At 36.3% G+C, this 124,946-nt stretch overlaps 7 protein-coding genes across 7 annotated transcripts; 1 reads left to right on the top strand and 6 right to left on the bottom strand.

The window, feature by feature from the left end:
• The first annotated feature begins 3,321 nt into the window (after window positions 1-3,321).
• On the top strand, window positions 3,322-14,111 carry itpk1a (inositol-tetrakisphosphate 1-kinase a). Its single transcript, XM_073816590.1, has 6 exons — window positions 3,322-3,460; window positions 3,871-3,911; window positions 4,798-4,963; window positions 7,888-7,955; window positions 8,102-8,264; window positions 10,438-14,111. Exons 1-6 carry the CDS (start codon window positions 3,343-3,345, stop codon window positions 10,692-10,694), a joined length of 813 nt encoding a protein of 270 aa, XP_073672691.1. The 5' UTR covers window positions 3,322-3,342; the 3' UTR covers window positions 10,695-14,111.
• A 101-nt stretch (window positions 14,112-14,212) lies between these two features.
• On the bottom strand, window positions 14,213-36,094 carry chga (chromogranin A). Its single transcript, XM_073816589.1, has 8 exons — window positions 35,845-36,094; window positions 33,671-33,720; window positions 32,682-32,775; window positions 25,828-25,896; window positions 25,500-25,583; window positions 21,674-21,979; window positions 17,358-17,728; window positions 14,213-14,738 (listed from the first exon to the last, which is right to left on the bottom strand). The coding sequence occupies exons 1-8, from the start codon at window positions 35,888-35,890 to the stop codon at window positions 14,655-14,657; spliced, it is 1,104 nt and encodes a 367-aa protein (XP_073672690.1). The 5' UTR covers window positions 35,891-36,094; the 3' UTR covers window positions 14,213-14,654.
• Window positions 36,095-43,634: 7,540 nt separating this feature from the next.
• On the bottom strand, window positions 43,635-47,759 carry LOC141283786 (phospholipase B1, membrane-associated-like). The gene is made up of 7 exons (XM_073817100.1): window positions 47,611-47,759; window positions 46,741-46,832; window positions 46,407-46,488; window positions 46,208-46,309; window positions 45,968-46,063; window positions 44,638-44,709; window positions 43,635-44,505 (listed from the first exon to the last, which is right to left on the bottom strand). Exons 1-7 carry the CDS (start codon window positions 47,641-47,643, stop codon window positions 44,353-44,355), a joined length of 630 nt encoding a protein of 209 aa, XP_073673201.1. The 5' UTR covers window positions 47,644-47,759; the 3' UTR covers window positions 43,635-44,352.
• LOC141283787 (phospholipase B1, membrane-associated-like) lies at window positions 47,657-54,209 on the bottom strand. Its single transcript, XM_073817101.1, has 8 exons — window positions 53,678-54,209; window positions 53,390-53,480; window positions 53,098-53,156; window positions 52,171-52,238; window positions 52,001-52,044; window positions 49,777-49,897; window positions 49,573-49,624; window positions 47,657-47,906 (listed from the first exon to the last, which is right to left on the bottom strand). Exons 2-8 carry the CDS (start codon window positions 53,430-53,432, stop codon window positions 47,787-47,789), a joined length of 507 nt encoding a protein of 168 aa, XP_073673202.1. The 5' UTR covers window positions 53,433-53,480; window positions 53,678-54,209; the 3' UTR covers window positions 47,657-47,786.
• A 2,000-nt stretch (window positions 54,210-56,209) lies between these two features.
• On the bottom strand, window positions 56,210-78,776 carry sel1l (SEL1L adaptor subunit of SYVN1 ubiquitin ligase). Its single transcript, XM_073817098.1, has 21 exons — window positions 76,571-78,776; window positions 76,377-76,423; window positions 75,040-75,211; window positions 74,531-74,698; window positions 74,169-74,274; window positions 71,771-71,933; window positions 71,510-71,563; window positions 71,359-71,418; window positions 70,954-71,035; window positions 70,623-70,777; window positions 65,609-65,665; window positions 65,452-65,520; window positions 65,013-65,090; window positions 64,861-64,923; window positions 63,965-64,052; window positions 62,871-63,019; window positions 62,622-62,787; window positions 60,062-60,136; window positions 59,022-59,194; window positions 57,337-57,465; window positions 56,210-57,262 (listed from the first exon to the last, which is right to left on the bottom strand). Exons 1-21 carry the CDS (start codon window positions 76,641-76,643, stop codon window positions 57,056-57,058), a joined length of 2,334 nt encoding a protein of 777 aa, XP_073673199.1. The 5' UTR covers window positions 76,644-78,776; the 3' UTR covers window positions 56,210-57,055.
• A 140-nt stretch (window positions 78,777-78,916) lies between these two features.
• ahsa1a (AHA1, activator of heat shock protein ATPase homolog 1a) lies at window positions 78,917-90,294 on the bottom strand. The gene is made up of 9 exons (XM_073817099.1): window positions 89,892-90,294; window positions 87,558-87,748; window positions 82,551-82,633; window positions 82,349-82,466; window positions 82,170-82,261; window positions 80,189-80,314; window positions 79,954-80,055; window positions 79,744-79,795; window positions 78,917-79,160 (listed from the first exon to the last, which is right to left on the bottom strand). Exons 1-9 carry the CDS (start codon window positions 89,969-89,971, stop codon window positions 78,988-78,990), a joined length of 1,017 nt encoding a protein of 338 aa, XP_073673200.1. The 5' UTR covers window positions 89,972-90,294; the 3' UTR covers window positions 78,917-78,987.
• Window positions 90,295-102,242: 11,948 nt separating this feature from the next.
• On the bottom strand, window positions 102,243-118,952 carry LOC141348888 (cell division cycle-associated protein 4). Its single transcript, XM_073853199.1, has 2 exons — window positions 118,434-118,952; window positions 102,243-105,926 (listed from the first exon to the last, which is right to left on the bottom strand). Exons 1-2 carry the CDS (start codon window positions 118,583-118,585, stop codon window positions 105,221-105,223), a joined length of 858 nt encoding a protein of 285 aa, XP_073709300.1. The 5' UTR covers window positions 118,586-118,952; the 3' UTR covers window positions 102,243-105,220.
• Between the last annotated feature and the right edge of the window lie 5,994 nt (window positions 118,953-124,946).

Raw genomic sequence — 124,946 nt, 5'->3', positions numbered from 1 at the left:
GCTTTTGCTTTAATAACAGACACACTCAAGCTGCATAAATTCAAGTTTGAGTAAAACCTGATTAGGTTTTTGAGAATGCTCCACTTGTTCTTGTGTGGTCAATGGACTCCATTTGGGTATGACATTTATATTATAAAAGATCTTTAAATGCGAAAAATGGCCATGCATTCAAAATTGTTCAGATCAGAGAAGGTGATGTTGCCAAATCAAAACCATATCAGAACGTCAATGTTCTGCAGAGGGACGTGTGGGTACAGGAGTGTCAGCTGAGGGTTAGTGTGAAGTTAACCATCCGCCTTGGTGCTTCCCCAGTCTCTAAGAAAGAGACGACTCTGTTTAGGATACAAAGGGAGCGACTATTTTCTCGGGCCCACTCGCCAGGCAACTGCCTCTATGGCTTTTAGCTTATAAAACAACACTGCAAGGCATTCTGGGAGAAGAAAGATAACACAGCTCGTATACCCTCTGTATTCCACAAGATCTCTTTTTAAAATAGCTTACTTGCCCAATACATGCATGTTTGTCTTTATCAGCAAGTGCCATCGATGAGTGATTTTGTTAAATGAGACACATTTTTCCATGAGCTAATCAACCGCCATGTTGAGTCCATGTGAATTGACAACAAGCTGTCGTGATCCTGGCGTTTAAATGTAAAGCAAGTGCTGCATTCTGTGAGTTACATTAATGTTCTTACTCATAGGATTTGCAGTAAAGTTCAATGATAGTTTGGATGAGTTAATCTTGAGTCATATGACTTGGTTGTGTAATGGTTTCATAATGAATCATAATCAACCCGTATCCCCAAAATACACATTTCAGTTTATCTCATATATCATCGTTACACATCACATTGCTGTATTCAGCATTTATAGCTGCTTTAAAGGTTACTGCTTGTTTGATCAAATGGATTCATGTTCCATATCTAATGTAAAATGTGATGCTTTAATATGCTGAGCTGCCCAGCATAGAAGAATATTGTTTTTGAGCGGCTATAAATAGACTGCGCTTTCACTCTTGGAGAAGAATCTGTTTATAAGATTTAATTGATGGTTGCAGATCAAAGGTAAGCTGAAAATTCACAGATACCTCAGCAGTTTATAAATGTTTCCATGGATCCAGTAGTAATATTATCCTGTATAAAGTGTGGTCATCACTTAAAATCTGTGCAGCCTACACATCATTAAGACCCTCATCTAAACTTAGTGTCTATGAGGAGTTATGCTCAGGGTGTGCTGGTTAATCTTGTCAAGGTGTTGTCATCTGGTTACGTTTTCGTTTGTGTGTGCAGGTTTAAGAAAAGACAGTAAAAAGAAGAAAGAAAGGAATGTAAGCTAGTTAGAAAGAAAAAATGAGAGAACGTAGAATGAAATCAAAACATATCAAAGAAATATCTACACTACCTTTTATTTCTCCAAGACCTTTACAAACAAAATCAGGCAGAATCCAAATGGCCTATCATGATCAGGCCCATAAGAGTAAAGAAGACATTTGTTGTCAGTGTTTTCTTGACACTGATGTGGAGTTCAGATGTTTAAATTCTAATTTTAATATTTAAAAACTTAGCAACCAACTTTATCCTAATAATCATTTTTTCATACATTAAGAAATAGTATTTATTTACTTATTTACTTACATTACCAGTCAAAAGTTTTTGAACAGTAGGATCTTTAATGTTTTTTAAGGACGTCTCTTCTGCTCACTAAGCCTGCATTTATTTGATCCAAATTTTTTGAAATATTTTTACTATTTAAAATAGCTGTTTCTATTTGAATATATTTTAAAATGTAATTTATTCCTGTGATTTCAAAACTTCATTTTTTGGCATCATTACTCCAGTCACATTATCCTTCACAAATCACGGGTAGAATTTTTTTTAGGTTTCTTTGATTAATAGAAAGTTCATAAGAATAGCATTTATCTGATTTGGAAATCGTTGTGAAATCATCACAAATGTCTTTATCATCACTTTTGATCAATTTAAAGTATCCTTGCTAAATAAAAGTATTACTTTCTATGTAAAAAGTCTTAATTTCTATTAAAAAAATTATGCTGTCTCCAAGCCTGTGAGTGGTATATTGTATAATGTTACGAAAGCTTTTTATTTCAGATAAATGCTGATCTTCAGATCTTTCTATTCATCAAAGGATCCTGAAAAAATGTATTCACTGTTTTAAATATTTATAATAATAATAACAATAATAATGTTTCTTGAAAAGCAAATCAGCATATTGGAATGATTTCTTAAGTATCATGTGACACTGAAGACTGGAGTAATGATGCTGAACATTTAGCTTTGATCACAGGAATAAATTATATTTTAAAATATATTCAAAACAATTATTTTAAATAGTACAAATATTTAACAATATTACTGCTTTTGCTGTACTTTGTATCAAATAAATGCAGAAGAGACTTATTTAAAAAACATAAAAAATATTACTGTTTAAAAACTTTTGACTGGTAGTGTACTTACATGTAAAAATATCATGAATTAATAATTTCTTAATATTCAAAGTTTTTAAAGAATCATTAACAGCGTACTCTTAACAACCTCTTTTTTAATATATATATGTATATATATATATATATATATATATATATATATATATATTTTTTTTTTTTTTTTTCAAGGTAAAAGCATTATTTATTTTTTATGTATGTATATCAGTAAGTTTTTAGAAAATTGCTCCATGGAAAATGTTATAACCTAACCCAACCTTGCTATGTCAGATTGACTGATATTGTTAACTTGATATAGCTAGATTTGACGTTAAGAGGTTTTTCAAATATTACGCATTGAGGTTTGTTAATGTTTTTTAAACAAATATTAGTAGCTTTTAGCTTTTTTTACATTTATTTTCAAGAATTTTACTCTTTTAATTTGTCTTTTTTTCATTATGATATCAATGCAGTTATATCCCAGTGAACAACTGATGAAAAGACATCAAATTCCTATCAAAACTGACATCAAAAACTTGACATGACATTGATTTGATGTAAAATTGAACGTCAAGCATAATGGCCTGCATATACATTAAACCACTTTCAGTGTGGGATTAACTTCCTATTTTCACCCAAATATCACTAGAAGAAATTGCCGTCCAAGCTGAATTTAAAATGACGCTACAGCATCTTAATCAAGTCTTGACTAATATTTGATGTCAAATTGATGTCAAGATGCACACTGAGATCACACTTAACAATATCACCCGACACTTTTACGCAGAAATGAAAAACATGCTCAACACAAAAGAAGTACATTCAAGTCTTTATATGTATGAAATGCATTTTGAATGTATTATTAAATAATGTATAGATCTAGCCAAAAAGTAGCATGTGCTTATGCGTGTGTTTTCTGCAGATGACAGAATCTGCTCACCTCCATTCATGGTCCTCAAGAATGAATGTAACACTGAGACTCTGGAGCAGCTTCAGAAACACGGAATCACGTTTCCCTTTAGTAAGTACATGCCCTTAAATAAGCAGTAACCTTTGCATACATCGATTTGGCTCATGTAGTTCAGGATAAAGGAGCTGTTTTTATCCACATTATTTTTCCTATAAGAGTGGGCATGGCCATTTGTAAATTGTATGGGTCTGGCTTTCAGCCTAATCGGCGTCCAGGTATTTTTAGCGGTACAAAACAGCTTGATATTGCAAAATGGTGTCTTGCCATGTTATTTTAATGTATTATTTGAATTATAAGCACACTGGTTTGTAGTGCAAACAGTTTTACAATTTACTGCACATTTTTATTCTTCTCGTTATTTCCCTATAGCAGCTAAAGAACCAATAAGCTTACTTCTGGATATATTTCCTCATGTGTACTGGAGCATCACACATTTTCACACTATTTTTGTTTGATTGCAGTCTGCAAAACCCAGGTTGCTCATGGCATCAACTCCCATGAGGTAAGAAACTGTACTTTTTCATATCCTACATAATAAGCAGCAGATAAGTACTGTAGAACACAGTGCTATTCAGATCCATTACATAAGAGCTGCTACATGTTGTTACTTAATCATTTCTAACGTTGAGTGGTGTCTTATTAAAATGATTAATTTTGGGCTTGAGTATCACAGCTGTTCAATGAGGATTTCTATTTTAGTAAAGCTACTTGAGAGGTCTAATTATTATTAGTAGTAGTAGTGTATTTATAAACACACATTATAATTTCTTTGATATTCAAACAACCCTGTTTCCACTTCTGCCTCATAAAGGCTACAGTGATTCATTTCAGTTGCATTAAAAGTGTAACACAAACCACATCGGCTGTAAAGTATTTAAAGAGAGAGTCAACCTGAATCTCTCATAGCTCTGAATCACACGTAACCCTGCTGTCCTGGTGGATCATTAACAGGGGTGCAGCTTCTGTTGCTATGGTGACCATATCTTTGATTCTCAGTGACTAATGTACAGGCAAAGTCTCCGACCACTCGCATTCCTTCAGAATACTGCTTGAAGACACTGGTAACTTTGTTTTACAGTGTTGACAATGAGGGGCGTACTAGATTAATGTGTCACCACGACTGTGTTTGTGCAAACAGGTTGATGGTCATGTGTTTTATGACTGTGAGGACATCAGTTTACTTAGGTAAAGGAAAGACAAGGAACATATATGGATTGAGGGGGTTTTGGTGTGGCAGTTTTAGTGTCAGGAAAGTACAGTACATACATTATATTTGACTTGCTCATTTACATTTCAAGATCACAAGAGTCTGTGTATTTTATCATGTTAATTTTTAACTAACCTGCCCTGGAATGTTTTAAGATGTTGATCTGCTTCCTGCTCAATAGATGGCCATCATCTTCAGTGAGGAAGATCTGAAAGACATCAAGCCGCCATGTGTTATCCAAAGCTTCATCAACCATAATGCAGTGCTGTATAAGGTGTTTGTGGTGGGAGAGGCCTACAGTGTGGTGCAGCGGCCCTCTATTAGAAATTTCCCATCTGGACCCACAGGTCAGTGGAGTCCACGCAACATCCCTATGATGGATGGTTCAAAATATTTATTGAATGCAATTTGTTTTTTGCACTATAATTGAATCATTAATCAAACTCTAAGAACCAACTAGTTTTCATACATTTTCATTAGTGCTAAATACACTACTGTTCAAAAGTTTAGGGTAAGTATGATTTTTTTTAAATATCTATTATTCAGCAAGGGTGCATTAAATTATGGAAGCCTGTTTCTGCCACTAAATAAAAAAATTAAAACTTTTTATCTTTAACTTTTAATTCTGACTTTTTTTCTTGCAACTTTATATCATTATATCTTGCAATTCCAACTTTTACCCTGTAATTCCTTTTTTCTCAGAATGTGAGATATAAACTCAAAATTGTGAGAAATAAAAGTCAGAATTGCAAGATAAAAACACGAAATTCAAAAATTTTCTCAAAAATGCGAGTTTGTATCTCGTAATTCTGACTTTTTTCCCATAATTCAGACTTTTTTTCCTCAGAATTGAGATATAAACTTGCAATTGTGAGTTATAAAGTCAGAATTGCGAGATCTAAACTCACAGTTGCGAGAGGAAAAAGTCAGAATTGCAAAATACAAACTCGCATTTGTTCATTCAGAGTTTTTATCTTGCAATTCTGACTTTATTTCTTGCAATTGAGTTTATATCCCACAATTCTGACTTTATAACTCACAATTGCAAGTTTTTATCTCACAATTCTGACTATTTTCTCAGAATTGAGACATAAACTTGCAATTGTGAGTTATAAAGTCAGAACTGTTAGATATAAACTCACAATTATGAAAAAAATTCGCGAAAATGCGAGTTTGTATCTCGCAATTCTGACTTTTTTCCCATAATTCAGACTTTTTTTTCCTCAGAATTGTGAGATATTAACTTGCAATTGTGAGTTATAAAGTCAGAATTGCAAGATAAAAACTCGCATTTGCAAGAAAAAAGGCAGAATTGTGAGTTTTTATCTTGCAATTCTGACTTTATAACTCATAATTGCAAGTTTATATCTCACAATTATGAGGACAAAAGTCATTTTCCTCAGAATGTGAGTTTGTATCTCACAATTCTGCCTTTTTCTCTCGCAACTGAGTTTTTCTCAGAACTGTGAGACATAAATTTGCAATTGTGACTTGTGAAGTCAGAGCTTGGTAAAATGCAAATGCAAGGTTATATCTCGCAATTCTGACTTTTTTCCCCATAATTCTGACTTTTTTTTTTTTTAGAATTGTGAGACAAACTCACAATTGGGAGCTATAAAGTCAGAACTGCGAGATATAAACTCTCAATTGTGAGAAATAAAGTTAGAATTGCAAGATAAAAATTCGCAATTCTGACTTTTTCTCGAAAATGCGAGTTTGTATCTCGCAATTCTGCCTTTTTTTCCCCCATAATTCTGACTTTTTTCCCTCAGAATTGTGAGATATAATCTCACAATTGTGATTTATGAAATCAGAATTGCAAGATAAAAACTCGCAATTCTGAGTTTTTTCTGAAAAAATGCAAGTTTATATCTTGAAATTCTGACTTTTTTCACATAATTCTGACATTTTTACTCAGAATTGTAAGATATAAACTCACAATTGTGAGTTATATAAAAAAATCAAATTTGTGAGTTATAAAAAACAAAAAATTGTGAGAATTAACTTTTTTTCCCCACAATTCTGACTTTTTTCCAGAAATTCTGACTTTTTTCTCAGAATTGTGAGATATAAACTCTCAATTGTAAGAAATAAAGTCAGAATTTGCAAGATAAAAACTCAATTCTGACTTTTTCTTGAAAATGCAAGTTTGTCTCGCAAAAAAAAAAAAATCCCCATAATTCTTGCAAGAAATAGTCAGAATTGCGAGTTTATGTCACACAGTTCTGACTTTATAACTCACAATTCTGAGAAAAAAAGATCTAAACTTAATCAAAAGTCACAGTAAAACATTTATAATATTACAAAGATTTAAATTTCAACAGCTTTTAACACTGATAATACTAAAAATGCTTCTTGCACACCAAATCAGCACATTACAATGATTTCTTAAGGATGATGTGACACTGAAGACTGGAGTAATGATGCTAAAAATTCAGCTTTGCCATCACAGGAATAAATTTAAATTTTAAATATATATTTTTTTCACATTACTGTTTTTATTGTATCAAATAAACGCAGCCTTGGTGAGTGTAAGAGACTTTCAAACAAACTTTTGAACAGTGGTATATATAGTTTTTTGATCAATTACTTTGTATTCGTCAAAGTTTACGTTCAAGTTAAAATGAAGACGAATCTGTAAATTGCACTCTGTGTGTGTCACACATGGGACACGAGTTCACCAGGCTACGTCAAAGCCAATAAAAACACTTTATAGGGTGCCAGGTCCAGAAATGTAGACATCAGGTCTGTTTCAGCTAGTTTTAGCCATCCGACACAAGCATATATCCTAACAAACCCACTTAGTCTAGAACTTTTTATAAGGTTGCCTTATGTTTGAAAGCTGTTATCAGAAACAAAGTGAGATTGACATTAATGGCACTCATAAGCAACCCCGTGTGATGGCGAGGGCCTCTCAGCCTGTTTAGACCATCCTGTCAACATATGTGGCTGATGTTTAGACTCTTTCCTTCTTTTACAGAGAAGTGGTTTATTTTGTCTTTGACATGGCGTTTATTGAATAAGCAAGTCAAAGATTTTGTCTCAGATGCCAATGCGGTTTGGTGAATTATGCCCCCCGATGGCCAATCAAATTCACAGTTGCCTAGATTTTGTCATTTTTAATTTAACTTTACATTGAGAAAGGGGATTTTTCTTTACTGAATAAATGTAGATGAAAAGGACAAAAAGAATTAACATTTTACCCAACTTTTAGAAAAGTAGTGTATACATTTCTTTAAAAACTTAAAAAGTTGTGTTGTTTATCTTTTAGACAGGAGAGCAATATCCTTCAACAGTCATAATGTGTCCAAACCAGAGTCTTCTTCTGACCTGACCTGCGTAAGTCAACATGCCTGTTAAAATCTAAATGAATGTATCAAATGTTTATATATAACTTCTTCTGTCATTCACAGTGAATAATAACCATACATGTTCAACAAACAGGCATTTCATACTCTTTGTCCCTTTTCTTTTTTTCCCTCCAGAGGGACAACATGGAGGGCCAGTACTGGGAGCCCAACAATGATGTCATTCAGAAAATGTCCAGAAGGTTACGACAGGCCCTTGGCATTTCTCTGTTCGGGATAGACATCATCATCAACAACCAGACCGGCCAGCACGCTGTCATCGACATCAACGCTTTCCCAGGTACGTGCAGTTCCTCACATTCCAGCAATGCCTGGGTAATATATATTATGTTATCTTAATGCACTGACCTCTATTCCCACTTTCGAAAATGTAGAAATGCATTTATGCAAACAGACCACATGGTGTCAGTGTGAAATAATAAAGAAGCCTTTTAGTGCTTTGTAATGCTAAAATGGATCAAATTCTTTAATAAGGTATTTTACCATTATTTAAACAGCTTACTCCATTCTTAGAATAGATTTATACAGCTTTTGAATTTCACCAGTGGAATGTTGTTTATAAAAAAAACATCTATTTGCTTCTGAGATGTTGAAGGTAATCTGCTTCTCACTGTTCTCTCCAAATCAACCATATTTTTTGTATGTTTTCCCGCCCTGCTCCCTTTTTAAAATAGCCAATAGCATTTTGTTTATTTCACAGCTTGGACAACAGCTGCAGAGCTCTTCGAAGCCACATTTGACAGCATATGATAGCCACAATCTCATCCATATCGCTGTAAAATATAGCATTCTGTGTAGAATTCAAATGTGTCCGATACATTTTGCGGCCTGTGCTAACTGGCATATATGATCTGCTCTATGCTACTGTGTCTCTGGACCAGAGCAGACTGTGTGTGCGCTGTGGCGGTTTGCGTGACACTGCGCGAAACCAGACTTCATTCACCCCAAGAACATGCCATTCATTCATACAGAAAATACTAATTCTGTGAACAAGTAATCAATTTCAGCCACAGCAAAAATTAATTATTTTACCAAAATAAGACAGATAATACAAAATGCATGTTATTTTTATTTTGTACTGGCCTGAATAAGATATTTCACATAAGACATTTACATAGAAAATAATGAATGCATTTATGAAAATGACCCTGTTCAAAAGTTTACATACACTTGATTCTAAATACTGTGTTGTATATTTTTTGTTTAGTGATAGTTTTTCATGAATTTCTTGTTTGTCCTGAACAGTTAAACTGTGGGCAGTTCTTCAGAAAAGTCCTTTAGGTCCCACAAATTCTTTGGTTTTTCAGCATGTTTGTGTATTTGAACCCTTTCCAACTGAGGGACTCATATGCAACTATTACAGAAGGTTCAAATGCTCACTGATGCTTCAGAAGGAAACAGTGCACTAAGAGCCGGTGGGTGAAAACTTTTTGAATTTGAAGATCAGTATCTTCTGTAGCTTCTGAAGGGCAGCACTGAATGAAAAAATATGATATTTAGACAAATTGAGAAAAATGTTCTCATCTTTATTCTGTTCAAAAGTTCACACCCTGGCCCTAAAAGCATGTTTTTTTTTCCTTCTGGAGCATCAGTGAGCATTTCAACCTTCTGTAATAGTTGCATATGAGTCCCTCAGTTGTCCTCAGTGTGAAAAGATGGGTTTTATAATCACAAAGTCATTGTTGGAAAGGGTTCAAACACACAAAAATGCTGAGAAACCAAAGAATTTGTGGGACCCGAAGGATTTTCTGAAGAACAGCAGGCAGTTGAACTGTTCAGGACAAACAAGGGACTCATGAACAACTATCACTAAACAACAAAATACAGCTGTGGATCATTCAGGTAACAACACAGTTTTAAGAATCAAGTGCACTTTTGAACAGGGTCATTTTTAAAAATTGTCAATGTTTTTTATGTGAAATATCTTATTCAGGTCAGCACTAGATAAAAAATAGCATGCGTTTTGTATGATCTCTCTTATTTTGGTAAAATAATTAACATTTTTTGATCTCAACTTTACATAGTATAAGATTTTGTCACAATAAATAGACTCTATTCCCTCTACACAAGTATTTGCTTTCACCCATACATCTTCATTAAGCTAAAGTCCCAAACAGAGATGTAGAACATTGTGTAAGGATGGGAAAAAAGTACATTTGAAGGCCCTTGATTTAAAGACTTCAATAGTATCTGCAGGCACAGCTGTGTTTGTCAGCTTACAGTATGTTTAAAAGCCACCTGGCCTTCTCTCTGCTTGTTGCCATGGTGATCTTGTGTATCTAGCAGGGAACGGCACTTTCATATCTCTCAGTGGTACATCCAACGAGTCCCATGATACCGCAGGAGTAAGACAACAGATGATATCTTCCTTTTATTAATCTGCCTCTCAGAGCACTGCCACAAGAAACCCATTAACTACTGTTAACTAAAACCAACCTTCATTTTTCACACAGGTTACGAGGGAGTCCCCGAGTTTTTTGATGACCTGTTGAGTCACATTACCAGCGTCCTGCAAGGTCAGGTGTCTAATGGAGCGCCGTGCGGTCATCTGAGAGTCAACGGGATGCACTGTGGCATGCTGGGGAACGAAAGCAGTTGGTTGATGGACAGCGTCCCCCATCAGGGACTGAGCTGCGGCGGTGCTTGCATGGCTCCAAACTTTCACCAGCATGGTAGATCGAGTTTAGCAGCGGAGACGTCCTCGCAGTGACACCTTAGAGCCAATGCAATAGAATTTTTCATTACTGTTCACAAACCAAATGATCCCTCATTAAAGGGTGGGTGTATAGAAAATTCCTTCTTGCCAAATGTGAATTGCGTAGGAAATGATTGAGTCTGTATCAGTCTTCTCATTTATTTAATTGCGTGTTTGGAATGGTCGACCTGATTTGGGAGATTTGATTTTTTATGAATGTTGCACTGAACTTGATTTGAAGAAAAAGGGCTTTGTGCAGGAACTAAACATTTTATTGATGTTAATATATTAATTTAGGAAAGGAAAGGAAAGGAAGTGAGGTGAGGCCAAGTATGGTGACCCATACTAGGAATTTGTGCTCTGCATTTAACCCATCCAAGTGCACACACACAGTAGTGAACACACACACACCGTGAACACACACCCGGAGCAGTGGGCAGCCATTGCTGCGGCGCCCGGGGAGCAGTTGGGGGATCGGTGCCTTGCTCAAGGGACTCACCTCAGTCGTGGTATTGAGGGTGGAGAGAGTGCTGTACATTCACTCCCCCCACCTACAATCCCTGCCGGGCCTGAGAATCGAACCTGCAACCTTTGGATTACAAGTCCGACTCTCTAACCATTAGGCCACGGCTGCCCCTAATGAGATACTTGAAAGGAAAATAGGTGTCATGATTTGGGTGTCAGACACTGCACTATTTAAATAAGTTTCCAGCTGGCACTAAGGCTGTGTATCATAAATTCTGGCCAAATAAGAGAGCTTGAAGATCTTTAGTGCTGCTTTAAGATCTTTAGTGCTGTCTGAAGCAATCTGCTGGCAATTAATCTCTTAAAACATAGCAAGCTCTGCTGTTCACTTCCAGAACAAAAATTTACAGATAATGTGGACTGTCATTTACACCCCTTTGTCATCCAAGATGTACATGACTTTCTAAAGTCGTAAAAAAATTGTTTGTTGAGGAAAACATTTCAAGTTTTCTCTCCATGTCATGAATATGTATGGTGCCCTCAAGTGTGAACTTCCAAAATGTAGTTTAATTGCAGCTTCAAAGGGCTCTAAATGATCCCAGCCAATGAAGAAGGGTCTTTGTCTAGCAAAACCATCGTTTTATCGAAACAAATTGACAATTTATATACTTTTTAACCTCAAATGCTTGTCTTGTCTCGTCTCTGCGATGCGCATGCGTAATCTGTGTAAAGGCCCGTTCCCACCAAGAACGATAACTATAAATATAAAGATAACTTTCTAAAAATCGTTTCAAATTTAAGAGAATATAGTGTTCACACCACTACTACAACTATAGGGCAACAAACAATATCGTTGGAATCACTTTCAGAACGATTTTTCATAGTTGATGAAAGATAGAACACTGACAACTAATCAGACTTAAATCAAATTTAAGGGCTTGTGCATTTGAAATAGCAGGCCAAATTGTAGAGAAGCAAACAGACATTTCACAGCAAACAGAGTAACATAAAACATAAAATTACCTCAGGAATTGAGCGCTAGTTTGGACAATATGTCTTACCTCCTTTGAATGTGCAGTAGAAAAGAGTCCGTATTGTTTTTATTCTACTAACGTTACCAGAGATTAGATAGTTTATGCTAGAGTCACTGTTTAGATGTGCTCGAAACGTGCATGCTGAGGACATCTACTGGTTGAGTCATGTAGTCGTGTAAATGCAACAAAAACAGTAAGTTATCGTTCACTGTTGTGGACACAAATATAGTTATCGTTGTATTTATAGTTACCGTTGTCGCTGTTGGTGTTAAAGGGCCTTAATCCGGGTCGATACAGTTAGGGTATGTCGAAAAACTCCCATCTCGTTTTCTTCTTCAACTTCAAAATCGTTCTACATCGCTGTTTTACCTTTTTTTGTAAAAGGGCGTTTGATCTTCTTTGTACGTTCACTTTGTTAACGTTGGGTTGGTACTTCTGCAGCGATGTAGGACGATTTTAAAGTTGGGGTAGAAAAAGAGATGGGAATTTTTTGACATACCCTAACGGTCTTGAACCGGTAAAAAAAAAAAAAAGAGTTCAGGCAGACCTAGACAAGACGAGCGTTTGAGATTAAAAAGTATAGAAATTGTCAATTTGTTCGGAAAATGACCGACCGGTTTGCTAGATAAGTCCCTTCTACTTCGGCTGGCGTCATTTAGAGCCATTTGAAGCTGCATTTAAACTGCACTTTGGAAGTTCAAACTTGGGGGCACAATTTAAGTTCACTATATGGATGAAATGTTTCCCTTTAAGGAGTAGTTCACTTTCAGAACACAAATTTACAGATAATGCACTCACCCTCTTGTCATCCAAGATGTTCATGTTTTTCTTTCTTCAGTCGTAAAGAACTTATGTTTTTTGAGGAAAACATTTCAGGATTTCTCTCCATAAAATGGACTTTGAGAGTTTGAACTTCCAAAATGTAGTTTAAATGCAGCTTCAAAGGGCTTTAAATGATCCCAGCCGAGGAAGAAGGGTCTTATCTAGCGAAATGATCGTTTTTTTCTAAAAACATTTACAATTGATATACTTTTTAATCTCTACACAGAGTACACACAGAGCTAGACAAGACGAGCATTTGAGGTTAAACAGTATATACTTTTTTTTAGCAAATAACTGATCGTTTTGCTAGTTAAGACCCTTCTTTGCTCGCCTGTGATCGTTTAGAGCCCTTTGAAGCTGCATTTTGGAAGTTCAAACTTGGGAGCACCATAGAAGTCCATTATATGGAGAGAAATCCTGAAATGTTTTCCTCAAAAAGCATAATTTCTTTATGGCTGAAGAAAGACATGAACATCTTAGATGACAAGGGGGTGAGTACATTATCTGTACATTTTTGTTCTAAAAGTGAACTACTCCTTTAAGAAACATAATTTCTTATCGACAAAAGAAAGAAAGGCGTGAACATCTTGGATGACAAGGGGGTGAGTAAATTATCTGTAAATTTTACTGAGCAGTAAGAATTTTTTTTTTGCTAATCATTTCATATCTGAAGGGCCCAAAAAACCTTGTAAACATTCTCACACACTGGCAGGTGCTATGAAATTTGTATTGGGGTTATGCATTGAGTGCAAATAGAATTCACCAACAAAAGTTAACCTAAAAAATCTCATTCAGTCATTTTGTTGTTGTGACTTTCTTCCTTCTTTGGAACACAAATGAAGATATTTTGAAAAAAGTTCATACAGGTTTGGAAAGACACGAGGGTGAGTAAATGACAGAATTAGCATTTTTGAGTGAACTATCCCTGTATGTGATTGACAAATGTGTTAAATTTGATGTTTTGACAGTGTAAGTTTGTTTGTTTTAGGCCCATACTTGTACATGATGTATACTTTGTAAATATGTTAATTTTTTTTTCTTTAGAAACGTAAAAAGCCTCTAAAGTAATATAAAAGAATGAAAAGGACAATAAAACCAAACATAAGCACTGAACATTCTCTGATTGTTTGTCTGCTGTGGGTTTAGTTCAGACTCACGCTTTGAATCCATTTGAAACACTTCTTTTTGATCTTTATTTGTTTTCTTGAAACCCAAAAAGCTTTTAATTACAGTCATCACCATATCTAATAAAAACATTATTGCCTATGGATCATAAGACTCCATAATATCAGGTACACTCTTTCAGATATGTGTCCTTAACATATATTAAAATTTCAACCTAGTGTGGTAATTCTGGGTAGCAAATATTTTACATTAAATGCCCAAATTTCTTTAGGAAGCAAGCACGATAAAGCAAAGCGGAGGAGCTGGGAGAAAAAGTGAAGGGACCTCTGAATGTCTGACACCAGAGAAGTCACTTTGAGGTTTCATTTTACACGCGGAGGGAATAAGCAGAGAATCTGCGGCTCTGAGATAAGAGCTTGCGCTGCTGTGGACTGAGCAAGAAGGTGAGAACCTCATCTCCTGTTAACATGCCTTTCTACTGAAGGAGAGATGAAGGGCAAAGTGGAAAGAGAAGAAGAGCCGGAGCAGCTCAGCCTCGTCTCAGGTCATGAAGTTTCTGAGCCACGCTCTCCAGTTCAGACTCGATGGCAGCCAGACTTTCGATCTCAGCATCCTGATGACAGAAGAGAGAGAATCAGGCCATTAAGTCCTTTTAAAAGGGAAAGAAGTCTCTTATGCACATCAAGGCTGTTGATAATTTTAAATAAGTGTTTTCTATTTTGATGTTTTGTATAAATTTTGTCAATTATTTCTGTGATGCAAAGCTGAATTTTTAGCATCATTACTCCAGTCTTCAGTGTCACTTCAGAAACCATTTTAATATGCTGATTTGGTGCTCAAGAAACATTATTCTTATCTATGTTGAAACTACTGTAGTTCTACTGCTTAAGATTTTTGAGAACAAAAAAAATATTTTTCAAGATTCTTTGATAAATACAAAGTCCAAAAGAACGGCATGTTGCCATTCAAATACTCAATTAATACTTAAAAACTATTTATAGTAATATAACTATAACTATAAACATAACTGTAATGACAAATTTAATGATAACTATGATAATATTAAGTACAATGACAAATTTAACGTAACTTGCGTGACAAACGTGCAATTCTGACTTTTTTCTCAAAATTGTGAGATAAACTCACAATTGCGAGTTATAATCAGAAATGCAAGATATAAACTCACAATTCTGAGAAACGAAGTCAAAATTGTGTGATATAAACTCGCAATTGCGATTTTAAAATTGCAAGATATACTCGCAATTCTGAGAAACGAAGTCAAAATTGTGTGATATAAACTCGCAATTGTGATTTATAAAGTCAAAATTGCAAGATATAAACTCGCAATTCTGAGAAACGAAGTCAAAATTGTGTGATATAAACTCGCAATTGCGATTTTAAAATTGCAAGATATACTCGCAATTCTGAGAAACAAAGTCAAAATTGTGTGATATAAACTCGCAATTGCGATTTTAAAATTGCAAGATATACTCGCAATTCTGAGAAACAAAGTCAAAATTGTGTGATATAAACTCGCAATTGCGATTTTAAAATTGCAAGATATACTCGCAATTCTGAGAAACGAAGTCAAAATTGTGTGATATAAACTCGCAATTGCGATTTTAAAATTGCAAGATATACTCGCAATTCTGAGAAACAAAGTCAAAATTGTGTGATATAAACTCGCAATTGCGATTTTAAAATTGCAAGATATACTCGCAATTCTGAGAAACAAAGTCAAAATTGTGTGATATAAACTCGCAATTGCGATTTTAAAATTGCAAGATATACTCGCAATTCTGAGAAACGAAGTCAAAATTGTGTGATATAAACTCGCAATTGCGATTTTAAAATTGCAAGATATACTCGCAATTCTGAGAAACGAAGTCAAAATTGTGTGATATAAACTCGCAATTGCGATTTTAAAATTGCAAGATATACTCGCAATTCTGAGAAACGAAGTCAAAATTGTGTGATATAAACTCGCAATTGTGATTTATAAAGTCAAAATTGCAAGATATAAACTCGCAATTCTGAGAAACGAAGTCAAAATTGTGTGATATAAACTCGCAATTGCGATTTTAAAATTGCAAGATATACTCGCAATTCTGAGAAACAAAGTCAAAATTGTGTGATATAAACTCGCAATTGCGATTTTAAAATTGCAAGATATACTCGCAATTCTGAGAAACAAAGTCAAAATTGTGTGATATAAACTCGCAATTGCTATTTATAAAGTCAGAATTGCAAGATATAAACTCGCAATTCTGAGAAACAAAGTCAAAATTGTGTGATATAAACTCGCAATTGTGAGTTAAGTCAGAATTGTGAGATAAAAACTTTTCTCAAACAATTTTGAGAAATAAAATCGCAATTGCTTGATATAAACTAGCAATTGCAAGCTATAATGCAGAACTGCGTGATATAAACAAACAATTCTGCGAAATAAAGTCTGAATTGTGTGATATAAACTCGCATTTCAGAGAAATAGTCAGAATTTTGTGACATAAATTCACACTTCAGAGAAATAAAGTCGCAATTGCGTGACAAACTTGCAGTTCTGACTTTTTTCTCAGAATTCTGAGATAAACTTGCAATTGCAAATTATAGTCAGAATTGCAAGATATAAACTCACAATTGTGAGAAACAAAGTCAAAATTGTGTGATATAAACTCGCAATTGCGATTTATAGTCAAAATTGCAAGATATAAACTCGCAATTCTGAGAAACAAAGTCAAAATTGTGTGATATAAACTCGCAATTGCGATTTAGAAAGTCAAAATTGCAAGATATAAACTCGCAATTCTGAGAAATGAAGTCAAAATTGTGTGATATAAACTCGCAATTGTGAGTTATTAAGTCAGAATTGGGAGATATAAACTTGCAATTCTGTAAATATATCTTTTTTTTTTTCTCCTCCGAACTGGACTTTATAACTCACATTTGCGAGTTTATATCTCACAATTCTGAGAAAAAAAAGTCAGAATTGCGAATTTATACCTCTTATATTTTTATTCAGTGGCAGAAACGGGCTTCCATATGACTTGGAATCTGAGTCATATGGACCATTTTAATTTCATGATGGATTTTGTTTTTTGTCCTTTTTGGAACTTGACTGACATGGTCACCATGAATTCACTGAAAGAAAAAAATCTACTTTTGTGCTTCACAGAAAACAATACTCTGTGTTTTAATCTTTAGGAAAACATGTTAGGGCGACTAGGTGTCATACCCCTGTCTTTCTGCTGCCGCTGCCCTCTTCGTCTCGTTTGTCCTGTGGTTGAGTTTGTGCCATGAGCTGCAGCTCCTGCTCCTCCGGGCTCCTCCACAGCTCCCCCTCCTGATCTCCTTTCTCCTTCGAGTGGTGTGGTGCTTCCCAGTGCTCATCCAGTTTCGGGCCTGCCTCTACTCTCTTGTGGGACAATTTGTTCACACGACTCCAGCGCTTGACTCCAACCTCTCTTTTCTTCTCCTCCTCCTCTTCCTCATGCTCTTCTTTTGAATGTGTTCTCTCTGCTTCAGCTTCCTTGTGCTCCTCGCTGTCCTCCATGATGGATTGTTTTACATCGGGATTCGCTTCATGATCATCTGTGGCTGTTGCCCCTTCATATAAAAAAGGAACAAAGTTATAATTATTATATCGAATCTTCTCTATTTTCTCTATCTCCGTCTCTCCTCTCATTATTCCACACACACACACACACACACACACACACACACACACACATGTTGGGTTTACATGTTTTATGGGGACATTCCATAGGCGTAATGGTTTTTATACTGTACAAACCGTACTTTCTATGGCCCTACACCTACCCTACACCTAAACCTAGCCCTCACAGGAGATTGTGCACACTTTTACTTCATCAAAAAAACTCATTGTGCATGATTTATAAGCCTGTTTCCTCATGGGGACCTGAGAAATGTCCCCACAAGGTCAAAATCTACTGGTATTCCTATCCTTGTGGGGACATTTGGTCCCCACAACGTGATGAATACCAGGTACACACACACACACACACACACACACACACACACACACACACATTTACTTTAGTGCAGCATCAGCAATCCCAGCACTCTTCTAAATGAAACGCTCTCTCTTGCCAGCTCACGGCTCACTGCTTGATGCCTCTTATCCTAAAATATAAGCCCCCGTCCCGTCCTTCTATCTGTACTAATGATCACAGATTCCCAAATTATTCTGTCTGTTAACAAACACACTAAAGCAAAGTCACCTAAAATGTCTAGCATTTTTTACCCAGTTCCTCTGAGATCTGAGAGCCACTTTTAACAAGCTCCAGGCAGCTGGCTGATCTGGATGGCATCCAACATCAATTATTGAATCGATTCAGCAGGCCACAGCGCAGCGTGGATTTCATTTCATAGATGGAGGCACTGTCACATCGGCCTGTTCATGGAGCACTGCTAAATTCCCCCATCAATCTTCATTCCCCATCCCTCCTGCCTGCCTCTTTTTAACCTCGTTGTGTCTTATACACAATCTCCTGCTGTTATTCCCAACCTCTTCAAAGAAATAAGCAAATGCCTGTTATATAAATTCTCCCTGGACATCCCTGTTACTCTCAGTCACACTTTTCAAAGAGTAGTGATTATGTTGCTATTGATTGAATGTAGGAGGGTGACAGTGGAGGGTTAGTAGGAGTTCTATGGCTATTTGTTCATCTGCTGAGCTTTCAGCCGTACACACCTAATCATGACTTGATTATGATACTTTGAAGCCATTCATGTCACAAAAGTATGATACAATGACTAAATAACAATTGTAAATATTAGTGCGTTAACAACGGTGGAGCTAGGGTTGAAACCCCACTCACAACTGCTGCTTCTGTCTCTTTCTTCCTCTACAAGAATTGCGTTTATTTCGACACAGAACATTTTTACAACCAGTCGAACTTCAGTAGTGAGCTGCGGTCAGATTTGATGTTGTCACATTCAGCAGCGGCAGCTCTTAAAGTAATAGCAGCGAAATAACCTAATAACTCAGCTGCTGTGATGTCTGTTAATCAAAGAACAAAGAAAAAAGAGAAAATCAAAAACTTTTGTAGCTTAAAGGATTCATCTATATTTTATTTAGGATTTAGTGTTTGATAACTTGCTAAATTCCGTTTCTGTATATCCCCTACTTGTTAAAGATCACAGGTAAATAAGGGGTTTATGTGACGATTGTTTTAAGTTCACTGTAAATAAATGATGTTACTTTTTAAAGTCTAATAAGCTTTCAATTATACTGTAATGTTGAATGGCTATAGTCAATGGCTTAATATTAGGGGGAAAAAACAATTTCCTAGTAGTGATACCTGCCTTCAATCATAAAAAAAGATGCTATTAAACAAATATTACAAATATACTGTCTTTACATTGTTTTTACATTAATTTGAAGACTGAATGTAAATTTATTGCAATATGAAAGTATATTTAAAAACTTTAATGTTAGGTGTAATTAATCGCAATAATCACAATTTCAGAAAAAATGTGTGATTAATTATTTAATTACCTTTTTTTAATTAATTGAAAGTGTTAGTAGATATGCTAAATAATGTGAACATGACATAAAATATAAGGTGAAAAGCCACAAAGTGAAGAAAAACACTCTATAATTATAGCTGCAAGCAGCAATTATGGGGCCAAGCACACCAAAGGGAAAATGAGGAGGTAAGCGTGGCATAGAGCACCAGACCAGCTGCAACAATGAGTAAAAGGAAGCCATTTTAAAATGATTTTAGTCAAAATGACAGAAAAATTATGTAGAACTGCAGAAGAATTATGTAGAACTGCTAGTAAAATGATTTAATGGCAACATAATGCCAACAGTTGGTGCTGTTATCAAATCGATGTGGTGTGTTTAGTGTGAGGTGACTAAGGCACACACAAAGTTTGGTGTCATTATGTTTAAGCTTTGCAGAGTCATTTTGGCATCAAGCCTAAAATTCGTAGTGGCTCTGTACAAAAACAGTTTCATCTATCAACATGAAATCCATAACCTTTTGTCAGCACAGTCTGAAGATGATCTGACTCGATTTTGGTGAAAATTGGACGAACGGTCTAAGAGGGGTTTGAAAAAGTATGTTTTCAACATAAATCAAAATGGCAGACAGAAAGTTTAGCCCACAATGGCATAATTGGAATATTTGAACAAGGAATATTTTGAGACCAGTGTCAGTACAATAGGCTACTGCAATCAAAAGTTCTTCGCATTTTTGGAAATTTCATAATTAATGGTTAATAAATGGTTTAGTACTCTTGAACAGTATTACCAAATGTATGTGGTGTGGTCAGTGTGAGATGACAATGTCAATATGTCATAGCTTTGCAGAAATACAGCCTCAGATGCCAAACAGCATCTTTCCAGCAAATTTGTTGATGCCCCAAAACGAAAACCATTTCTTACTGGACATCGACATAATTGTTTTTTTGTTTTTTTGTTTTGTCAGCATGGTCTGAAGGTCAAATTTGGTAAAAATCGGAGTAACGGTCTAGGAGTAGCTCGCAAAAGTAGATTTTCAACATAAATTAAAATGATGGACAGGACATTCATCCAATTATGGCATAATTGGTATCGATGTTCTCGGCATGAAACAAAATTAACAAAATTAAGCATTGTTTGGAAATTGGTTGATCTAAATTGTTATTATCTACTTATGTATGTAAATTACAATGACTGTATGGTTTTGAGTCAAATCTTTTCACACTGAGGACAACTGAGGGACTCATATACAACGATCTGTTCAAAAGTTTAAATACACAAAAATGCGAAAAATGCTGGAAATCCAAAGAATTTGTGGGACCTGAAGGATTTTTCTGAAGAACAACAGGCAGTTTAACCGTTCAGGACAAACAAGGGACTCATGAACAACTATCACTTAACAAAAACACAGCTGTAGATCAATTAGGCAACGACATAGTATTACGAATCAAGTGTATTTAAACTTTTGAACAGGGTCATTTTTATAAATTGAACTATTATTTTCTATTATTGCATTTTGTATGATCTCTCTTTTTTGGTAAAAACATTTAGCAGATTCTGCAAGGTGTATGTAAACTTTGACATCAACTGTAAAAAAGAGCTATCAGTTTGAAACACTGTGTTGTGTTATTTATAGCATTAGCAGAGAGAGTATTTAATGTTTATTTATGAATCAGAACTGAATCAAAGGAAATCAGAATTGAGAGTGTCAGAATCTGAATAAATCAGGAGTCTAGAACATCTGAGTTCTGTTGGTGCTGTGGAGGAGCCTGGAACAAGTGAATTTTCTTATTTCTTTGTGTATTCCACACTGTGGCAGTAGTTTCTGGCACACATTCAAGGACTATTCATCTACCAATTGTACATCTGCAGTGGCTTGTTTCCAGGTATCGAGCCAACACAAGCTTCTCAGCAGAAGGTCTCTGAATTTGAGAGGCCCATCGGGCCAGTAATGCGTCCTTACACCTAATCCACAGTCACAATATTGCTTGTGATCTCATATCATAATAAATAAGGCTTTCAACTCAAAGATAAACTCAGAAAGTAGTGCATGGCATTACCATATTTATGGTGAGGCGGTTCATTTTCCGTCTTTTCCGAACTAGAGTGTTTCTTCTCCTCTTGTTTCTCCTCATCCCTTTTTGTGGCCTCCTCCAGTGACTCTCGCTCCAGCTCTGGGTTTATGGAGCTGGAAATGTGATTGTTAGGACTCTCGTCTTCTTCACGCTCTTCTTCCTCAGCAATCAGGTTCCGTTTTTGAGACTCCTGCTCTGTCTCCTCACTCTCCCTGGAGCTCTCCTCTTCTGCTCCTCTCTTCTCTGCATCTTCTTCTGGTTTATCCATAGAAACCAACATTGACTGATCATCTGTAGGATGGTAAAGGGTTACACTGAGGTTAGATGCTCATTTTTGTATTATTTAAATAAAGAAAGAAATTGTAATTATTCTCTTTGTTCAGATTTGTTTTCAGATTTGATAGATAGACAGACAGACTGATAGATAGACAGATAGATTTGTTTTTGTTTCTTTCAGGTCTCTAAGTTCTAAGCATTTAGATTTGATTTGCCTGTGATGATTTCTGCTACAGTGCCTTTTAATGAAAGTGCAAGGCTGTGGAACAGACTGTTTACATGATTTATTTTTATTTTTAATTTGGATCAATCTGTCTGACCTCAGCTGTGCAGTGCTTGCAAATCGACATATAGATGGTGTGTCCTCCCTGAATAAGTAAACTGACATGGCTTAATATGAGTCGAGTCTGATGAACCGCTTCGGATGAAAATGTAATTGCAATGCAAGCATATCATAGAAATAGATGACATGGTTTTCAAGGTTAGCACTTTTGAATGTGCTCAAATGAAATGCACAGCTAAGTACAATGACAGCCCACTCACAAATTAAGGGATAGTTTAAAACACAATCAGTGTTTTACTTGATTCTGACACTCTAAGTACAGAATGATATTTGGCACCCACACACTTGTGCCCACAGACTTGAAATATGACATATCCAAGACAAAAGTCCAGGATGGTGGGCATAAGAAATTTTACAAGCTCAAGATTGTACCACAAGTAGTGTGCATTTGCACTAGCAAGAAATGATGCACAATAGAAGAGACAGATGTGCCCTCTGCCCTGATTCTGTCAGAATCCTGCTAAGTGCATCGCTACAGAGCAGAACACAGTGATTCACACTAAAATGTGCTTTGTGAGCACTGGATGACTGTCTTTTGTCCTTTTGAAGGGTGACAAGCAATGCTAAATCAAAGTAGCATGCGTTTTTGATGGAATTTAGGCTATTCTAAGATTAGAACAATCTCTTTATCTTTTTTCTCTTATATGCAAAGTGTGTGAAAGAGTGCATGTAAAAAGAAAAAATATTAAACAACCCATACACCAAAGTAATATATGTACATATGAGGCATCACTGTGGAAAAAATATTTCTCAGCTTTTATTTACGTTTGAACAAAAAGTGTCATGTCCAAAATTGTTCATACCCTTTGCAAACTGTCACAGTCTATGTGAAAATCCAAAGTTCTATACCATTCCAAATAGTCCAAGCTGTTCTAAAGCATCCAAATGACCCTGATTCATTGGGAACAGTTGTTTTAATCAACTCAACAGGTGAAAAACAGAAGCTCTCTGCTGTTGGTTTGTGGACAGTCATGGCTAAGACAAAGGAGCTCACTGAGGACCTGCGGCTACACATTGTGTCTGCTCACAAGTCAGGAAAGGGCTATAAGACCATATCTAAATGTTTTGAAGTTCCAGTGGCTACAGTGCGAAGTATTATTAAAAAATACAAGACGCTCCGCACTGTGAAAAATCTCAGAGGACGTGGTCGGAAGCCAGGAGGATAGTGAGAGAGGTAAAAAAAAGAATCCAAGGATTACCACCAAGGCCATCCTGATGAATCTGGGCTCTGCTGGTGGCAACATCTCAAGGCAGACAGTCCAACGGACACTGAACACCGCTGGGTTCCACAGACGCAGACCAAGGAGGACACCACTTCTCCAGATAAGGCACACAAAAGCCTGCTTGGCCTTTGCAAATGCTCATCTGGACAAAGAAGAAGACTTCTGGTCTTCTGTTTTATGGTCAGATAAAACAAAAATTTAATTGTTTGGCCACAATGATGTAGCCTTCATTTGGCGTAAAAAAGGAGAAGCCTTCAACCCTAAGAACACCATCCCCACTGTCAAACATGGTGGTGGGAACCTAATGTTTTGGGGGTGTTTTTCAGCCGGTGGACCAGGGAACCTAATCACAGTAAACGGCACCATGAAAAAGGAGCAACACATCAAAATTCTTAACAACAACATCAGGCAGTCTGCAGAGAAACTTGGGCTTGGGCACCAGTAGACATTTCAGCACGACAACGACCCAAAACACACAGCAAAAGTGGTGAGGAAATGGTTAGCAGACAAAAACATTAACGTTTTGCAGTTTGCAGCCAGAGTCCTGACTTAAATTCAATTGAGAATCTGTGGAGGGAGCTAAAGATCAGGGTGATGGCAAGGAGACCCTCCAACCTGAAAGAGTTGGAGCTCATGGCTAAAGATGAATGGGCAAAAATACCAGTGGAGACATGCAAAAAGCTGGTCAGCAGTTATAGGAAGCGTTTGATTGCTGTAATAGCCAATAAAGCCTTTTCTATTGATTATTAAGAATAGTATGAATAATTTTGTACATGCCACTTTTTGTTCAAATGTAAATAAAAGCTGAGAAATCTTTTTTTCCACAATGATGCCTCTTGTACATTGTCTTATTATCTTTTGGGAGAAGCCTGTGTCATTTCCGGTCAAAAAAAAACTTGCTGGTTGAATAAAAGTTACTTTAAGTCAGAATTTGCTAGGGGTATGAATAATTTTCATGTACAATAATCATGTACATGCATATCAAGGAAGGCAGTGTCTCTTCAAAAAACTGGATGAGAAAAATATTCATAGTATAAAAATAAAACAATGCATATGTTACAAAATCTAACATTAAAAAAAAGTGTATGAATCACTAATTTTTCTAAAGAAACATTGTCCAACAGTGACACCGGCAGGTAAAATTACAGTGTCTCTCTCACCTCCCCTGAGCTCACTGAGTTTTAATAGACCCTCCCTAAAGTGTGTGGTGAGTTTGGCGGTGGGGGTAATTGAAAATGAATAGGGGAAAGTCATGTGAGAGGAGGCAATGCCTCCATCGTGATATGACTGAATATGACTGGTTATGATAGATATACTTAGATATAACCACTTTGTTATGTCAAAAAAAGACTAGAAATGGCCTGAAAACATGATCTGTGGGAGTTTTTAGTGAGTAATCAGCTTGGTGAAATTTGGTGATCAATATTTACTGAGCTTTGATGACTGATGACCTGAAAAGTTCAAAAATAGTTAAAAGTTAACTATCAAATAGAATAGCTGAACATAAGTTTACAAATAAAATATTTGTAGGACCTAAAGGATTTTTCTGAAGAACAGCGAGCAGTTTAAACTGTTCAGGAAAAACAAGGGACTCATGAACAACTATCACTAAACAAAAAACAGGCGTGGATCATTCAGATAACAACACAGTATTAGGAATCAAGTGTATGTAAACTTTTGAAAAGGGTCATTTTTATCAATTCAACTATTATTTTCTCTTGTGGACCATATGTAAATGTATTTTATGTAAAATATCTTATTCAGGTCAGTACTAAATAAAAAATAACATGCATTTTTTTCTTACTTTGGTAAAATAATGTATGTGAAAACACATATATGTGTGACACATATACACAATATATGTCACATATATTATATTTCCGTATGAGAATGTAAAGAAAGACATGAAGATGTAGCAGACTAGTACAGACTCATGTATCATGGCAATTAAGAAGTGGGTTAATCTCACCTGCAGTTTTAATCGTGTCTCTAGAGAGGCTGGTCACATGATCAGGCATGTCTCCTGGGCGTTTCTGTGCTCTTTCACTGGCTCCTGAGAAGCAGTTTGGTGGGGAAATGGTCACAAGCAGACATAGCAGCTTCTTGGCAATAAAACAGAATCTATGGGCTCTCTTTCAGAGTTGTGACACACTTTTCTACTTTACATTTCAAATGACCTACTGCTGCCAAAAAAGCCATTAGCACCCGACTGTCATTCTGCTGCCATTAGCGTTTCTCCATAGGAAACAGAGTTAGTTCATGCTGTCCCAATCAAATCTGGAGCATCTGCCTCTTACCTTCCGCAGCGATATCTTGCAGCTCTCGGAGAAAGTTGCGATGGCGCAGGATGCTCACAAGCCTGTCATCTGAAAAAAAAAAAAAAAAAACAGTACACCTCACACACAGCTCCAAACTCCAAACCCTATTTTTAGCAGTCAGCACTTTACTTTATTTTTACATTATTTGCATTAATTGCCCTGAAATTTACTGCCTTCTCCTGAGCAGCACTATTAATCATCCGGCCCACTGAGAGAGAAGAGAGGAAGTAAAAGCAATAAAGAGGGGGAGAGGAGAGATTTGCGTTGAATTAGCGTTGAGTCAAGCTTTTCCTTTTCTGCTGACCGACAAAGGGTGCATGCAGAGTCGGCTGCTCACTCCGTGGCAAAGCTGTTCACTCTACACCGTACTTTCTCTCCCAAAATGTCTGTCGCCTTATTTCTCTGCCAAGCTTCTTTGCAGTCTGTTAAAGTTATGGTAGAAAATTTTGACAGCTACAGCTTTAGTTGCCAGAATAGTACTGTAAAAAGTACAGAATTGACATATAATGGATAAGCATTAGGGGATGCATTTTGGTGTCTGTATATTAGACTTATTTTATCATCGAGATATACAGTTTTTATTGATAGTTTGAATCAGTTTTTGTTTTATTTTTATATTGTCCATTTTTATTTTAGTTGAAGTTTTAGTAATTTTTATGTTTTTTGTCATTTTTATTTCATTTTATTTTTAGTTATTTAAGTTACACTACCAGTCAATAGTTTTTGAACAGTTAACAGTTTCATAGTTTTATGTTTTAATGTTTTATTTGATTGAAAGTAGAGCAAAAACATAAAAATTGTGAAATATTTGTACTATTTAAAATAACTGTTTTCTATTTGAATATATTTTAAATGTAATTTATTTCTAATATTTCAAAGCTGAATTTTTAGCATCATCACTTCAGTCACATGTGTGTCTGACGACTGCTGTGGGGTTATCGGCGGTGCCCGACGCGGACGTTGCGGCCGGCCGAGGCCTGGAGCCTGGGGCCGGGCGTGGCTTGTGTGCCTGTGGGGAGCGGTGTGCGCTGCCTCGGCTGCGAGTGACTTCGGACTCGGCGGAGAGGGACGACAGCGCGTTATGTGCCCGGGACGCCTCGAACCACCGTAAACCATCCTCATTGTCAGAAATTGCAGGTGACAACTCATCTACTCGCACCCCAAAGGAACATAAAGCTAATCAAAACAATAACCCAATTATACCCGGAAGAGAAAAGTGTGGACACCAGAAATGGTATACAAACCCAGCTGTTGTAAAGAACAAGAAGTGGAAAATTTTACAGACTGTTAACCATTCTAAAATAATATGGGACCCCAAAATGAAACCTAGGGGATTATTTGGGGGACATCTTAATATAAGAAGCCTTGTACCTAAATCAGACCAAATTCAGCATATTTTAACAGAATCCAATCTTGATTATCTTAGCCTGTCTGAAACCTGGCTCCACGCAAATTCACCATCTGCAGCAGTTATGGTACCAGGTTATCAAATTTATAGAAGAGACAGAGTGAGATCTAAAGGAGGCGGAGTCATGGTATATATAAGGAATAGCATTCAGTGTGAAGAGATAATCTTGGCAAACTGTGATTTAGAATATATTGCTTTAAAAATTATTTTATCACCTCAAATGTCATTTAGTCTTATTGTAATTTATCGTCCTCCGAACTCTAATATTGATTTTTATGAAAACTTACAAACTATGCTGATAAACTGCAATTTTGACAAGGAAGTAATATTAATGGGGGATATGAATATAAATTGGGAAGACAGATTAGCCAGGAAAAATCTCAAACAGATAACAGATCGTTTTGATCTCACACAACTAATTAAAGGGCCAACAAGAGTAACACAGTCCACTTCAACTCAGATTGACTTGATATTTAGCAATAGACCGGAAAGAATTATAAAATCTCTAAACATGTTTACTGGGCTATCTGACCACAATCTAGTACTTGTGGCCAGAAAATTATCAAAAAAGAGATTCAGTGCTTGTACTGTTAAGGATCAGGAATCGTTCAGAATACCTAACAAAGACCAGGAAATCTTTAAAAACACAGTAAATAGTTTAAACTGGGACTCCTTGTTAACTGGAAAAGATGTAAATGAGGGAAGCAAAATACTTTCAAGCAAACTACAGTGTATTATTAAAGAATTTACCTGTAGGTTTACACACAGGAAAAAAAGAAGTAGCCTCCCATGGATAACAACAGATGTCCTGAAAAAAATGAAAGAGCGTGATCTTGCACTAAAGAGGGCCGTTAAGACAAAACTATCCCATGACAAACAGCATTTTGCTATGCTAAGGAATATTGTAACAACTATGTTAAGAAAATCTAGGGCCAACTTTTTTCTGACCATAATCAGTGAGGCAAGAGGTAACCCAAAGATAGTCTGGGACCAGCTGAAAATATTAATGGGGCAAAAACCTACACTAAGAAAATCTCTTGTACTAACTGTTGATGGAAATTGCATTACGGATCCAGCTGCAGTAGCCGCAACACTTAACCAGTATTTTGTTGACTCGGTTGTAGCCATTGCCGAGGGCTTCCCTCCTGTAAATGTTGAGATGTGTAAAGTTCCATCAATAGAACCTAGTTTTGTTTTTCATCATGCAACTAAAACAAACACTGAATCAATTATAAGAAAACTTAAACTGTCCAAATCTAAAGATGTGTATGGGATGGATACAACTATGCTCAAAAATGTTAGTTCAGCACTAATCAGTCCCATCACAAAAATTATTAATCAATCCATACACCAAGCAGAGTTTCCAACCATATGGAAAACGGCCATTGTATCACCTATTTTCAAATCAGGAAACCCACAATCTATCTCTAACTACAGACCTATTAGTATTTTGCCTGTAATGTCTAAGATTCTTGAGAAATGGATATGTGAACAAATCAAAGATCACTTAAATAATAGTTCCTTTCATCTTCATGCGCTGCAATTTGGATTTCGACCTAACCATTCAACTGAGTCAGCAAATTGTCATCTCATTGAAAAAATCAAGTTACTACTTGATAGCAATAACATTGTAGGTGCAGTCTTTCTTGATCTTAGAAAGGCATTTGATACAGTAAACCACCAGATCCTACTGGCTAAATTATCTACTTTTAATCTCTCAGACAGCGTAATAAAATGGATTCACTCGTATCTTACTCAGCGTTTACAAACAGTCCGCATTGCTAATAGTCAGTCTGAGTTACTTTCTGTGTCAACTGGCCTGCCACAGGGCTCTATATTAGCCCCGGTCCTTTTTTGCATGTATGTTAATGACCTGCCATTGATATGTCCGGACGTTAATGTTCAAATGTATGCTGATGACACAGTTTTGTATGTACATGGGTCTTCAAAAACTGAGGTAGCTGTCAAACTTACAAATGCAATGGTCAATGTTACAAATTGGTTAAATCAATGCTGTCTACAACTTAATGTTTCCAAAACTGTAGGCATGTTTTTCACGAAATCACGTAAAGTAACCAAAGATGCAGACATTATAGTGTCAGGAGAAAAAATACAAACTGTCCAAGAATTTAAATACTTGGGCATTCTCCTGGACAACAAACTCAATTTTAGGTCACACGTAAAGCAAACCTGTAAAAAAGTAAAATTTAACCTAGCTAATTTTCGATTTATTAGAAATTCCATGTCCGTCCAAGCTGCAAAAACATTCATGTATTCAATGATTTTCTCTCATTTCACTTATTGTCTAACAAGCTGGTCTCAGACTAACTCCACCACCTTGATACCATTACAGTCTTTATACAAGCAGACAATCAAAGTACTTGACAAGAAATCAAAACATTTTCATCACTGCTCCATTCTTTTAAAACATCGTCTTCTAAGTTGGGACAATCTTATTAAGTACACGAATGCCTGTCAGACATACAAAATCCTACATGGGATGGCTCCATATCCTCTTAGTGAATTTGTCAGTTTTAGAACATCTACACACAGAATCACTAGAGGAGTGTCTAGAGGTGATTGTATTATCCCACTTAGGAAAAGTGCTTTTAGTCAGTCAGTTTTCTCTGTCAAAGCCTCTCAGGAATGGAACACTATCCCAACAACAATTAGAGACATCAGTACATATAATTTATTTCGCTCTCACCTAAAACATTGGCTGATTAGTAATCAGACCTGTCAACACTAAAACACTGCTGTTGCCATCCTGCTTTCTACTTGTGAGTGCGTGATTCCTTTCTGACCTTTGCATACTATTTTATGATTGTGATATGCTTGTCATTTTAATATGCAGTTGTAATTTGTTCTAATATGCTTTATTAATGCTTGCTATGTATACTGCTGCTTTTATGTCTTTTCTAAACTCTTTGCTGCTGCTTTTTGTGTTTTCAGAAATAATTTTATTTGTATCGTACTGTTTTTTTTACGCTACTGCTGCCTCTGCTGTAATCAATCAACCTTGCGCAAACATGTCGTTTCCTATTGCTGTTTACCTCACTGTTTATACATTTTATGCTTTTTCTAGGGGGCCATTGTACAACAGGCCTACAGGACAACAGATGAAAATTAGCCTTTGGCTAACTCTGGCATGTTACAGATGCTCTGTTTTTAATATGCACTGTCCTGCTAAATAAATAAAACTTAAACTTAAAACTTAAACATGATCCTTCAGAAATCATTGTAATATTCTGATTTGCCACTCACAAAAAATGTATTATATTAAAAACAGCTGAGTAAATTTTTTTCAGGTTTCTTTGATGAATAGAAAAATCAGAAAAAAATCTTTTGTAACATTATAAATGTATTTATCATCACTTTTGATCAATTTAAAGCATCCTTGTTAAATGTATTAATTTTCAAAAAGATAAATTATATATACACACACGCACACACTGACTCCAGGCTTTTAAATGGTACAGTGTAAAATGTTACAAAAGCTTTTTATTTCAGATATATGCTGATTTTTGGATATTTTTATTCATTAAAGAATCCTAAAACAAAATTACTCAACTGTTTTAAATATTGATAATAATAATAAAATAATAACAGCAACTCAGTATATTAGAATGATTTATGAATGATCATGTGACACTGAAGACTGGAGTAATGATGCTGAAAATATAGCTTTGGTCACAAGAATAAATTACATTTTAAAATATATTCAAAAAGAAAACAGTTATTTTAAATAGTACAAATATTTCAAAATTGTACTGTTTTTGTTGTGCTTTGGATTAAATAAATGCAGGCTTTTTTCTTTAAAAAACATTAAAAATCTTAAGTGTTCAAAAACTTTTGACTGGTTGTTTAACTAAATTAAAATTAGAAATGGGCAACTAGCTGAAATTAAAGAAATAAATTGTATTTTTTATTTTATTTTAGTTATTTTAGAAATTGCCAACTGGCTGAAATAAATATAGTTTTTATTAATTTTATTTCAGTTTTAGTTATTTTAGTTCATTAAGTTACACTACCAGTCAATAGTTTTTGAACAAGATTTTTTGTTTTAATGTTTTATTTGACGGAAAGTACAGCAAAAACAGAGAAATTGTGAAATATTTTTACTATTTAAAATAACTGTTTTCTATTTGAATATATTTTAAAAGGTATTCTTTTTCTGTGATTTCAAAGCTGAATTTTTAGCATCATCACTTCAGTCAATCCTTCAGAAATCATTCTAATATTCTGATTTGAAAACAGCTGAGTAAGTGTTTTTCAGGTTTCTGTGATGAATAGAAAGTAGTGAGTAATGATGGAGTAATGATGCTAAAAATATAGCTTTGTTCACAAGAATGAATTACATTTTACACTACTAGTCAAAAGTTTTTGAACAGTAAGAATGTTAATGTTTTTAAAGAATTATCTTCTGCTTACGAATCCTGCATTTATTTGATCCAAAATACAGAAAAAGCTGCAATACTGTAAAGCATTTTTATTAAATAAATGTTTTTCAGGTTTCTGTGATGAATAGAAAGTAATGAGTAATGATGGAGTAATGATGCTAAAAATATAGCTTTGTTCACAAGAATAAATTACATTTTAAAATATATTCAAATAGAAAACAGTTATTTTAAATAGTACAAATATTTAAGAATTTTACTGTTTTGCTGTGCTTTGAATCAAATAAATGCAGACTTTTTTTCTTAAAAAAAAAACATTAAAAATCTTAGTGTTCAAAAACTTTTGACTGGTAGTTTAACTAAATTAAAATCAGAAATTGGCAACTAGCTGAAAAAAAATATTTTATTTTATTTTATTTCAGTTAATATTTGATTTATTTCAAGTAATGATCTTTATGGTTTTATTTTTAGCCATCTATAATACAATATAATATAATAAATACACTTTTAATATATTTAGGTAAGGTAACTAACAGTTAACAAAGGTTTTTCTTTTTTATAATAACTTTTTTAGTGTCTTAATGAAATTCTGCTTTTCTCAACTTATCGGTCCTCGTCTCTCCTTTCCTCAATCTCTGTCCTTCACTGCTTCTTTGTCCTAGACTCATTGTGTAAGCCTCTCGCATAGTATTTGATTTCACTGTTGTAAGCGTTATCTCGGTAACAATACCTGCTTTGCTAACAGAGTGATTGATTTTCCAACTATTAAAGTATCAAGGAAAAAAGACCCTGCAATGTGACTGAACAGTGCACGGCAAAACTTCACACTATGACTCCTGTCTGTGCTAAAGTCATTTGTTACTTTGCACCATTAACTTTCGACTATCAGAAACGTGCAGTCACAGCAAATGATGGCATATTGATCATATCGAGAAGGTCACTGCTGATGGCAGGAAAGAAGCGCACCCAAGTGCAACTAAATATACGGAAATAATAGCAGTCCAGGTGTCACTAATGCAGAAACTCACCAGCGCTGAGGGCTTCAAGGCAGTCCTGGGACACTGGGATGGGATGAGGCTTGGTCAGGGCATCTGCAATTACCTCCACGATACACTTCATCACCTATAAATAGACAGAGAAATAGACAGTAAATCTGAATATATTTTAAAATCTATTTCTGTGATGGTAGCCATTACTCCAGTCTTCAGTGTCACATGATCCTTTAGAAATCTTGGGGTTACTATATGTAATGCATCCTTGTTTTTAAACAGCAGTGTGTATATATATATGGACTCTACACACTTATGCGATCAATGTGAGAGAGGACACAGATGCACCATGCCAACAATATCTTAAAACCCCCCATATCCAGCCATCCTTACTGTCTTACATTTCACTTTCAATCAATGTCATTTCCTCCTCAGTGCTTTGCTTTCATCCCTTTCGCCAGTCTCTGCGATTTGTTTGGCTCCACATTCCCCCAAAGTCAAGCATTTCTCTGCTGTCAGGGAAAAGCAGCCTCTCTCAGTAAGGCCAAAGTGTTGCTGAAATGGCATTATCATTTTACCGAGACGAACTGCGTCTGTTTGTAACTTGACATTGCCGATGTCTTTTCCAGCAAAACTTCAGATCTCCACACATTTCAGACTTTTCTACTTGGAAAGAAGCATGTGGCAATCTCAAAGTTAAATGAGTGCAACCCAACTTCAATTTAAGTTTAAATTCAGTTCATCATAGTTTAAAAAGCACAGTTTGCAGTCATCTGTAGTTGGTAGCCTCCTCTGAGTAAGCACACATGGCACCAGCTGTCACTAGGCTGAAATCGTGTTGTTGAGTCACTGTCTCACTTATGCTGCTTTCCTCCACACTTCCTGACAACATGGACTATGGCTGCTGCCATTCTGTGCATCCTTATGTTCCAAAACGCTGCTCCAAATACACATTAAAATAATACGGTACAGTAAAGAAGCTGAAATCAAATATACCGTTTGTTAAACAATGATTTATTAACTCATACCTTCACATCCTTATCGTCCATGTGACCTGGAGAGACAGGTACCGAGAAGACTAGAAACAGAGAAATAGCTTTGATAAGCAAAAACACAATGCTATAAAATATATACATATATACACTACAAGTCAAAAGTTTTTGAACAGTAAGAATGTTAATGTTAATTATCTTCTGCTTACGAATCCTGCATTTATTTGATCCAAAATACAGAATAAGCTGTAATACTGTAAAACATTTTTATTATTTAAAATAACTGTTTTCTATTTGAATATATTTTAAAATGTAATTTATTCCTGTGATCAAAGCTACATTTTCAGCATTACTACAGTCTTCATTGTTACATGATCCTTATGAAATCATTCTAATATGCTGATTTGCTGTTCAAGAATTTGTATTATTATTATTGTCAATATTTAAAACAGTTGAGTACATTTTTTTAGGATTCTTTGATGAATAGAAAGATCCAAAGATCAGCATTTATCTGAAATAAAAAGCTTTCGGAAAAATTACACACTACCATTTAAAAACTTGGAGTCAGTATGATTTTTTTTTTTTTTTTTTTTTTGTGGGGGGGTGGAAATGATATAAATTAATACTTTTATTTAGCAAGGATGCTTTAAATTAATCAAAAGTGACGATGAAGACATTTATAATGTTACAAAAGATTTCTATTTTAGATCAAAGCTGTTCTTCTGAACTTTCTATTTATCAAAGAAACCTGAAAAAAATATACTCAACTGTTTTTAACATAATATACCAATGTATTTATTTACCTCATGTATTTATTTATTTATTGTGAAAGACTGAAGTAAATGAATGAATGAATGAATGAATGAATGAATGAATGAATGAATTTGATCTTATGGTTTTAAAAACACCACCATTTTTAATGTATTTATTATTTATAATGTATTTAATGTATTTGTTTTTCTATTGTGAAAAACTGAAATGAATGAATGAATAAATTAATTAATTACTGAATTAGATCTTGCTGTTTTAGAATTACCACATTTATTTATTTATTGTGAATAATTAAGTAAACAAAAAAAAACAAATTAATAAAAATAATGTGATCTTGCCGTTTTAAAAATGCATAATTTATTTATTTATTGATTTATTGTGAAAGACTAAAGTAAATGAATGAATGAATGAATTTATTTATTTATTTATTTGATCTTACAGATTTAAAAACACAATTTTTAATGTATTGGCAATAATGTTTTTTGAGCAAAAAAACTGAATATTAGAATGATTTCTGCAGGATCATGTGACTGGAGTAATGATGCTAAAAATTCTGCTTTGAAATCATAGAAATGAATTACACTTTAAAATATATGCAAATATAAAACAGTTATTTTAAATGGTAAAAAATATTTCAAAATTTTACTGTTTTTACTGTACTTTGGATCAAATAAATGCAGGTTTGGTGAGCAAATGAGACCTCTTCAAAAAACATTAAAAATCTTAAAGTTCAAAAACTTTTGACTGGTAGTGTATAGCAAATCAACCTACACTTAACCCCGGGTTAATGTCTGCTTAAACCCTGGGTGAAGGCTAGTTTTAATCTTTTGTTTAAATACCAAAGGTACTCCAGTCGTTTAGCAACAAACAACCAATCACAATCGGCTTCAGTGTTTAGTTCATTAAATATTAATGTTCTTTGAACAGTCACACAAACTTTCACGCACTGTTTGTAATCTGAGGGAAACCTTTAAAATGTCAAACAACGACGGGAAACGCTTTAACGGACGCATTGTTAGTTTTGCTGTATGTTTTATAGGTTATAAAACAACCAGAGTGGAACTACGTGGGAAGATTTACACAAATAGACAAGCGGTTATTAAAACTGGTCGCTTGCTGTATTTGTCTAATTAATGATAATGCACTTATGTAAATAAGACCATTAACCCTGAGCTTACAATGCGATCTCTAAAAGACGAAGTAGTGACACTGTAAATCATGTAACAAAATAAACCACGACTAGTCTACGTTTACAAACGTCATGTGAGAAGGCTTTTGTGCTCCTCACAAGTGTTTTATCCGCTGTCCTTGGTGCTGACAGAGACTGACATGTAGAAAACGTACAGTCAACAGAATCAATACATCATCCTAAATGACACTAAGTATTCCCACAATAACTTAATACATTACGTGATTATTTGTACATCTTGCACACTTACCAAAATTCACCAGCACCACGAGAGCAGCGCATCCTCTTGCGATCATTTTCGTAATGCGAAGTGCAGGCAACCGTTCTGTTAAAAGTGACAAACCGTCGTGCCGGAGGAAAGCGAATGACCGTTAGTACTTTCCTCTCCTCAGAGTGAATGAAAGCACTCGCTGATTTATGGATGCATTATGCGCATAAGGCGCCTGCTCTTGTTTGTTTCGCCGGATCACAATGCCTCAATGTCACTACTCACTACTGCAGCGATGCCGCCTTTATATAGAAGACTTGATGAAGAGGAAATGACATCAGTATGAAATACAGCTGCTTAGTTCGCTATCTACTAAATGGAAAGTTAATAATTATAATAATTATTATAGTACTGTATATGCATACATGGATGCAAACGACTGCTATATGTTGCTTTAATTTCATACATTTTGCTGTATTTTTACTTAATAATACACATAATATTCATACCACTTACTATGTAAGTAACAGAATTTGATTTATTATTTGGGGTCCCATATTTTGTATAGGGGTGTGTTGGGTCTTCTAAATAAATATTTGTTTATTTTTTCCCCTAAATTTTCTAATTTGAAAATGCATCACATCATTAAGCCTTATATCTGATGGTGGTTTGCTTCATTTTCAATCTATTAATACATATCGCTTGAGACCAAAGGCAAGCAAAAGTATACAGTTGAGGTCAAAAGTTAACATACACCTTGCAGAATCTGCAAAATGTTCATTATTTGACCAAAATATGAGGAATTATACAAAATGCAGGTTATTGTGTATTTATTACTGACCTGAATAAGATATTTCACATAAAAGATGTTTACAAAATTTGTAAATTTATAAAAATGACCCTGTTCAAAAGTTTACATACACTTAATTTTTAATACTGTATTATTACCTGAATGATCCACAGCTGGTTTTTTTTTTTTTGTTTGTTTAGTGAAAGTTGTTCAAGAGTTCCTTTTTTCTGTCCTGAACAATTAAAACTACCTGCTTCTTCAGAAAAATCCTTTCCGGTCCCACAAACTCTGTTTTTTCAGCCTTTTTTTCCGTATTTGAACCCTTTCCAACAATGACTATGATTTTGAGATCCATCTTTTTACACTGAGGAATTCATATGCAACTATTACAGAAGGTTCAAACACTCACTGATGCTTCAGAAGGAAACACAACACATTAAGAGCCGGGGGATGAAAACTTTTGAATTTGAAGATCAGGGTAAATTTAACTTTAACTTCTGGAAAACGTAAGTATCTTCTGTAGCTTCTGAAGGGCAGTACTAAATGAAAAAATATTATATTTAAGCATAATAAGAAAAATGTGCACATCTTCATTCTGTTCAAAAGTTTTCACCCCCGGCTCTTAATGCGTGGCTTTTCCTTCTGAAGCATCAGTGAGCGTTTGAACCTTCTGTAATAGTTGCATATGAGCCCCTCAGTTGTCCTCAGTGTGAAAAATAGATCTCAAAATCATAAAGTCATTGTTGGAAAGGGTTTAAATACACAAAAATGCTGAAGAACCAAAGAATATATGGGACCTAAAATAATTTTCTAAAGAAACAGTAGGCAGTATAACTGTTCAGGACAAACAAGGGACAAAAAAACAGCTGTAAGTCATTCAGTAACAACACAGTATTAAGAATCAAGTGTATGTAAACTTTTGAACGGGGTCATTTTTATAAATTCAACTATTATTTTCTCTTGTGAACTATGTAAATGTCTTTTATGTTAAATATCTTATTCAGGTCAGAACTAAATAAAAAATAACATGCGTTTTGCAAGATCCATCTTATTTTGGTAAAATAATTAGCATTTTGCAGATTCTGCAAGGGGTATGTAAACTTTTGACCTCAACTGTAAGCATCTTATTATCCACGTTTTTCTTCCCGTAAGAGTGGGCATAGTCATTTGTAAATTTTATGGGTCTGGCTTCTAATCTCATCTGCGTCCAGCTATTTTTAGCTGTTCAAAACAGCTCATTTTGCTGCTTGATATTGCAAAAGTTGTGTGACTTACCATGTTATTTTAATGTAGTTTTTTTTCTATTTAATTCAAAAGTTATAATCTAGGACAGACCAAAATATAATATGGGTCAAATTCTGCTTTGGCAGGCAAACTAATCACTCATCCTCCACACAGATGTCTTATTGGTTATGAGGTTCGATTAAGATCCCATGCATTACTCAAATAAAATGGCTTTGAGCACAACACGATCATGATTTCCACTTAAATGTCTGTATATTAAAATATTAAAGCAAAAAACACCATATTGTAGTCATTTAGTCCTTAATAAAGCAAAACGAATGGCAGGCTGTTTGGCATGAATCTTTGTGTTGAATACCAAACAGAAGTCGGTCAGTAGTGCCTGCTATTCAAAACGGAAAGTAATTCAATTAGAAAGGGACAGCATTAAACATTGGCATAGATGGTAAATGATGGACCTCAGGGGAACTATATGTGATTATCCCACCGTCTAATTTATTGAGCACAGCAAAAATGCATTAGAAAGAGAGTGGCAGGGGATGAAAGAGAATGAATGTGAGCAGGAAGCAGATTATTAGATGTGGGAGAGCGTCACGCAATTACGTACCATACAGCATTCACTACAGCTCCTCTACATGCTGTGTAGGTTTTCAATTGACATGCAAATGTGATAAAACATTTCTACTTAATTATTTGTTCGCCACTTGTTCTGTTGCTCTGATGGAAATATGCTCTGTTTGTTAATTGCAATACGTGGATAAATGTCCTTGCAGCACATGAGAACAATATATCAGAAATTCATTGTGCATCTCAACAAGCCATTCAGACTTCATTTGTCATATTATTCATAGGTGACACAGATTGCAAGGTGGGCTCTGATAATGCAGACATTAGAGGCAGCTGTTTACACATTTTACCCCTGTTGGGGAAAATAATATTGAGTTAAACAGATACATTGCAGAAAGGCAAGAAATTCGAGGCAGCGGACATGTTGACCATTGATTTGTAATGAGAAGATAATGCTATTTCTCTATTCTGGACACACTGAAATTGAATGAAAATCGAACAGTCAGTAGGAGTATGAGTACGTGCTTGTGAGGTATTGCATCTAATTTTCTTTAGAGAGGAAACAGTGTATTGTGTCCTGTTTGTATTAGTTTAAAATGGACAAAAAACATACACATTTGCTATAATTGCCATAATTTTTTCCAAGTAATTAGGCTATTAAAATGCATACATTTTACTGTTTTCTCTGTGGAAATACTCAAAGCTGTACGGTACGCTTTTATTTAGTCATGCATTGAAATCAGATTTATTTTATAATGTACATGGTTGAACTAAATAAGGATTTTGCTTAACTACTTTCCCAGAAATACCCAGAGGACAACATGTGGAACTAAAATATTCCACTCATCTACCAAAACCCTGCTGTACGAATACTGCTGATAATAATAAAGAGTTCTCATTTTTGGAACAAATACTTGTTTTTGTGATTGAGTTCAATCATTTCAGATCGTGATAATAAATTAGCCATGAAAAGCATTTTCTCAGAGCTGAGTTAAACATTTTTTGTAAATGTATTTGTAACAAAAACAAAAGCACTCCCATTCAGGGTCAGAAATAAACTTTTCTGTTATTTATTTTCCCCCTGGAATTGATTTCCAGGAACATTTTTTACCTTTGTAAGGACATTTTTTATAATTACCTTATTATTTGTATCTGTGTTGTCTTTTACATCAAATGCTTAATTTAACCAATCATTTAAATCAAACAAATAAAAATAGTAATTGTTAATTATTGCTCTTGAGATTGCAATAATGACTATTTGTGTTATTTAACAGAATACGTATAAAAATGTTCCTGTGTCTGGAGAAATTACATCATATTCTGGCTGCAGACAAATATGTTAGTTCATGATGTTAGTCTAGTTCAAATCTCTGTTACAATCAGCAAAGTTTTTATGAGGAGAAATGAATCTCTAACTTACATCGTATTCGCAGTTTGTTGTTTACGGTGAGAGAATTTAGTCAGTGAGCGCGTTCACACAAACAAAACTCCAGTGTTTTCAGCGCTGACTAATCTAAACACCTCTGATTGGCTATTGTGTTTCTAAACTCAACAGAAACATGTGATAGGTTGAAATTGATAGCGCTGCAAAAAAAAGAACATACAAAAGCAATGTATGCGGATCTAAATGTAATGCGAAGCTTTTATGAGGAGAAATGAATCTTTTACTTACATCGTACCTGCAGTTTGTTGTTTATGGTGAGAGAATTTAGTCAGTGAGCGCTTTCACGCGTCAAAACTGGTGTTTTCAATGCTGGCTAATCTAAACACATCTGATTGGCCATTGCGTTTCTAAACTCAACAGAAACATGCATGATAGGTTGAAATCCACAGCACTGCAAAAAAAGAACATACAAAAGAAAATTTGAGGCAACCTATGCAGATCTAAATGTAATCCGAAGCTTTTAAGAGGATAAATTAATCTCTAATTTACATCATATGTGCAGTTTGTTGTTTATGGTTAGAGAATTTAGTCAGTGACCGCGTTCACGCGTCAAAACTGGTGTTTTCAATGCTGGCTAATCTAAACACATCTGATTGGCCGTTGCCTTTCTAAACTCAACAGAAACATGCATGATAGGTTGAAATCAAAGTCCCTTTAAAGCCCCGCTCACACTACAGGAGTTTTAGCCCGATTTTGCCCCGATTTTCCCTCTTTCTCTTCCCCATTACACAGATGCTGTCTTTAATAGCAAAGTGATTACATTTATTTTCGTTTCTTTAGTTTATAAAGATAATTTAGAGATATATTTGGAACACTTTTTGTTTGTTCAATTCAAGTATTTGTATTTTTAATGTAACCACTAAGCGACCAGAAGCAGTCAGATCAATTTAGCCTTCTCAAGTGATCACGATTTAAATTAAAATCCATAGGCTATATATAAAAAACTTAAAGCATATCAGAATATTTATTAAATCCTTTAACCTAGAAAAATGTGTGCTAACAGGCACATATCCAATCGTTTGCGGAGATTGAAAGCTGGAGCGCGCTTTAAGACATGGATTCGCCATTGCAAGGTGAAACTTAATTTTTGCTCATAAAGGCAAGAGTAATATATCATCCAGGCTTTCTACGCTTTCTGATGTCTTGGTGTTAAACATGAGCGCTTCACAATAATTAACCGAAACCTATGTAATTGCCTCACAGACACGATTAATTTATCTATAGAAAGCTTTAAATTATTACTTCACTACTATAAAACGAAATAATTAAAATCGAAAACAAAACTCTTTCATTATAGGCCTAATCCATAAGAATGCATTTAGGATGGCGAGTCAGGATCTCAACTTCATTTTTGCGACACTGACTATTAATTACTTGAAACATTTATTAATGTTTGAGCTTCATTTATTTTGTATTTCAAAATTATATACATATGCCTATTTATATAAAGACCTATATAAACAAACGTGTAATAAATAAATAAATTATTATTATTAATTCGAATATCTCCTTAATTTTTGCCCCGACACATTCATGGTAATTACTTTTTCTGGAGCCATTGAGACCATCACATACCAGGTGAGTGCAGAAAGCTGCTTGCACAAGCTAACCTATATGTAGGCTAAACATTAGTTGCTGAAATGACGATTGGCTGTGTGAGATCAGGAGAGGCGCTTTCTCCGGCATGATAATCCTAATTATATCTTGTAGTGTGTGATGCGCCACGATTTTCAAATCTTGTAGTGTGTGCATGGTTAAGAATTCTGGTAAAATAATCTGCGAAGATTCTCCTTATGTGTGCGCTGCAACCAGATTTCATAATCGGTTAGGATTTTAAAACTCCTGTAGTGTGAGCGGGGCTTAAGGCAAGTCATGTCATTCGGCGGCCATCTTTGAAACGCTACTCGGGCAGGCAAGTGCAGCTCCTATCTCTTTGAATGGGGAAACATCAAATTCTCCAAAACTGTTTATCAAGTTTACGATTAAATTTCATATTTTAAATCTCCAAAGAACTCCAACAAGAACTGCCTCATAAATATGGTTCCTTGTGCTCCAATAGCATTAAAAACGCTTATTTTTATGGCTAAATGAGCCAGTGCGCATGCGCAGTACTGAGCGCACGTCTTTTAGAGCGCCCGACTGTTTCTATAGCAACCGGGACTTCTGGCAGCTGCAGTGACACACTGACTTTAATAATCAACGATTGGCTCTTTCACTAAGAAGGTGGGGCTTCGCGGCCATAATGAGCGTTCCATTTTTCCCCATTCAAAACTACACGAGTGACATGTCTTGGGTATTCTATAGTCTTTGGTTGAAATCCACAGCACTGCAAAAAAAGAACATACAAAAGAAAATCTGAGGCAATGTACACAGATCTAAATGTAATCCGAAGCTTTTATGAGGAGAAATTAATCTCTAATTTACAGTGTATCTGCAGTTTGTTGTTTATTGTGAGAGAATTTAGTCGGTGAGCATGTTCACGCTTCAAAACTGGTGTTTTCAGCGCTGACTAATCTAAACACCTCTGATTGCCTATTGTGTTTCTAAGCTCAACAGAAACGTGTGATTGGTTGAAATTAACAGCACTACAAAAACGAACAAACAAAAGGAAATTTGAAGCAACGTACGTCGATCTAAATGTAATGCTAAGTTTTTATGAGGAGAAGTGAAACACATCATATCTGCAGTTTGTGGTTAGAGAATTTAGTCAGTGAGTGCGTTCCATAGACTGTGTGGTGCGTTCACACGACAAAACTTATGTGTTTTCAGCACTGACTAATCTGAACGCCTCTGATTGGCCATTGCGTTTCTAACCTCAACAGAAACGTGTGATTGGTTGTAATTCTCAGCAGAGCAAAAAACAACACAAATCTTTACAACATAAGCAGATCTAAATATAATGCGAAGCTTTTAAAAAAATGAATCTTTTACTCACATTGTATCTGCAGTTTGTTGTTTAAATTAAGAGGATTTAGCCAGTGAGTGCTTCCATGTGACAAAACTCTAGTGTTTTCAGCGCTGGCTAATCTAAACGCCTCTGATTGGCTATTGCGTTTCTAAACTCAACAGAAATATCTGTGATTGGTTGTAATTCTCAGCGCTGCAAAACAACACACAAAATTAAATATGATGCAATGTATGCAGATCTAAATGTAATGCAGTGAAATGACAGTTTTCCTTTATGTTATCATTTAATTTTAATCGCAAAAGCCAACGGTCATTTTTTGCCACATTATCCTAAATCTGTGAGGCACTTTTGCCACAAGCCAGAGTTAATTTTTGACCCTGCTACCAGTATGCTTTACTGTTGAGAGAAGACTATCGTCATCAGCATTACCTCATATTCTGAGACATCTTCATTATTGATATTGATCAAGGCAATAACTTAATATTAGGTGTCAATACAGGACAGCAAATGAATAATATATGTACAATAAAGCCCCAAAAGACATTCAAATATTGGCCTTCCTTCCTAATATGAATAGATTAAACGTAAATTGATGAGCCTTAAAATCACTATTGTGATCTTAGGGACAGAAAAACAATCAAATGTGATTTTCTTTCAAGCATTAATAATAGATATTACTTCCTGTGGCAAAATATAACATCTACAGATAGTTTCTTGATGTGTATTTCTTTTAAAAGGCTTTTAAACAAAAAGACAAGCTAATATTAGCAAGCCTGGATGTATAAAGTGGGTCAAAACACGAAACACACTTTGAATGATAATAATATTTATGAATATTCAACACTATGCTATGTTTGGACAAATGCAGACAGAATCAAACAGACTGTCAACACATGAACATATTTATTAAAACCATTGCTATAACTAATTTGATATAGGCTTACTTTTTTATAACAACTATAAATATGAGAAAACATACTTTCAAGGGGAAAAAAATGTAAGGAAAACAGGTAAGTATCCCTTCTGAAAGCTTTATTTGAGAAGACCAAAAAGCACTTCTCATGTTGCAGCATCCAAAGCGATTATCTTATTACTGTGGGCATTAAGAAGCTCTCAAACGGTTTACTTTTCACCGTGTTCTCAGAAGCAAAACAGTCGTTTCTCAGTCAATATTCAATTCCTTTATCGGCACAGGCTTAATGAGTTTACAGTATAACCTCTGGCCGTTTTTATTCAAACCATCCGGAATTAGCTTACACAGTTAATTATAGCAGCATTACGCAGAGCTAAAAGTGGCTTTGCACCTGCTCTTGTGCTATTTTGGATGGATATATCAAAAAAGGTCATCACATTAGCGTATATTTTCCTATTCTGAGGATTCAACATTCCCCTTTCCACTGCATAAACATTACGGAGCATTTAAACATGATATTGACTCTATTCAAGTCTTCATATTTTGCCATATTTTACATTGATAACTAGTTATTTATCTTTAATATCCTCCGAATAGCTCCTCATTGGTTTAAAGCAATGATATCCAGCCCAAGTAGAACATCGGGTGGGCAGACATGATGTACCACGATACTCCATATGGATGTCCTACAAGGAGGCCAGATTAACAGCCAACCACAGTGGAAGGAAAGCCAAGATGAGGTGGAGAACAGTTAGTGTGATGCCAGCTGACTGGGGCATATCAGGACGTGATGGGCCTGACTTTGCAGCACTAGGTCTGGTGTAAATGTAAGGATGACTCTGGGATTTGTCAGTTTGAGCATGAAAGACAATTAAAGCACGTAATAATGAAATTAGCAAGAAAATCAAACACATGATGTAATTACAGTGACATAATGGTGTAATAGAATTACACTAATAATCATTTCTTACCACAGGGGGGCAAATGAGCTCAATAGAGTTTGAAAAGCTCTCCACCACAAACTTCTCCCCCTCAGGTTGAAACTTCCCACATAAGAAATGAGAGAAAATATTTTAGAATGACAGTTTTCCTTTCAATTTTTTTAATTTTATATTTTCTTAATTTTATGACACATAACAGTGGCTGTACTGTAAAATACCTCAAATGCGCTGCACTGCACATCAAAATAATATTTTTTTTCTTCTTAATTTTATTTCTTTCTTTACTATTTTAACTATTCAGTTTTCTTTTCAATTATCTTTTATATTTTTATTTTCTTATATATTTTGTTATATTATTTATATTTTAAATAATTATATTTTATATTATATTCATTAATTTTATATTATTTATATTCTAAATATTTTCTCTTTTTAATTAAATTTTTATTGAATACTTTAATTTCATTTTTATATTTTAAATATTTTAATAATATATATTCTAGATATTGTAAATTATTTTTATATTTTATATATATTTTTAGTTTTTTAATTTATTACTTTATATTTTTACAGTTTACATTTTTTATTTTATTATTATTTAATACTTTCTTAATTGTGTATTATTTATATTTACATTATTTTAAATTATTTTATTTTATATTTTCCTAATTTTATAGTAGTTATATTCTAATTATTTAAATTATTAATATTTTATTCAATTTATTAGTCATAATTAATAACACATTTTTTCTTTTTTCTTTACTATTTAAAATATTCAGTTTTTTCATATATTTTATTGATTTTATATCATTTCTATTTTTAATTATTATATTTAATATTTTCCTAACAATAAATAATACTGTTATTTAATTATGTTGCAAATATTTGAAATATTTTATTTCTTATTTAATACGTTATATTTTTTATATTTTACATTTTAATTTAATATTTTCTTAATTGTATATATTATATTATTAATATTTTAAATTATTTGTAATTATTTTATATATTTTCTTAATTTTATATTGCTTATATTCAAAATATTTTAAATTATTTTTATATTTTGTTTTCTGTTGTTTTCTTAAATTTTATATTAATATTTTATTTTATTCAATTTATTATTCATAATATAAAATATATTTTTTAATTGTTCAGTTTTCTTTTCATATATTTTCTTGATTTTATGTTATTTATAATATTTTCCTAATTTGATATTATTTATATTCTAAATATTTTAAATTATTTTATTTAATAATTTCTTAATTTTATATTATTTATATTCTAAATGTTTCGTTTTATATTTTCTTCATTTTATATTATTTATATTCTAAATATTTTATTTTTAAGTTTAAATTGTTACCATGTTGTTCCATAGTCCTTTGGCTAACTCCTCATGTCCTTTCATGGTAAAGTGGAAACAGTCCGGAGTAAAAAAGCTCATGTCAATCTTCCCATTCTAATCAGAGAAAAATATAAAGGCGCAAATTATGAATTGCACATTTCATATTTTAATACAAAGTTTACCATTTAAACCTTAATGCAAAGTTTGCAGCAAAGTGCTGTAAATGCTATTAATAAACAGTCAGTGGTCACTACTCACAGGGAGTCTCGGAGGATCTGCTTGTTTCAGGAATGGCTGCAAAACTACAGCAAAGTCATTCTTAAAGAAGCGGTCAGTGTGCAAGAGCTGCTCCAGTGCTTTCTGAGACAAGTCATTTAAGTCATTTAATGTCATTCAGCATCATATTTGCAAATTACAGATTCATAATATAACTATATAACTGTGAAAACAAACAAACCTGAAATTCTAGGTTGACTCCAACCAGCTCCTTCAGATCAGCAGATCCTGCAGCTGGCTTCACCAGACAGGAGCAGAATGACCTGGAGAGATCAGAGCATTAAATAAGAGAAATTAGCTTGTACAACTGAAAGAATAAAGATGACATGTCAACCATCTTGAGCAAAACAGGCTGAATGTTGTTACACATCAACATTTAAAGAGAGTTTTGATTTAATGATTTTGAAAGAGTGACTAGATATGGATTGCATATGCATTTTCCATGTGAAAACATAATCTATGACAGCACTTTCTATCTTTGCCCGATTTTAAAAGCTTGATTTAATTTCCTGTACCTTTGGAGCAGACATCCTGGCGTGGGCTTCTGTACTTCCCTCAGGGTCTCCATTGGCAGTATCTGGACTACGTTCACTATCATTCGAGGAACCTGCAAAGGAGAATTAAAAGAAAATGTTCAAAAATATATTACCAAGGCTTTATTTATTTGATCGGAGAAAAAAAGAAGTACGAATAGTAATTTTGCTAAATATTGTTTAATTTTTTAACAGCCATTATTCCAGTCTTTAGTGATGAATAGAAAGTTCAAAAGAACAGCATTTATTTGTAGCACTTTTCTAACCATGTGAAAGTATTTACTTCCACTTTTGACTAATCTAATATATGTGAACCTGGACCACAAAACCTTTCATAAGAGCCATTTCATTTCATAAAAGCTGAGTAAATAAGCTTTCCATAGATGTATGTTTTTTTATGATAGGACAATATTTGGCCGAGATACAACTATTTGAAAATCTGGAATCTAAGCATGCCAAAAAAAATCAAAATATTGAGAAAAACGCTTTTAAATTTGTCCAAAAACAAAAAATAAGTTTTGATATATATACAGTAGGAAAAAAAAAAAAATATATATATATTTATTTATTTATTTATTTATTTATTTATTTTTTTCATGTAACATGATCTTTACTTAATATCCTAATGATTTTTGCCATATAAAAAAAGGTAATTTAACCTATATAATGTATTTTGGCTATTGCTACAAATATGCCCATGCTACTTACAACTGGTTTTGTGGTTCAGGGTAACAAATATGGTACATTACATTCAGTTCAATCGTTGTTTAAAAAAGAAAAAGATCTTTTAAAGAAATTGATGGAAAAAAAAAAACATTCATACTTCAAAAATAACGAAATCTCAGAAATTACCTCATTCATCAGCATTTCCAAGGACACAGTCATGTAATGGACAAAGTTCTCCACGGAAAACAGGGACTGTGTGTATAAATAGAGAACATAAATTTTGAGGTTGCAAAAACACACTCCTACAGGACAATATGTCCGAATACAGACTCTTTAAAGGTCACTTCGGCACATTGACTAGCCTAGCTAGTTTGCCAAAGAAACAGCTTTGTAAGCAATGCCTTGTCTTTGCAGTAATCACAGATGTCATTCATCCCAATTAGAATGGTCAACAGTTTCCAGTCCTCATCAAAGTCAATTTCCTGTAGCAAAAGATAGAGGGAAAAAAATATCACAATAATGCCCAGATTTCACCAGCTGTATTTCATATACAGTATGTCACCAAAGTGAGTACACCCCTCACCAACCAGCAACCATTTGAGTATATCTTCTCAAGGGACAATACTATAGAAATGAAACTTGGATGTATTTTAGAGTAGTCAATGTGCAGCTTGTATAGCAGTATCGATTTATTGTCCCTAAAAATTACTCAACATACAGCCATTATTGTCAAAATAGCTGGTAACAAAAGTGAACTTCTCCAAAGTGTCAATATATTGTGTTAGCACCATTGTTATCTGACACGGCCTTAATCATCCTGGACATGGAATTGACCAGAGCTGCACAGGTTGTTGCTGGGATCCTCTTCCACCCCTCATGGAGCTGCTGGACGTTACACACATGGTGCTTCATGGATGCCCCACAGGTGCTTAATAGGGTTCAGGTCTGGAGACATACTTGGCCACCCCATCACCTTCACCTTCAGCTTCCTCAGCAAGGCAGTTGTCATCTTGGTGGTGTGTTTGGGATCGTTATCATGTTGGAAAACTGCAGTTCGGCCTATTTTCTGAAGGGAAGGCATCATGTTCTGTACATGTATGTACAGTACATAATGGAATCCATGTTTCCCTCAATGAACTGTAGCTCCCCAGCACTCATGCAGCCCCAGACCATGATGCTACCATCACCATGCTTGACTGTAGGCAAGACACAATTTTCTTGATACTCCTCAGCAGGGCATCGCCACACATGCTGGACACTGAGCCAAACAAGTTTATCTTATAGTCTCATCAGACCACAGAACATGGTTCCAGTAATTCATGCTCTCGGACAGGTTGTCTTCAGCAAACTGTTTGCGGGCTTTCTTGTGAGCCAGCCTTAGATGAGGCTTTCTTCTGGGACAACACCTATGCAAACCGACTTGTTACAGTGTGCGGCGTATGGTCTGAGCACTGACAAGCTGACCTTCTACTTCTGCAACCTTTGAAGCAATACTGGCAGCACTCATGCATCTGTTTTTTGAAGCCAGGTTCTGCACCTGACGCACAGATCGAGTACTCAACTTCGTTGATCGACACTTGCAAGGCCTTGGTCTTGGAAAACCTCTGTATGACCCTGACCACTGTAGTGTAACTCGGTTTCAGGGTGAACCTCTAATAGCCTTGGCCTTCTTTGTGGAGAGCAGCAATTCTAATTCTCAGATCCTCAGAGAGTTCTTTGCCATGAGATGCCATGTTGAACATCCAGTGGTCAGTATGAGAGAATTTACTTAAAGCACCTAATTTTAACTTCTCGTATACGAGATACACACCTTTGTATGGTCCTGTCAAGCAGACAAAAACATAAACATGATGAATAGGACATGTGGCTTTTCATGGTTAAACAACATACTGCTGTTATCACTTAGGGTGTACTCACTTTTGTTGCCAGCTATTTTAACAATAATGGCTGTATGTTAAGTAATTTTCAGGGAACAATAAATATATACTGCTATACAAGCTGCACATTGACTACTCTAAAATATATCCAAGTTTCATTTCTATAGAATTGTCCCTTGAGAATATATACTAAAATGGTTGCTGAAATGTGAGGGGTGTACTCACTTTTGTGAGAAACTGTATATTCACTGCAATAAAATACTACACTTACTTCATAGGTTTTCAATGTGTCAATCAAATGTCTGACTTGTTCAGGAAGATTACTAGGAAGACATTAAAATTCATATCACTGACTAATAAAATACCACAGCAAATTTTAAAAAAATATATAGTTACAGTAAAAACATTTGTCATATTTTCAAGTGTTTTATCTCAACCATTTATGAAGAATGACTAGTGATGTACTGGCATTTACAAGGTGTTGTGTCCGGTTACAGCCAGGTTAAATCCAGTCTCGCAGAGGGGAGCTGGGGTCCCATGGACCGTCTTAGTTGGGGCAGGTCCCACTAAGAGGGGGTTGAAGAGTCGAATGATGTCTAAATCATAAGAACAGAACAGTCTGGGTCACCAATGCTTTCTGGTTTTTATAAGCATTTTGCAACCAAGCTATGAAGATTTATAATTGTTAAAGGGATAGTTCACCCAAAAATTTTAATTCTGTTATTATTTACTCACTCTCATGTTGTTCCAAACCCGCAAGACGTTCATCTTCGTTCATCTTCGGAACACAAATTAAGACATTTTTGATGAAATCCGAGAGCTTTCTGACCCTGCATAGACATCAACGCAACTACCACGTTCAAGGCCCAGAAAGATAGTAAGGACATCGATAAAATAGTCCATATGACAACAGTGGTTTAATCTTAATATTATCAAGCTTTGAGGATACCTCTTGTGTGCAAAGAAAACTAAAACAATTTATTAAAAGATTTCTTCTCTTCTGTGTCAGTCTTCAACACACATTCACAAGAGTATTACAAAGCATGCATGCGGTGCTGCTGACGTAGGAGCCGGCATTCTGACGTAGAGTGTCCATCTCTCTTAGTTAATAGTGTGGTTTTTCTGGTTCAAATAAGTAAAGCTGGGCAAATTTTCAAGTCAGGGTGACTCTAGTAAAATCTTTAGACATGTTTACAAAGACGGTTTTATGTACAGTCGTGGCCAAAAGTTTTGAGAATTACATAAATATTGGAAATTGGAAAAGTTGCTGCTTAAGTTTTTATAAAAGCAATTTGCATATACTCCAGGATGTTATAAAGAGTGATCAGATGAATTGCATAGTCCTTCTTTGCCATGAAAACTAACTTAATCCCGAAAAAAACTTTCCACTGCATTGTTAAGAAGGCTTCAGGGCATCCAAGAAAGTCCAGCAAGCGCCAGGATCGTCTCCTAAAGAAGATTCAGCTGCGGGATCGGAGTGCCACCAGTGCAGAGCTTGCTCAGGAATGGCAGCAGGCAGGTGTGAGCGCATCTGCACGCACAGTGAGGCCAAGACTTTTGGAAGATGGCCTGGTGTCAAGAAGGGCAGCAAAGAAGCCACTTCTCTCCAAAAAAAACATCAGGGACAGATTGATCTTCTGCAAAAAGTATGGCAAATGGACTGCTGAGGACTGGGGCAAAGTCATACTCTCCGATGAAGCCTCTTTCCGATTGTTTGGGGCATCTGGAAAAAGCCTTGTCCGGAGAAGAAAAGGTGAGCGCTACCATCAGTCCTGTGTCATGCCAACAGTAAAGCATCCTGAGACCATTCATGTGTGGGGTTGCTTCTCATCCAAGGGAGTTGGCTCACTCACAATTTTGCCCAAAAACACAGCCATGAATAAAGAATGGTACCAAAACACCCTCCAACAGCAACTTCTTCCAACAATCCAACAACAGTTTGGTGAAGAACAATGCATTTTCCAGCGCGATGGAGCACCATGCCATAAGGCAAAAGTGATAACTAAGTGGCTCGGGGACCAAAACATTGAAATTTTGGGTCCATGGCCTGGAAACTCCCCAGATCTTGAAACTTGTGGTCAATCCTCAAGAGGTGGGTGGACAAACAAAAACCCACTAATTCTGACAAACTCCAAAAAGTGATTATGAAAGAATGGGTTGCTATCAGTCAGGATTTGGCCCAGAAGTTGATTGAAAGCATGCCCAGTCGAATTGCAGAGGTCCTGAAAAAGAAGGGCCAACACTGCAAATACTGACTCTTTGCATAAATGTCATGTAATTGTCGATAAAAGCCTTTGAAATGTACGAAGTGCTTGTAATTATATTTCAGTACATCACAGAAACAACTGAAACAAAGATCTAAAAGCAGTTTAGCAGCAAACTTTGTGAAAACTAATATTTGTGTCATTCTCAAAACTTTTGGCCACGACTGTACAGTGTGCGTTGTGTTCTGCGTCTAAACAAGACACAGCGCATCCAGGTTCTATGCATTTCGGTTTTCTTTGCACACAAAATGATGTTCTTACTACCCATCTGGGTCTTGAACATGTCAGAAAGCTTTCAGATTTCATTAAAAATATTTTAATTTGTGTTCCGAAGATGAACAAAGGTCCTACAGGTTTGGAACAACATGAGGGTGAGTAATTAATGACAATTTTCATTTCTGGGTGAACTATCCCTTTAAGAAAAAAAGGACATACTTGCCAGTGTAATGACATCTTGAAAGGATCCATAGCCACCAATGCTGTTAAAACATGGAAGAATCACAATGAAAATAACATTTCATTGGCAAATAAAAGTCACATAATTTCTAAAGGCAGCAGCCATACATAAAAATAAAAAGTAACATTAATATAAGTAATACTCTTACCTCCAAGACACGTGTCGAAATTCAATAGGTATGCCAAGAACTGTAGTTGCATTTGCACCAATGGCTGTCTACAAGTGAGACTACAATTATTATCACTTTATTTGCCACACACCTGTATTATCATTAAGTCCATCAGTTACTAATTATTTTGTTCCTAAATCTGCTTAAAGAGATCGTTCACCCTAAATATTCCTTCATCATTTACACATTATCAAGTCATTTCAAACTTGTGTGACTTTTGTTCTTCTGTGAAACAAACAAACAAGCAAAAAAAAAAAAGAGATATTTTGAGAAATATCTCATAGATTTTGTCCAAATAATGAAAGTCTATGGTTGGTTCAACCAACATTCGTTGGTTACCAACATTCTTTATAACATCATCTTTTGTATTCCACATAAGACAGAAACTCATACAGGTTTGGGATTACATGAAATGATGACATTTTTAGGTGAACTATCCCTAGTTGTTTACCTAATTTTTTGCCCCATGAATGAAGGTGATTAAAGATAGTGTAGATATAAAGGGATAGTTCACCCAAAAAATTAAAATTCTGCCATTAATTACTCACCCTCATGTCATTCCAAACCTGTAAGACCTTTGTTCATCATCAGAAAGCAAAATAAGATATTTTTTATGAAATCCGAGAGCTTTTTGATCCTGCATTGACATAAACGTTACTACCACGTTCAAGGCCCAGAAAGGTAGTAAGAACATTGAAAAATAATCCATATGACATTAATGGTTCAACCGTAATTTTATGATGCTACAAGAATACCTGAAGATGAGCAAAGGTCTTACGGGTTTGGAACGACATGAGGGTGAGTAATTAATAACAGAATTTTCATTTTTGAGTGAACTATCCTTTTAATTCTGTCATCACCTATTAAACCGTGTTCTTTAAAACTAAAAAAGAAAGTCACACTCACTGTCAATGAATCCCCAAGGGCAGCGATCACTTTTATATCGGCTGCCCTCACCAGCTCAACTACAAGAGAGATACAGCCAATCAGAAGATCAGATAACAAAACAAGATCTAAAGATTCTGATGTAATGAAGTTTGCCTGTGGTACAACAAACGCTAACATTCACCAACAAAGATAAACATCAGCATCTAGATCCAATAACCTAAAAGCCTCAAAGAAAATGTGAAAAATGTAATTAAAAACCGTTGTCTGTATTCTTCAATGTGGGCAAAACACTGACCCTAGACCAGCCTACCTGAGGTGGGCACAGAAGAGGAGGGGCTCATGTCAGGACACATGAAAGGTGGGTGTTTGAAACTGATTGGCCTGGTCTTCTCAGGAAACTCCTGTAACAAAATAACAAGCTTGTTTCTGTGAGGTCACAACTTAAACATCATTCAGGCCACGGACCACATGATAAACCAACCGGAGGAATAAAATGATGTTTGTATTAAAGATAAACCAATGAGAAGGTTGTATTTAAGGCCTCACAAAAAACATCCTTGATGATAAAAACATTTCCATCACAAATACACAAACGCACCTTTCGAAGCGCTTCCTCACTGTAGTGACGAAGTCCTTCCTCATATTCCAGCCTCCACTCATCACCTTAAGAAAAATATTTAGATCCATGAGCACTTTAAACTTAACAAAAGATCAAAATATCACAGTTTGGCCTCCATTGACTTGCACCAAGGCCTTCAACACAGGTCCACGCAAACATCTCGTTTCTTCATCCCAGGTCAATCTCACACATGTAACGTTGGCCCTGCGCTCTAGCTTGTCTTCCCAGCTCTGGATGCTTCTAGCACTTACCTTCGACAGGACATTGGGCTAGCAAGCAGGTTGCCACGGCAATGAAAAGCCACTCCATGGTGGAGCGTTTCCAAGCGGGTTAGCACAATGGATGTGCGTGCAGAGAGAACGGGGCCATTATATCAGTGCCCCTTTATCTCCCCCACCCAAAACAGCTGAGTGACGAAGTTCAGGCCCACCAACATAAAGCATGATCCAGGCGCACATGCAACTGCCAGAGGACTGGTGACCATTCATAACTTTAGAGGGCTTTAATAGAAACTGTGTCGCACTGGGGCCTGGGAGAAACAGACTGGGAGCTCGGGAGTGGATGTTAAGAGTGGATGTTTGTTTGGACTGAATAGCATCTGACGGTCTAATTATATTAAGATAGGAAATTACATTTAGCTGTGAACCCATTGATTTTTATTAGTTATTTAGAAACATTGCCATTTGAAAATGTAATTTCCTTTTTAAGACTCATCTGTTGTTATTTCAGTATTATGAGTGGTTTGATTGACATGAAACAGAGGAATCTGATATATTACTTTCAAAGCTTCAAACCATTGCTGAATTGTGAGAACTCTGCAAAAACAAACTAATGCTCTGGTGAATCTTCACAAGAAAAACTGTTCTTTACATCCTATTCACAAACATACGCTTACATTACACCTAAACTTGTGGTATTGCTATATTACCTGAAACGACAGACGCCATTGCCAAATAACCAATAGATATTTTACACATGCTCACAATTGAAATGATCTGAAATATTTTTCAGCTGAAAAAGAACCAAAAACTGAGATTTAGCACACAAACAGCCACATCCCAAAATGAATCAACTTCTGAAAATTGATGTTAGATTGCACAGAGCTACAGACCTTACACGGAAATCATCGACAAAATTTCTGAGCGCATTCAATGTATTGTTCTTAAAGGAAAAAAGGAAAAGGGTGTCTTGTTATACCAAAAAACGAGCATTATAGCAATACAGCAACCCATTCATCAAAAAAGTATTTATGTATGCAGAGGAATTTACAGTTGAGGTTAAAAGTTTACACCCCCTTTCAGAATCTGCAAAATGTTAATTATTTAACCAAAATAAGAGGGGTCATATTTCACATAAAAGACATTTACATACAGTCCACAAGAGAAAATAAGTTGAATTTATAAAAATGACCCTGTTCAAAAGTTACACTTGATTCTTAATACTGTGTTGTTACCTGAAGGATCCACAGCTGTTTTTTTGTTTAGTAATAGTTGTTCATGAGTCCCTTGTTTGTCCTGAACAGTTAAACTGGCCGCTGTTCTTCAGAAAAATCCTTCAGGTCCCACAAATTCTTTGGGTTTCCAGCATTTTTCTGTATTTTAACCCTTTCCAACAATGACTGTATGAATTTGAGATGCATCTTTTCACACGGAGGACAACTGAGGGACTCATATGCAACTCTTACAGAAGATTCAAATGCTCACTGATGCTCCAGAAAGTAAAAACACGCATTAAGGACCAGGGGGTGAAAACTTTTGAACAGAATGGAAATGCACATTTTTCTTATTTTGTCTAAATATCATATTTTTTCATTTAGAACTGCCCTTCAGAGGCTACAGAAGATATTATATGTTACCCAAAAGACAAAAGTGAAATTTACCCTGGTTTTTACCTCCCTGGCTCTTGCATTGTGTTTCCTTCTAGAGCATCAGTGAGCATTTGAACCTTCTGTAATAGTTGCATATGAGTCCCTCAGTTGTCCTCAGCGTGAAAAGATGGATCTCAAAATCATACAGTCATTGTTGGAAAGGGTTCAAATACACAAAAATGCTGGAAAAATCAAAGAAATTGTGGGACCTCAAGAATTTTTCTGAAGAACAGCAGGCAGTTTAACTGTTCAGGACAAAAAAGGGGCTCATGAACAACTATCATTAAACAAAAAAAAAAAAAAAAAAAACTGTAACAACTCAGTATTAAGAATCAAGGGGATGTAAACTTTTGAACGTGGTTGTTTTTATAAATTCAACTATTATTTTCTCTTGTGGACTATTTGTAAACAGATTTCATGTGAACTATCTTTTTCAGGTCAGTACTAAATAAACAATAAACATGCATTTTGTATGATACCTCTTATTTTGGTAAAATATTTAACATTTTGCACATTTTTCTGAAAGGTGGATGTAAACTTGTGACCTCAACTGTAAATCCCACTTTGGAAACGTTGAATGAGTGCTGAAGAATTTTTGAGGTAACTAGAGCTTCAAAAATTTGAAACATACTGGACACCAGCCATAATTGCACTACATCTTTATCATAAACACCCCACAGACACACTTTTGTAACAAAGAAAGGAGGTCAAGGGCAGTAGTTATCTGAGCAAATTAACAATTGGCAAGGTGAGCGTTTATGGCAATAAAAAGCCTTATGAAAGACTGCTAACCTTAAATTACTTTCCGTGTAGTTTATTCATATGTAACTGCACATTTCAATCAAGACATGTGAAATCTACATCTATGTGCTGGTGAAATCTACTTTTGTCCAAATACTGACATTATAAATTATTTTTGGACTTGAAAAAAAAAACTGCTAGCAAGCCACGTAAATGAAAGCATGCTGAGAGTATTAACTTTTTACATATTGACTTTGCACTCTGTGTCCCAAAGAGGCATGGTGTCCAAGTCCGAATTTGTACCAAACTTAACCAAAAAAAAAAACCAACCAAAAATCTGAATGGGTTGCACAAAATAGGTTCGATCCTTGGCTTTTAGCACAGTGGCAAGCGAGAGCAGAAACAACTAATAGAGTTCATTCAGCAATGTTGTCTTTTTTTCCCCCCCACATAGTGAGCGTTGATTTGCACAAATGTTATTTCACCTGGCAAAACCCTGAGGCGCACAATTAAGATATTGTAGAAGTTCATCTAGTTTTTTCCCCTAAGCCACAGTTAAAAGACTAAAGAGGGGCTGGACAGGGCAACAAGAGTCTTGAAAGCTCTTTTGGCGTTTACAGGATTAAAGACCACAGCAGGGTGTAAGTGTCAGCGGCTGTCTCGGGAAGAGAGAGAGAGTGAGAGACACTCAATTTGTTCTCCCGCAATCCTAGTCCTGTTCGGTCACCTCCACCCCGATTCCTGCTCTCTCATTGTTCCTCAGGCTCTCCGGCTGGCTGCTCAGGCTGGGCTGGAGGTCTAGGGGGCGCTGGAGGGGCTCTAGGTACGGCTTGGTGCTGTCTCTGCCGATATGCAATTACTGTGCCCAGGAGCAAAGCAATGACAGTCATGAGGTAGAGATCCCACTCTGGACCCAGTAGCTGGTCAAGATCCACCTGAGATACAAGCTCCTTCAGCTGAAGAAAAAAAGATTGATGTTATTGGTTATTCCTTTACTTTAGGTGGATGCTCAATGACAGATGTGACTTACATTGAGATCTTGCAGGTACTGTAGTGCATAAACTAGGCCCAGCTTGCAAAGGGCCAGGAACACAGGAACCTGGGCATCAGGACTGGCTTCTGCAGCCATGTCGTAGAAACGTTTAGCCAGATGAATGTCCTGTGGGGGAACAATCCAAAAATGAGTGCTTTGTAGACACTATACACAAAGAAATGAATACTTTTATACAGCAAGGATGCATTAAATTGATCAAAAGTGACAGTAAAGATTTTATGATATTACAAAACCTTTCCAATTAAAGTAAATGCTGTTCTTTTGAACTCTCTTATTAACAAAGAATCTTAGCTTCAACAGAAATGTTAAAAAGCATAACTGGTTTTAACACTGATAAGTGAAAACTGATAAACACTGATTAACTTTTTTTGTGCGCCAAATCAACATACTAGAATGATCTCTGAAGGATCATGCGACACTGAACACTTTAGACTTTGCCATCACAGTAATAAATAGCATTTTTAAATACACCACCTTACGTTTTTGAACAGTACAATTTTATTTTATTTTTTAAAAAGAAGTCTCTTTTGCTCACCAAGCCTGCATTTATTTGATCCAACGTACAGCAAAAACAGTAACATTTTGAAATAAATTTACTATTTAAAATAACTGTTTTCTATCCAAATATATTTGAAACTGTAATTTATTTCTGTGATTTCAAATCTAAATTTTCAGCATCATTACTTCAGTTTTCAGTGTCACATGATCCTTAAAAAATAAAAAAATCATTCTAATATGCGTTCAAGAAACATTATTAAAGGACTACGGATAAAAATTAGCCAGTGTCGGCTAAATCTTGCGCATTTTACATATTGTATGTACTATTAATGTGCATTGTCCCAGATTAAATAAATAAATGAAATTATTATTATTATGATTATGATTATTATTATTATCATCAATATTTAAATCAGTTGAGTATTTTTTTAGGATTCTTTGACGAATAGAAAAAGATCCAAAGATCAGCATTTATCTTTTGTAACATTATACACAATACCATTCAAAAGCTTAAAGTCAGTATAATTTTTGTGGGGGAAAGAAATTACAGAAATTAATACTTTTATTTAGCAAGAATGCTTTAAAGTAATCAAAAGTGATAAAGACATATATAATGTCAAAAAAGATTCCTATTTCAGATAAATGCTGTTCTTCTGAACTTTCCATTCATCAAATAAACCTGGAAAAATTCTACATTCTACTCAGCTGTTTTCAACATAACAATAATAATAATAATAATAAATGTTTTTTGAGCACCAAATCAGAATGAATTCTGAAGGATCATGTGACTGGAGTAATGATGCTAAAATTTCAGCTTTGAAATCACAGGAATTAATTACATTTTAAAATATATTCAAACAGAAAAGAGTTATTTTAAATAGTAAAAATATTTTAAAATTGTACTATTTTTGGTGTATTTTGGATCAAATAAATTCAAGCTTGGTGAGCAAAAGAGACTTATTTAAAAAAAACAGGTAGTGTATATTAAAATAGAAAACAGTTATTTTAAATTGTAATAATGTGTCATAACTTCACTGTTTTTAATCAAATAAATGCAGCCTTGGTGCACATAAAGACTTCTTTCAAAAACATCTCACAGACGCCAAACTTTTGAACGGTAGTGTACATGCTTAGTTCTATGAAAACATGCATGAATATTTCACCTGTTTAATACCAAGGCCCTTCTCATGCATATAGCCTAGGTTGAACATGGCCTGTGCACTATGCTGTTGCTCAGAAGCCAGGCGATAATGAATGACTGCAGTCTCATAGTCCACATCAGTGCCATAGCCATAGAAATGATAGTCGCCCAGCTTGATTCTGGCCACTGTGTAGCCTATTAACAAAACAAAAGATAAAACAGATGTTACAGAGGTCCTGGTTGTTCAACAGCTTCATAGAGCCTCACATAAACACTAATATGTTATAAAAAAAATAATAATCATATACATTTTTTTTTTTTTTTTGCACCAACGATTCTTACATATCTGTGAATCAAATAAGCATATAAATGGGAATGATGCAGTAAAACTATTTGATCAACAACAGAAAAATACAGTTCTATAATGACACCTCTCTGAAAATTTTAGCATGGTAATGGATATGACAATGTCTGGTCTCGCAGTATTGCACTGAATTGGTGCTGCTGTTGGTTATCGCTGTTGTAGATTATTGCCACTGCTGCTGCAAAGTACAGGAACTTGCTACTGCCAATACATACACAGATACAGTGCTGTGAGTATTTCAGACATACTGCTGCTGAACAAGTGGCATATATAATAACCCGTATCAGATTTATGCAGGTGCAGCTGGGGAGGTGAAGGGTTTCAGAGGAACTGAAAGCACCTGCGAAAAGCTAACCAGCCATTTAATTGTAAAGCAGAAAGCTCATTGGCTGCATATGTAACATTAACCAATCAGCTTGTGCCAAATAGCTTAACGCTGTGAATATCATCAGTTTGCGGTAAGAACCTATCAGCCTGCGCCATCTAGAGTTTCATAACAGACCTTGGGATTTTAGCAGCAATGATATTGAAATGTGAGACAGCAGGATGCTGCGAGTGACCAATCAGAATCAAGTATTTGAGAGAGCCATGTAGTAAGCGGTTATATTTGTCTCACTATAATGGTTGTGAGACAAATATATCAAAGCACTTTGGCATTTTGCTAGAGTGACTGTGTGAGTTGAAGAGAAAAGTCTAACCTTGAGCAGCTGCTCTGGTCCAGTGGAGCAAAGCCCGTGGGTACGTTTCATTCTCGTTGAAAATCTGTGACCCCTCTGAAAGACACATACACAGATACAGAGTCAAATTTATCTTTACAAATGCGAAATGGCTTAATTTAGCTGGGTTTTAATTTACCAAGGGACAATAAACAGGAAGGGAACATCTTTATAAGTAGTCTCTCAGGCTTTCCGTGCAGACTGCTTTAGCTTCACAAAGATTCTGTGACCTTCTTTAAGTGTTGCTACATGTTTAGATATGAACTTCCATTACCTTTTTCCATAATTATGATTTTAAAAATTGTAATATAGAGACTTCAGGGGCAGTATTTCATTAGCATAACAGTGACAAAACCTTAAAGGAACACTCCACTTTTTTTGGAAATAGGCTCATTCTCCAACTCCCCCCGAGTTAATAAGTTGAGTTTTACCGTTTTGAAATCCATTCAGCCGTTCTCCTGTTCTGGCAATATCACTTTTAGCATAGCTTAGCAGAGATCATTGAATCCTATTAGACCAATAGCATCACGTTCAAAAATGACCAACGAGTTTCGATATTTGTCCTATTTAAAACTTGACTCTTCTGTAGTTATATCGTCTACTGAGACCGGTGGAAATGCAAAGCTTCAATTTTCTAGGCTGATAAGATTAGGAACTACACTCCCATTCCGGCGTAATAGTCAAGGAAGTTTGCTGCCGTAATAAGGCTGAAGCAGGAGCATTAATACCACGCAGCACATGTGCAAATGCTAAACTAGCTGGGAACTCATTTCTGATATTACTCCGCCTGCTTCAGCCATGTTACGGCAGCAAACTTCCTTGACTATTACGCCGGAATGGAAGTGTAGTTCCTAATCTTATCAGCCTAGAAACTCGCAGCTTTGCATTTCCACCGGTCTTAGTACACGATATAATTACAGAAGAGTCAAGTTTTAAATACAACAAATATGGAAACTCGTTGGTCATTTTTGAACGAGAATGAATGAGCCTATTTCCAAAAAAAGTGGAGTGTTCCTTTAAAGGATTAATTCACTTCCAGAATAAAAATGATAATTTACTCACCCCATGCCATCCAAGATGTTCATGTCTTTCTTTCTTCAGTTGAAAAGAAATTAAGGTTTTTGAGGAAAACATTGTTTTTTCTCCATATATTGGACTTCAATGGAGATTAGTGCAAATTGCAGTTTCAAAGGACTCTACATGATCCCAGTCGAGGAATAAGTCTTATCTAGTGAAACAAATGGTCATTTTCTAAAAAAAAAAAAAGTTATACTTTTTAACCACAAATGCTGGTCTTACTCTAGCTTGACTAGTCATTTTGGAAAGTTTACACGTGACATAGGCGGAAGCACCAACCCAGTGTTTACAAAGTGAACGTGCAAAGAAAGTTAAACTCGTTTTACAAAAAAGTTAAAACAACGTTGTTGGATGAATTAGAAGTTGGAGAAAATTTAGTTTTTTTTTAAGCTTTCCCGACCTTTTTGAACCAAAGTTCACAGACGAAGAACTAACCACACCTGACCTTTCCAACTAAATTACGTAATGCGTGAAGTCGTAGACAAGCATTGCAGAGCTAGTGCAAGATGAGCATTTGTGGTTAAAAAGTAAATTGATTTTTATATTTTTAGAAAATGACTGATTGTTTCGATAAACAAGACCCTTATTCCTCAACTGGGATCGTGTAGAGCCCTTTGAAGCTGCATTGAAATTGCAATTTGGACCTTCAATCCTTCAGTTCCCATTGAAGTCCACTATATGGAGAAAAATCCTGGAACGTTTTCCTTTCTTTTTGACTGAAGAAAGACATGAACTTCTTGGATGAAAATGTTTATTCTGAAAGTGATCTAATTTAACATTTAATTCTAATTGTAATAAAATTCTTAAAAGTAACATCTAGTTGATTATCTAGCAAAATGATTTAAATATTTTAGAGCTGAATAAATTTATTCCAATTAGAAATGTATATTCTCTATAAAATATAAAAAAGTCATACATTCATGACTCTTCCAGGCTTAAAAATAAACATTTTAAAATTTCCAGTTTTTCATAACTATGGGAAATCTGTTCTTTATTACAAAATTCAGATTATGGTCGGTAGACTGGGAATGCATTTAAAGTATACATAAACAAATTTTTTTTTTTGGAGATGTGCTTGTGATGTTTCATATATCTTTTTAAAATAAAAATATGGTTTAAAAACAAAACTCAAATACACAAAACACAAAAAGTATTCTCGTAGCTTCATAAAATTACGGTTGAACCACTGATGTCACACGGACTATTTAAATGATGTCCTTATTACCTTTCTGGCCCTTGAACATGGTAATTATATTGCCATCTACGCAGGGTCAGAAAGCTCTTGGATTTTATCAAAATATCTTAATTTGTGTTCTGAAGATAAAAGGTCTTACAGGTTTGGAATGACATGAGGGTGAGTAATTAATGACAGAAATTTCATTTTTAAGTGAACTATTCCTATAATATGATTGTAGGTGTTAGGGATCTGGCGCCCTCTGGTGCTAGAGGCAGAGCACTGACTCACTTTGATCGAGGATGAAGGCCACATTGCTCTGAGCGACCTCGTAACCCTGTTCGGCCAGCAGTAGATACTGTATTAGAGCAGAGTCCAAGTCGCCTTCCTTAAAGCTTCCGTATGCTGCCATGAGTCTCTCAGACCAGCGGCCGCGCTCACACACGTTCTTGAAGAGCTGGTCTCACAAACATATATACATGATCAACTATCAAAAAAGCTTTATGAAACATGGCTATACATGATGATATAATGTCTCACCTCCACTGCTGTGTGGCAGGAGCGCATGACCCCAGTCCCCGTGGCATGCATTTGGGCTAGATTATAGAAGGCTAGGATGTGACCCGCTTGAGATGCCAGGTTAAAGAATTTAAGAGCCTGCTTGTAATCACGTTTCACTCCGATTCCATCTAAAATATAAGGAAAGTGAGTCATGAATGCACTTTTCATACTCTCAACACCCACCAGCTGACATGACTAACACACTTCTCAGTCCTCAATGTTTGTCAAGATCATGTCAAAGCAGAATGCAGGTGGGAGTTTGTCATGGCAACAATCACCTAGGCAACCAAACCAAAAGGAGTCAGCTGTGATTTAAGATAAAAATAAGATAAATCGCTACTGAAGTGGTGGAACAGTGCGCTAGACAGGCAGGGAGAAAGAGAGAAAAGAAAAACATCCTCAAGCATTATTTTTAGAGCTAATTCACAATATAAATTTCCATGGCTTTTCCATATTTGTTTTACATTTTATTTGACTAATGTCTGTAAAATAAATAGATAAAATTTCAGTAATATCTGTTGTTGTTGTTGTTCTTCTATTTTGAAAAAATAGGTGATGGGAAAAATATATGGTAAAATTATTTGAATGTCTGATTTTGTATCTTCTACTACTACTACTAATAATAATAATAATAATAATACTTCCCTGTTCTATATTTTGAGGCATCTGCTGTGTAATTGTTAGGAATATGCACACTTCTGTATTTGCTATGAAAATATGAGTTTAAACTTCCATTTAAATTTATTATATAAATATTTTGACAAATAAAATAATGCATTGATTACCAATATTGCATTATTTTATTTGTCAAAATATTTATATATTACATTTAACATCCAAGATGAAGGGAATGTAAAGAACCTTCACGAATGATGTATTATGGTGTTTTTGTGAAATTCTGTGGGAACATATTCCATGGCCTTTACTGGCTTATTAAAACCTGTTCCTTTGTGTCATAAATGACTGCCTATTTTTCTTTTTCCAGGAACAGCAGGAAACACAATGAAGCAGAAATGAAGGGGGGAAAAAGAAACCAAATTATTCACATTCATCTCTGTCCAGCACACACTTACTGTAGTACATAGTTCCCAGCTGTAACTGTCCGTCCACCCAGCCTTGCTCTGCAGCCTTCTGAAAATACTTCAGTGCCAGGTCATAGTTCTGCAGCATGGAGAAAAAAAAACAATGACTCAAATGTCTTTCAGTGATCAAAAAATGTGACCCATGCTGGCAAAATAAGTCTAATTTTGAGCTACAGGCAAAAGAAATGAAAAATGTCAGTTTTGGTCAAATTTTAGGTTTTCACAAAAATGAGCTCATTAAGCCCTCGACATGAGTCCAAACCAGTGAAATATGATTTTCAAACCCACGCTGATGAAAACAAAATGATTGTGCGATCTCCCTATAAAGTACATTACTGCGAAATATGTCTTGGCGAGATTCACACAAACATAATATGTTATGTCTTCTATGAACGTTTAGTTAATGGTTGGGGAAAAAAATCTGATGTGTAACATTGTATTAGATCCATGCATTACAGTATTAGATTTGTCTCAATGTTAATCAAACACTGCTCTTAATTAAACAGTTTATTTGCATCTTTGTTCTGGTTTTTAATAACAAAGATAAAGTTAAGAATACCTATATTGTGATTAACAATAAAGTAATCATTATTAAGAAAAGACTTGGAGGAAAATATGCAATGTTGCTTTGGTGACTTTGCTTTAGAATCTTCAGAAAACTTCTAACTCGATTTTTCTCAAAATCAACTCTGCTGACTTCAAAGTCAGCCTTCAAAAGGGCTTTAGCTCAGTCATTTTTTGTCAGATTCCAACAATATCATTAATCATTTTGAAGGTATTTTAATGGAGAATGTTAAAATATAAAGAACTCATTTTTGAAAAATTGCTCATTCTGACTCATTTTGCCAGCACTGGTCACAAATGTTCATCTCATCTAGGAAACTCACCACAGGAACACCCCTTCCATACAGGTAAGCCATACCAAGGCCACTCTGGCCAACTGGATTTCCCTAAAAGATGGCAATAAAATTACAGATTAGAGGAGAACATGAGAAAATTTGCAGTTTCTAAACCTTGATAAGGAAAAAAAAAATCTCACCAAGTCTGCAGCCTTTTTGAAATAATGCAGGGCCGTATCATTGTTCTGAGCCACATACTCACTGCCTTCAGAATACATCTGAGACAACAGAATGTGAGTCAGAGAAAGAAAGATGGACACACAGATGTTGAAAAATGAAGACAACAGTGAGATCATTCAGTCACAGTCCAGAAAAAGGGTAGCTTACCCAAAAATGAAAATTCTGTCATTAATTACTCATCCTCATGTCATTCCAAACCCGTAAGACCTTCATTCATCTTCAGAACACAAATTAAAATATTTTTATTGAAATAAGATATTTTGATATATTAGGACATATTTTATATATTTTGACATATTAAGATATTTTGATGAAGGTCTTAGGGGTTTGAAATGACATGAGGGTGAGTAATTAATGATAGAATTTTCATTTTTGGGTGAACTATCCCTAAGTCTATACCTTTCCAAGGAAGGCCATTGCATGTGTGTTCCCTGCATTTGCTGCTTGGTTGAAGTACTCATATGCTCGCTGAAAATTAATGAGAAATAGTAAGTAACTATAAAATCATTATTTCAATGATGAAATGCACATAATATGGCAGAGCCCAAAACATTACCTGATGATTTTGTTCTACACCTCGTCCTCCATGTAAATGTAATTGGCCCAGACCCACCTAGACAAAAAATTAAAGTGTCATGGTAATAATCAAAAAGATGTAGATCAAAAGCAGTGTTAATTTTGACAGCAAATTTTGATTTAGTCTTAGTCAAGGTCTTATGACTAAAATGCCATTTAGTTTTAGTCATATGGTAGTCATCTGAATTGTTTTAGTCGACTAAATCTACAGTAGATTTAGGGCCAGATTTCTTAACAGCTTGCGCCACCGGAATCCGTCTTTTGGTAGCAATCAATATATTGACTTATTGTGCAATATATGTACATGACCTCAATTTATTTTTGGTGATGCACTATATTGGTCATTATATTTAGATAAAAATGAATGTCATCATGTTTTTTTGAATTCCACTTGCACCTGTGTCTTTTGCAGCTACTCGTACATAACATGGTGTAGTCATGAGGTGCTAGTTCAAATTTGAAAAATAATTTTTCAGCAAAAGTGCACCCTTAATTTACAGAGAAAAGATCAGGAAAAAAATCTGTGCATTTTTCTTTTTCCTACTTGTTACTTTGCACTTTTTGTTAGAAAATGTTTATTTACTATTTATTCAAGTTTAAGGCACCTAATATTTTGATACTTTTCCATAATTTCCATTATCTAAATATTGAGAATTAAAAGTTTGTTGTCATTTGAAAGTGTGTAGGCCGTCTTGCATTATTATCCTGTTATATTAAGATTATATATTTATATATTCAGTGGCATTAAATGTCACAAGTAGGCGTGGGCGATATGGCAAAAATATCATATCGTGATTTTTTTTAAAGAAATATCACGATTCACTATTTTATCATGATTCTTTGTCATGATTTTTAAAAACAAAGCCTTTCAATGTAACAACGTTTAAAATAAAAAAGAATGGCAGTCATTTAGGCAAAATTGAGTGAAGATAGAAGATCTGTCATTATTTTATCTTTAATTGAAAAATAAGAACAAAGGTACACATTACAAATAAACAATACAAAAAAAGTGCTTTATTTTTCAGGTATTTAGCAGTAGCATTCAAGTCGAACTAACAAATACAAAAAGTGAAATACTATATACATCAACTGTACAGTGATTCTTATTAAACCAACTGTATTAAAGTTCTTCAATCAAAAGGAGTGAGCGATTTTTCTCTGTTTTGTTGTTTTATTAACATGAAAAGAATACTTCACCCAAAAATTTAAATTCTGTCACCTGTCTGTCAATTCTGTCATAGTGTTTGATTTTTATACCATCATTTACTCACTCTTAGGTTGTTTTAAACCTGAATGAGTTTCTTTTTTTCTGTTGAATGTTATCTATTTGATCATTTCTATTATTAAATTCAATGGGGACCAGCTACTGTTTGGTTACCCACATTTTTCAAAATATATTCTTTTGTGTTTAGCACAAGAAAGAAATTAATACAAGTTCTGGACAACATGTAGGTGAGTAAATAATTACAGAATAACAATTTTATGGGTGAACTATCCCTTTAATGACAAGCGGCGGCATGTTTAGTACAATTAGTCTGCTGTCCCTTTAAGAGCTGCACACATCTAATATACAGGCACACGTCCATTTTTCTCTCTATTGTTTACTTTCACTTTAGACAGCAACTGTGTTTATATGTAAACCTTGTGTTTTGACAGTATTAGCGTAGTCTGATGCTATACTATTTGACAAGCTTTTAGTGTGTGCACGCTTCAGGTGTCAGTGCTCTTGTAAAGCGCATGCATGTCAGAACAGCACGCATATGAAACGTTTAATCAGCAAGACTTCAAAGCAAATAATGTACTTTTGTGACTGTGAATAAGTGCAGTGTCCTGTAAGTGTAACTCTACCGCTGAATTAACACTGTTGAAAATGAACTGCAGCTGACAGAATAGCACGATACCATGATATTTCTCCAAAAGCAGATCGTGGAGACATTTTTATTGTCCACAATCAAAAAAATCATCATATCGCACACCCCTATGCACAACAAAAAGTTGTTATCGTGACAGGCCTACTGTCAGGATTCACTAAAGACATGCAGTGAAGAATTAGTGCTGAAAAGGCATCTACACAGTTATTTTTGCACCTGACCTTATTGAATGTGCATTTGTAGGATTTGTGCTGCTCATGGTAGATTGTGCTGGCCATTATGGAAATGATCTGGCTGCATCCGTGTTCTTTAATGTGCACACTGTCACTAAAAATCACACCCAGAATTTTCCCCTCCCATTGGCACTTTTATGGCACCCTGCTGAACGAGCTGAACACCTTCTTCGCTCGCTTTGAAGTGCAAAACAGCACCACAGAAGACCCCACCCCCTCCTGGTGACCAGGTGATGACTTTGTCCCCAGACAGTGTGAGGAGATCCCTCAGCAGGATCAACGCTCGCAAAGCTCCGGGTCCTGACTACATCCCTGGTCGTGTACTGAGAGACTGTGCAGTGGAACTCACTGATGTCTTCACAGACATCTTTAACATCTCACTCTCCCAGGCTGTCGTCCCCACCTGTTTCAAAGCAACCACGATCTTTCCGGTGCCAAAAAAGTAATCTCCTTCCTGCTTTAATGACTACCGTCCAGTTGCACTTATCCCCATCCTCATGTAGTGCTTTGAACGGCTAGTCATGCAGCACATTAAGTCTGTCCTTCCCCCCTCACTGGATCCCTTCCAGTTTGCGTATCGGCCCAACCGCTCGACCGATGATGCGATCTCCACAGCACTCCACTCTGCACTCACACATCTGGACAAAAAAGACTCATATGTCCGAATGCTGTTCATAGACTTCAGTTCAGCATTTAACACTATAATCCCCCAACAGCTCACACAAAAACTGGTCCAGCTGGGGCTCAACACCTCACTGTGTAACTGGCTGTTGGATTTCCTCACAGGAAGACCACAAGCAGTTCGGGTCGGCAGTAACACATCCAGCACTATCATTCTAAACACGGGGGCCCCTCAGGGATGTGTGCTGAGCCCCCTCCTCTTCACTCTGCTGACCCACGACTGCACACCGTCACACAGCTCCAACCTCTTCATCAAGTTTGCGGATGACACGACTGTGGTGGGTCTCATTAGCAACAGGGATGAGACAAACTACAGAAGCGAGGTGAGCCGCCTGGCCAGGTGGTGCGGAGACAACAATCTCTCTCTGAATGTGGAGAAGATGAAGGAGATTGTTGTTGACTTCAGAAGAGCGCACACTCAGCATGCTCCTCTGACCATCAACGGTGCGTCTGTGGAGAGAGTAACCAGCGCCAAGTTCCTGGGTGTGCACATCACTGAGGATCTCAGCTGGACAAACAACACCACTGCACTGGCCAAGAAAGCACAGCAGCGTCTTTACTTCCTCCACAAACTAAGAAGAGCAAGAGCACCAGCCCCCATCATGTACACATTCTACCGAGGAACCATCGAGAGCATCCTGTCTAGCTGCATCACTGTGTGGTTTGGAGCCTGCAATGCATCCTGCCAAAAAACTCTCCAACGCATAGTCAGAGCAGCTGAGAGGATCATTGGTGTCCCTCTCCCCTCCCTCCAAGACATCTACAGCTCACGTCTCACTAAAAAAAAGCCCTCTGCATAGCAGCCGATCCCACCCACCCAATGCAAAGCGTCTTCAGCCTGCTGCCATCAGGGAGGAGACTTCGGAGTCTCCAGGCCAGGACCAGCAGACTGAAGGACAGCTTCACCCATCAGGCTGTCAGAAAGCGCAACTCTCTCCCTACTCTGCCCCCACTCCCCCTCTTCGGCACCACAAACTTTCTGAACTCTGACACACACACACACACACACACACACACACGTCACTTTGTGCAGCATTGGTCTGCCAACTACCTCACACTACTCATAAGACAGTTACAAGACTGCTGACACTTTTACACATTTACTGTTGCACTATATTGTTTACATGGTTTGCTCTCTACCATGTGCCATGTATATTATGTTTTTCATTTTATATATTATGTTTATTTATATTTATTCATATTTTTTTTAATTCTACCTTTGTATGTAATGTTACTGTTAGTATTTAATGTTACTGTTTGTATTTAATGTTACTTGTATGCACCATGGGTCTGAGAGTAACGCAATTTCAATTCTCTGTGTGTCCTGTACATGTGGCAAAATTAACAATAAAGTTGACTTTGACTTATGGAATTGCGTTCCAACGCTAATTTGCCCCGTTTAGTAAATCTGGCCCTTAGTCAACTAAAATCTAATGAGTTTAGATGATGATTATTTTTGCTTCAGTCAAGAGCAGTGAGTGATTTTCTGTCTTTCTTTTGTTTCTTGACCAACAATAATGACAATAACAACTAAATTAAGCTTCTGTCTAAATAAAACAGAATGCATGGATGCAATGTACTAATACACATCCGATATTCGTTTGTTCGCAATATAGAGGTGCTTTTCTATGGGCACGCTTTGGGTGTGTGCACTCAGAAAACTGGACCGAATTGAGTTCTATTTTGTGCTTCAATTTTTTCAAATGTATACATATGTCTGCTCTTCGCTTACTTACAAATATTGATTTTTTAAATGGTTTATGAGACATGCAGCAAGTGTATGCTAGCTTATGTCCCACTGTATAGACCAATAGACTATGTTATGGTTCAAATGTGCGCATCCAACCCTCTAACCACGCAGCAGATTTGTTCTGACTGGATCTCTTCCCATATTGTCGCTCCCTAACATTTTCATCTCATTTTTATTCATTGACAAAAATCTCAATGGATTTTCGTACAAATTTTTGTCATTCAAAACAAGTTTTATTTAGTTATCGTTTCATTTTCGTCTGTGAAATAAATGTCACTGAGGAAAATTATGGTTAAAAATATTTGTCAACAAAATTAACACTGATCAAAAGGCCATTAATGCCAAAAAATTAAATAAACAAAATAGCTGCAGCGATACAGTCCATGTTCAACTTAATGTTCAAATAATGCAACAGGGTGAAATTCTTCTTACAGACAAATCAAAACGGTTTTATTTTACCTGTGCCTGCACATCTCCTTTCTCAGCCAAGAACTGGTAGTACTGGATTAAATCCTCCTCTAGCATTCCACTGCTAGAACCAGGATTTTCCACTTCATCTAAGAGCCGGATCCGCTGTACTGCACTGCCCCCTGTCAGGGATACATCGTTGGCCACTAATATTAAAAAAAAAAAAAAAAAAAAAAAGTTGCGTTACTTTGATATTACAAGACTTATCATCACTGAGTTCAGATGTGGTCTGGGTGAGAACAACTGAGCAGAACAGTGATTATTTGTGAGCAGTGTGTGATAAGAGAGTATGAGGACTGCATAGAAATGTGACAAGAATTACCATGATTTGCCACTAGTCTGTAGTGAGTTAGAGCAGATTCACAGCTCTGAGGAACCCCAACTCCTCCCCAATATCTGTAGCCCTGATAAAAATAAAATTATGGCATTTAGCAGACAGCACAGCCAAGAAATGTAGGCCAAACACAAGCCACAGCACCAGTGCATTGAGTAAGTAGTCATGGATAAATTATGGTGCCACAGGATCTGAGGTTTCAACTTTGCTTCATGTAACTGAGCCAACGTGCCGGTCAGAGGTTCAATAGGTTTGTTTAGACCCTCAACTTGATATATGAGAAGTCAAATAAAGACTTGACACATACGATAAGAAAGTCATCAAGTCTAATTTCCTGGGTGGAACAAGATCCTCCTTTGTTTAAAATACAGAACAGAGAATCATTCTTCTTACCAGAATCATATGTGCTACTAGGTTTCCTCCCAAAGCTCCAAAGGTGTAGTACACCAATGCCTGCAATTAGATGAAATATAGCTTTTTCATTAAGCATTCACATTTAAAATAAGCATGCTGTGCTTTCTAGATAAATGACATTAGACAATACCTTTGCTTGGCTTGAGTTTACCCCTAATCCTGCAGCATATAAGAAACCAAGTGCCTGTGTGAACACACATTGAAAATTGGGTAAATAAACAATGAAATAAAAAGGAAAACAGTTTTCCTGATGCAACAGTACAGCACTGATAAAACAACCCCACACACAGCTGCTATTCTTATGAAATGGCTTGAAATGAGTCACAGGACAAAAAAAGCATCAGTATTAAGATAGAAAGATGACATTTAGTTAATAAACAGATGATATTACTGTCTGGGCTTTAGGGGAGCCCTCTAGTGCCAGTTTCTCAAAGATCTCCTTAGCCTGAGGAATGCTCTGGGGTAAGTAGTCTCCAAACAGCATGGCATATGCCACCTTCTCCATGGCCTTGGCATGACCCATCTCTGCAACTTTCAGGAGTCTGTCATACAGCCTGTAATACAGAAATCAATGGGTCAAATAGGCTAAGATGTCCACATCAAAGGAAATTTACAAAAGTAATTTTATGTCCATAGAAAGCACATTAAATGTATGTTAAGTGTCTACTTTTAAGGTTATAAATACATTTTTGGAGCATAAAATGTCACAATTTGGTTTAAAATATAAATTATTTAATATTAAAATATATAAAAGAATAAGGGAGCATATAACATTTTATTGTGTTTTAAATGAGTAAAAAAATGTCTTACTGACAAATGGGCAAAACTTAGGATAGTGGCAAATTTAAAAAATGTAGAATTAAAACTAATTAGTATTTGGGGTGAAAGTAACTTATCTTTTAATATGTCATAAATTGATTTTTGCTGTAAATATGCCTGACGAGACTGTTACACTGAAATACATTTCAGTGGGTGACTTCTGTAATTTAGGGAAAAATGTATGATTTTTTTTTTTTTTTTTTTTGCTCAGAAAAACAAAAAACAAAATGCTATTAAATTATTTGTTTTGAAAAAACAACAACAATTTAAAGCAGCATTACACTTTAACACAACATCAAACCCTTTTTTGTCTTTGACCCCAGTATAAATATGCATATACACTACCGTTTAAAATATTGTTGTTGGTGTAAGTGTCTTATGCTCATCAATAAAGCATTTATTTGATTAAAATATTTTAATATATTTTAAAATGTAATTTATTCCTGAGATGACAGCTGAATTGTCAGCAGCAATTATTCCAGTGTCAATAATAATGTTAATTAACTACATGTACTTACTATAGGGTTAGGGTTAAGCTGAGGGTTGGCTTTAGACTTTAGTTGCATGTAATTATGCATAATTTATTGTTATTATAATAGTAAGTACATGTAATAAGGACACTGTAAAAAAAATGACCTTTTTTAAGAAAGCTAAAAAGAAAAGCATTTGTTTGGCCTATAAATATTTTGTAACATTATAAATGCCTTTTGGTTTAAAGCATGCTTGCTTAATAAAATTTCATATAAAAAAAAGTGTATATCTTGCTGAGCAACTTTTTAATGTAGTGCAATTATACATGTTGATACTTTTGACGCTAATACAGAAACCAAAACTAAGTAAAAAAACTGTAACTGTAACTTAAAGCCCATTCACACCAACAACAATGACTACAATGATAACTATAAAGGTATAGTTTTAATTTCGTTCCAGATATAAAAGAATAGCAGAGTCCACACCACAACTACAATTACACAGAGGAACGGTACTGTTGGAATTACTTTCACAACATTTTTTTTTATTTCCAGCTGATGAATGATAAAAACATTAACAGCTAAACAGGCTGATAACAGATAAGCAGTGCACGCTTATAATAAACAAAATGTTATCAGGCGTTCATGTGGATGCTGCTATAGTTATATTTACAGTTAACTTTCTTTATAGTTAGCTTTAAGGTACAAATATGCACATTTTAGGGGTAGGTAAAGTACAATGGTGTATCTTTCAGGGTACTGCACAGGCTATAGATTTAAAGTACAGTTTTTGCACATTTTTTGCAGACAGTGTAGGTTCAAGGCATAACAATAACAGGAAAACTGTTGAAATACACTACCATACAAAAGTTTTTAGATGGTGTTTTTAATGCTTTTTTAAAGAAGTCTCTTCTGCTCACCAAGCCTGCATTTATTTGATCTTAAATACAGCAAAAGCAGTAATAATGAGAAATATTTTTACTATTAAAAATACCTGTTTTCTATTTGAATATATTTTAATTTATTTAGCAAGGATGCTTTAAATTGATCAAAAGTGGTGATAAAGACATTTATAATGTTACAGAAGATTTTAGATGAATACTGTTTTTCTGAACTTTCTATTCAAAGAAGCCTGAATAAATTTTGCTCAGCTGTTTTCAACAATATAATAATAACAAATTTTTTGAGCTGCAAATCGGAATATTACAATAATTTCCAAAAGATCATGTGACTGGGGTAATGATGCTTAAATTCAGCTTTGCAATCACAGGAATAAATTACATTTTAAGATATTTTAAAATAGAAAACAGTTATTTTAAATAGTAAAAATATTTCAGAATTTTACTGCTTTTGCTGTACTTTGGATCAAACAAATGCAAGCTTGGTGGGCAGAAGAGACTTCTTTAAAAAAAAACATTAACAATCTTACAGCTCAAAAACTGTTGACTGGTAGTATAACACTGCAAGAAAAAAAAAAACATAAGGCTTCACAGCACTCACTCTTTCTTCTGGCTTCTTCGGTTGGTGCCGTTAATCATCTTAATTATTTCCTGGTACTGTTCTTCAGCCTCTTCCACCAACCTCCTCTGCTCTGCCTGCTCCTCCGCTGTGAGGACAGATGGACACATTACACATGCATTTAGTGCAACAACTGAAACTACTAAAAATCACAATTAATTTAGAAAGGCTGGTAAAGTTAGCAATGACCTTTTTATATCTAGGCTGCTAATGCAGAACAGTAAGAGTAACAAAAAAACATTTAGTCTAACAGGCCAAGAACTCTTCCACTTTTAACTAAAGTAGCATTATATTTCATGTAAACTGTAGAGTCAAACAATATTATTCAGTTTTACAAAACTCACTTTCACAGAAGCCCCATTTCTTATCAGTGTTGTAGTCATACGTTGTAGCACACCACAGCCTCCCATCTCCTCTGCCTACAGTAGTGCACTCTGAAAACTCGTTATCTTGGAAAAGAAAAGGAAAGACGCAGGGCTCCCCAGAGGCCGTTCCACCAATCACCACCGGAACTATGATAAACACCAATGAGAAAATGACACAATAACCAGATACTTTCACAGGAAACCAACTACAGACATGTGAATGCATGGGTGACTGAGCTGGTTTCTTTTCTCAACAAACAGGTGTGAGTTGGTAAACAACAAAGAATAAATTATGCGGTAAAAACCTAAAGCTAAGTGACATATGAGACAAAGAGTATCACAACTTTGAATGTGGGAGCAAAAGATTAGCAGAGTAGCAAAGAGAGATGAATAAAAAGATACTAAATGTGCAGAGAAATGTAACGACAAAACCTGAATGCTACATCTTACTCAGGAAGCACCTGCAGACCCCATCTGGATCTACTCACCTTCTTTATGACGCTCCTCTGGTGGAGGAGGCTGACTCGGAAGGTCTTCCTGTTCAACCCCCTCAACATCACTCTCCACTCCAGTGTCTGTTGTACTGCGGTCAGCCTGGGCATTTTTAGGGATATATGCATGTCCCGCCACAATTTTGGAGCCATCATTATTATCTGTGCTCTGATTTTGACAAAACCATAGACATACAAGATAGAGTGATTAGTAGGGAAATAAAACTGTTTAAAATTAAAAAAAAAAAAAAAAAAAAAAAAAAAAGTCAAGTTTTTGAATGTTTTTTTTAAGGAAGTCTCTTTTGCTTCAGCAAAAACAGTAAAATTTTGAAGTGTATTTTCTATTATAAAATACTGTTTTCTATTTGAATACATTTCAAAATGTAATTTATTCCTGTGATCAAAGCTGCATTTTCAGCATCATTACTCTAGTCTTCAAGATCACATGATGCTTCAGAAATCATTCTAATATGCTGATTTTCTGTTCAAGAAATATTTATTATTATTATACTATCGATATTTAACCCAGTTGAGTACATTTTTTAGGACTCTTTTATGAATAGAAAGATTTAAAGATTTCTTTGGGAAAGAAATTATAGAAATTAATACTTTTATTTCGCAAAGATGCTTTAAATTGATCAAAAGTGATGATAAAGTTTATAAACATAAACATTTATAAAGTTACAAAAGATTTCAATTACAGATAAATGCTGTTTTTCTGAACTTTCTTTTCATCAAATTCTACCCGTTTTCAACCAAATAATAATAATAAATGTTTTTGAGCAGCAAATCAGAATATTACAATGATTTCTGAAGGACCGTGTGACTGGAGTAATGATGCTAAAAAAATCAGTTTTGAAATCACAGGAATAAATTACATTTTAAAATATATTAAAAAAGAAAACAGTTATTTGAAATAGAAAACGTTTCAGTTTTACTGTTTTTGCTTTTCTTTGGATCAAATAAATGCAGGCTTAGTGAAGAAGAGACTTTAAAAATCTTACTGTTCAAAAACTTTTGACTGGTATGGTACATGTGCATAAAATATATATTTATTTTAAATTGATAAATTTATTGAATTGAACATATTTAAACAAATACAAAAAATAGACATGCACATATATAAGTATGCATGACTGCATACACACAAATAGTCAAAACACAAAACTATTTTTACTATTTGTGTGTATACAGCAATGTTTTTACAGTGATTTTACATTGAGAACTTGGAATATTTCTTTTTCTCTAAATGCAATACTGGGAAATCACTAACAGAAACCTAAGTGCATGTTAAATGGCTCTGATTATGTCAATATGTTTTAATGCTGTATTACCTGAGACTCAGCACCCTCTGCAACTCTTTCATCATCTGGAAGTACTTCTGCAATCAAGATGTCAAACTGTCAAGTTTACAGCTCATAAACAGTTTAAACCCAACACATGCTAAGTTAAATAGCTTTACATTTAGTCAACGCCTAAAATTAACATACATACTTTTCTAATACTTAAAGAGCAGCATTTGACTCACCACCAGCTGTCACTTCCAAAGTCACAGCTAAAGCCACAATAAGGACCAGACAGGACTTTTTAGTAGGATTCATGTTGCCAGAATGTGCAAAACGCAGTGGACGACTAAAATCTGACTTAAGTAAATTTGCACACTAACTATCTGTTGTCCTAGCTAGCCATCTAGCTATATAAATCTGTCAGTGAACTGCATAACCCGACTAGCTAGAACTTGACCAGCGAGCCAATCAACCAGAAACTTCTCCCAAGAGCAAAAATGGATCATAATAAAACAACCCATTCGCATAAACTGGACCTTAACATCCTTACCAAACCATTTTTCACCGCTAGCAGCTCAGTGTAACTAACTCAGTGACAGCCTGTCTACACAGCTAGCACAGCTAAACAAACACTTCTCACTGACACAGACTAATGGCGTGTCGTTCGCGGTCCATACAGGTAACGTTATTCCAAGACGATTTCCGGAATAATGTCTCCAGGGCAACTGCAATGTTTATAAATTTCAGCGACACAAGACAGTTACAGTTTATCTTTCGTTAGGGTTTCTCGTGTTTCAGCATATTTCTGTTCACTGACCGACCCCCTATTTCCTAATCCGCCGCGGTTTCACCAATCAGGAGACAGGATTGTAGATAATAGCCAATCGCTGCGCTCCAAGAGTCAGTTGGCCAATCAGATGTGCACACACAAGAGTATCACGGCGCCTGAGATACGCGAATGGAGCAGAAGTGTACACGACAGTTTGCAGGATGTGGGAACGCCTTTGAGCAGCTGACTCTCTCTCAGCCGTGTGTGAAGTTAACAGTATGGGAGATATCAAAATTATATTATTACAGACAAAGTATTTTAAATAGTCTACGAATAGTCCACACTCATAAGAGATATGATTATTTGGCGCAGGTTCTGAGGCTAATATAACATTTATTACTTGTTTTATTTCAACTCAGACTTGACAATGTGTTTAAAGGAGTAGTTCACTTTCAGAACAGAAATTTACAGATAATGTACTCACCCCCTTGTCATCCAAGATGTTTATGTCTTTCTTTCTTCAGTCGTAAGGAAATAGTTTTTTAAGGAAAACATTTCAGCATTTCTCTCCATATAATGGACTTCTAATGTGCCCCCGAGTTTGAACTTCCAAAATGCAGCTTTAAAGGGCTCTAAACGATCACAACCGAGAAAAGAAGGGTCTTATCTAGCAAAACGATTTTCTTTAAAAAAAATTACAATTTATATACTTTTTAACTTTAAATGCTCGTCTTGTCATGCTCTGTGTGTACTAGTCCGGTTCATGACAGTTAGGGTATGTCAAAAAACTCCCATCTCATTTTCTCCTCCAACTTCAAAATCATGCTACATGATACACAGAGTACACACAGAGCTAGGCACGATGAGTGTTTGAGATTAAAAAGTTTATAAATTGTAAATGTTTTTAGAAAATAACCAGTCGTTTCGCTAGATAAGACCCTTCTTCCTCGGCTGGGATCATTTAGAGCCTTTGGAGATGCATTTAAACTGCATTTTGGAAGTTCAAACTCGGAGGCACCATAGAAGTCCATTATATGGAGAAAAATCCTGAAATGTTTTCCTCAAAAACATAATTTCTTTACGACTGAAGAAAGAGAGACATGAACATCTTGGATGACAAGGGGTGAGTACATAATCTGTACATTTTTGTTCTGAACGTGAACTACTCCTTTAAGAGGTATCATGATCATACAATTAAAACGAATTTCACTTCATCACAGGCAAACATATTTTCACTTATAAAATATTCAGTTTTAAATAGTTCATTATCTATATCTGGAATGCCCAGACATAACATTCAAACATACATATGTGGACTACAAAACCAGTCATAAGGGTTGGTTTATTAGGATAGGACATTATTTGGTCGAGATACAACTAGCTAATTGAAAATCTGGAATTTGAGGGTGCAAACAAATCAAAATATTGAGAAATTTACCTTTAAAGTTGTCCAAATTAAGTTCTTAGCAATGCATATTACTAATTTTTGATATATTTACGGTAGGAAATTTACAACATATCTTCATGGAACATGATCTTTATTTAATATCCTAATGATTTTTGGCATAAAAGAAAAATCTATCATTTTGACCCATACAATGTATTTTTGGCTATTGCTACAAATATACCCGTGCTTCTTAAGACTGGTTTTGTGGTCCAGGGTCACATATTACTTTCAAACATGACATAAGCTCTAATGCAAAAGTAATAGCAAATACAAAAAGAATCCAGGCAGATATTTTTCATTGTAAAGGCACAGATGTTTGTGGGCATCCAGTAATTAACTGGTGCAGGCAAGGTATACAGCAAGTTGCACATGTTGTCTTTTTTCTTTTTAGTTTATTTGTATTATGTCCCGAGTTTCTGGCATGGCATAACATGAGCTTTGGCTCAGCAGAGTCGTGCTCCATAACCAAATGTCTGTTTAATGGCATCAAAGTAGTATCTCTGCCAGCCCTCTTTCATTCTTTCCTCATCATTGCTGGGAACTCCTCTGGCCTCCATAATAAGCTCTGTCTCACTGCCTTTATTGATGAAATTTAAAATGACAGTTGCTGCATGTCCTGAAAGAGAGTTAGAAAGAAATCATAAGTATGATTAAAGCAAACAGATCCAACAACAATGATGAATACTAGCCATAAACAATCAACAATGAGCAAAACATTCATTCATTACTTAATATACACTGCTGTTCAAAAGTTTGGGATCAGTAAGATTTTTAATGTCTTTTAAATAATTATTTTAAGCTCAACAAGGCTGCATTTACTTTATCAACAATACTGAAACATAAGAAATATAATAAACAGTAATATTGTGAAATATTACAGTTAAAAATAACGTTTTTTTATTTTAATGTATTTCAAAATATAATTTATTCTTGTGATGCAAAGCTGAATTTTCATCAGCCATTACTCCAGTTTTCAGTGTTACATGATGCTTCAGAAATCATTCTAATATGCTGATTATTTATTTTTTTACTTTTATTATCAATATTGGAAACAGTTGTGCTTAAAATTTTTATTCTTTTTCAAGATTTTTTAAGGAATAAAAAGTTAAAAAGAACAGCATTTATTCAAAACAGAATAATAGAATCTAATTCTATTTATACGACTACATGAATATATACAATAAATAAATAAACCATACCAGCTGGCCAACTTGAAAACCTCCATTTCATGACAATTTTTTGGTCTGGAATCTAAAGAGAAATGGGCAATTTAAAAAAAATCTATTTTAAAAATTATGTTTCATTAGAGAAACATACTGTACAAAGTGAAATTCTCATCAGAGAAATCAATCAAACCAAATGAATCCATTTAGCATTTTTTAAAATCATCATATGAAGTTCATTCTCACCAGTTCTGCAAACTCCCCATGAACATTTCCTTCCATCAGCCGAAATTTGCCACCTGTGCACCCATCCACAAAAGCAGCAAGGTGTGTAAATGCTTGTACCATCTACAAACATGAAAAGACAACGAACAATTGAGAATAACATTAAATAACCTATGCACAAAAGCATATATACACAAAAGTGAATACACATTTTTTTGTTTTGATTGCATTTTGTAGGGAGGAGTTTGATTCTGACCTCTTGTTTTAGGAAAACTCTGTACAACTCTTCTGGTGAGGTAAGGAAGGTGTCTTTCATCGTTAAAGACACTGTTGAAATTCTAACTCCAGTGTTGGGAGGGTTTTTTGTTGTGGAGGATCCAATCTGTGGGTGGACCAAAACATATACAGTCAAGCCAATGGCTTCTCCCAAAAGATGATAAGATGATGTACAAGAGGCATCATTGTGGAAAAAAAAACATTTCTCAGCTTTTATTTACATTTAAACAAAAAGTGGCATGTCCAAAATTATTCATACCCTTTGCAAACTGTCAGTCTATGGAAAAATCCAAAGTTCTATACCTTTCCAAACAGTCCAAGTTGTTCTAAAGCATCATAATGATCCTGATTCATTGGGAACAGCTGTTTTAATCAACTCAACAGGTGAAAAACAGAAGTTCTTTGCTGTTGGTTTGTGGACAGTCATGGCTAAGACAAAGGAGCTCACTGAGGACCTGCGGCTGCACATTGTGGCTGCTCACAAGTCAGGGAAGGGCTATAAGACCATATCTAAATGTTTTGAAATTCCAGTGGCTACAGTGCAAAGTATTATTAAAAAATACAAGACGTTCTGCACTGTGAAAAATCTCAGAGGATGTGGTCGAAAGCCAAAAGTGACACCTGTGCTGGCCAGGAGGATAGTAAGAGAGGTAAAAAAGAATCCAAGGATCACCACCAAGGCCATCCTGATGAATCTGGGCTCTGCTGGTGGCAACATCTCAAAGCAGACAGTCCAACGGACACTGAACACCGCTGGGTTCCACGGACGCAGACCAAGGAGGACACCACTTCTCCAGATAAGGCACACTTGGAAAAAAAGCCCGCTTGGCCTTTGCAAATGCTCATCTGGACAAAAAAGAAGACTTCTTGTCTTCTGTTTTATGGTCAGATAAAACAAAAATTGAATTGTTTGGCCACAGTGATGTAGCCTCTATTTGGCGTAAAAAAGGAGAAGCCTTCAACCCTAAGAACACCATCCCCACTGTCAAATATGGTGGTGGAACCTAATGTTTTGGGGGTGTTTTTCAGCCGGTGGACCAGGGAACCTAATCACAGTAAACGGTAGGGCTGGGCGGTATGACCAAAATTTTATTTCACGGTATGAGAAATTTTATTTCACGGTAACGATATCTTTCATGATATGGTTTTTTATATAGGTAGTTATTCCAATGTACAAAAGGGCTTTATATAATAAATAAGCTTGAATATTTAAGAAAAGAAAAGGACTCGTTTCTCCTTTTCCATGTTTTTACAACCTCCCAGCGTATCCTTCAGTCTTGCATTCAACGGTTTGACCAGTCTCAGCCTCACACGTGCTGCACGTGAGTTGGCCATGCCCACTTATTTACATTTCGCGGTATACACGGAATATTTTTTTTTTCGGTACACATTTCATTCCGCGGTAACGATATATACCGTCATACCGCCCAGCCCTAGTAAACGGCACCATGAAAAAGGAGCAATACATCAAAATTCTCAACAACAACATCAGGCAGTCTGCAGAGACACTTGGCCTTGGGCACCAGTGGACATTTCAGCACGACAACAACAAAAAAAACAAAAATGGTGAAGAAATGGTTAGCAGACAAAAACATTAACGTTTTGCAGTGGCCCAGCCAGAGTCCTGACTTAAATCCAATTGAGAATCTGTGGAGGGAGCTAAAGATCAGGGGGATGCAAGGAGACCCTCCAACCTGAAAGAGTTGGAGCTCATCGCTAAAGATGAATGGGCAAAAATACCAGTGGAGACATGCAAAAAGCTGGTCAGCAATTATAGGAAGCTAGGAAGGATTATTTAATTTCAGGCTTGACTGTATACTCATGTTTAGGTGCACAAATATCACTTGATTCCAAATACAGGGTGAATGTATGACCAGCATACTGTATTATCATATATCATATATTACCATATTATCATATATCATATATTTGTGCTACCAGAAAAATTAACGAGAACTTACTTGGGTTTTGTCTACTTTGACCTTGGCCTGTGTCTCCTCGTTCTGTTCGTTAAGAGCTTTATCTGTGGGTAAAATCATACCCTGAGCGAACTCTGTAAAAACAAGTTACAAGAACATGATGAACTGCACAAATAAAACAAAGCAGAAATTACTAATAGATGAGGTTTTAGAGCCATCACCTGTTTTAAGATGTTTGACGTAGTTGCCCAGTGCCATTCTGATTTTCTTGACTCCCTCCTTCCTCATGAGGTCAGTCAGAGGTGTGCTTGGCTGGTCTTTACAAAGTGTAACAGAAATCTGTACAAACAAACACAAGTTAGATTTTCATTCAGCATGCTCCTTTGTAGACATAGTCTTTTATTGGAAGAGGGGTTCACTTACATCTAAGTCATCCATGTCATTTTCATCAGAGAGATTTGGTATTTCCACAATGCCTTTATATTTGATTCCCATTTTATTTGTACCTACACTCAAGATAAAAAAAACAACAACATGTCTTTGATTTCACCAGTACGTTCAATTATGTAACTGTGGTTCTGTGAATTCCGGATGACCGCCAGAGGCGGTGCTTAGCACTAGTGGATAATCGCTGCGCAAGCTAGATAGGTCGAGAAGAAATACCAACAAAGTCATGTAATGACGTAGACCGAGATGCAAGGATATAAACCACCGCAGCTCGGCACCCAGCCTTGGAATGCTTTCTCGCGCATTCCGAATGACGAAAAACTCTGGCGGTCATCCGGAATTCACAGAACCACAGTTACATACGTAACTAGCGTTCTGTTTCATTCCTCCTGACCGCCAGAGGCGGTGCTTAGCACTAGTGGATGACACGTACCAACATAGTCATGAGGAATGCCACCCACCTGCATCAAAGATGCTCCAGAAGGACTGCAGAACTCACATCATGGGAAGCAGCCACGTTGACCTTGTAGAATCGTGCAAACGTACATGGAGAGGACCAGGTAGCAGCTGCACAGACCTCCGCCAAGGAAATTCCGCGTAAAGTGGTCCAAGATGAAGAGACAGCCCTAGTAGAGTGACAAGTAACACCCACTGGTAAAGGTTGGTTAGAATGGCTATACGCTAACTTTATCACCTCCACAATCCAGCGTGCTAGCCTTTGCTTAGACAAAGGAGCGCCTTTGCGTACCTCAACATAACAGACGAATAACTGATCTGTTCGTCTGAAAGAAGCAGAAGACTTCACATAGGCCCTCAAAGCCCGTACAGGACACAGCAGATGAGACCTCCCACCACCTGTATCGGAGGGAGAATGAGCAGATTGAAATGCAGCCAGATGAATAGACTGGTTTACAAATTGAGGTGACAAGACCTTAGGAAGGAAAGCTGGATTAGGCCGAAGAATGACCCCAGAATCCTCTGGTAACCAGCGTAAGCATGACTGACTCACTGACAGGGCATGAAGCTCACCAACACGTTTAGCAGAAGCAATGGCTAACAGAAAAGACACTTTCAAGGACAGAAACTTAATATCCACAACCTCCAATGGTTCAAACTGTGGTGTACAAAGAAACTCTAGAACAAGCGGCAAGTCCCAAACAGGAAAGGGAGTAGAACGAACAGGCTTTAAACGCCTTGCTCCCTTCAGAAAACTACATACAAGGTTGTGAGACCCCAAGGATGCACCATCGACCGGGGTATGATAAGTAGAGATGGCAGCAACATAAACTTTTATGGTAGAAGCCGCCTTGTTGTCATCCAAGAGATGCTGTAAAAAACTCAATACTTTTGGCACAGAACAATGAACTGGGTCAAGTCCTTGATCCCCACACCAAGATGAAAAAATCCTCCAACGAGCCTCCAACGAGCCGCGAGGGAATGCGTACAATAGGCAGTTCGGCCATTCGTGAGCCAACGCATCCTGTCCCAACGGGCTGGATGCCTCCGTCCTCGCAAACCACCAACGGCAATGCGTGGTTAGCTCCGAGGCAAACAAAACGACCTCTGCCTTGCCGAACCGTTGCCAAATCAGCTGCACCACATCCGGGTGAAGCCTCCATTCGCCCGGAAGTAGCAGATCCCTGGACAGAGCATCCGCCACTTGATTGTCCGAGCCTGGAAGATAAACTGCTTTTAATGAAGCCAGTCGGCCTTGAGACCATTTGAGAATCTTGCGAGTTAGTTGTAAGGACGCAAGAGACCGGGTGCCGCCCTGGTGATTCAAATGAAAGACTGTGGACGTGTTGTCGGACCGGACAAGTACATGGCGGCCTAACAGATTTGGCAAAAAGTGTTGTAGCGCTAGATACACTGCCTTCAGTTCCAGAACATTGATATGTTCGAAAGCCTCCTTTGTTGACCAGTGGCCACCGATCCCCCTCTGGTTCCATGTTGCCCCCCATCCTGTTAGTGAAGCATCGGTTGTGATCACTTCCCGACGAGAAGGTACCACTCCTAGTGACACTCCAGCCCTCAGAAATGTCACCCGTCTCCAGGGTTTCAGTGCTCTGACACAAGCGGAAGAAACAACAATCATGCGACGGCGATGCCTTGTTGAGTCTAGCCTTAAGCTGTTGCTCCACCTCTGAAGAGGCCTGAGGTGAAGTAACCCTAAGGGAATCACGGATGTGGCGGCCGCTAACATCCCCATCAGTTGTAAAAGAACCCCATAAGGTATCCTTGCCCTCAGACAGAAACGAGTCAACAACTGAAGAATACTGACGGTCCGAGTGTGAGACAGTGTGGCAGACATTGTGACAGAATTGAGTGTCATTCCTATAAAGGTTATGGTCTGCTCTGGGACCAAATGACTTTTTGTCTCGTTCACAGTAAGGCCTAGCTTCTGCATATGCTCCAGAACAATCCTGGTATCGCGTAGAGCATGCAATCTCGTTGGGGCGCAGAGTAGCCAATCGTCCAAGTAAGGCAGAATCCTCATGCCCTTGGACCAAAGAGGAGATAGAGCTGCACTCACACACCTCGTAAAAACACGAGGAGCAAGAGACAGACCGAATGGCAGGACTCGGAACTGATAGACTTGACCCAGAAAACTGAATCTTAGGAACTTCCTGTGGTGGGGAGCAAAAGGAACATGGAAGTAAGCATCCCTCAAGTCCACACTTACAAACCAGTCTCCTTTCATCACAGACCGAAGAACGTCGACTGTGTGTAACATCCGAAAATGAAGACCCTTTAGGAACACATTGAGGCGTCGAAGATCCAGAATTGGTCGGAACCCGCCATCCTTTTTTGGAACAAGGAAGTACGTGGAGTAAAAACCGTCCCTCTGTCTGAGAGGGGGAACTTTCTCTATGGCTTCTTTCAACAACAGCGAATGAATTTCCATGGAAAGGGCCATTGAACTGGTTACATCTTTGACGACTGTCGGAAGAATTCCTGAAAACTTTGGAGGCCGACGTCGGAACTGCAATGTGTATCCCCTGTTCAGAGTCGTCAGAACCCAGGGGTCGGATGTTGATGTTTCCCAATAATGTAGATGTTGTGCAGTGAAACGACCGACTGCCAGCCCCGAAGCTTCAGGGTTTCTGGTTTCTGCCCTTTGAACCTTTGGGGGGACGATGACGTGGCCCCCCTTGATTGTGACGGGGAAAAGGGCGACGTGACTGAGCCTCTTCGGTCACTCTGTGTCGCTGTGACGTCTGAAGTTGAGGACCACCATGATGACGCATCCGCTGCTCTAAGCTTGAGTAGCGTGGGTGAGCTGGCGTCAATGGCGTCCTAAAAGAAGGAGCCCGTGGGGCCTGGGTTAACTGACGGGTGGCCTCTGACAACTTCATTCTCTTTTCTAATAGTTCAGAAACATTGGAGCCAAAGAGATGTCCTGGCACAATTGGAAGTTCCCTCAGCGTCTTCTTACAATCTTCAGACAACCTTGCCTGAGCGAGCCATACCTGGCGTCGGGCCGTTAGAAGGGTTGCCGAAAGCGTCCCAAGTTCACGCGTCACATGACCTATAGTCAATAGGGCAGTCTGTAAGAACTGAGATACAGAGGGGTCAACATTCACAGACTCTAATGTGGTGTTACAGGCAAGCAGCAGCTGGCAAACAGTATTTTCTGCCCGAGTTATGTAAGCTACAGACTCGTATGCTCTTTTCAATAACGTGTCAGTACGATTACATTGGGCGCTTGGGCAGCGGACATTGCCTCGAAGCGCTTCATCTGGTGATACCACCAAAGCTGCCACCGGCTGTTCAATTTCAGGTGCCCGACCAACTCCAATAGAGTCAGCAGGTTCCACCAATGCTTCATCAAGGAAATGTGAATTAGATGCGCTCATGGATAGAACGTCTAAATCGACAGTATCTGGTGGTTGGAAATCAAACTCGTTCATTGAAGCGTCCTCGATAGGCGCGGCTGACACCGGGGGTTGTAATGACTGAAGAAGACGTTTCAACTCTGCCATCTCTGAGGAGAGAGTAGCGACAGTCTTCGACAGCGAAGTTTCTGTCTGTGGTGAAGATTTCTTTTTAGTCGGCGGTGCACCAGCAGCCGCTGATGCGCGACGTTTTTGAGCACGCTGTGGCGCTGAATGCGACTGTGCAAGGCTAGCAGACGTGTTATGGTCTAGCTCTGCAAGACGAAGCTGTCTTTCTGATAGCGGCAACATAGCACAATTCAAACACGGGTCAGTCAATGCTTCTTTCAGATGCTGAATCCCCAAGCACGATGCACAACGATCGTGTCCGTCATCGGGAAGTAGTGTGTTTGGGCACAGTTTGCAGCTCGGTGGAGAGCTGGCGATATGAGAGCTGTGAGCCATGACTCAGTCAAAAAACAGGTCCTCGGTAGCACTGTAGGAACTCAAAACTGATCAAATAAACGCACAGGAGATCAGGCCTTGATAATATCTTCGGATAGAACCGAAAGATTAAGTGAGAGGAATCGCACTTGAATATCAGAGCTGCCTTCGGATAGAACCGCGGGGCAAATGAAGCTTGTACGACGACAAATATGCGACAATTCAAATATATATAGGTCAGCGGGAAAACGCTACCTAAGTGCGGTCGAAACCAGCCACCGGATAGTACCGTGAAGCACAGGGTATCGCCGACACCACAATCAAATGTAAATGTATACTCACGTAAATGAAGAAAAAAAGGATCCGAAATATCCAATAATATCCGATGATAGTGCAGAACGCGCTGTCACAGCTAAGGAGGGCGAGTCCTCGCAACTCAGGTAAGCTGCACGGAACAGCGCTAATCAACAACCTATCATAAGCGAGAAAGCGAAAGAGGCTGGGTGCCGAGCTGCGGTGGTTTATATCCTTGCATCTCGGTCTACGTCATTACATGACTTTGTTGGTATTTCTTCTCGACCTATCTAGCTTGCGCAGCGATTATCCACTAGTGCTAAGCACCGCCTCTGGCGGTCAGGAGGAATGAAACAGAACTTTGACTCACCAGTCCATGAGGCTTTAACAACCCACTCATAGAAGTAGATGAGTTTTCCTTTGCGGTTGTTGATAGAGGCCTCGCCATCTATATTGCTGACATCTGTGATCTCACATGAGCCTGCTTCGCCCTCTACACGAATCCCAAGAAGGAGGCCATTTATTGCATCTTGAGACCAGCTTGTGACATCTCTCTCTGTCCTGTAATAAGATTAGGAAAAAGAAATATTTTTATAAATAGTTTTTGATAGAATTAACATGTACTCTGTATATTTCAAAAGAGAACTACGCAACTACTACTCATTGAAGTTTTTCCAAATTCTATAGTGGAGTAAATGTGCATATTTGGGCCATTCTGCAGAATTGGTCCAAACTGCTGTCCCACAAGCAAAAAACACATTTAAAAAAATATTTAAATCTTAGATGTTTACTAAGTTCCTTTCATTGTCTATTGAAACGCAAAATAATATTTAAAATATCAGTAAGCTTAATATATATAAAATCATCCTTTAGTGGTTACTTTCAATTTGGAGGTGGCTGTAGAGAACCCTAACCTCTAAATTTCAACTTTTGCATTTTATTCCATTGTTGTTGATTTTTTTTAAGGTGAAGTTAAAAAAAAATATTTATTATATATTTTCTTTTATAAATTATTACAAATTCTAAAACTTTATGTAAAAAAAATGTGTCCCACATTTTCATCTCACTACCAACACAGTGTATGTTTTAGTCCATTGGCTGAGACTGATTTTAACTACTGACCCCTACATTTATGATCAGGAAATATTTATGTGTCCCTCTCTCTCATAGCTACAAGGCAAGTAGATAGGCCCCATCATTTTGAGGTAAACGTGTTAAAAAGTATGAAAAATATTTGTGTATCTTTAAAGAATGTCACTAATAAACACCATTTTTCTAGAATTAAACACTTTTTATGAGGTATTCCAAAACATTTAGTTTTTATATGTGTACAACTGTTCAGAACTGTGCTAGCTAGCCATGTGCTGATTAGCATCTTTGAGCTAGGTTCAAAAGTATCTAAAATTATTACTACCGAAACAGATACGACCAAAACATTTGGTGACGTTTCAGTTGTGACATTTTTTTTTTTTTTTTGGGTGTTATCCCATAATTGTCACTATTGTCACGACCGAAACATGTCATCATTGTTTCAGTAGTGACAAAAGGGAACACTTTTTTTTTGGAGGGAAATAAACTAATCTTTTTCATTTTTTAGTATATTAGTATGTTTTAGTAGTGTTTTTTATGTGGGTTAAAATTCTGTAATGTGAAGTGGTCACTACCAAAACATTACTGTAACTACCAAAAATGTGATGTCAGGACCAAAACATGGGATGTTTTAGTCAAAAATAAAAATATTAAATGATCAGCTAAGCTGTTATGATGGTTTTTGATTCAATGTATATTCAAACTAATGAATCCTTACCTTTGAAATCAGTATGATCAACTTTTTGCCTTTTACAAAGAAAAACTGGATTCAAAATAGAACAATTCTCATAAATCACACTTGAAATATCAAATGTAATTGTTATAGATTTACCTCTGAAACATTTACAAATAAGATGTAAGCAAAATCTTAACAGGTCAATATAACCCTTCTAATTAAATTTTTATTACCGTTTCGGTAGAGAGGACAAATATTTCAAAACTTTCTGAAAATACAATATGAGAATTAACTGCACAATTACTAGAAATGTGTACCTTGGATATTATACCATTTGCATACATACAAAATTTGTGGATAAAGACACCTTTTTCAAGACGTTTCCAACTCTGACTTTGAACCAGTTCTGTAGAATATATATAAAATATAGATTACAGATAAGTAACATTTTACAAATTTAAAGTAAGACAGTTCAAAAGCCGTACTCAGTTTGCTTTTCATCAGAACACCCTGAGTATAATTCTGTCTCACATTCATGTAGCTACTTCCAAAAATAGACTGCGCCAACCCCTCACATTCATTCACAGGACATTCCAGAGGCTTCTGCAAACACTGGAAAAACTAACCTAATGTCTGTAAGAATCACAAGTAGGCAGTATATGTAAAATATAAAGCAGTTTTATAAGTTTTAAGTGAGGTGACATGCTATGCTCGATGTAAAATTTCTACAATTTCATACATACATTTATGGATTTTAACCCAACATCTAGATGAATAAATATTAAACGTCCGTATGTTGGAAAATAGAATTTCATACATTAAGAGACACTTCCTATCAGTCCCACGGCGATTTTAGGAGCACCGTAATGTAACACAAAGGGGAACAAAAACTTATGGTTTACACAGTTGCCAAGTGGAGAACACGCACGTGTTACGTACCAGTGCCAGTTATTGACATTTGTCGCGTCTGCTCTTTCTTCGACAATCCAGCGCGGGTCTCCCTCTCCCCATTTGGCCATGACAGAATTATTTAGATGATTTAAAAGAACTGAGATGTTCCGATATACCGCGGATGCAGGATAGAAGCGCAGTGATTGACAGATGTAAATTCGTGAATTACAGAATAAACGTATGCAGGAAGAGCTCAGCTGATTTGCTGCGTCGACGAAGAAGCATAAATATTCATGAAGGACGGAAAAAGCAGTTTTATACTATAAAACGCACAAAACAAAACTCTTGAGGACGGCGAAATCCGAAGGAGGCAAGGAGAAGTCGAGAGGTTAGTTGTCCGCTTAACTAGCCGGCAGCTGTCTCCCAAGACCTTTATTAAGCCCCCATAGAAAGTCCCAGAACCGGAACTGGGTGAAGAAGCTTCCTCTAGAAACTTGCGGACCTTCTTGGCCAGAGATCCTCATTACCTCAGTAGGAAAATCGCAATTTTCGACTACCAACCATAAATCTAATTTCTCAACTGGTTTGAGCTCCCTCTGAGGACAAGAAGAGTGTTTAATTGTTTTGAAAGTGCATTTATTGTACTTAATATCTTGAAAGTATAGGCTATATTAAAAAAATGCACTTTAAGGTTTTAATATCATATTATAATGTCAAATTATTATTTTTAAAGTACCTTTTAAATAATTATGTTTTAACAATCTTTTGTCAAGCTTTTTTGATGGTTTTTGATGTCAACTAACATACTAAAGCACATGTATTTGATTATACTTTTAATAAGTACTTGGTTATAATATAGGTTGTAACTTTATTACAAATACATATTTACAAATATATTCCATATCAAGATTTAATAGAAATGATATTAAAGAATGTTTTAGTAAAACAACCTTTTTACTATTTGCGGCAGTATATAATTCCATATGCTTAATCTGCTATTTTTCATAAATGGTTTATTCTACAGAAACGTCTACTTTTCTGTCCCTAGACTTTACAGAAATATTACAATTAAAAATACACATTAGGGTTACATCAACTTGGCATTATTATTATTTTTTTATTAATTATATAGAATTCCAAGTACCACAAAACCGCTTGTCCCCACAGCCATGTACAGAGGGAAAGTGCTTTATTTTGAGGTCAAAAACAGGATTTTCAACCATTTAAAATACAAAAGTCTATTCATAACTATCAAATATATCATGTAAATGGCATACAAAACAAAATACCAAATAAATATTATAAAATATATAATGAAAACAGTGGTCCCCTGAAGCTGTCACTGGTATTACCGTTTAACAAAAGTATTTTATTTTGGAATAAAAAAATCACACTGATGACTTCACTCAACTTCCTCCTTCCTATTTCCTGAAGATCTATGAAGGCAAGCCCATGATAAGTCCACTGTCTCTTTTCAATTATCAGAAATTTTCTCATTTATCTCCTGATTTCATATGAAGCTTTTAGTTGACGTCACTGGTGTGACCTACTTTATTGTTAGGGAATTGTAAAAAAAAAAAAAAGTACAAATGGATAAAACTACTTAATTTAGTAAGTATACCATGATTGGCAACTAGCAGCAGCCATTTTGTAAAATGCATTTTTCATGAAAGTTGTCACTGGTGATACCTTCCTTATGGATAAATGAATGTACAACATTTTTAAAAATCATTAAGCTGTCATTTATGTGTATTCATGAAGTCAAAAGGTCATCTAATAATTTGGTCTAAGTTTAAAAGTTAAAAAAAGAAATACATTTTAAGACATCTTGCCATAACTAAAGTGGACGTTTCTGTAGAATGACCTAAATAACCATTCATATTTTGCAACATTTGAAACCATTGAAATGAAGACCTACCAATGGTTGAACTTATATGATTACTTTGCTAAACAAACTATGGTAAAGTTTCCTAGAGGAGTGAAACACTGAAACCATATTTATATTACCCTACTTAAAAATTAATCTATTTTCTTTTCAAAGAATTCTGTAATTTTCTGGTATTGGATGATCCCAATACAAGTGTGAAAATTAGATATGTGGGAAAATGCAGAATGATACTGCGATTTTTCTTTGAAGGAGAAGTTCACTTCCAGAATGAAAATTTCAGAACGATAATTTACACACCCCCATTTCATCCAAGATGTTCATGTCTTTCTTCAGTCACAAAGAAATTAACATTCCAGGATTTTTCTCCATATAGTGGATTTCAGTGGTGGCCAACAGTTTGAAGGTAGCTTCAATGCAGCCTCAAAGGAATACGGGTCTTATCCTGCAAAACTGTCCAAAAAATTAATATTTATATACTTTTTAACCACAAATGTTTGTCTTGCAGTAGCTCTGCGATGTGTATCTTCACACATTTCAGAATCACTTTGTGAAGGTCATGCACAATTAGTTCTGCGTGTGTGTAATTTGGTTCAAAAAAGTAGGGTAGAAAGACTCCATCTCATTTTCTCCTCCAACTTCCAAATCGTCCGACATAATTTTTTTGTAAAGGGCGTTTGACTTTCTTTGCATGGTCGCTTTGTAAACACTGGGCTGGTACTTCCATCTACTTAAACCCTTGACCTTTCCAACATTAATACATAATGCGCAAGGTTGGGCTGGTGCAAGACAACCTTTTGTGATTAAAAAGTTTGACTAGACAAGACCCTTATTCCTCGGCAGGGATAATGTAGAGCGCTTTGAAGCTGCATTAAAACTGCAATTTGGACCTTCAAACTGTTGGCCACCACAGAAGTCCACTATATGAAGAAAAATCCTGGAATGTTTTCCTCAAAACCTTAATTTCTTTGCGACTGAAGAAAGACACACATTAACATCTAGGATTACATAAGGGTGAGATTATCAGGAAGTTTTATTCTGAACTTCTCTAAAACGGACAGATTCACTTTTAGTCGTCAGTACATGTGTATGTCCAGCAGGTGGAGCTAAGGTAAAGAACGCTGACTGATCTTTGATCCCCTGGCCTTCAATATGGCATGCTGTTGTTTTAGAAAATGCCGTGATTCTCCAATTATTGGCATTTGACTGACTCACACTGTCATAAAATTAGAGATCTTGCTTTTGATGCTTTCAAAGGAACACACCTGATCATCCTTTGGAGTAAATGGCCTGTTAGCATCTGCCATTAAAGGCATAGTTCACCCAAAAATAAAAAATTCTGTCATTAATTACTCACCTTCATCATGTCATTCCAAACCCGTAAGACCTTCGTTCATCGTTGGAACACAAATTAAGATATTTTTTTTTAGGAAATCTGAGATCTTTCTGACCCTGCATAGACAGCAAGGGTCCTCCAAGTTCAAGGTCCAGAAAGGTGCCAAAACATCTACAAAATAGTCCATGTGACATCAGTGGATCAACCTTAATTTTATGAAGCAACAAGAAATTAATTTTTTGTGAACTGTCCCTTTAAGTAAAATAAACGGAACTGACCTACATTCGACATACAAGTTTATCATATCAGAAAAAGTTTATCAGAATGAGTTTAGGCTACTGTGGTTAAGGACTACAAGATTATTTTATAACCTTAACACTAATGCTCTGATACACTCTTTAAAATAAAGGTGCTTCACGGTGCCATAGAAAAACCTTTTTGTTTAAATGGTTCCATAAAGAATCTTTAACATCTGAATAACCTTTCTGTTTCACAAAAGGTTCTTTGTGGTGAAAGAAGGTTCTTCAGATGATAAAAATAAGAAACAGATGGTTCTTTAAAGAACCTTTGACTGAATGGTTCCTACCAAAAATGGTTCTTCTATGGCATCGCTATAAAGAACCTTTTAAAGCACCTTTATTTTTAAGAGTGTACTTGAGGTGTATATGCAAAACGTCATTAATTATGTCTTTAATGATATTTGTCAGTGTACTTTCTTGTCGTGTACTATTTTCCAACATAGGAAATCAAATGAATTATTCAGAGCAAACTGACAGGTGAGCATCCCATGCACTCCATCAGACCAGTTGAACAGGAAAAAGGTGTTTCGTTTCGCTTTGTGCATAACATTATGTTATGCAAAATTAATACATGAAAAAAGTAGCCTGAATCATGTTCATAATTGTTCAAATCAGTCTATATATTTAAAATGAACCATTTTGAATATTTCCTAATCAAACGAGACAAACAAAATATTGTTACCTAATATATTTTTAGAGAGCTAACATTATAAAATAAACTAGTCTAATTCAATAAGAATACTATCAGATGTACGTCACGTTTATCTGAGAACTACAATCTTGTTGCTATACCGCAATAAGGAAGACTTTGAGAGCCACACTGGCGTTTTCCTGTGTCAGTCTAATTTGTCTCCCACCCCTATGCTGACTTTGTTGTTCTTGGCAGTTTCTATCAAGCACAGCAAACTGCAGTGATATCCCAGGAGGAGTGCAGCTCCGTACCCACCAAAAACAGACAGCCGGAGGGGCACACAGTAGTGTATGAGGAGGAACGTGGCATTTCAAATACTTAAGCACTGTTAATAAGCCTGCTGTTGGCGAGAGAAATAAAATAAGAAGAGAAAGATGGCTTAGACTCTCTATGGGGTCGAGAGCAGATTTCTTCATGTTGTTGCATTATTAATAGACGTTATGCGCAACATTCTGCCCACTGATCTATATAATGACTGGATTGCTCATTGCGTTCTAAACTGCCGTTAGGCAGTGAAGCCACCGGAAGTGTTCGATCCGCCATCTTACTATTCCCTACCTGCAGAGAGCGCCATTGAGTCACATGTAAATTGCCGACCTAAAATCACCCGATTTGAAGCGTATCTTTCACACAGGATTAGTTTTTAGGATATGTGTATGTAAATTAATTTTTACTTAAGATGTTTTCTGGAATGTTTATGGTCTTTTCGGGCTGGATAAGCGATATATTGAAATCGTTTTGGTGGGCGTGTCAGCTGCGCACTTGCAGAAACAGGTAACTGATCCAACACTAAATATATTTCTTTATGTACCTAATTATACAGGAAATAATACACAGTACCTTATATCTGGTATTAGTATCTGAAATTGATTCGATTACACAGTAAATAATACAATACAAGTCTCTGTTACTACATTGCTTGTTATATTGAAATTCAAATCTTTGAAATGTCTTTAAGTCCGTACCATTTGTAGTCAGCGGTATATTCTCCGAGTCATGGTGTGTATTTTTAATGTGCCTGATTGAGCAACATCTATTTCAGACTCTTCAGATCAGCAAATTCTGTAATGATTTACTAACATTACCGTTTCCATCTGAGTAAAATGCTGTGTATGTTGAATTAATTATTAATTTAACGAACAAATCATTACCTGCTTCAAAATGAATAACGTTACTGTTAAATATTGTTGAAACATGCAGTTAGTCTACTGTACGAATATAAACAACAAAATGACATAAACCGTGAATAACTGTACTGAGATCGTATGATGTTTGTTTATCTGGTGTACGCGACTGTGGCTATGAACGTACATTTTTAATAAGCAGAGGGAATTCCCAACATTAACCGTTTACATGCTTAGGACGTTTGCATTGTGAAAATGTACAGTGAGACTTTAGGTATAAAAACGCTGACTTGTTATGTGATGTTTTCTCGATAAAATCGTATAGTTTCCTATTCATTCAATGGAATGTATGCAAATACTAGGGAATACTAATATGGCGGCGCGGTGGCTTCACTTTTATGACGTCATGAGCAATCCAGTTCTCTATTATAGATCAGTGATTCTGCCGGGTTCTACAAAACAGCCTTAACTACTTCCGGCTGTCCGCTACTGGTACAGCGAAGATAGGGACGTTCTAAAACACTTAACGTGAAAAACGCTTAACGTGGCTTAAAAAACGACCAGGAAACCCCAAATTTATGTCAAACCTTACTTCTAACAAACACTAACTACTGTCAAAAGAACGAGCCCTTATTCCACAGATAAAGTGAATAATATCACGTTAAGCGTTTTCTCCCCCATAGAAGCCCATTATAAGGAAACAGCTTAACGTGGTTTACCTCAATAGCGATCAGGGAAGACCAAATTTATGTCAAATGTTACATATAATAAACACTTGCTGCTGTTATTCAGCATATAAAGTAATCGCTCCCCTATTCCATTACAAAAAAAGCTTAACGACTGGGAAAAAACAAATTTATGTCAAATGTTACATATAATTAACACTTGCTGCTGTCAAAAGAATGAGATCTCATTCAGCATATACAGTGAATAATATCACGTTAAGCGTTAATTATTTCACATAGAAGTCAGTTTAACGTGGACGCTTTGACGAATTGAGAACATTGTAATTTTGTTCAGTTTAATTTTGTAATAAGCATGAAAGTTAAGACAGGTAGCCTACATTTTATCCTGCTGTCTGTAATGATCAGTCCTTTGCGCAGACCTCGGTGAAGTTGGCACGCATAAAAAAAGAAATGTTCACCAAAACTATCATTTGTTTGTGCTCGATTTGTGCTGTTGTAATGAGAGTCAAATATATTTCCCCTTCCTAGAAATAACAAAAACAATTCGAGGCAGTGATGTCCCTCTCCACCCTGCTTGGCAGCAGAGTTTAAAAATAAATCTATTGTTGCCAACCGCAGCTCCGTTTTTGTGTGGTCGATTGTCCCAATAGAATAGAATGAATATTCTATTTTTTTCTCTTCCGTAAAACATTAAAAATTTCTGGAGAAAATGTGATGGCACGCAAAGTTGGTCCAAATTCATGACTTCTTTATTATAAGTAAAATTTGACAGAAGACGTGGTTAAAGTACGCTAAACCAGGCTAAGCTGAGTCTTTATAATGGACTTCTATGGGGAACGCGTAACTTGATATTATTCTCTTTATGCTGCTCGTTCTTTTGACAGCAGAACGTGTTTTTCTTTTTTTTCTATGGGGAATAACGCGTAACATTATACGCTGAATAAGAGCTCATTCTTTTAACAGCAGCTTATTTTGTAAGAACGAGCAGCATAAAGAGAATAATATCAAGCTACGCGTTCCCCATAGTGCATGGACTCAGGCTGGTTTAGCGTACCTTCTGTCAAATTTTAATTATAATAAAGAAGTCATGAATTTGGAGCAACTTTGCGTACCATCACATTTTCTCCAGAAATTTGTAATGTTATATACGTTAAGCCACGTTATTTCCTTATCTATGGGGGACGCTTAACGTGATATATTCACTTTATATGCGGAATAAGAGCTCATTCTTTTGACAGCAGCAAGTGTTTATTAAATGTAACATTTGACATAAATTTGGTCTTCCCTGATCGCTGTTGAGGTACGTTAAACCACGTTAAGCTGTTTCCTTATAACGGGCTTCCATGGGGGAGAAAACGCTTAACGTGATATTATTCACTTTATCTGTGGAATAAGGGCTCGTTCTTTTGACAGTAGTTAGTGTTTGTTAGAAGTAAGGTTTGACATAAATTTGGGGTTTCCTGGTCGTTTTTTAAGCCACGTTAAGCGTTTTTCACGTTAAGTGATTTAGAACGTCCCTATCTTCGCTGTACCAGTAGCGGACAGCCGGAAGTAGTTAAGGCTGTTTTGTAGAACCCGGAAGAATGTTGCGCATAACGTCTATTAGAGTTGTGACGTTCGCGAACGAACCGATTCTTTTGAACGGCTCATAAACATGAACGATGGGAGCCGAGTCGCGGCTGGGGGGGAGCCGTTCTTTCTGTCGTTCTTTTTTCCCATGCGTGTTTCACACAGATGCACACAAATTATTCCCGGATGGTCTACTACTTAATTTAAGATTACGAAGTGTGGATCAATGCACACTCTAACGGCTAAACTTGCCCACAACACATTGCCCGGTGAACGAGGATCCGATTAGGACTACAAACACGCATAAAAAATGTTAAAAAACTACAAACATGGCGGTTAAGCGCGACCAACGGACAGGTAGAGAAAGGGGTTTTAGTGATAAATAATCAATGTGTAAACTAATAAAAAATATTTATTTAATGTTATCCATGGTATATTTCATGTACAGAAACATTATGAACTTTTATAATGGTTTGGTCATTAACTTTTAAATGCATCATTATGCATACACGAGAAAAGTTCTCGGCCTAAAAGACTCGTAGAAGAATGTGCCTCTTCATTTCTCTCTAATACGGTTGGAAATCAAATTAAACGAAATGTAGATGATATTAACTGACAGGGCAATTTAAACAGTGACAGGATTTAGGTAACTAAGCAACAGACGAAGTAGTATGTCCCAAAGCTTGCCTACTATTCTGCTACATACTCAAAAGTATGTACTTTTTCTTCACAAAAAGAGTACATACTTTAAGGGCATAGTATAATTATGCGAACTGGGACGCAGCAACACACTTTGTACTAAAGGTAGATCCAAAATAGTGATGTCACTGTCTAAGCAGAGGGATGTTGTGCAACCCTATGGAATATAGTCCACACATGACAAATGTGACCCTGGACCACAAAACCAGTAATAAGGTTAAATTGTACAAAACTGAGATATATACATCGTATGAAAGCTCAATAAATAAGCTTTCTATTGATATATGGTTTGTTAGGATATGACAATATTTGGCCGAGATACATCTATTTGAAAATCTGGAATCTGAGGGTGCAAAAAAATCAAAATACTAAGAAAATCACCTTTAAAGTTGTCCAAATTAAGTTCTTAGCAATGCATATTACTAATCAAAAATTACATTTTGATATATTTTTAGTAGGAATTTTACAAAAATCTTCATGGAACATAATATTTACTTAATTTACTAATGATTTTTGGCATAAAAGAAAAATCAATAATTTTGACCCATGCAATGTATTTTTGGCTATTGCTACAAATATACCCCAGCGACTTAAGACTGTGGTCCAAGGTCACAAATGAGGTAATAATCAATATTTCAGAATAATTCAAACTCAGATATTGGTGTGTGATATCTGAGTTTTAATAATTTGACTACAAATCTCACATCATCATTCCTCCCAGTGATTATTTCAAGGATAAACTGAGATGCCCCCAAGCTGGCTTCTTAAAACTGACTTAATATTTAAAAAAAGCCAAAAGAGCCGTTCTTTTGAACGGCTCTTTGAAAGGAACGGATCACAAAGATCCGGATCCCCTCAAAGAGCCATAAATCCCATCACTATTATTAATGCATCTGTTTGTTGCGAGCAATTCGATCCAAGTGCAGACAGACTTCAGATCGCCATCTTAGAGTTTGAATTCAAATGGTTTACAAATAGAGTTCATTTTATATAGGGCCATTCTACAGAATTGGTCCAGAGTTGGAAACATTTTGTATGTATGCAAATTGTATAATATCTAAGGTACACATTTCTAGTAATTGTGCAGTTCATTGTCATTTTGTTTTTTCCAGAGTTTTGGAATATTTTTCCTCTCCCCAAATTTGTCACTACTGAAACACAGTAATATATAATTTAATTAGAAGGGTATTGACCTATTAGGAGTTTGCTTACATCTACATTGTAAATATATATATATATATATACTATTTTATTAAGAGGTAAATCAATGATAATTACATTTTTAACAATTTGTAATTTATGAGATTTGTCGTATTTTGAATCAGATTTTTATTTGTACAAGGCAAAAAGTTGATCATATTGATTTCAAAGTTAAGGATTCATTAGTTTGATTATACAATAAACCAAAACTATCATAACATCTTAGGTGATAATTCAGTATACTTTATTTTTGACAAAATATCCCATGTTTCGGTAGTGACTGCACATTTTTGGTAGTGACAATGGTGTTTTGGTAATTACAGAATTTTTACTTGCATATTAAAACACTATTAAAACATACTAAAATACTTTAAAAATGTAAAAACTGTACTAAAATTTAGTTTATTTCCCCCAAATATGAGGACTGACTGTGTTCCCTTTTGTCACTACCGAAACAATGATGACATGTTTTGGTCGTAACTGTTTTAGTAATGACAAATTTATAGAATAACATCTAAAAAAATTATTAAAGTCACAACAGAAACTAAACCAAATGTTTCAGTAGTGACAATTTTACCTAGCTCAAAGATGCTAATCAGCACATGGTTAGCTAGCACAGATCGGAACAGTGGTACACACAAGAACTAAATGTTATGGTAAAACTTCCAAAAAACTGCTTAATTGCAGAAAAAAGTTGTTTGGTAGTGACGTTACACGAGGTTACACAGAATTTTAAAGACGATGTACAAGAGGCATCATTGTGGAAAAAATTATTACTCTTTTATTTACATTTGAACAAAAAGTGGCTTGTCCAAAATTATTCATACCCTTCTCAATAATCAATAGAAAAGCCTTTATTGGCTATTACAGCAATGTCTCCACTGGTATTTTTGCCCATTCGTCTTTAGCCATGAGCTCCAACCAGTGTTGCCAGATTGGAAATGTCCAAGTATCGTACCAGAAGCTCAAAATTATCGTATTTGGGAGAAAATTATCGTATTTTAGTCAAACGTTCAAAATAAAGATATTTATCTAGATGTTACAGCTATTTCTCCTTTTTAGCACTCATTTTCTATACCTTATTGCAATGCTAAACTAATTATCTTACCCGAGTCAAACGTTCAAAATACAGCTATTAATCTAGATGTTACAGCTATTTATCCTTTTCAGCACTCATTTATACTCTATTGTTAAACTAACAACCTCAGTTTTGAAACAACTGACCTAAGTACGACAGGAACGTTAACTTGTGCTCGTGAGAGAGAGCCATTCTCCACGATGACTGGTTGAGAAGACGTAAGATTGGATGAAAGGCATGCGTAACGCACGTTCACGTCTCCTCACAATCATGAAGATAGACGTAGTATCCACACAGCTAGATCTTTGAGAATAGAAGCTCTTATAATTACAACGACCATGGTGTCACAAAATTCTGAATTTATCGTACATTGTGGAATTTATCGTACATTGTGGTATTATTGATCGTACATCGTACAGAGGTCAAAATTATGGTACAAATACGATAATTATCGTACGTCTGGCAACACTGGCTCCAACTCTTTCAGGTTGGAGGGTCTCCTTGCCATCACCCTGATCTTTAGCTCCCTCCACAGATTCTCAGTTGGATTTAAGTCAGGACTCTGGCTGGGCCACTGCAAAACGTTAATGTTTTTGTCTGCTAACCATTTCTTCACCACTTTTGCTGTGTGTTTTGGGTCGTTGTCGTGCTGAAATGTCCACTGGTGCCCAAGGCCAAGTTTCTCTGCAGACTGTCTGATGTTGTTGTTAAGAATTTTGATGTATTGCTCCTTTTTCATGGTGCCGTTTACTGTGATTAGGTTCCCTGGTCCACCGGCTGAAAAACACCCCCAAAACATTAGGTTCCCACCACCATGTTTGACAGTGGGGATGGTGTTCTTAGGGTTGAAGGCTTCTCCTTTTTTTTTACGCCAAATGAAGGCTACATCATTGTGGCCAAACAATTCAATTTTTGTTTCATCTGACCAAAAAACAGAAGTAATTATAGGAAGCGTTTGATTGCTGTAATAGCTAATAAAGGCTTTTCTATTGATTATTGAGAAGGGTATGAATAATTTTGGACATGTCACTTTTTATTCAAATGTAAATAAATAAAGCTGAGAAATATTTTTTTTTCCACAATGATGCCTCTTGTACATCGTCTTATTATCTTTTGGAAGAAGCCTTTGTCATTTCCGGTCAAAAAAAACTTGCTGGTTGAATAAAAGTGACTTTAAGTCAGAATTTACCAGGGGTATGAATAATTTCGGGCTTGACTGTATATTTTTTTGAACTTCACTTTTGAAAAAAGAATCAATGCGATACTTTTAAAAACAACAATGAAAAAAAAAATACAAAAATTTAATTTAGGGGTTAGGGTTCAGGACAACCACCTCCCAATTGAAAGTACCCAATAAATGATCATTTTACATATATTAAGCTTACTAATATTTTAAATATTATTGTGCGTTTCAATAGATAATATAAACATAGAATCTTAGTAAACATCTAATATTTAAATACTTAAATGCTTTTTAAACGTGTTTTTGGTTGTGGGACAGCAGTTTGCACCAATTCTGTAGAATGGCCCATATATGAGTATGGGTTAAAATCTCATTTTTAATGCATAGATGCTTGTTCATATGAAACTTAAGTGATACCCTGTTGTATCACGATTTTATGTAGCCTACTATTTATGTTATTTAGTGTTGTGTAGTAAGTCGTTACCTCCTCAAATGCATTAATTGATTTTGCCTCTAGGGGGCAATGTATGTTCATATTTTATATATTTTTAACTGCCTTGTTTACTCCATACTGACTGTCCGTTTCATATCACTTAAAATGAGTGTTTGACTTGTTATAGATAGTAAATACAAAACACGTTTCCATTTCCATTTTTTATTTGACATACTGACCTGCTACAATGTATTGCATAGAATATGACTGCAAAAGAAAATGCCTTATTATTTACAGACCTCATAAAAATCTGCGGTCAAAACAGATCAAAGGACATTTCTGAGGTTAGAAGCAAAAGTAGGGTGTAAAGTCATCATTAGAAAAAAAACATCTAGCCATATATTCATTCAAAGGTATACTACATGTGTCATTTGCAATTAGGCAAGACAGCGCTTTATGTTCATATTTTCATATTGCACTTGGGACAAAGTGACATTGAGGTTTTCTGATATTACAATTTTATTAGGATAATTAAAAAACTTGTTAAAAATAAATAATTGCCAAATTAACAAGATGAGGTGATGATTAAAGCTTGCCGTTTTGTGCCTCACAACCAAGCAAATCTAAGCAAATCTCGCTGCTTTTTGTATTCTCTGTGCAACCGGTACATCAAACGTACCATACATACATATTTGTGTAAGCCGTTCACAAGTTTACAACACAGTGTAAACCACTTTTCACTGCTGCTCTGTGCATTACTGCAATACATGCTCCTAGACTAAAGCATAACTAAAACCAGAGGCTCCTGGGGCTGATTATTGTCAAACAAAATGTCCTTCAAGAGACTGAAATTCAAACAGCAGGAGACATTACATTTAAATGAGCTCTCCTCATTAACCACTTTAGCATAAAAACTGTTTAAAAGCTGCCTGGTCCAAAGGGAAGTGAACACGCACACCGTCATTCAGTTCAAAATCAGCACAGATTGAAACCTTTACAAATAATTTCAACGATAAACATCTCTGCATCATATATGTACAATGAATTATTACTAAGAAGAGGAGGTGAAGTACAAATCACACTTCAAAAAACAAATAAAACCTCCTACAGACCGAAGTCTACTGATCATATCTCACTCTTAAATAAAAGCAATATATTATCTCATGATCTTCAGTCACCCCAAAAAAAAACAAGTAAAATATATAAATACAAATATATATATACACATACATAACACAAACAGAAAAATAAACAAACTGATCAAGCTTACAAAGCTTAAAAAGCTACACACTCATTAGATCCACAGCGTTCAGCATTAAAAACAGGTCGCTGATGGTCTCACCAGTCACCATGCAGTTTGTCCATCGAGCATGTTTCCTAAAATCTGAGTGTAAACTTTGTGAGTGTCAGGTTTTCTCTATGGCCGTGTTTGTGTCTTGTGAGCGGGAAAGGCAGGGTGGGGCTGTGCGAGCCTGAGTTTAAAGGGGGACGAGCGAATCGGTTTCAACCAGAAAACAAAAAGCCCTTCTTTGCTACCACCACAAACTCTCATTCTATTTAAAAAAATAATCATATAAATATCTTGAAATATTTTAGTTGGAATGTCTAAATTTAACTCCAATTCAGACTAATGATTAAAGTGAGCTATCCATAGGCAAGGGAAGACATTCCACCATGAGCGAACAGACCAAATTGAACCGCTTCCACTTGTTATTCTATTCCACATAAAGCACAGAGCAAACAAAGCTCATCCCTTAAACAAAAACGATTGGTCAAGAGCAGATCAAAGCCCCTTGGGGCCTCACTAGGGGCGGAGTTTGTTGCAAGCGCACCAATGCCAGCACAAACATACCAGCTGTTGTCAAACTCTCAACGTAGCGTTCACCACTAGCACAGCTCTCCACGTGACGGGAGCTGTTTGCTTTGACTCCCCCCCTTAATCTTGCTCTCTGGTTCTTCCCCTCCCCCTGTTTCTGCCCAGTCTTAATGGAGACAGCAGCTTGTGGCTCTTTCGCATTCGATTGCAGCAACTCGAAGTTCAAAAACGAAGGGCCTTGCACGTTTGAGTAAGGTCGAATGATGAAGGGAAAAGTAAGCAGGTGAGACATCAGTTCAGATTAAATCTCTGCTCCACACGAGCAAGCTTGAACATTCAGAAATTGAGCACAGACATCCACGATCAGCTTTTTGCAGTGTAGATCACAATGAAGGACAGCAGAGAGGAGATGTGGACCCACATTCGGGTAATGGCTTCTTTAGAGGACAGAGGATTAGAGAGCAGGAAACTCAGGCAAGTCTGTGCGGGTCCACAGTGTGCAGTTCATCGTCGGCAGTCTTCATTCTCCGTTGTAGGCACTATGTTCATACGAGGGATTCGACGGTGGCTGTGTGTCTGACAATCATGTACGTGAAAAGTAGAAATAGCAATAGATTCCAAGCCGTTAGAAAATATAGATCACTTTCGACGCAAGCAACAGCTCATTCTGAAATGAAGGTTTTGAATAGAAAGATCAATCTTTCTTCGACAGCTATAGCTTTGGACTGAATCCTAACATTTGAGGCCTTCCTGTGAACAGACAGCCATATATATATATATATATATATATATAAAACAATCAGCAGTTTTGAAAGTTATTGGACAGAAACCATTAAAATACAGTTGTAACAAGTCTTTGTATAGAGAAAGAGCTCTTGGTATCTTGAGAGGTAGTGTGAGTGCTGCATGTGCATGACATGATCTGATAATCATAATTACTGACAGTAAATGTAATGCTTCAGAATACAGTGGAGATCACAAAAAGCTCGCCAAAAGCTGTGGAGCGTCCATTTCGATCCGCTTTTCTTCAATCACCTCCTTGTTTTAAATACAACCGAGTCCAGTATAAATAAGCGTCAATGGTAATACTTTGTATTTGTTTCCGAAGTCCCTGCATATTCATATCTTAGTTTGCTTAAATATGAACGATGGTGGCGTAAGCTCGACCATCAGAAGTGTCTTAAAAATGTGCATTTATCCTACAGTGAGAGTGTGTCAGGCAGTTTCCTTTTATTATATATATATATATATATATATATATCAGTCATTTGTATAAAAATAGATAAAATATTTGTCTTTTTAAAAAAAAAAGAAAACACATCGTGTTATTCATTTCCCGTAGAAAACCTTGGGATGGCTGAGCGGTGCTGGCCGTGATTCAGGAGCGCACCAGGATCTCCATGATGTGGTCCAGGTCGTTAATATCTGAGAGACAGAGCTGTAGGCTGTTGTTGGAGGTGCAGCTGGAAAGGCTCTTGAGGCCATCGTCCACCCCGCCGCTTCTTTGCGCAGGAAACGCCAGGACAGAAATGTCAGAGGAGTCGTACATTGACGTGTCGATGTCCTCGAAAATGTCATCCAATGGCAAGTCCGTCAAGTAGCTGGTGGAATTAGTAATCTCAAACGAGCTGAAGAGCAAATCTGGCGACCTTGCGTCACCCTCACCAGCAAGGGATGGCAAAAGAGTCTCGTTTTCAGTGTTTCCCAACTGGACCTCGTCATCCTCAGCCATTGTGAGGGGGAATGAAGGGGACAGTGCTCCGGTTAGGGGTGGAGGACAGTCTAAGGGCACAGGTGGCAGGTCGGGGAAGTGGCGTGGGGTGGAGGCGTGAGGAAGCGTAGGGCCAAGCGGGGCTGGTGGCAAGCAGGTTTCCCCCTCCTGTCTCATCTCCTGCTGAATCTGGCGGAGAGTGTTGGCCAGCAGGACCGAACGGTGCAGGCTGGGTTCTGCTCGCCGCTGGCAGCTTTGTAGCTTGTCTAGACACAAGTCCAGCACCAGCTGCCTCTGCTGAGGATATGGCAAGTCCTGTGCAGGGTCCTCACATGCGCTCAGCTTACGTTTCACACCGCGGCCCAACATGTACCTAGAAATGAGAACAAAAAGGGAAGTTCAGAAAAACAGAAGAGGAACATTTCTTTCGCTGACCTACCTTACATATGGGTGCATGATAATTACTTGTACTTCAAGCTTTTTAAGCTTTATTCCATAATATAGGTTGCAAGAACACAACAGAGGGATGTCATGTACCAACAATGTTTGTTAGACACATTGCACCAAAATGCATCACCAAACAAATCCAAAATCAATTCTATAGGTGGATCAATGACAAATAAAAGTGTCCACAATACATAGAAGGAAAAAGCTTCTAAAGAATAGTCAGTGTAGTGCCATATTTAATTTTTGACAGGAATGATAAGGGTGTAAAAAAAAGAAGAATAGAAGCATGTCCAATGGATTGTAAACCATTTTTTTGTTAACAACATGCCAGTTGTTTTGTTGACGAAACCTCTTGGCAAAGAACTGTCAGTAGACAAAAATTAAAGATAAAATAAATAAAATTATATATACACACACAAAACTTTTGACTTTTAGTATGTGTGTGTATACATACACACAAGTCAAAAGTTTTTGAACAGTAAGATATTTTTAAAGTCTCTTCTGCTCACCAAGCCATTTATTTGATCTAAAGTACAGCAAAAACAGTAACATTTTGAAATATTTTACTATTTAAAATCACTGTTTGAATATATTTTAAAATATATTTTATTCCTGTGATTTCAAAGCTTAGTTTTTAGCATCATTACTCCAATCACTTCAGAAATCATTCTAATATTCTGATTTGCTGCTCAAGAAACATTTGTTACTATTATAATGTTGAATATAGCAGAGTAGATTTTTTCTTTGATGAATAAAAAGTTCAGAAGAGCATTTAAAATAGAAAATAAAAATCTTTTGTAAAATTACAAATGTCTGTATCATCACTTTTGATCAGTTTAAAGCATCCTTGCTAAATAAAAGTATTAATTTGTATAATTTCTCCCCCCATATATGACTGACTCTAAGCTTTTGAATGGTATAGTATATAATGTTACAAAAGCTTTTCATTTCAGATCAATTCTGATCTTTGGATCTTTCTATTCATCAAAGAATCCTAATAAAAGTGCAACCAACTGTTTTAAATATTGATAATAATAATAAATGTTTCTTAAACAGCATATCAGCATATTAGAATGATTTCTGAAGGATCATGTGACACTGAAGACTGGAGTAATGATGCTGAAAATGTCATTTTAAAATCTATTCAAATAGAAAGCAGTTCTTTTAAATAGTAAAAAATATTTCACAATATAACTGCTTTTGCTGTATTTTGAATCAAATAAATGCAGGCTTGGTAAGCAGAAGAAACCTATTTAAAAAACAAAAAATCTTATTTTTCAAAAACTTTTGACTGGTAGTGTATATATAATTTTTACATTATTAATAATTAATAAATATCATTTTAAATGTTTTTGAAAAGCCACAGCATCACATTTTACAACATGTACTAGCCTTGTCATAAAAATTTCAAATTATCTGATATTTTAAGATGGTGTTAATACTTGACATGTTTCTGCATGTTGGTTGGATCACATGAGATTCCATCCATGTTCTACTGATTCCTGCAGAGTTCATTGTGCGGTTTGCTCCAGTTATTAACTTTGCATGGAATAAACCAACCAATTGCGAATTTAACAGCACCATGACCATCCTCTGTGCACACAGAGTACTGCTGTTCTTGACAAACACTTTTGCCTTGAAATTTGCCTGTTATGTGATATATGACTGATAACGTGAAGCTTTAACCTGACACAGCTCTTTCTCCTTCTCCTCCCCGAGCGGGACTTCCTGAGAGGTGGATGCATTAGCTCAAGCTCCTCCTGTCTGCTACTGCAGTACACTTGAGAATAAGCTCATGCTTCATTAGCGCTCCTTTCTCACAGCGGAGGAGGATACGCAGCACAGGAGCGCAATGCTTGCTTACTGCTGCAGCTCTGCAAAGCCTTCTATCCCGTATAAGCAAAGACCTCCTTCAAGATACACTTTTAAAGGGTTAGTTTACCCAAAAATGAAAATTCTGTCATTAATTACTGACCCTCGTGCCATTCCAAAACTGTAGGAACTTTGTTCATCTTCAGAACACAAATTAAGGTATTTCTGATGAAATCCAAGAGCTTTCTGTTCAAGGCCCAGGAAGATAGTATGGATATTGATAAAATAGAATGAGCATCGAAGACTAACACAAAAGAAACAGTTATTTTTGTTTTCTTTGCACACAAAAAGTATTCACAGCTTTATAAATTAAGGTTTGAACCACTTATGTCACATGATCTATTTTATCAATGTCCTTACTAACTTTCTGGCTTTGAGGATGTCAGTTGTTGTCTATGCAAAGTCAAAAAGCTCTCAGATTTCATCAAAAATATCTTAATTAGTGTTCCTAAGATGAATGAAGGTCTCACGGGTTTGGAACGACACGAGGGTGAGTAAATAATGACAGAATTTTCAATTTTGGGCGAACTATTGCTTTAAAAGCAAAGGTTCCAAATAGGTGTTTTCACAGCAATGCCATTGAAGAACCTTCAGTGAACAGTTCTTAAAAGAATATTTTTTTTCTTAGTGTTATGAACATTTTAATAATCTAGAGAACCTTTTCTACTGGCTACTTCCTTCTGCGGTTTAGACTTGACAGGTAAAAGTCATGGCAGTCACAATGCACTCTTAAAAATAATGGTTCTATATTGGGATTGATAGTTCCATAAAGAACCTTTCTATTACACAAAATGTTCTTTATAGAACTATCAAACCCAATACAGAACAATTATTTTTAAGAGTGTATTGTGACTTCCATTTTTGAACATTAAAAATGCTTTCTATAGTATGCAATCCCGTATTCAAAGCCACTACTCCAAGCCACAAATTTTGTTTGGGGCATGCGCTTATGCACAAGCAACAGTGAAATGTGGCTTGTGGGCGCTTGATTTGAATCCCGACCATAACGGCTCTGTCAGATAGCTGCCTTGGATCTAGAGAGCTGGAGTTTGAGCTGCAGTTTGAGTGGAAAGGGCTGTAAATGTGAGAGACTGTCTATCCACCTCTGCGCTCCCCCCCCCCCCCCCCCCTCCCTCCTTCCTCCCTACATCTATCACTCTGAACGAAGGCAGACATCCCCCGCAGGTCTGGTCACTGACTGCTCTTCTCTACTGCAGGGTGCACAGGAAGCTGCAGGAGCCAAGAAGAGCCTCTTGTGTTCAGAAGTGAGACGGATGCATTTGATTGCATAGTCGCAATCCTGCCATGTAGTGTGTTAAAGGTCCCATATTGTCAAAATCGAAATTTCCTGGCTTTTTTCATGATAACTGAGGTCTAGGGGCTATGTAACTACCATACAGGGGCGTCGTAGTTGGGTGAAAAGGGGGACTAAATTACCAGGGCCCCAAGTGGTGGGAGGGCCCCTGAGGAGTGAAATTTTATTTTCCTTTAAATATAATTTTAAGATCACAATAAATGTTGTTAACTAATTTAAATCAGTGATGCGCGGGTCAATGTATAAACAACCCTAATCCGACCGACGTTTTCAACTAACGCAACTCGGACCGCAAAAAAAAGAAAAAAAAAAAAGAAAGAAAGAAACTATTGTACCCGACCCGCTTCCTGTCTAATATTTGCGACTGACACCAGCGATTATATGCGGCTATATGCGGTGGAGATGCGTTCACTGTCAAACATCATTTGACATTAATTAGGTAATTGTCAAAATAAATGTTCTTGATTACAAGAAAAATACAGATTGTTCTTGTTGTGATTTATTTTGTCTTTCTTTTATACAGATTTAAATAGTTTCGTTTTTGAAGTACTCTAAATTATGTCAGTGATTCTACGCGATTAAATATGATCAAGAATTATTTTATTTCGATCTACAGTGTAATAAGAGTTTAGAAAAAGATTAGCCAATAGCCATAAATAATATATATATATATATATATAGACTACAAGCTTATTCCTTTTTTCTTAACTTTTAACTTCTTAAATTATCAAGAATATTAAATCAACTTAATAGGCTAGGTTAACGAATTTTCTTATACAAACATAATGAATGCAATTCAAAATGAAGTTTTTATAGATAAATTCAGGAATTATGAATATGACAAAATAATATTATTTTATATATATTTATTGTATAGCTATAATAGTTGTATCAAATGAATAAGGAAATTATAGTGCCTTGAATTTATTAAGTAATGTTTAATTTCGTTTGTTTCGCTCTCTGGAAATGTAAAGAAAAAATACAGTTTTTACTTGGAATTCGTTTTTTTAATCCCTGGTTTTAAACAAGCATATACATGAGATCATTTATATGTTATTGCTTGAATAAACGTTTAAAATAGTGCTAGAAATTTTATAATTAAGGAAATTAAACAGACCTAGGCATTTGAAAAGACATAGTGAAATGTGTCTAATAATTCCAAAAAGAAAGAGAAGCATTGGACATAATCAAAATATTCGAGACATTTATTAGGAATACCATTTTCTTAACAATGCTAAGATGCTGCATGTGTTTATCAGTCTAATCGAAGTGTGCGTCTCTCCTGCGACTTTCCAAACAAAAATCCCACCCCCTCTCAGAAAATACATAAAACTGACATTACTATATGCGTTTAAAAGTAGCCTATTCAAATGGTACAATGGCATTGATCAGTTCAACGTGTTGGGAAATCGGGCATTTTGTCCCGCGTCAGCATTTATTCAACAGTTAATAGCGCTCAACATTCAAAAGGTAAATATTATTCAGCCAATAAAGTGTAGGTCTATGTATTTCATAGAAATAGTCTAGTACTATACAAACTACAAAGGTTTAATTGTCATCTTTATTTCAAACAACCATTATTTTGGATGACTCGTAACTGCGGGTAACTGTTTTGGATTTTGGATCAACCCGCCGAGTCAGTGCACAGGGCCCAGAATTCCCAGCGACGCCCCTGCTACCATATGAGTTTCAAAACAGTCAATCCACAGTAACCTGCACACAGCCTGCTTAAAGTAGCGGTTCATTTTCACGAGCCGCTGTGACTTCCGTAACGATGTGACGTCCGATCTACTCAGTCACCGCCTTCAGTCACCACCCCGAACACTAATCACCGTACCACCCTCCTTTTGTCAAACCCAGACAACATCGCGTCCATAACATTGCTAAGCAACAACAACACGGAAACTAATCTAGAAAACCCTCTTCAGTCGATAGATGTCAAAACTACATCATTGCACAGGCTTCAGAACAACGTGACTATAAGAGACCAGTGGCACGTCAACTTCAGCCTCTTTCACACAGCCATTCCGGTAAGTACACGGATAATGTTTCCCATGATTTGTTCCGGTGTTGTGCCGAATTCTGACCCCCGCCAGATTACTACCCCCCCTAGTATTGGTAGGTTTAGGGTTAGGTGTGGGGGAGGGGTTAGGATTAGGGGTGGCGTTAGGATTAGGCAATCAGGTAGCGCTTTCAACGTGAGAGGGTCATAAATTGGCAGGGGTCGAAAAAAGGCACAACACCGGAATTGTTTAATTTGGTTCATTCACAGTTGTTTTCCGGAATCTGTGTGTGCTTTACACACAACCCATAAAGACATGTGACGTTTGGATGTGAGATGTAATGCGACGCGTACGTTTCACTAAACTGAAACTAACCTGAACAAACTGTGCTTCAGCGCTGATAGTGAGGAGCTGGCTCTGCCTGATCGCCGCTTCACTCCACTTTGTACATATTTTTTTTGTCGTGAAGAGTCGCAGGGTAACGTGCATCATCACTACAACACTGCCTTTATGGTTCTGGCTTTTGTTCACACAGCGCTCGTTCCCGTAATTTTCCAGAATCAGCGCGCATTGTGAAAGGGGCTTTACTAAAGCAACAGTTATGTAGCTTACTGCATTCGGTGTTTGAAAAAGAAAAAACATTAATGATCATTCTGAAATATCTTGTTGAGTATCAGCAGGCTAGGCTCTCTCTATGGCTCTGGGTTCGGCTACAACGATACATGACCGTAGTTACCTGTGATTGGCCTGGCTGTGCGTCACTCAGATAACAACAGGCCAATCAGAAGAGAGGCTCATGAATATTAATTAGATGGGCCAAAATCAACCTGTTTTTGACAGAGCTCCTAAAAAAGGAGCTGTAAAAAGATGGATTTTGGCACTTATACCGCAAATATATATTCTTAAGGACATCAACAACTAAAATAAACCTCCAGAAATGTGTACAATATGGGACCTTTAAGTCTTAGAATCTCGACTAAAGTATGAAGAGAAGAATATATTTAATTGAAGAACAACTAACACCATTTGTGTTTGATTAAACACTTTCAATGCCTGGAAAGAGCCTGAACGTGCGTGTATGCGTGTGTGCGCGCAAGCATGGGCTGCAGCGCTCAAGTGTGTCACGCCGGGGCTAGCGGTTATATAACCATGCACACTAGCAGAGCACTCTGGGCTCATTCCTGCTCAGCCCTATAGGTGCCGTTCCCACAAAGCTGTCACAAGGCTTCAAAAGGGACATTTTGTATTCCTGCAGATCTCACAGCTGAATTCCGGCAGGAGCACACGTACACTTGGATGAGGGTCTGCAGCCTGTCTCTTGTCAGCAACAGAACAGCTATAAATGGAATGCGAGCGAGCAAACCACCATGACTATACGGAAAAACAATATAATCAAGAAGAATGATGTGGAAGAAATGATATTGCATATGGCTTATTATGCTTATGACATCGGGGTCAGAAAAAGGTCACTGACTGATGCTTGCACATCAACGTGTGCTTTATGAAGCTTTTTTTTAAGGCAAGCTGAATAACTTGAAATTTGACTTGGCTATAAAGTCTCGCAGTTTTAAAGCAGCAAGGCATGATTTAAATTGGGCCCCTCTGGTTAGACTGGCCTCTGTGGTCTGCTTGCCATGGCAACAGCGGTGGATGAGAGGCTGGCGCTTGAGTGGCACACAGAGTCTGCAGCTCAAAGACAATAAGCACAACTACGGAGACGACCATCAAAGTGGGAGAACACAATGGGATCCATAGAAGAGGCAGCATTGCAGTAGAGTATGTTGCGTTATTGCATCACTTCAGGTCTGCACATATACATGATGGTACTTCAGTTTGTTTTTTACCTAGTGGTGATTCAGATGGGAGGCCGACCATGGAAAGTGTGGGACTATACAATACAACCATACTGAATTTAGGCAAAACTCATTATCTTAACATGTCCAATAACCAATGTGTAGAACTGATTTTTAATTGGTTATATAACAGCTGTTTGACACAATAGTAACTACTTGATCATTAGACTTGCTGTATGATATCCAATACTTGTTTCTTATTCGTTTTGGGGTGCTGACTCCAAAAATACTGCCCTTTTTGCTTTTCGCATTTCATAGCATTTTTGCTTTCAACAACCAACTGTAAGGTGACAAAGATACAACATTAGACTATATTATGCCTTAAAGCGTTAGTTCACCCAAAATTAAAAATTCTGTCATTAAAGGGATAGTTCACCCAAAAATGAAAATTTGATGTTTATCTGCTTACCCCCAATGCATCCAAGATGTAGGTGACTTTGTTTCCTCAGAAAAACACAAACGAAGATTATTAATGAAAACCGGTGCAGTCTGCCAGCCTTATCATAGACGTGGATGGGCACCAAACCTTTAAAAGTAAACAAAAACATGCACAGAAAAATCCAAATTACACCCTGCGGCTCGTGACGATACATTGACGTCTTAAGACACGAATTGATCGGTTTTTGTGAGAAACTGAACAGTATTTATATCATATTTTACCTTTGATACACAGCCACGTCCATCTGTCATGAGCACGAGTTTGGCATCAGTCACGTCACATGTGCACGCGCTCTAGCGTATAGAATACGCAAACGCCGGAAGCGATCTGTCGCATGTATACGACACTCATTGTTTACACAGAGCACAGAGATTGTGGGTATAGTGGCTATACAAAATGGTAATTACTTGCGCGTATCCTGGTTGTTTAAACCGATTTAAAGCTAAAAGATTACGTTTGCTTGCGCAAACTCATCCGGGACTTTTCACTGATTTCCCCTTATGGCGTTTGCGTATTCTACGCCAGAAGAGCGTGCACATGTGACGTGACTGATGCCAAACTCGTGCTCATGACAGATGGACGTGGCTATGCATCAAAGGTAAAAAATGATATAAATACTGTTCAGTTTCTCGCAAAAAACGATCGTTTCGTGTCTTAAGACATCAATGTATCGTCACGAGCCGCAGGGTGTAATTTGGATTTGTCTGTGCATGTTTTTGTTTACTTTTAAAGGTTTGGTGCCCATCCACGTCCATGATAAGGCTGGCAGATTGCACCGGTTTTCGTTAAAAATCTTCGTTTGTGTTTTTCTGAGGAAAAAAAGCCACCTACATCTTGGATGCATTGGGGGTAAGCAGATAAACATCCAATTTTCATTTTTGGGTGAACTATCCCTTTAATTACTCTCATATCACTCCAAACCCGTAAGACCTTCGTTCATTTTCGGAACACAAATTAAGATATTTCTGATGAAATCTGAGAGCTTTCTGACCCTCTATAGACAGCAAGGGTGGTTCTACATTCATGTATGACCGTTATGCTTGCGTCTCGCATGTGAGTGGCACGTTTACCACGCTGTGTCAAGTTAACAGAATTTAAACTTTTAAATGCAGCGCCGCACATCAATGTCAATTCCAAAACAGTGGACAAATCAGAGGACCATGTAGGTGGGTAAAGCGTTGCAAACTTTTGTTTACAGTAGCAGGTTGGCAAGGCAACTTTTGTATTTGATGGCAACATGGCGGTGTAATTTTTTTTTTTTTTAAACCATTCCTGAATGCTGTGTCTTGCATTTTAGATGCAAAGATGTCCTGTAAGAACCTAGCATAAATTCTTGTGCATATAGAGTGACAGGACAAGATCGCTGAAAGGAAGATCACAACAGTGATCACGACTCAGGTTTACATCTAAAACTGTGAGGACAATAAATAAATAAATAATACTGACAAAATAATAATAAACTTAAAAAAAATAATTAAAGGGGAAGTTCACTTCCAGAGCTAAAATTTACAGGTAATTTACTCACCCCCTTGTCATCCAAGATATTCATGTCTTTCTTTCTCCAATCGCAAAGAAATTGTTTTTTGAGGAAAACATTTCAGAAATTTTCTCCATATAATGGACTTCTATGGTGCCCCGGGTTGAAACTTCCAAAATGCAGTTTAAATGCGGCTTTAAACGATCCCAAATGCGGTTGTAAACGATCCCAGCCGTGGAAGAAGGGTCTTATCTAGCGAAACATTTGGTTATTTTCATTTTCGAAAAACTCTCATCGTATTTTCTCCCTCAACTTCAAAAATAATTTCAAAATCATCCTACGTCGCTACAGAAGTACCGACCCAGTTTTTGCTAAGTGAACATGCAAAGAAGATAAATCACCCTTAACAACAAAGGTAATACAGCGATGTAGAATGATTTCGAAGTTGAGGGAGAACAAGAGATGGGAGTTTTTCGACATACCCCATACCTCTCTTGAACCAGAAAAAAAGTTTGTGTTCATGGAGAACAAGACAAGATGGGTGTTTGACATTAAAAAGTATATAAATTGTATTTTTTTTTAATGAAAATAACTGGTCATTTCACTAGATAAGACGTTCTTCCTCGGCTGGGATCATTTACAACCGCATTTGGGATCGTTTGAAGCTGCATTTAAACTGCATTTTGGAAGTTCAAACTAGGGGGAACCATTGAAGCCCACTATATGAAGAAAAATCCTGAAATGTCTTCCTCAAAAAAACACAGTTTCTTGACGACTGAAGAAAGAAAGACATGAATATCTTGGATGACAAGGAGGCGAGTACATTATCTGTAATTTTTTAGTCTGTAAGTGAACTTTACTTTTGATATTAAACATTCAATTGATCAAGATTTTGATTTTAGGTCATATCGTCAAGCCCTAACATTTTTCCACTCCTCCGCAAACTGTGTGTTAAATAATGTTTTGAATCATTAAATCTTTTGACAGCTTTTGATATTTTACCAAGTGCTTTAAAACTGATACTAATTTGAAAATGTTTATTTGGTTTAAAAAAAAAAAACTTTTGTTTTGTTGATATTTTTGAACTCAGCATCATCAAATTAGGTTATATTAGACCTTTTTTGATAATGAGCAGAAGTTGTTCAAGATGCAGGGCTTTGTAATAATAGTAAAAATAATAAAAACTAAATGTATTTTTTAATGCGTTTGTAAATTATCATTAATCATATTTTAATTAATAATGTTTAAAGTGTAGTCTCAACAGACTTTGCTACACTTCTATCCACTTTTTTTTTTTTTTACGTAAGAGTGGGCATGGCCCTTTGTAAATTTCATGGGTTTGGCTTTTCGGTTTCAAGCACGTTTTGCTGATTGATATTGCAAATTGGTGTATCTTACCATATTATTTTAATGTATGATCTTATTTATGAGCTGTTTGTAGTGCAAACAGTTTTACCATTTACTGCACATTGTTTTTCTTTTTGTCATTTCCCTATAGCGGCTAATAAACCAAAAGACTCACGCATAAGCTTACTTTCGCGTTGAAGAAAAAGGTGGATAATGAAGGCGAATGAAAAGTATTGACATTAAGTGTTTTACAGACCATCAAATTGTTATTCATACACACAGTGTAACATGCATAAGAGGCTGAACATACTGCTGCTCTCACTTACAGCAGCACAGCACTGCATAAATGAATGGCAGCCTAGTTCCACACAAAGACATACATCAGTTTCAATAAAGGTAGAGAGATAAGGACCTCATTTCCATCACTGTGTGGTTAGTACATAAGAAAATAAATTAATCGAAGACCACAAAGTGACAGACAGCACACTCTAAAAACAAGATAAGAGTTGCATCAACTCATAGGCTGGCTTAAGTTACGATACTTCCTGCACGAGAGCAAACCAAACGGACGTGGTTGAGTCATTTTTCCATCTTTTTTTCTCTTCCGGTTTTCCTCCCACTGCCCTAAAGAAGGCAGTCACGATATACAGGACAACAGGAAAGAAGAAAAAAAAAAGAGCAGGAAAGAAATAGGGTGTACGTAAGCCAGAGCAAGCAGGAGCATCAAGAAAGGCTAGTCTGCGAGAGAAAGTAGGAGGAGAAAGAGAGATTGAGTTGAGGAGTGTAAGAAAGTGCACAGGGGATTGACTGCGAGTAGGAGGGAGGGAGTAGGTGGCAAATGCCATTGACAAGCCGACTAAGTCTTGAATAATGAACCACTGGGTAGACAGGCCGGATGTCTTAGTTTGGGCAGCTTTGGAACTGGGCGGCTCCAACAGACTGACGAAGTGACTCAGGGTGTTAGTCACGCTGACAGACGTGAACACACGCTCATCTTATCAGTGGTGTAAATCTTTGAGTCAGTGGTGAAACCTCAGTCTACTATGTGATTTACATGGTTTCTATTCTTTTATTTGGAGTACTTGCCTACTAAGAAATTATTGGCAAGTAATGACTGAGGTGCAACAGTCAAGTTGCTGACAACCCTGCTTTTAACATTCGATTAAATGCTTACTGTGAAGACCTTCTAATAAGTCACTCGCTTTTGCGAGAAAAAAAAAACAACTGATAACTTTTTTGCAACAAGTTAATTTGTTTGACAGCCATGAGAGAGCAGCACCTAGCTTAGGCACTGTTGACTTGATGGTTACTGCAGAAGTGAAATAGACCACATATTACAAACCTGTAAATTTCTTTATTACCCAGACATAACTATAGCCTACTGTACACTATGTAATATAACATTACAAGCAAAAAAATAAGTTTATCATTTTTTAAACTCCATACTATTTGATTTTAATAAAAACTCTGGCTTTCGTTTTCTGAAAGGTATCTGAAACTGAAACTGCACGTTTAAAGCACACCTCTAGTTCTTAACATGAAAACACATACCATGAAACACATATTCAAGTAAAATCACACATAATTCATTCGAATTATGAAACTTTAGTAAAACTGAAACCTGCATTTCAGTAGTCTTGGCTTTCGCTATTGCTTTAGATAGATGTGTTTGTAAAAAAAAGTTGGCTGAAATATCATAACGACACACATTTATTCTTTAATAAGTTTATTAGAAAACGGTTCAGTCACATATTACAAATGAACGTTAGTCGGGTCCAAACATCAGTGTGGCAAAATCGACCACGTTACGCAACCGCGTACAGAAGAAAACTCGAGGTACTAAACTTTGTGTTTTTAGGCTTACACACAATGATCTACATGCAAAAACTAATATTATTTGTTTCTGCAAGGGCTGCTCCAGTTGTAAATAAACTCGTGTGGACGGAGCTACACAAGCTCAAGTAACGTTAACGTTATCGTCAACATAAACTCGAGTTGTTACGTAAAGCGGGACCATGCTGAACAGTGTTAATACATAACAATTTCCAAAAACAGGATGAAAACTTAAAGGTCTTCGACCAGGCTCAAATGACATCCACAAAACAGTTTACGACTAGAAGTCGTTACCTTGAGGAGGAAAGGGCACCATCTCCTCCGCCGGGCTCAACTTCCTTCTTCACAACAGTGGACTCCACATCCAGTCGACACATAGAGACAGCGGGAATTCCGTTCTTTCTTTTCATGGACGCCTCGAACGCGGTGATGTCCCTCTGACCCATACCATTATGTTTGGCTCGACCAGTTGCTTCGTTGTTAAGCGTTTATTACAACCCAACTACTCTCGCAAGACGTGAGCGCGCACCGCTAGCCTCCGCGGCTAAGCCCCAGTGATGCGCAATGAATTAGCCAGTTAGCTAGTTCGTACTTGGTAAAGTGCGGGCTCTGTATGGAACTACGAAATTAATTTACTCGAGATTTTCGGATGACCGCTACATTCTCTTGACTGGTAAAAATAGGATGTACGGTTGTTTAAAACGGTCGCCGAACTTCGCGTGGAGCTTCTGGTCCAAAGTCTGAACATTATTTTGCGCAAAACTACGCGACGAATCGCGTCCCTAAGCAGGCATGAGAAGCGAACTCTCGCTACACTGTAGAATCAACGGGAAAGAACTCAGCTGATTGACGGTCGTCAGGTGGGATGGCTGTGATTGGTCGAACGCGATCTCAGACCCGCCTAGTAACTGCTCCTGATTGGTGGAACGCGTGTTCAGCCCCCACCTCCCTAGTCTATCACATTCGTCCCCCTAACATGCCCACAGATCGAAAACGTGACCGTTTGGAGCACCGGCTATCGGCACACGTTGCATTGTAAACGGCACGTTTGTGGATTTTCATTTCCTTTTTGCTTTTTTGCCAAGCATCCCACGTCTGTTTTAGGAAAACTATAATGCATCTGTTAACTACAGATGTTAACAGTTATATTTACTGTAGTATTGTTCTAAATGGTGCTTTGCAAAGCTGAGTCTGATACATTAGGTAATAAAACCTCCTCACAACTATGTGGATTGGATAATACAACATTTTCTGACATACAATCTAATAATATCTGCGCGCAAGCGGAGGGATTTAAACATTGACGTTCATTTGAGTCACTTCTGCTGACGTCACTTGCGTGAGAATTGCTCAGTGCAGAAGCGTTTGACGTTGATTTTAGGAACGGAGGTCTTGCTGTACATTTACTCTTTGCTAACATTTGAAGTTTTGCGCATATTAACATATACTTTTTGTGTTTTCCTGGCATTATTAATAATTCTTGCTGAATCAGTTCTTCACTACATGGAAACAATCTTGCATGATATCTTCAAACTAGTTTAGAAAAAAATATAACCAACTCAATTGCTGGGTAATCTTGCCACTTCAAATATCACACTTTTCATCCAAATAAATGACCCTGGACCACAAAACCAGTCATGAGGGTCAATTTTGGGAAATTAATCTGAAAGCCGAATAAATAAACTTTCCATTGATGTATGGTTTATTAGGATAGGACAATATTTGACTGAGATACAACTATTTAAAACGTAGAATCTGAATCAACAACAACAAAAAAAATTAAAGCTGCAAGCAGCGTTGACCGGGCCCTCGCCGTCTGGCAGTCGCCATCCCGATAGCGTCAGGAAAACGGTGCCCAGTTGGCACATGCATTCACAATAACCCTTTGGACTAACCCTAACTGTCTCTCCTCCTGTCTGACTCTTTCTCTTACCACCCATCCCACCTCCTTACACTCAGCCACTTACCACACAAACACACACATAGAGTGCAGAGCAGAGTGAGATCAGATTTGTTTTTTAATTTTCTTTCATTCGTGGAGTTTTGTATAATTATGAAATGAACTGTGTTTAATCAGAATGAATAGTTATTTGTATGAAAAAAGTTTCAAAGAGTTAGGATGCTGCACTTTAAATATATAATAAATCATTGAAAATTGAAAATGGAAAATAAAATTCTAGGCACGCTATCTGCCTCAAAAACACAGGAAACAAATATTTGAATGTATTTTGTATTTTTATTTATTTGCCATGGCAACAGCATTTGATGCATCAGGGACGCCTTTACAGACTCTCATCGGCCGTGTTTTTACATCATTCTGATGAAGTTTGAAGAAAATCGAGTACAAATATATTGTTCGTTGTTCGTTCGTGTGTTAGTTCATTAACCAATGTTAACAAAAGAGACCCTATTTTAAATAGTTACCATGTTTTATGATCTACATCCATTTTTAAATATTATTTTAATGATCTATAAGCATCTGTGAAATAATTATAAACAAATATATTAAAAATAAATACATATTAACTTAGTTGATGTATTTGTTTCTCATTCTAATTAAGTGAACTGAGCAGTATAGTGTCATACTTATACGATTTTTTATTCTATCAGTGAGATTGTATATATGTATATAAATCATATAATTTTTCCTTAAAAGATTAAAAAAAGATTTTAATGCTCTTTAAGCACCTATACAAAATAATTATGTAAAAGTACACTGACAGTACAGTCTATATCAACTGATTCTATGGATTATTTTCATTCTTATACACTGAGAATGAGCTAAATAGCATTAGAGGTCAAACGATTCCTTATCTTATGAGGACCTCTAGTGTTCATCCCTGGTATTAGAGCTTTAATCTGACAAATTTATGTGACACTTTTAATGTTTTTGGGGCCTCTGAGCATGATAACATTTTGAAACTACACGTATTTCCTAAGAATTTCTTGTTCTTTATATGTAAAAAGTTTTGATGAGTTAGAATAATGCAATTTAAAGATATATGAAAATAACTCTTCATCTTTTTTATTGTTACTTTCATAAATCACCACATCAACACCGTTCAAGATGTCCCAAAGCCGTTCACAATTTAACATCTTCAGTATCTTGGCATCATGTTGACAAAGTTTGGTGTGAACTGTCTGATTCTGCTATGAGTGATATGAATTTATTCACAGCTATATTTAAAAACACAGGAAACAAATGTTAAAGTTTGACACGTTGCCATGGCAACAGCGTTTGATGTATCAAGGACCCCTTCACAGATTCTCATCGGCCGTGTTTTGATATTATTCTGATGATGTTTGAAGCAAATTGAGTAAAATTAAGAGGTTGATTTAAAAGTGTTTTGCAAGCAACACACTTCCTGCTGCCAGTTGGTGGCGCTATAACTTTGACTCATAATAGTCACATCTCTGTGATCGGTATCATACGACGAACAAACTGCTAAAGTTTGGTCAAAATCAGATAAAGTGTGTCAAAATTATTAGACATTTCCTGTTTCTCATTTCTCGCCATAATTTGTCGCCCTGCCACGGCCAAACCGTTCGAGATACCAAAAATCCCCTGGCAATTTTGTGTCCCCAATATCTGTAGATCATGCTGACCGAGTTTGGTGGCCATCGGTGGAAAGGTCTAGGAGGAGTATTTCAAATTCCACAGCTTGATTTTTCCAAAAATTCATATTTAAATAAAAATAGCTGACTTCCTGTTGGTCGTAGCTAATGGGTGTAAATTAGAAAGTTGTCCGGCTTGATGAGTCCAATATATGTACAGAGTTTGGTGACTGTAGGACAAAGTAACCCCCCAACTTTTGTCAAAAGGTGGCGCTATGGAGCGCCTGCTCCACGCCCATTTATGGGCTTTTATCAGTGTTTAATTGTCATTAATACAGATGTGTGTGTTGAGTTTCATGAAATTCTAAGCATTTTAAGTGGCTCAAAAACACAAAAAACTAAAGTTAAAGTTTGACACGTTGCCATGGCAACATGATAAAAGTTATGGATAACGCCCTTCACAGATTCTTATCGGTCATGTTTTGACATTATTGTGATGAAGTTTGAAGCAAATTGAGTAAAATTAAGAGGCTGAGTTTAAAGCGTTTCAAAAAAGTCACGCTTTCTGCTGCCAGTTGGTGGCGCTATAACTTTTACTCATAATAGTCACATCTCTGTGATCGGCATCAGACGACGAACAAACTGCTGAAGTTTGGTCAAAATCAGACAAAGTATGTCAAAGTTATTAGGCACTTCCTGTTTCTCATTTCTCGCCATAAATTTGTTGCCCCGTCACGGTCAAACCGTTCGAGATATCAAAAATCCCCTGGCAATTTTGCATCCCCAATGTCTTGAGATCATGCTGACCGAGTTTGGTGGCCATCGGTGGAAAGGCCTAGTAGGAGTATTTCAAATTCCATTGCATGCACTTTTTAGACATCCCTGAATAGCCGACTTCCTGTTTGGCGAAGCACGGACTATGAGTGTGAAATTTGTTCGGCCCGATGAGGTCTATATGTGTATGAAATTTGGTGACTGTAGGTCAACCGTTGTGCGCTCCAGAGCCCTTCAAAAGTCGCAATTTTCAACGCTGTGCCACGCCCCCCCCAGGTGACCCCCCCATGTCAAAGTCTGTCCGGCCCTGATGGCCGCAGGTTCCAATGTGTGTGCAAAGTTTCAAGAGTTTTCGTGTATGTTAAGGTCCCCGAAATCCCCCAAAACATTGAAAAAAAAATAATAATAATAATAATAATAATTAAAGCTGCAAGCAGCGATGACCGGGCCCTCGCCATCTGCGCAGTCACCATACCGATAGCATCAGAAAAACGGTGCCCAGTTGGCACATGCATTCACAGTAACCCTTCTGCCAGGGTCGATTTAAAGTTTATCGAATTGAAAGGGTTAATTAAAATCAACACACAGACACATACACACAATATTTAAAATGTTGCCATCCAGTTTAATTTGTTAAGATTAACTATATTAGTTAACATGAACAATAATTAAATGGCATTTATTAATGTTAATTAATATTAAGCAAAAGAAAGTATTCATATATTATTAAAAGGTACATTAGTACATTTATTTATATTTGTTAAAAATATTTGTGGGTTCATGTATTTATAATACATTTTAAGGCATTATAAGGAATGCATAATACATTATAAAAAACCTTATAATATGTTGTATAATCTCATGAGCATTCATAAGAACAGTTTTAATGTATTAGAATTTTTACTTTTTTATTATAGCTTTTATGAGTATGATTACCTCCTCATAGTTATAATGTATAAGTCTCATATTTTGCCATCTTACTGATGTCACTTTACTTAAAGCATACAAAGATCACTTATAAGTAATAATAATAATAATTCTCAAATAGCCATAAGATCAGGTATCAGATCAGATGAATGTATAATATGATAAGTTTAATTATTTTGATGGTACCCGTTAGACAGCTTTTTATAAGTAACTCTGCAACTGCATGTCAGCTAGCAGTAATTATTATTAGTAGTGTGCTAAATATGTGCTAACACTGTATTTTGACAGTTCCCCAAAAGAAAAACTGATTATAAGTAACTTTGCAAGAACATGAACCTTCTACTTAGCCTAACATTAACCTAAGTCTACACTGTAAGGAGTGTTAGTTGGTGAGAGTTAGTTGCTTATAGTCAATAGAATAGAATATAATGTAAAAAATAAATCTAATATGATATAGTCCATTACAAATGAAGTAGATTTAATATGGTGTCTATTGTGTGTTATAAATCATAATCTTAAAAGTTATAACCTCTAATATTTAAGTATTATAATGTATGTTATTTGTTGTTATGAATATTCATTGGATGATATAATATATAATATCATATGTTTTTTATAATGCATTATGCGTTCATTATAATGCCTTAGAAATACCCTTATAATAGAGGCTTCATAGAAAGTGTTACCAAATCAGTGAGACAAACAAAACATTTCATAATTTTTCATAAAAAAATAAAATAATGCTTTTTAGTGTTTATTTAAAAATTATTTAAAAGTATTCTAAAAGTACAGTACATAACAACTGCAAATGAATCTATGCATTCGTTTCTTTGTTGTACATTATGAATGAGCAGAATAGCTTTAGAGGTAAAAATATTCCTTATCATACGAGGACCTCTGGTGTTCATCCCTTGTATTACAGTTTTCATTTCTCTCTTTCACTTCTGGATACTTTTAATGTTTTTGGGGCCTCTGAGCATGATCAAATTTTGATACCAAGCGTATTTTCTAAGAATGATTTGTTCTTCATATATACAAAGTTTTGAATAGTTAGTATTAGGCACTTTAAAGATATGTGAAAATTAATGCTACTTTTTTACTGTGACTTTAAAAAATCACCACATCAACACCGTTCAAGATATCCCAAATCCGTTTACAATTTAGCATTTTGAGTATATTCTTATCATGTTGACAAAGTTTGGTGTGAACTTCTTGTTTCTGCTTTGTTTAGTATGATTTTATTTTCAGCCTGATTTTTCCAAAAATCCACATTCAAATAAAAATAGCCAACTTCCTGTTTATTATAGCTAATGAGTGTTAATTAGAAAGTCGTCCGGATTGATGAGAGCAATATACGTACCAAGTTTGGTGACTGTAGGCAAAACTAAACCCCCAACTTTTGTCAAAAGGTGGCGCTATAGAGTGCCTCCTCCACGCCCATTTATGGGCTTTTATCAGTGTCTAAATATCATTAATACAGATGTGTGTGTTGAGTTTCATGAAATTCCAAGTATTTTAAGTGGCTCGAAAACACAAAAAACTAAAGTTAAA

The sequence above is a fragment of the Garra rufa genome, chromosome 13 (assembly GCF_049309525.1).
Source record: "Garra rufa chromosome 13, GarRuf1.0, whole genome shotgun sequence".
Lineage (NCBI taxonomy): Eukaryota > Metazoa > Chordata > Actinopteri > Cypriniformes > Cyprinidae > Garra > Garra rufa.
The sequence above is the reverse complement of the archived record's forward strand: the minus strand, read 5'-3'. Positions and strand labels throughout refer to the sequence as shown.

What these genes read in the sequence shown, in the direction of transcription:
- sel1l (XM_073817098.1), bottom strand. Translation starts at nt 76,643, where the DNA reads ATGAATCCTACTAAAAAGTCCTGTCTGGTCCTTATTGTGGCTTTAGCT. An exon ending in CCTGCCACACAGCAGTGGAG is followed by an intron (nt 62,788 to 62,870) that starts GTGAGACATTAT and finishes TTGTGAGACCAG; the next exon opens with CTCTTCAAGAACGTGTGTGA. An exon ending in AGTACCTGCAAGATCTCAAT is followed by an intron (nt 57,263 to 57,336) that starts GTAAGTCACATC and finishes TTTTTTCTTCAG; the next exon opens with CTGAAGGAGCTTGTATCTCA.
- ahsa1a (XM_073817099.1), bottom strand. Translation starts at nt 89,971, where the DNA reads ATGGCCAAATGGGGAGAGGGAGACCCGCGCTGGATTGTCGAAGAAAGA. An exon ending in AATGTCAATAACTGGCACTG is followed by an intron (nt 87,749 to 89,891) that starts GTACGTAACACG and finishes ATCTTATTACAG; the next exon opens with GACAGAGAGAGATGTCACAA. An exon ending in GTTTTCAAGTTGGCCAGCTG is followed by an intron (nt 79,161 to 79,743) that starts GTATGGTTTATT and finishes ACTCTCTTTCAG; the next exon opens with GACATGCAGCAACTGTCATT.
- itpk1a (XM_073816590.1), top strand. Translation starts at nt 3,343, where the DNA reads ATGCGTGTGTTTTCTGCAGATGACAGAATCTGCTCACCTCCATTCATG. An exon ending in ATGGCATCAACTCCCATGAG is followed by an intron (nt 3,912 to 4,797) that starts GTAAGAAACTGT and finishes CCTGCTCAATAG; the next exon opens with ATGGCCATCATCTTCAGTGA. An exon ending in TTTCCCATCTGGACCCACAG is followed by an intron (nt 4,964 to 7,887) that starts GTCAGTGGAGTC and finishes TTTATCTTTTAG; the next exon opens with ACAGGAGAGCAATATCCTTC.
- LOC141283786 (XM_073817100.1), bottom strand. Translation starts at nt 47,643, where the DNA reads ATGACTGTGTCCTTGGAAATGCTGATGAATGAG. An exon ending in CAGATCCTCCGAGACTCCCT is followed by an intron (nt 46,064 to 46,207) that starts GTGAGTAGTGAC and finishes TTCTCTGATTAG; the next exon opens with AATGGGAAGATTGACATGAG. An exon ending in AGCTCATTTGCCCCCCTGTG is followed by an intron (nt 44,506 to 44,637) that starts GTAAGAAATGAT and finishes GACAAATCCCAG; the next exon opens with AGTCATCCTTACATTTACAC.
- chga (XM_073816589.1), bottom strand. Translation starts at nt 35,890, where the DNA reads ATGATCGCAAGAGGATGCGCTGCTCTCGTGGTGCTGGTGAATTTTG. An exon ending in CGTGGTGCTGGTGAATTTTG is followed by an intron (nt 33,721 to 35,844) that starts GTAAGTGTGCAA and finishes CTCTGTTTCTAG; the next exon opens with TCTTCTCGGTACCTGTCTCT. An exon ending in GCAAGATATCGCTGCGGAAG is followed by an intron (nt 25,584 to 25,827) that starts GTAAGAGGCAGA and finishes ACTGCTTCTCAG; the next exon opens with GAGCCAGTGAAAGAGCACAG.
- LOC141348888 (XM_073853199.1), bottom strand. Translation starts at nt 118,585, where the DNA reads ATGGGTCAGAGGGACATCACCGCGTTCGAGGCGTCCATGAAAAGAAAG. An exon ending in GGTGCCCTTTCCTCCTCAAG is followed by an intron (nt 105,927 to 118,433) that starts GTAACGACTTCT and finishes TCTCATTTCTAG; the next exon opens with GTACATGTTGGGCCGCGGTG.
- LOC141283787 (XM_073817101.1), bottom strand. Translation starts at nt 53,432, where the DNA reads ATGTGTCCTGACATGAGCCCCTCCTCTTCTGTGCCCACCTCAG. An exon ending in CTCTTCTGTGCCCACCTCAG is followed by an intron (nt 53,157 to 53,389) that starts GTAGGCTGGTCT and finishes TCTCTCTTGTAG; the next exon opens with TTGAGCTGGTGAGGGCAGCC. An exon ending in ACACATTGAAAACCTATGAA is followed by an intron (nt 47,907 to 49,572) that starts GTAAGTGTAGTA and finishes CTTTTGCTACAG; the next exon opens with GAAATTGACTTTGATGAGGA.